Below are 143,749 nucleotides of genomic sequence, written 5' to 3'. Positions count from 1 at the left end.
CCTTATTGATCAGAATGTGGTAATTGCAGGGGACTTTAACACCCCACTTACAGAAATGGATAGATCATCTAGACACACGGCCAATAAAGAAACAAGGGCCCTGAATGAGACATTGGATCAGATGGACTTGACAGATATATTTAGAACTCTACATCCCAAAGCAACAGAATATACTTTCTTCTCGAGTGCACATGGAACATTCTCCAAGATAGATCATATACTGGGTCACAAAACAGCCCTTCATAAGTTTACAAGAATTGAAATTACACCATGCATACTTTCAGACCACAATGCTATGAAGCTTGAAATCAACCACAGAAAAAAAGTCTGGAAAACCTCCAAAAGCATGGAGGTTAAAGAACACCCTACTAACGAATGAGTGGGTCAACCAGACAATTAGAGAAGAAATTAAAAAATATATGGAAACAAACGAAAATGAAAATACAACAATCCAAACACTTTGGGACGCAGCGAAGGCAGTCCTGAGAGGAAAATACATTGCAATCCAGGCCTATCTCAAGAAACAAGAAAAATCCCAAATACAAAACCTAACAGCACACCTAAAGGAACTAGAAGCAGAACAGCAAAGGCAGCCTAAACCCAGCAGAAGAAGAGAAATAATAAAGATCAGAGCAGAAATAAACAATATAGAATCTAAAAAAACTGTAGAGCAGATCAACGAAACCAAGAGTTGGTTTTTTGAAAAAATAAACAAAATTGACAAACCTCTAGCCAGGCTTCTCAAAAAGAAAAGGGAGATGACCCAAATAGATAAAATCATGAATTAAAATGGAATTATTACAACCAATCCCTCAGAGACACAAACAATTATCAGGGAATACTATGAAAAATTATATGCCAACAAATTGGACAACCTGGAAGAAATGGACAAATTCCTGAACACCCACACTCTTCCAAAACTCAATCAGGAAGAAATAGAAAGCTTGAACAGACCCATAACCAGCGAAGAAATTGAATCAGTTATCAAAAATCTCCCAACAAATAAGAGTCCAGGACCAGATGGCTTCCCAGGGGAGTTCTACCAGACGTTTAAAGCAGAGATAATACCTATCCTTCTCAAGCTATTCCAAGAAATAGAAAGGGAAGGAAAACTTCCAGACTCATTCTATGAAGCCAGTATTACTTTGATTCCTAAACCAGACAGAGACCCAGTAAAAAAAGAGAACTACAGGCCAATATCCCTGATGAATATGGACGCAAAAATTCTCAATAAGATACTAGCAAATCGAATTCAACGGCATATAAAAAGAATTATTCACCATGATCAAGTGGGATTCATTCCTGGGATGCAGGGCTGGTTCAACATTCGCAAATCAATCAACGTGATACATCACATTAACAAAAAAAAAGAGAAGAACCATATGATCCTGTCAATCGATGCAGAAAAGGCCTTTGACAAAATCCAGCACCCTTTCTTAATAAAAACCCTTGAGAAAGTTGGGATAGAAGGAACATACTTACACATCATAAAAGCCATTTATGAAAAGCCCACAGCTAACATCATCCTCAACAGGGAAAAACTGAGAGCTTTTTCCCTGAGATCAGGAACACGACAAGGATGCCCACTCTCACCGGTGCTGTTTAACATAGTGCTGGAAGTTCTAGCATCAGCAATCAGACAACCAAAGGAAATCAAAGCATCAAAATTGGCAAAGATGAAGTCAAGCTTTCGCTTTTTGCAGATGACATGATATTATACATGGAAAATCCGATAGACTCCACCAAAAGTCTGCTAGAACTGATACAGGAATTCAGCAAAGTTGCAGGATACAAAATCAATGTACAGAAATCAGTTGCATTCTTATACACTAACAATGAAGCAACAGAAAGACAAATAAAGAAACTGATCCCATTCACAATTGCACCAAGAAGCATAAAATACCTAGGAATAAATCTAACCAAAGATGTAAAGGATCTGTATGCTGAAAACTGTAGAAAGCTTATGACGGTAATTGAAGAAGATTTAAAGAAATGGAAAGACATTCCCTGCTCATGGATTGGAAAAATAAATATTGTCAAAATGTCAATACTACCCAAAGCTATCTACACATTCAATGCAATCCCAATCAAAATTGCACCAGCATTCTTCTCGAAACTAGAACAAGCAATCCTAAAATTCATATGGAACCACAAAAGGCCCCGAAGAGCCAAAGTAATTTTGAAGAAGAAGACCAAAGCAGGAGGCATCACAATCCCAGACTTTAGCCTCTACTACAAAGCTGTCATCATCAAGACAGCATGGTATTGGCACAAAAACAGACACATAGACCAATGGAATAGAATAGAAACCCCAGAACTAGACCCACAAACGTATGGCCAACTCATCTTTGACAAAGCAGGAAAGAACATCCAATGGAAAAAAGACAGCCTCTTTAACAAATGGTGCTGGGAGAACTGGACAGCAACATGCAGAAGGTTGAAACTAGACCACTTTCTCACACCATTCACAAAAATAAACTCAAAATGGATAAAGGACCTAAATGTGAGACAGGAAACCATCAAAACCTTAGAGGAGAAAGCAGGAAAAGACCTCTCTGACCTCAGCCGTAGCAATCTCTTACTCGACACATCCCCAAAGGCAAGGGAATTAAAAGCAAAAGTGAATTACTGGGACCTTATGAAGATAAAAAGCTTCTGCACAGCAAAGGAAACAACCAACAAAACTAAAAGGCAACCAACGGAATGGGAAAAGATATTCGCAAATGACATATCGGACAAAGGGCTAGTATCCAAAATCTATAAAGAGCTCACCAAACTCCACACCCGAAAAACAAATAACCCAGTGAAGAAACGGGCAGAAAACATGAATAGACACTTCTCTAAAGAAGACATCCGGATGGCCAACAGGCACATGAAAAGATGTTCAGCGTCGCTCCTTATCAGGGAAATACAAATCAAAACCACACTCAGGTATCACCTCACGCCAGTCAGAGTGGCCAAAATGAACAAATCAGGAGACTCTAGATGCTGGAGAGGATGTGGAGAAACGGGAACCCTCTTGCACTGTTGGTGCGAATGCAAATTGGTGCAGCCGCTCTGGAAAGCAGTGTGGAGGTTCCTCAGAAAATTAAAAATAGACCTACCCTACGACCCAGCAATAGCACTGCTAGGAATTTATCCAAGGGATACAGGAATACTGATGCATAGGGCCACTTGTACCCCAATGTTCATAGCAGCACTCTCAACAATAGCCAAATTATGGGAAGAGCCTAAATGTCCATCAACTGATGAATGGATAAAGAAATTGTGGTTTATATACACAATGGAATATTACGTGGCAATGAGAAAAAATGAAATATGGCCTTTTGTAGCAACGTGGATGGAACTGGAGAGTGTGATGCTAAGTGAAATAAGCCATACAGAGAAAGACAGATACCATATGGTTTCACTCTTATGTGGATCCTGAGAAACTTAACAGAAACCCATGGGGGAGGGGAAGGAGGAAAAAAAAAAAAACAGGTTAGAGTGGGAGAGAGCCAAAGCATAAGAGACTGTTAAAAACTGAGAACAAACTGAGGGTTGATGGGGGGTGGGAGGGAGGTGAGGGTGGGTGATGGGTATTGAGGAGGGCACCTTTTGGGATGAGCACTGGGTGTTGTATGGAAACCAATTTGTCAATAAATTTCATATAAAAAAAAATAAATGCTCCAATCAAAAGACATAGGATATCAGAATGGATAAGAAAACAGTCTCCATCTATATGTTGCTTACAAGAGACCCATTTTAGACCTACAGACACCTTCAGAGTGAAAGTAAGGGGATAGAGAACCATCTATCATGCTAATGGTCACCAAAAGAAAGCTGGAGTAGCCAGACTTAGACAAACTAGATTTTAAAATACTGTAACAAAAGATGAAGAAGGGCATTATATCATAATTAAGGGGTGTATCCACCAAGATCTAACAATTGTTAACATTTATGCCCCCAACGTGTAGCACCCAAATATATAAATCAATTAATCACTAACATAAAGAAACTCATTGATAATAGTACCATAATAGTAGGGGACTTCAACACCCCACTTACAGTAATAGACAGATCATCTAAGCAGAAAATCAACAAGGAAATAATGGCTTTGAATGACACACTGGACTGGACAGACTTAATATATATTCAGAACATTTCATCCTAAAGCAGCAGAAATACACATTCTTCTCAAGTGCACTCAGAACATTCTCCAGAATAGATCACATACTAAGACACAATCAGCCCTCAACAAGTACAAAAAGATCAAGATCATACCATACATATTTTCATACCACAATGCTATGAAACTTAAAATCAACCACAAGAAAAAATTTGGAAAGACCAAATACTTGGAGATTACAGAATACTTGGAGATTACAGAACATCCTACTAGGGGAGCCTGCATGGCTCAATTGGTTGAGCGTCTAACTTCAGCTCAGGTCGTGATATCATGATTCATGAATTCGATCCCTGCATCGGGCTCTGTGCTGACAGCTTAGAGCCTGGAGTCTGCTTCAGATTCTGTGTCTCCCTCTCTCTCTGCCCCTCCCATGCTCATACTCTCTCTCTCAAAAATGAATAAACATTAAAAACAATTTTTTAAAAAGAACATCCTACTAAAGAATGAATGGGTTAACCAGGAAATTAAAGAAGAAATTTAAAAATATATGGAAGCCAGTGAAAGTGATAACACGACAGCCCAAAACCTCTGGGATGCAGCAAAGGCAGTCCTAAGAGGTAAGTATATAGTAATCCAGGCCTTCCTAAAGAACGAAAAAAGGTATCAGATACACAACTGAACCTTACACCTTAAAGAGCTGGAAAAAAAAACAGCAAAGCCCAAAACCAGCAGAAGACAGGAAAAAATAAGGTTAGAGCAGAAATCAATGATATTGAAATAAAAAAAACAATAGAACACATCAACCAGGATCTGGTTATTTGAAAGAATCAACAAAATTGATAAACCCCTAGGCAAATTTATCAAAAAGAAGAAGGAAAGGACCCAAATAAAATCAACAAGGAAAGAGGAGGGATCACAAACAACACTGCAGAAATACAAACCATAATAAAAGAATATTACAAACAATTATATGCCAACAAATTGGGAGATCTGGAAGAAATGGACAAATTCTTAGAAACATATAAACTACCAAAAACTAAAACATAAATAAATAGGAAATGTGAAGAGACATATAACCAGTAAAGAAGTGGAATCAGTAATCAAAAATCTCCCAACAAACAAGAGTCTAGGACTGGCTGGCTCTCCAGGGGAATTCTACCAAACATTTAAAGAAGAGTTACACTTATTCTTTTGAAGCTGTTTCAAAAAATAGAAATGGAAAGAAAACTTCCAAACTCATTCTACAAGGCCAGTATTACCTTGATTCCAAAACCAGACAAAACCCCACTAAAGAGGATAACTATAGACCAATTTCCCCAATGAACATGGATGCAAAAATTCTCAAGATACTAGCCAACTGGATCCAACAATACATTAAAAGAATTATACACCACAGTCAAGCGGGATTTATACCTAGGATGCAGAGCTGGTTCAATATCTGCAAATCAATCAATGTGATAAATCACTTAATAAAAGAAAGGATAAGAGCCACACGAGCCTCTCAATAGATGCTGAAAAAGCATTTGACAAAATCATCCTTTCTTGATAAAAAGCCTCAAGAAAAGTAGGGATAGGAGGATCATACATCAAGATCATAAAAGCCATATACAAAAGAGCCACCACTAATATCATCCTCAATGGGGAAAAACGGAGAGCTTTCCCCCTAAGGTCAGGAACACAACAAGGATGTCCACTCTCACCACTTCTATTCAACACAGTATTGGAAGTCTTAGCCTCAGCAATCAGACAACACAAAGAAATAAAAGGTATCCAAATCAGCAAGGAAGAAGTCAAACTTTCACTCTTCGCAGACGACATGATATCCTATATGGAAAACCCAAAAGATTCCACCAAAACACTGCCATAACTGATCAATGAATTTAGCAAAGTCGCAGGATATAAAATCAATGCACAGAAATCAGTTGCATTCCTATACACCAATAATGAAACAGCAGAAAGAGAAATCAAGGCATCGATCCCATTTACAACTGCACCAAAAAACATAAAATACTTTGGAATAAACCTAACCAAAGAGGTGAAAATCTATACACTGAAAACTATGGAAAACTTATGAAATAAATTGAAGATGACACAAAAAATGGAAAAACATTCCATGCTCATGGATTGGAAGAATATTGTCAAAATGTCGACACTACTCAAAGCAATCTACATATTTAATGCAATCCCTATAAAAATAACACCAGCATTCTTCACAGAGCTAGAACAATCCTAAAATTTGTATGGAACCAGTAAAGATTCCAAATAGCCAAAGCAATCCTGAAAAAGAAAACCAAAGCTGGAAGCATCACAATCTGGGACTTCAAGATGTATTACAAAGCTATAATCATCTTAGGGGTGCCTTGGTGGCTCAGTTGGTTGAGCATCCAATTTTGGCTCAGGTCATCTCACAATTTGTGAGTTTGAGCCCCATGTCGGACTCTGTGTTGACAGCTTGGTGCCTGGAGTCTGCTTCAGATTCTGTGTGTGTGTGTGTGTGTGTGTGTGTGTTTGTCTTTGCCCACATCCCTCACTAGTACTCTGTCTCTCTCTCAAAAATAAATAAAAACATTACAAAAAAATTTTAAGCTGTAATCATCAAGACAGTATGGTACTGGCACAAAAACAGACAGATCAATAGAACAGAACAGAGAACCCAGAAATGGACCCACAGACATATGGCGAACTAATCTTTGACAAAGCAGCAAAGAATATCCAATGGAATAAAGACAATCTCTTCAGCAAATGGTGCTGGGAAAACTCGACAGCGACATGCAGGAAAATGAACCTGGACCACTTTCTTACACCATACACAAATATAAACTCAAAATGGATGAAAGACATAAACATAAGACAGGAAGCCATCACAATCCTAGAGAGAAAGCAGGCAAAAACCTCTTTAATCTCGGCTGCAGCATCTTCTTACTCAACACGTCTCTGGAGGCAAGAGAAACAGAGGTAAAAATGAACTATTAGGACCTCATCAAAATAAAAAGTTTCTGCACAGCAAAGGAATCATCAAAACTAAGGGGCAACTGGTGAAATGGGAGAAGATATTTGCAAATGACATTTCAGACAAAGGTTTAGTATCCAAAATCTATAGAGAACTTATCAAACTCAACACCCAATAAAACAAATAGTCCAGTGAAGAAATGGGCAAAAGACATGAATAGACACTTTTCCAAAGAAGACATCCAGATGGCTAACAGACACATGAAAAAATGCGCAACATCACTCATCATCAGGGAAATGAAAATCAAAACCACAATGAGATACCACCTCACATCTGTCAGAATGGCTAACCTTAACAACTCAGGCAACAACAGATGTTGGTAAGGATGTGGAGAAAGAGGATCTCTTTTGCACTGCTGGTGGGAATGCAAACTGGTGCAGCCACTCTGGAAAACAGTATGGAGGTTCCTCAAAAAACTAAAAATAGAACTACCCTACGACCCAGCAATTGCACTACTAGATATTTATCCAAAGATATAGGAGTGCTGTTTCAAAGGAGCACATGTACCCCAATGTTTATACCAGTGCTATCGACAATAGCCAAAGTATGGACAGAGCCCAAATGTCCATCAACAGATGAATGGATAAAGAAGACGTGGCATATATATACAATGGAGTATTACTCACCAATCACAAAGAAGGAAATCTTGCCATTTGCAACAACATGGATGGAACTAGAAGATATTATGGTAAGCAAAATTAGCCAGTCAGAGAAAGACAAATATCATAGGACTTCATTCATATGTAGAATTTAAGATACAAAACAGATGAACATAAGAGAAGGGAAGCAAAAATAATATAAAAACAGGGAGGGGGACAAAACATAAGAAACTCTTAAACAGAGAACAGTGTTGCTCAAGGGGGTTTGAGTGGGAAGATAAGCTAAATGGGCAAGGAGCACTGAGGAAGGTACTTGTTGGGATGAGCACTGGGTGTTATATGTAGGTGATGTATCATGGGATTCTACTCTTGAAATCATTATTGCACTATATGCTAACTAACTTGGATGTAAATTTAAAAAATAAATTAATTAAAAATTGAAAAAAGAAAATATAGGAGGGGCACCTGGGTGGCTCAGTTGGTTAAGCATCCAACTTCTGTCCAAGTCATGATCTCATGGTTCTTGAGTTTGAGCCCCACATTGGGCTCTGCATTGACAGTGTGGAACCTGGAGCCTGCTTTGGATTTTGTGTCTCCCTCTCTCTCTGCCCCTCCCCCACTTGAACACACTCTCACACTCTCTCAAAAATAATAAATGAACATTAAAAAAGAAAAGAAAACATAGGAAAATGGGGCACCTGGGTGGCTCAGTCAGTTAAGCACCTGACTCTTGTGAGATCAGGTCATGATCTCACAGTTCATGAGACTGAGCTCCAGGTCAGGCTCTGTGCTGACAGCATGGAGCCTGCTTGGGGTTCTCTCTCTCCCTCTCTCTAAATAAACAAACAAACATTAAATGAAAACAAGAAAATATAGGAAGAATCTTCTTGACATTAGCCTTCACACTGATTTCTTGGATATGACACCTACTACAAGCAAGTAAGAAAGCTTTTGCATAGCAAAAGAACAATCAACAAAATGAAAACGCAACCTATGGACCGGGAGAAAATATTTACAAGCCACATATCTGATATAGGGCTAATATGCAAAATATATAAAGAACTCCTACAACTCAATAGCAAGAAAACAAGCTGATTTTAAAAATAGACAAAGAAATTAAATATACATTTCTCCAAAGAAGAATAACCATCAAGTACACAAAAACATCACTGATCAGGGATATGATATGCAAATCAAAAGCACAGAAAGGTATCCCCTCATACTTCTTAGGATAGCTATCATCAAAGAAAAAAGATAAATATTGGTGAGGATATGGAGAAAAGAGAACCCTTGTACACTCTTGGTGGCAATGTAAATGGGTGAGACTGCTGCCAAAAACCATATAGGAACTACTGTTCCTATGTGATGCAGTGATCCCATTTCTAAGTATATATCCAAAGATAGTAGATTCAGGATCTTGAAGAGGTACTACACTCCCATGTTCCTTGCAGCATTACTCACAATAGCCAAGACATATGGACAACAAAAATGTCCATCAACAGATAAATGGGTAAATCCAAAGTAGTGTCATTCAGCCATAAAAAAAAAAAGAGGAAAATCCTACAATTTATGACAACATTGATGAAACAGGAGGACTTTATGCTCACTGAAGTAAGCCAGACACTGAAGACAAATACTACATGATGACAAAATACCACTTACAGGATGAATCTAAAATAGTCAAACCCATAGAAACAAGAAGGTGGTAGAATGGTGGTTCCCAGGGGCTTGAGTGAGAGACAAAAGGAAGATATTAAAGAGTAATGGTTTAGTTATATAAGATGAATAAGTCCTAGAAATTGACTTTATAGCACAGAACGAATACTTAACAATACTATATAATTAAAATTTTACAAAGGAAGATATTATGTTTTTTTTAATGTTTATTTTTGAGACAGCATAAGCAGGGAAGGGGCAGAGAGAGAGGGAGGCACAGAATCCAAAGCAAGCCCCAGGCTCTGAGCTGTCAACACAGAGCCCAACGTGGGGCTCAAACTCACAGACCACGAGATCATGACCTGAGCTGAATTCAGATGCTTAACCAAGCCAGCCAGGTGCCCCTAGATCTTACGTTTTTAACATACTGTGTATGTATATGTATATTTAAAGAAAATAGGAAACTTTTGAAGATTTATGGCATAGATTGTGGGGAGTATTTTATATTTTCATAGGTGTACACCTATCTCCAAACTCATCAAATTATATACCAATGTAGAGCTTTTTGTATACCAATCATACCTCAATAAAATGGCTTAATAATAAAATCTATGGAAACAGCCTGAGTTGGTAGTCACTGCTTGAGCAGTATCTTGAAAGAATTGCCTATACAGTTGACTCTTGAACAGCATGGGTTTGAATTTTTTGGGTCCACTTATACAGATTTTTTTTCAATAAATACAATACTGAAAATGTGTTTTCTCTTCCCTGATTTTCTTAACACTTAAGCTTTTCTTACTGTAATAAAGTATATAATACATACAACATAAAATATGTTAATTATGTTATCTGTTAAGGCTTCCAATCAACAGTAGGCTATTAGTAGTTAAGTTTTGGGGAAGTTAAATTATACTCAGATTTTCAACTGCAAAGAGGGTGGGCACCCCAACCTCTGTGTTGTTCAAAGGTCAATGGTATTTGCTGTTTTTACGTACTTTTCTTTTTTCCTTACCCATTGTGGTCTTGGATGTACCTCTTAGATTATTCCACTTGGACTTCCATAACAAAATACCAAGGAATGGGTGGCCTAAACAACAGAGATTTATCTTCTCACAGTTCTGGAAGCTATAAGTTCCACATAAAGTGCCAGCAGATTGATTTCTGGTAAGAGGACTCTTTCTGGCTTGTAAACAGCCACCTTCTGAGCCTTCACTTGGCCTTTCCTCTATGCCCTCATGGGGAGAGCACTCTGTTATGTCTTGCTCTTTTATAAGAACAGTTCTACTAGATCAGGTACCCAGTCTTATGGTCTCGTTTAACTTTAATCTCTCCCTTAAAGACCCTATTCTCCAAATGTAGTCACACTGGGTGTTAGGACTCAACATATGAAGCTTGGTATACAATTCAGTACAAAATATCCCTAGCAGTGCTCTTGCTAGGACCATCAGTGTTGCCATGGTTATCAAATCTAACAAGTCCTTTCTCTTTTTTTTGCTTTTTAGCATTTGACACTGTTGACCACTTTTTCATGAAAGATCCTTAGCAACAGATTTCATGACATTTTCCAGATGCTCTACCTCATTGGCTGCTCCTGCTTCCTCTCCCATGTAACTCTTGGCCTCAGTCCTTTAAATATCACTATTTCTCATAGTTGTGACTTAGACCTTCTCTTCACTCTTCTGTGTTCTTATTGACTTTTATGACCTTAAAGTATCAATACTCTGATGATGACAGCCCTGAACACTCTCCTGAGCCCTAGACTTTTTCACTTAGAATCCTGTGGGCATTCCACCATTCTATCCTGTTCTCAAGCAGGATACCCATCAGCATTTTTTTCATTCTAAAAATGGTGCCACCAACCACCTCAGTTCTGAGTCAGAAGCCTAGTCTGATCCCTCTCAGAAGCCCTCAGCTGATCCTCCTGCGTGCTTCTCAATACCCAAAGCACGTATCACACTCTAAGGTGACTATTTCCTTGCCTGACTGCCCACTATCTGGAAGCTTCCTGATGGCACAGACCATGTTCCCTGTTGTATCCTCAGCCTCCAACACTGAACGACAAATTGGTGTTCAATTTTATTGAATTGGTAGATTCTCCAGCTGGAACATGATTTGGAAGTACCAGTTGTGCCACTTGTATCCATCCACTCAACCACCCCAGTACCAACCCCACCCATGGTGTTAGAAGGTGGAGGAGGGACAGTAAATTAGCCCCCAAAACTGAGAAAGTACTTTGAAACCAAAAAACAAAGCAAGCAACACCATACCATTTACAGAGTTTTACTTAGGGTGACTGACTGACAGGGGATCAAGTAAGGAATGATCCAGGGAGCTACACAACTACTCTCCACAAAGTCCAGACCTCAGTCCACAGATTTTATAGTGTGAGGGGATGTACAGAGGGCACTGTAGTGAGGTCAAAGGCTCTAACATGTAGCAGACCTCATGACACAATCTGTGTGCTGGGGGGAGGGGTATAGAAAACTGTTATCTGTACTAGTTACCTAAAAAAATTAACTTCTTAATGGGGATATGCCCCAGAGGATATAGCAATTATCAGTGGCACAAAACATGTATGCCATGGTTCTAAGGTGCAACAAGTACACCTGTTATTATACTTCATGTATAATACCATGAAATAACAGCACGTTGGGTATACAAGCAGATAACCTTATCCAGCCATGAGTGGGTACACAGGCCAGAGCTGGAGTTAAAGCAGTCCTGAGCTGGAAAGTATGCAAACACATATCTTTACATAAAACTGCCCTTGGAAAACTACCTTTTGCTTGCCTCCACTATGATATCTACAGAAGTATTAGGTTAGTATAAGGAATTACAAATACAGGAAGTACATGTTCATAGAGCTTACCTTAGAGACAACACTGGATGGTACCATCCATGTATCCTCATATATGCCTATCTGGAGGCATTCTTGGTCACACATCAGTAAAATCCCACATCTGCAACACCATAAATGCTACCATGCCTTATTCTTTCAAAAGTTGGGAATATTCAGCCACATATATATTTTTTTGATACCTACTCATATTTAACTTGCACCATTTATTGACAGAATATTGATTATAAGTTGACCAGATAGATCCTATATTTTAAAAGCATTAAAAAAAATCATTTCCCTAAAGTGTCCTTTGTTTCAAGGAATACACTGGACATAACTACAGAACACACTACTCAAACCACACCTGGATATACACATCAGTGGACCTACTATATGCCCATTCTCCATTTATACAAAATGAATAAGGTATGGTCTCTATCCTCAGGTAGTTCCTATTTATGGGGAATCTTTTATCTATTTATTCTGTCCTCAGCTCTACCATACTTTTCCCCATATTTAAAAGTCCCTAGAGATTATAAGACAGTAATATACATGGCAGGAATATTCATGAATAACTCAACTCTATTGTTGGTGTTACTGATAATATGGCCATTTTTGGAGGAGAAGAAAATGTTGAGAATCACACACATAAGCAATTCAATTTATTTGCTATTTTATACCTTTTAATTCTAAAGACTTTACAATATCACATTTTCTTGCTTCTAGTTATAATAGCTTTATTAGTTCAAATCAATGGATAATCAGGTTCTAAACTGTCGTGGTGATGTAATATTTAGCTCTTCTATGTAGCTGGAACTCAGAAATTTCTTTCCTATGAAATAAAAATGACATAATACATTTTCTTAAATTGGTTGTATAACAGACTCAAGATATAGTGAGAGTCATTGCTAAGGTCTTAACACTCCATTTTAAGGATAAAGTCATGACATTTTTGCTTTTATCAGTCTTTACTTGATGACCACTGCAAGGCAGGAACAGCCCAGTAGAAGGGCCAATAACCTCTTGCTCCCCGACACCCCAGGAGTCGGGGGTTGAAGGTGTGGCAGGGATACTCAATGCAAGACTCAGTGTAAAGAGAAGCCTGTCATGCTCCTAGCCCCTTAAGGGAGAACCTGAACTTCCAGTACCTGACTCTACCAGCTCTAAACTGGGACACTTTGAGTGAAACTACCAAGATAACTTACAAAATCCCATATAATCCAAATAGATACCATTAACAGTACTGGGAATTAAATGTGGAAAACTGACATAATAATGACATTCCACAGGGGCACCTGGGTCAGTTAAGTGTCTGGCTCTTGATTTCGGCTCAGATCATGATCAATTGTTCCTGAGATCAAGCCCCACATCGGGCTCTGTGATGATGGTGCAAAGCCTATGTAGGATTCTCTCTGTCCCTCTCTCTCTGCCCCTCCTCTGCTCATGCTTTCTCTCAAATAAAAATTAATCATTCAAAAAAAAAAAAAAAAGACATTCCACAGATTTGAAAGGTTTGGCTCCAAACTACGTGTAAGTAAGGATCTATAGATACAGGTCTATTACCCAGTTAGAATGCTGCCATTTTTCACTGCCCACAAGCTGTGTTATTTTTAGAGGTTAGAATACACACTGAGTATGACACCCCAAACAAAACCCTATCAATGAGACATGAAAACAGACACAATATAGGTACCAACCTCTGTGCCTGCTGGCTGTTTCCTCAACTTTACAGCATCTGCATCAAATCTGTTTGAAACTTTGTAAGGTACTTTGGTTTTCCTTCTCTCACAGTTACCTGAGGGAAAAAATGATTCATACCATAACCCAAATTGCTTAAAAGCCAATGGAAAAAACAAATCAAAAGCACATCTTTCAAGAAAAATCTATTGTTCAAGATACTATCCTAGATCATTCTACATCCTTTGCCAGAAAAAATAAATCATTTGGCAAAAACAATAGTAAACATAATTTAGAGAATTCAGTTTGAAAATTACCATCTTGAATGCATATCCAAAAGTAAATTAAAGCTTTCTTCTTCAGGGACACCTGGCTGGCTCAGTTGGTAAGCATTCGACTTCAGCTCAGGTTACATCTTGCAGTTCATGATTTTGAGCGCCATGTTGGGCTGTGTGCTGACAGCTCAGAGCCTGGAGCCTGCTTCAGATTCTGTGTCTCCCTCTCTCTCTGCCTCTCCCCTACTCATATTCTCTCTCTTTCTCTCTCAAAAATAAACATTTAAAAAAAAGTTGTCTTCTTAACAGGGCTGTGATAGGATGGAAAAATTGAATTCCTACACACTGAGGAGAGGCAAATGAGACCTTAAGAAGACTAAGGGTAAGATGGCCAGTGTTCTGGTTTAGGAGCTAAGACTGGAACTTAATTAAATTTTCTGGGGGCCCTTATGCATCCCATTCTCCCTTACCTGCTTCATTTCATTTTTGCACCCCACATATAATCATCCCCCAGGCTCTACTTTGGTCCTCGCACTCATATGAGCCCCCTCCCTAAACATACGGTGGACCAAATCCCACCTTCAACCAGGTGTGCATGACCTGCTGGTCCAGTCCTCCCACCAACAACCACACAGGAAAGCAAAATAACTTCCCTTCCCAAGTTTACTTTTCCACAGATGTTACCACTTTCACTAGTACTCAAGTTGGAACCCCAGATCTTAGATATAAATCTTTTACTACCATGGGTGTTAAGACCCTCCTCACTTTATATCCAATGTTCACTTAAACTGACTTTATACAGGGGTTTCAGCCATATAGGCAGAGTTCAAATTCCTCCTACACTGTACTGCCAGCTGACGATTCCTAGAGCATACTTCTTCCTGTCCTTTATTCAGTTTGCTTTGGCACCTCCTTATTGCCTAGAGGAAAAACATCTAGAAAGGAAAATATCTACTACTTTAGCCCATTCTGTTTAGACCTACCTTCTAAACTCATCACAGGTCTCCCCTCTGGCTGGCTGGTCTCAAGCTCAATCCCTGGAACACACTTGACCTGCCCTGGCTGCCCTTTTGATAAACTCATGCTGCTGTCTCCATTCCCACTTCAAACCACAGTCCCCAAATTTGTATCACAATTCACTGTCTCCACATGGCCTGCCCATTCTCAGCAACCACCTACCTCAATGTCCATCTCTCCTTTGCTCTCTCAACCCCACTGTCCTTTAAGACCAACCAGCTCTCCATCATCTGCTACAGCTCTTTATTTCAAATTACATTACAATTTCCTGGAATGCAGGACCTCAGACTTGGGATCTCTGCCAATCCTGCACACATGGGCATCTATAATTGTTTAAGAACATACTTTCAAAATGGAGAAATACTATTGATGTACGGCTGCCTTTGCCTCCAGGATGCAGTATGGAACCACCACAGACAACCAAATAGGATCAGCCCATTAGTCACTTACATTCCCATGACTTGTGAGAGGCTGTCTTAGACTCCAGTCCCTTCTGCATGGCCATCATACGTTCCCTTTGGATCCTGCCATCCTGTCCTGTCACTTCATACACCATAGGGATGCTCTCATATTCAACATGCTTTAACCTGTCCTTATTTCTGGTGGGCCAGACGATAAGTTGAGGAGAGAGAGACCACTCAGGTGGCATCCTGATTATCCTGCTGGCCTTGCAAAAAATCCTTCCTTTCAAGGAATTCACAGGGTCTGGTGGACTAACCTCTTCAAAGAGGCATTCCACCACATACATTTCATCTTCAACTTCCTCTTCCAATTCACAGTCTTCTAAATCCTCGGGAAGTACAGTGTTCAAGGTAGCATTTTTCTTCAATAAATACACTCTGTTACCACTCAAGGAGTTGTTCAGGGTTTTCTGCTTCCTGTCTTTCACAGTCTTTTTAATCTTGGCACACTTTTTGAAGTTCTCATGATACTCTTCCTCAATCTCATCATTCATGGTTACTTCTTCTTCATCTGTGTTCAATTTCCTATCCCTGATTGACTTTCTCTGTGATCCTTTAGTTCTGCAGTCTGGTGATGACTCTTCATCTTTGTAAGGCATTTGCTCAGGGGATTTCTCCAACTCTGCATCCTGCAACCAGATCATATCACACTGAATCCCTTCATCCATCCCTTTGCTGTACATCTGGGCCAACCTAGCAGGGCTAGGGACATACTTTGGGTAGCTGTCCCTCTCCACCACTTCATCCGATTTCCCACACCTGACTGACTTTTCTTGTGTTGCCTTTCTGCTTTCTGGTGAAGACTCGGGAGATTTATTGTGCTCTTCATCTTGCCACTGGCTCGTATCACACTGAATGCCTCCATCAGCCTGGTTGAACTGGGCCAGCAAGATAGGGGGAGGAACATAATTCTCAGCGGAGCTGTTGCTCTGTATCATGTGAACTTCATCCACATTCACGGGGAAGCCATGGCCCCCACTACCATTGCCGGGCATGCTTTCCCCAATGCTAAGGGGACTCTGGGATTTGGACTGTAGGCTCAGGTCCTCAATGGCTTTATTGCTGGAACAGAGTGACCTTTCCTGCTGGAGCTTGTAGCCATCTCCAGAAGATGGGCACAGATTTGAGTTCAGGGTATTCTGGATTCTATCTCTGTCTTTTGCTTCATCTGGAGATTGGGGAGCAGTTGCATAGTTTTTTTCTTTACCCAAGTTCATATTCATGGTGGAGCCCAACTTTACCACATCATCATGTCTTACATCATGACACTGCTCCAACCAGACAGTGCTTTCTTCATCTTTACATGTAATGCCCTCTGTACCCTCATGAGGGAAAGTTCTGCTTTCCCAAGAACTCTGTGAAATCCTATTGTGCTGCACCATCTTCTCTGGCATGGCTTTACCAAAAGCTAGGTCATACAAACGCATAGTTTCCTTCAAAGTCTTCCAGAACTGTGTTACAGGGGATCCTTTGCTCTGTTCTAGCCTCATTTTCTCTTTCTCACATGCATAGCTTCCATGAGGTGATGTCCTATGCAGGCGGTTATTAGAAGGGCTCTTACCATGTAGCTCCCTCTTCTGGGCAACAGAAGACAAAACACCATCTGTTTCTTCAGGAAAGTCATCCATTTCTATGTCAATATTAGAAGTAGGGATACTGGTCACCATATCACCTTCTGAGTGGGTGCCTTGTTTCTGAGTCATGTTCTCAGCCTGCTGAGGTTCAGTCTGAGTCTCTCTCGTTTTCATTTTCTTTCCATAGCCACTAGAGTGCTGGAACTGTGCTGTGTTATAAAACATAGGTCGTCGGTTAAGTGTAATGGGCAATGGTGACTGAGGAACAAGGAAGCCAGGATACTCACTGAGTACCACTGAATATGGAAAATACAGACTTCCATTTCTGAAACCTGGAAAAAGAATACAGTAGTCAGTGACTCTGTCTCCTGCAGCCGGTCCCAACATTCAGCCAGTACGTAGCCATGTGGCCACACCAGTGATTAAAATATGGCTTCTTCCATGTCAGCTAATGGCCCCACTTTCTCCCTGGATATCCTCAGGATTTTACAAGTGAAAGGGCAATGACCCGAACAGTGAGGCCTCCAGCACCCTCCTTCGCTACAATGGCGAGCATCTGATCTGACTGGTTGGTTGCCAGGCCATCAGATAGTGTATCATAAATCACCCCTACTTAGAGCAGCTCTTCTTCAAAGAGACCAAGCACCCAGTAAGCATAATTCAGCATAGTCACTGCTGAAGAAAGAATAATTCACTTCAGGTCTTACAGGGTAAAGAACAAAAGTCCTTTGTATGTATGCGCATTTCTAAACCTATTTATTCAGCACTATTCCCTCACAGACACATCTTTCCCCATTTTCCATTCTACAGAAGTAAGCAGTGCAATGGTGCCAATAATGCCAGACACATTTCTCTTGTATAAATTCATTTTGGGAAAGGTATATACAATTGACAAATGAAGTTAAGATATAACCTCTAAAAAAAACACTTCTAAATATATAAAAGCAATAGTTCTATTCAGATCAGCATTCACAAGGCAATTTATTCAATATGGTGAGATTGATCTTATGAACTCAATTTCACTGTTGTACTGCATCAAAATGCCTCTTGGACCTGGCCTAATGTATTTATACATTTTTATAATGTATGTTTATACATACAACCTTCATATAAGGGTTCTTCTCTTATTGAAAAAAAGCAGACAAGTCTCAGCTTGGAGTTCAAGATTGTCTACAGAGGTTTGAAGTCAACAGGATGAAGTTCATATACCTAAAGAGACAGATAACTTGCCACCATACATATTGTACTATAGCATATGGTGGAACAAAATACCTTAATAGGACGTCCTTGCCACCAGAATCCACCACAGGAGTCACCCTTTGCAAAAACATAGATGTTAGAATTGGGTTTTTGTCTCCCAGTAACCAGTAAAATCTAAGTGATCTCCCAAATTTTTACCTCGGTAACTACTAGTAACTTCCTTGACCCATCTCTTTGATAAATCATCATAGATTTGTGATCCACACTACTACCAGAATTATTTTTTTATAATTAAGTTTGTTTATTTATTGAGAAAGAAAGAGAACAGAGAGAGGGGCAGAGAGAGAGGAGAGAGAGAGAATCCCAAGCAGGCTCTGCACTGTCAGCATGAGCCCAATGTGGGGCTCAATCTCACGATCATGACCTGAGCTGAAATCAAGAGTCAGATGCTTAACCAACTGAGCCACCCAGGCGCCCATACCAGAATTATTTTCATGAGTCAACTGTGATCCCTCCTCATTCCAGAGACAGTATTTGAAGGGCTTATCACTGCCAGTCAGGAGATGAGGAAAAATGACCCCATCCCTTAGGATGCCATAAAGGCCCTCATTATCTGGTTTGTCACTGTATCATCTCAGTCTCCCACTAAGTCTATAGGCTCTAGCCATATGTGGGTTCCCTTTTCTGGGACATTCTCCTTCCACGTGCCTTTCCAACTGCCACCAAAATCTTGGAAGGAAGGAAAGAAAGATAGCGAGGAAAAGGAGGGGAGGGGAAGGGAAGGAAGGGAAAGAAGAAAAAGAAAGCCCACCATTCTGTAATAGACGGACCTTGAGGGCATTTTCTAAGAGAAATTAGTCGGACAGAGAAAAACAAATGCTGTATATCTCACTTAATATGTCAATTTAGCCCTCTATTTCAATTGTACAGCACTGTGTACTGCATATGTAATTAACATTAAAAGGTGGTAGACACCACAACTTATATGGTTAACTAGTCTTCAAAAAAGCAGGAAAGAATATCCAATGGAAAAAAGATAGTCTCTTCAACAAATGGTGTTGGGAAAACTGGACAGCAACATCCAGAACAGTGAAACTGTACTACTTTCTTACACTATACACAAAAATAGATTCAAAATGGATGGAAGACCTAAATGTGAGACAAGAAACCATTAAAATCCTAGAGGAGAAGAAAGGCAGCAAAATCTTTGACCTCAGCCATAACTACTTCTTACTAGACACATCACCAGAGGCAAAGGAAACTAAAAACGAACTACTGGGATTTCATCAAGATAAAAAGCTTCTGCACAGTGAAGGAAATAATCAACAAAACTAAAAGCCAACCTATGAAATGGGAGAAGATATTTGCAAATGACATATCTGACAAAGGTTATTAGTATCCCAAATCTATGAAGAACTTATCAAACCCAAAACCCAAAATACAATCCAGTGAAGAAACAGGCAGAACACATGAACAGACACTTTTCCAAAGAAGACATCCAGGTAGTGAACAGACACATGAAAAGATGCTCAACATCACTCATCATCAGGGAAATACAAATCAAAACCACAATGAGATACCACCTCACACCTGTCAGGGTGGCTAAAATTTACAACACATGAAAAACAGGCGCTGGTGAGGATGTGGAGAAATGGAAACCCTCTTGCACTGTTGGTGGGAATGCAAACTGGTGCAGCTGCTCTGTAGAACAGTACGGAGGTTCCTCAAGAAACTAAAAATAGACCTACCCTACGATATAGCAATTGCACTACTAGGTATTTACCCAAAGGATACAAAAATACAGATTCAAAGGGGTACATGTACCCCAATGTTTACAGCAGCATTATCAACAATAGCCAAACTATGCATCGAGCCCAAATGTTCATCGACTGATGAATGGATAAAGAAGATGTGGTATATACATACAATGAAATAGTACTGAGCCATCAAAAAGAATGAAAGGTTGCCATTTGCAACAACATAAATGGAGCTAGAACGTATTATACTAAGCAAAATAAGTCAATCAGAAAGAGACAGATACCATATGATTTCACTCATATGTGGAATTTAAGAAACAAAACAGATGAACATATGGGAAGGGATGAAAAAAAGAGGAGAGAGGGAAAAAAACACAAAAGACTCTTAATGGTAGAACACACACTGAGGTTTGATGGAGGGAGGTGGGTTGGGGATGGGCTAGATGAGTGATGGGTATTAATGAGCACCTGTTAGGGGCGCCTGGGTGGCTCAGTCGGTTGTGCGTCTGACTTTGGCTCAGGTCATGATCTCACAGTTCATGGGTTCAAGCCCTGCATCAGGCTCTGTGCTGACCGCTTGCTCAGAGCCTGGAGCCTGCTTCAGATTCTGTGTCTCCTTCTCTCTCTGCCCCTCCCCCACTCACACTTTGTCTCACTGTTTCTCAAAAATAAATAAAAGTAAAAAAAAAAATTTTTTAATGAGCACTTGTTGGGATAAGCAGTGGATAAGCACTTACATAAGCATCATGTAAGTGATGAAATCACTTGGTTCTACTCCTGAAACCAATACTGCACTGTATCTTAATTAAAATTTAAATTAAAAAAAGGTGGAAGACACCTGATTCTGGATGTGTAAGAAGGTTGGAAATCACTTACTCTGAACAAAATAAAAAGCTGAACTGAAAAACCAAGAACTCTTCTCAGATCCTTCACAGCAGTAGGTTATAGGACAAAGTACTGTCCCCAGTGCTGGAGAGAGATGTGAATGGAGATAACCACAATTTACAGGAACACAAATCCAATAGCTAAAAACTCTACAGAAACTAGTGATAGGGTAGGGAAACCTGAACTGTTATTGTCAATTTCAGGCTCAGTGTCAATACGTCTGAGAGTTAAAAACTTCAAGGGGACCCTTTGCTTTTTTGAGTTTTATCTACAGTAGCTCAACCAGTTTCTCATGGTAAATCTAGGAGAAAAATTCTCTGTGCTTCCCCCAGGGAGAGTGGGAAAGAAGAGGCATTGTGACATATGCCAGGAAAACTCTACTCTTAGCAAGCCAGATCTCAGAACAAGCTAGTTAACCAGGGCCTAAATGACCAGGGGGTTAGGCAAATACTTATCTCAAACCCACCCTAGCCACCCTTCCTTACCCAATGGGAGGAGGAAGGTGAAGTATATGTGTAATTCATTGTCCAAAGGCACAAACCTAAAATCACAGTCCTTCTATAACTGTAAAACTATGATCTCTGTCCCATCTCCACAACTTAACACATCACTAAAGGCCTAAATTATTTAAGAGCACTACAACAGAATACCTACCAATCAAGAAAAGATTACAAGACATACTCAAAGGCATAAACTGTGGTCTACAAAAAAATTCACATTAAATAAGAAGACAGGGATGAAAAGTAAACGCATGGAGAAAGATGTACTATGCTAATACTAATTGAAAGAAATGGACAAGCTTTATTTCTTTCAGACAGAGCAAACTTCAGAACAAGGAAAGTGATCAGGAATAAAGAGTGGCATTATATGAAAGATCAATTCTTCACTGAAATTACTTCAGAACTAAGCAGAGTTATGGAGACAGTAAAATGACTAGTGGTTGCCAAGGGTTAGGGAGGATGGAGTCATTAACAGGCAGAACAAAAAAGATTCTATTACCAGCTGGAAGCAATGACAAACTCAAAAGCACTCCTTGTCACACCAAATTTTCTACCTGGAAAACAAGTTGCATAAAGTACAGAACATGTTTTATGTATAGTATAGCATACAGAAGAGTAGATTCAACATTCTCTGCTACTGGAGGTGAGAAGGAAGAATCACCCCATGGATCCTCTTGTGCTGCCTAAAGATCCCTCCCACCCTATAATGCATGAAATCCCAGATGTCTACCTTCCAAACTGCTAAGCCTCCTCATTCTTCTCCCAGAGTACTTTTTTGACCTCACATAAAAGCTTTTAGAATTTTTAGGCCTTGTTGAAAAAATTATAGGGACTAAGAGCTCTAAGGTACTTCTTCTACCAGACTCGTCTCATAAAATTTTGGTTTGACTCCTGTGTAACTCTGGGCAAGTCCCAGACTCCGAGCCTCAGTTCCCCCATTTGTGAAACAAAGACAGCAATAATACCTAGTCCATCAGGTTGTTGAGGTCAAATGAGAGAACCTACGTCCAGTATTTAGCAGAATAACCGGCATATAGCTAGAAGTCAAATGTTACCTATGAAAATGGTGAACTTCAAACACTGCCCCTATGTGCTGCCATAATCTCTTCTGTGTCAGGACAGAGTGAGGAAAGGGAGACCATGGATTCAAGTATTAGAAAACCTCAGGCGTTGCTTTAGGGGGTAGGGTCTCTAACCGCACTGAACTTCTTGGACTTCTTACCTGCCCCAGGAACAGAGAATGGATTATAGGTGGGACTCTGGCACCACGGACTCAGGTAAGGCTGCTGGCCCATGGCGTGCACATAAAAAAAGGGTCTGGCGTTACTGCCCTCGAAATGTGCGTTTTCTGAAGAGGCGTTCATGTCCTAGGCTGAAAGACAGGTGTTCATATTTAGGAAAGGGCAGTCGCACTCAAGTGCCATACACTACAGTTAACGGAGAAGTTCTCCTGTTTCCCTTTCAGAATTCCAAGTCTGGGTGGAAGGGTCCTCACCTCTTCTGGCTGGCCTGGGATCGCGGACACAGGGCTGCGCGGCGTTGGGGACCCGGGCAGTGTTGCCCACAAGCCCGGGCCGCATCTCGCACAAACAAGTCTCGGCTCCCCCACGCAGCAGCAGCAGCACGGAGTGAAGACTGAGGCCAGGAGAGAACTTGCCGCAGCGCCTCAAACGTGACGGGCTGTGCCCAGGAGCTCCACTCCAGGGCCATCACTTAGGCCTGGCCTGCAGCGCCCTCGTCCTCAGCCTCTCGGGCGTGCCCACCGCGCCCCTTCCCCGGTCCAGAGGGGCCCATCCCGGGGGAGCCAGCCTCTCTTTACCCACGACTCACACCCCACTCCCTGTCCTGCAAGTCAGTCGCCTCCACTCCCTCGGCACCCAACCCCACCACTCACCGTGTTCGGTACGCCCACCTGCTCTAAGCCAACCTCCACAACCCGGAACGTCCCTGACACCCGGGCCTTGGCTCCCACTTTTATAGGCTCCGCGCACTGCGCGGGCCTCCCAGAGACGGCTCACGCATGCGCCCTGGGCGAGGATCGGAGCCTGACTGCTCCTCCCAAGGGACACCTGGAGAAGCCTTGGAGCAGTTTTCGGCACCATGCTCGCTCCGGCGCCTGGACGCCCTGGTGTTGGCGCTTCCAGAGGACGGGTCGGTTCCCTGTCCCACTCGCTCTCCCGGACTGTCCCTTCCATTTGAATGTGTTCGGTGAAGACAGCTTGTCTCCCCTGCTCTGAGCCCCTGGTCTCCTTCCTTTTTGGGCCTAACACCGCTGACACGAAGGAAGAGGAGCTGACGGAGAAGGAGAGAGGAAGGAGGAGGCTAGCCTGGACCGTGTGGACCTGAAAGTAGGCGATTCATAAGGGAGGGGCGCTCCAGCCCCTACCGCTGCGGAGAGTAAAAGCAGGGGTGCAGAGGCTCTGGGATTTAGGGCGCCCTGGGTTGGGAGAGTGAGGAACAGAGGGCCTGGGGAAGTCGTCTGTGGGCTGGTACATGGGCAGTTGGAGAGAGAAGCTGGCACACACGGACTCCGCTTTTTTTGCATGGGAAAGAAAGGAAAGGCCTAGGATCGTAGTTAATGGGAGTCGTGGGGTTGCAAGGATTATTGTGAGTTTTTTGTTTTGTTTTTAAAGCGAGAGATTTAGGTATCTGTAAGGCCAGAATGGAGAGACAGGGAGATGTTACCTATAGTGGAGAGAGAAGGGATGTTAGGAGGATGTTCTGAGGAAGCACAAGGTGAGGTTAGCTAAGCCTGGTTACAATGCTTTGCCTCGGACAGAAGAAAGTTACTGAGATAGGTGGGAAATGAAGTCCTGAAGGCAGGAATTTTGGTGCTTTAGCATCTGACGACCGTGATTTTTTTCAAAAGAGGGCAGGAATAAGACTTGCTGGGAGCATTGAAAATTTGGGATGACTGCATTACTTGGTAGAAATTGTGTTTCACAGAATTTGCCGTGGGTGAAACAGAAGAAAGATTTTCTCTCACATGAAGAACTCTGGAGGTAGACTGCCTGAGTGCTGGTTTGGTGGTGTCTTGGCATCACAAAGTACCCAATGTCTTCTCTTTCTACTCCAACTAAGTGCTAGGAATTTAGCACTGGTTTCCTTCTTCAACCTGCATCATGATCCAAGATTCCTGCTCCAAGTACAAAGGTAGGGAAAGTAACGGGAGAGGATAAAGAGCAGAGCAGATGGTGCACACAGCAACTTCTGCTCTGTCATTGATCTTTTTCTGAAGGAGTAGTAGAAAACTCCTACAGTTCCAGATCATTATCTAGCTCACTAGTTACCCACAGCTGAAAGGATTTTGAGGCGCTCTTATCTTTTAGCAGGGCATGTTGTCAGTTATAATAAGGTGGGATGCTGTCACCAAGAACGAGGGGAGAATAGGTACTAATTAGGTAAATAACTGCTATATATTGCTTTAGTTAATGGAAGAATAAGTAATTTCCCACTTCCCTTCACTTATATGAAGTCCAATCATCATCATCCCTTCTTCCCTTCACAGCTAAATTTCTTTATAAAAGGTCATAAACACTCAGGCTTCTCCACCTCCTGCTCCTTCACTCACTGCAAATCTTGATTTTGTTACCACCGTGTTCACTCATCCACCCTCACCAAGAACACTAATGAACCCCTTGCTGCTAATGGCATGGAAACTTCAGTCCTCATGTCACTAAACCTTGCCTCTCAGGTGCCAGCCCACCTCATTCTCCTTCCTCTCTGCTTGCCCGTCCTTTTTTTTTTTTTTTTCTTTTTTCCTGCTTGCCCTTCTTAAAGTGTTTTACTGACTTCTCTTCTAAAATTTCTGTCTTCAGTGTTCACATTCTCTATGTTACGGTCCTTATGTTTCCTCTCTCTTATTCCACCTTCTCTCTGCATTTTCACACATCCTCAGGGCATCAAATACAACTAGCAGACTGCTCAATCCTAAATCTCAATCTCCACTGTATCTACCAGACCTTTACATCTCAGTAGAAGATTTTGTTATTGTTAGGACATGTGCTAATGATGATTCTTGTTTACATCCTTGGGAGAAAGCAACATCCTAGCATACCGTTAACCTCCACACGTGGCATAGCAGTTGAGAAGCTTTTTTAGGTGTGTATGCATAGGCAATATGTTATCTAACATATTAGGTGGAGTTGTTGTAGGTTTGAAATTGTTTTCCAGCAGTATATCTGAGGTATAACTACTTTATGTTGCCAAATAGTTGGGGAACCATAATGTTTAACAATCATTAGGTATGGGGACAGGGTACCCAGTCCTTGAGAAACCGTATACTGTCTGAATAGGAGGCCTTTCCACCTTCTCTCAGTAGGAACTCAAAGTCCAGATCATACTTTGAAATAATGTATTAGGTGTTCAGTGCAGTTTAATCTCTCTTACACTTCTTCTTTCCCTATTTAATTTTATTTTTTCAGTTTTCCCCCTAGATTCTGCTGTTTTCATTATAAACAAAAGAAATGGATGAGGAAAAACGGACTATTTGTATATACATTGAACAACAGAGTTATCAGTTTGCTTTCTTAGTAGCCAGAGAGCTGTCTGGATTCAATCTAACTACTTTGAGCATTTTGAAAAAAAACAAAAAACAAAAAACAAAACTTATGCCTGTAAATTTTAATAAAAAGCAAATACAAATTCTAAATAACAAGGATATAGAACTAAAATATTTGTATTATTTCTGGGGTGCTAGGTGGCTCAGTCAGTTAAGTGTCCACCTTTGGCTGAGCTTATGATCTTGCAGTTTGTGAGTTTGAGCTCCATGTTGGGCTCTGTGCTGACAGCTCAGAGCCTGGAGCCTGCTTGGGATTTTGTGTCTCCCTCTATCTCTGCCCCTCCCCTGCTCCCTCTCCTTCTCTCTCTCTCAAAAATGAATAAACATTAAAAAATTTTTAATAAAATATTTTGGTTGTTTTTAATTTATTTATTTCAAAGTTTGTTTATTTTGAGAGAGAGAAAGAGAGCAAGCAGGGAAGGAGCAGAGAGAGAGTGAGAGAGAGAATCCCAAGTAGACCCCATGCTGTCAATGCAGAGTTCAATCTCACGAACTGTGAGATCATCACCTGAGCTGAAATGAAGAGTCAGATGCTTAACCAACTGAGCCACCCAGGTGCCCCTATTTATTTATTTATTTATTTACTTATTTATTTATTTATTTTTTTGTTTGTTTAAATTTTTTTTTTCAACATTTATTTATTTTTGGGACAGAGAGAGACAGAGCATGAACGGGGGAGGGGCAGAGAGAGAGGGAGACACAGAATCGGAAACAGGCTCCAAGCTCTGAGCCATCAGCCCAGAGCCCGACGCGGGGCTCGAACTCCCGGACCGCGAGATCGTGACCTGGCTGAAGTCGGACGCTTAACCGACTGCGCCACCCAGGCGCCCCCATTTATTTTTTTAAAGTAATCCTTACATCCAACATTGGACTCAAACTTACGACACCAAGATCCAGAGTCACATACTCTTCCAACTGAGCCAGCCAGGTGCCCTAAGAACTAAAATATGTTAAAGATCAATTTTAAAACATAAAAAAATGCAAAAAAGATATTAAGTTGACTCATGTCCTCTTAAAATTCATGTTTTTTTTTTTTTAAGTTTATTTATTTTGAGACAGTGAGAAATAGAGGCCAGCAGGGAAGGGGCAGAGAGAGAGGGAGGGGGAGAATCCCAAGAAGGCTCTGCTGTCAGGGCAGAGCCCGAGGCAGGGTGCAGTCTCACGAACTGTAGATCTTAACCTGAGCTGAGATCAAGAGTCAGATGCTTAATCAACTGAGACATCCAAGCACCCCTTAAAATTCATATGTTGAAGTCAAACCCCCAGGAGATCAGAATTTAACAATAGAGATAGGACGTTTAATGAGGTAATTAAGGTAAAATGAGATCATTTGGGTGGGCCTTAATTCAGTATAGCTGGTGATCTAGTAAAGACCCAGAGATGTGAGGCAGAAAGAAAGTGTGAGGACATGGTGAGAAGGCAGCCATCTGCAGGTCATGGAGAGGCCACAAAAGAAACCAAACCTACCAAAACTTTGATCTTGGACATGTAGACACCAGAACTATGAGAAAATAAATTACTGTTATTTAAACTGCTCAATCTGTAGTATTCATTATGGCAGCCCTAGCAAACTAATGCAGAAGCAATTAATATAAAAATAGGATAGTGTGTTGTATGTTGTTTTCAGTACAGTAATATGAAAAAGAAACAACTTTTATAGCCATCCAATAAGTCAGCATAATTCATGCTTTCTGGTATGATTGGTCCAACAAAAGGGAATATGATTATTCTTGTACAGTATTATGAAACATAAAATTTCTTAATTCAAAATGTTTTTACTAGCTCTACCCTCACCAGATGTAGGTTTTTAACAAATTAAGCCAAACCTCCTATTTTTCTTTGAATTCCAGCAAACTAATGTGTAAGAAGCAACACAAACCTATACCTCTCTCTAGAGAAGAGTAAGGTCCCTACATAACTATAGGGTGAAAGCTGGTCACCAAAAAGACCAAACAAGATTAGAGCTTTAAGTTTCCCTTTCCACCTCCTGGGAGGGGGAGGGGGAAGGTTGCTGAAGATTGAGTGGGAAAACAAAAACAAAAAACAAACTTGAACCAGGAGATTGAGAGAGCTTTGGGATTGGTGTATCCTTTTTCCATTAAATTCGACTCTGTTCATAGTAGGCAAGAGAAATGATATGAAGAAAAATTGACTATTTGTATATATACTGATATGGCAGGAAGGTGATGCATCAAGAGAGGGCATGGACACTCTGTGCCATCCCCAAACCCCATACCTTTTCTTAGCTCTGTCTTCCATTTGGCTGTGTCCTTTATAATAAACTGGTAAATATGAGTAAAGTGCTTTACTGAGATCTGTGAGTTCTAGTGAATTTGCAAACCTGAGGAGGTGGTGGTAGGAACTACCAAATTGGTAGCTGGGTGGGCAGAAGTTTTGTGGCCTGGCCACCCCATTCAAAACTGGCATCTGAGTCAGGGCAGTCTTATGGGCAGTCTTACGGGTACTGCACTAACTCTGGGTGTTGTCAGAATTGAATTGTCCAATTCAATTGAAACTAGTTGGTGTAGAGAATTGGTTGTTGTTTCAAATATATATATTTGGGGGGCGTGTCTGGGTGGCTCAGGTCATGATCTCACAGTTTGTGGGTTTGAGCCCCGCATCAGGCTCCACACTGGCAGCACGGGGTCTGCTTGGGATTCACTTTCTCTCCTTTTCTCTCCACCCTCCTCCACTCACGCTCTCTCTTTCTCAAAATAAATAAATGAACTTAAAAAAAATAAAAATATACGTTTGGTGTTAAAAAAAGGTGAGATTCACTAGAACTTCCTTCACTTAGATAAACCTACAGTTTGGGAAGAGAATGCACAAAATGCCAGTGATGAGCTATCTTTGATTCCTGACTGACCATATGGTCACCTGTGGTACAGAACAGAGCTGTCCTGCTAAACTGAAAGGTACCAGTGGGATTTAGGGATGGACTCAATTTCCAGGGAGTTGGCTCACTTGATGCATAAGGAAATGAAGACTAATAAGAAAAATGCGAAATATACAATATCTTGGTTGTTGTCAGCTGTAATAGCTAAAATGAAAATAAAAGAGAATACTGGATTGGACCTTGATGCTGGACCAAGCTCAAATATTAGTTGGTCTCAGCTTAGTCCATAGGCTCAAAGCCATCCCCAAATAGAATAATTATTCTGGAACAACATAAAGTACTTCTTTTTTTTTTTTTTAATGTTTATTTTTGAGAGCAAGAAAGAGTGCAAGCAGGGGAGAGGCAGAGAGAAAGGGAGACACAGAATATGAAGCAGGCTCCAGGCTCTGAGCTGTCAGCAAAGAGCCCAACGCAGGGCTCGAATTCACAGATCACGACCTGAGCCTAAGTAGGATGCCTAACCAACTGAGCCACCCACACGCCCCTAGAAAGTATTTCTAAAACCTCTGCTCACCAAGAAAGTAGTGCACACCGGAGGAGGGCAAAAAATGTAAATCATTGAAACCAGAGGGTTCCAAGTTCTGAAAGTAATTGAAATTGACAAGTGGATATCCTTGTGTGTTTGCTTGTGGTGGCCACCTGGGTCAATGAGTGGGTGTTGAGGGGACTGCAGCAATGCAGAGATGGGCTGAATGTAGACCTATTCCTTCATGCCCTCTGAGGTACAAAATGTCAATAAGGACTGTTCTGTTTGCCAATCAAGAGTCAGAGACTGCGGATAGCTATGTGGCAGATTCCCAATGGCAAGGCCTTGAGCATGGCTGACAAGTCAGACACGCCCAGCCCCCCTGGGGCTACCGATGGGTCTTGATAAGAATGGACACTGTTTTGGGGCTGGACTTTGCTTAACCAGTGTTCAAAGCAAATGTATCAGAGTACTTTAATAGAATCTTAACAGAGGATATTACACCAAATTTGGACCACTGAATCATATATTTTTTTTGAATCATATTTCTTCAGACCAAAGAAAATGCTTTACAGTCCATAATCTCTAAAATGGGCAAAGAGAGGGGCACCTACCTGGCTCAGTTGGTAGAGCATGCGACCCTTGATCTCGAGGTCATGAGTTCAAGCCCCACATTGGGTGTAGAGCTTACTTACTTACTAAACATACAAATAATGAATAGAGAATTGGAATTCACAATTGAAAATTGGTTGTTTAAATCAGGGGGTGTGAAGGAAGATAGGCATGAGTGTGTGCTTACATTCAAAATGAAGGGGAGTATCCCTCCTAGATAGATTCCTTTGTCTTTCTGGTAGATCTGGCTATGAGCATCTGAGGGAGGATGCTAGTAGGACTGTGCAATTCTTCCCAAGGCAAAAGACTAGAACTATATTTTTTTCATTATTGGGGTGCCTGGGTGGCTTAGTCGGTTAGGTGTCCAACTTTAGCTTAGGTCATGATATCACGGTTTACAAGTTTGAACCCCAAGTTGGACTCTGTGCTGACAGCTCAGAGCCTGGAGCCTGCTTCAGATTCTGTGTCTCCCTCTCTCTCTGCCCCTCCCCTGCTCACATTCTGTCTCTCAAAAATAAAACATTAAAAAAATTTTTTTTAAGTATTATGTTAGAATTCCTTAAGGGCCTGATAGGGGAGGATTGTGCTTTCATTCTGTCTGGCAAAATTAAGGTTAATAGTGAATGCAGCTATATTCCCTGGTGGTAAAAATAGTCTACCAGTTCTGTACCTATGTAACCCTACCTGTTACTGAAACCCAATTTCAACTGCCCTTCACTCAAAAGCCAATACACAAGAGACTAGTTTTGATTGGAAAGAAATATGAGCTTTATTCAGGAGAGAACGGCCACCTGGAGAGAAGGCAGACCTGTCCAAATGCCAACTCTGAGGTTTCTGCCCGGCCCAGAGATTTTTTAAAGCGGTTAATCAGTTAAGAGAGTGCAGTGGCCTGTAACAATTCTTGATTATGTGCAGACTCGTGGTACCAGCTACAGATGTTATTGTGGTGCTCAGAGGTTGTGCAAGGGAGTCTGGTTCCTTGTTGCCCAGGAGTGGTACAACAGGGTCTGGTGATGTGTACAAGGTCTCTGTTCTTTTTTTTAGGAAAGAATGCATGATCTATAGATATAGAAAGAAAGGTTTAATTAGTTAATCATACAGGCTAAGGATGCTTACAAAAGCTAGTAAACTACTAGGTTGGCTGGAGGGCTCCAAGTGGCTTCATACCCTATGGTATGAATGGGGATGGACTGATGGGGAGGTGCCTACCAAACTAGAACTGCTGCCTGCAGTACAGACTGGCACAGTGACCCAATCTAACTTTCAGAAGGTGGAAAAGTTTGGGTATAAATGGAGAGAAGGAGGAACAGTAGCTGAGGATAAATGAGTAAATGAGTTGTATAAGTGAGGGAAATCCAATATTACATTAATACCTGGAAAGTAGATCAGAATAAAAGATAACCTTGTCTCTTAGCTCCATTACACGTACTAGTTGCCTGAAAGGATGAAGCCATTTCTGGTTTTACAACAGTTAAGATCTAGAATGTGTGCCTATAAACCTGAGAAGCCTCGCCCTGGGAGACATTTTCATATGAAAGGATAATGGACTGGACTAATTATTAAGTATTGAATGGACTCTAGTAATATGTTAGTATCTTTTAATTCTTATAATCTTTTTTGTTACAGATCCATGGCCTGTGGTATAAGAAAAACATACAGGGGCGCCTGGGTGGCTCAGTCGGTTGAGCGTCCGACTTTGGCTCAGGTCATGATCTCACAGTACGTGGGTTTGAGCCCCGCGTCAGGCTCTGTGCTGACAGCTCAGAGCCTGGAGCCTGTTTCGGATTCTGTGTCTCCCTCTCTCTCTGACCCTCCCCTGTTCATGCTCTGTCTCTCTCTGTCTCAAAAATAAATAAAACATTAAAAAAAAAAGTACTTAAAGAAAAACATACATGTTGTCTTTGTCTCTGGTTTCTGGCACAGAGCTCCTAAACACTCTAGTTATTTCCTTAGCGAAGAGTGTTTTTGTTATTCATAACAAGCCCCTTTGAACCACACAAAAAGTGTATGCTAATGAAGTGGCTCAGGATAGAGCCTCTAGATAGTACAGATAAAGGCTAGTCACTAGAAGACCAAATTGGTATTTAGAAAGTTGGAACTTTCAGTCCTACCACACAGCCTCCAGGGAGGGGAGAAAAAGTAAGGCTGCAGATTGAGTTCAATAAAACTATTCAACCTGGCACTATTACGTACCCAATGAATGTTAATTCTTGATGCTATGTCCTTTTCATGGTTTTTCGAAAGCAACATTCAAGAAAAAAAAAACAAAAACAAAACCCAAATGCCCTTCAGTGTGTAACGGGTATACGGTGAAACTGGTATATCTATATCATGGAATACAAATCAGAAAAAAAAAAAAAAAAAAAAAAAAAAAATGAAGCACTGATACACAGAAATTAGATGAAGCCTAAATAAGGACATTACACGGAATATATCAGTGGTTTCCAGGGGTTGGTTTTGGGTGAGAATGTGACTATAAAGTAGTCATATAAGGGAACTTCTTTGGGATGATGATGGATCCTGGTTCTGGATCCTATCACCTGACAAAATTTCTTAGAACTGTATAACAACAACAAAAGAAAGTGCACGTGAAAACTGATGAGATCCAAGTAAGATGTGTAGAGTTTCTGCGTTATATCAATGTCAACTTACTTTAATTGGGCTATAAGATATAGTTGTAAGATGGTATCACTGGGGAAAGCCTGTGTGAAAGGCACAAGGGAATTCTATGTACTATGTCTGCAACTTCTATGGGAGTCTAAAATTATTTCAAAATGAAAATTAAAAGAAAAAAACTGTAAAAAATGAAAGAAAAAAGGAAGGAAGGAAGTTTTTACTTCCAAGATACTTCCAACCAATGTCTTCTCTTTATGCTAAGAAGTAGAACTGAAGAAAAAATACATAGCAGATAAATAAATGTGAAATGAATATGAACATATATGGAAGAGTTTCTGAAAAACATTTGCATTGTTTATTATTGCTAATTGTGTTATATAACCATGCAGATCAGCAGATGATTAAACTTTCAGATCTGGCAGTGAGTCTTAAACAAATGCAATAAACCCTTAAAATACACCTTTATTGGGGCACCTGGGTGGCTCAGTCGGTCAAGTGTCCCACTTTTGATTTTGGCTGAGGTCATGATCTCACAGTTTGTGGGATCGAGCCCTGCATAGGGCTCTGAGCTGACAGTGGATGAGCCTGCTTGGGATTCTCTCTCTCCCTCTCTCTCTCTCAAAACAAATAAGCTTAAAAAAAAAAAAACTTAAAAAATACACCTTTACTGATCTTTTTAAGATCAACTACTTGAAAGAGAAGTACCAGTATTTAATGTCCCCATATTCTCATTTGTGTACTCCAGATGCATAGGAACATTGTAATATGTGCTATTATTGGACCACCAAATATACATCATTCCCTTGCCACCCAGACCAGAATGTTCGCCAACTTTCCAGCCTGAAATATCTCCTAGCTCACTCTGAATCCTCTGATAACCCAGAATCAATGTTGATATTCTCATATTTTCCCTGGACCCACTTCAAATCACTTGGGCTCTTTTAGTGTAATTTAAAACTGAGATAGAATTACCAAACCCATTCCAACCAATGTTCAAGAATCTTGCAGCAACCAAACTTCCAGTTCAAATGTATTCCATGACATTAGCCAGGGTACATATAAAGAGTCATAAATAATGAAGCCATTAGAAAAAAGTAAGACAAGGCAGAAATTAGTGGAACTTAAAGTTGGCAAGGGAGATGAAATTTTAAGTCAACCTTCCTATTTACCCTATTTATATAATTATCTATGTTCCATCAGGCTACCAAATTACTTTTTTGTTGTACAGTTAAGTTACTTTTGGTTTCACTCAGAAGCTAATTAACCCAATCAAAGACTACAATGGTAATTGTAGAAATAACAAAATCTCATTTGTTAAAAGATTTCATACCATTAATTTCCTTTTTAAAGAAATTGGTAGATTTAGGGGCACCTGCATGGCTCAGTCAGTTGGGCATCCAACTTCAGCTCAGGTCATGATCTCATGGCTCATGGGTTTGAGCCCGAATCAGGCTCTGGGCTGACAGCTCAGAGCCTGGAACCTGCTTGGAGCCTGGAACCTGCTTCGGATTCTCCGTCTCCCTCTCTCTCTCTGCCCCTACCCAGCTCACTCAATCTCTGTTTCTCAAAAATAAATAAACGTTATAAATCAATCAATCAGTCAATCAATCTACACTTAAAAGAAATTGGTAGATTTAAAAATCACAACATAGGGTGTCTGGCTGGCTCAGTCAGAGGAGCATGTGACTCTTGATCTTGGGGGAGTGAGTTCAAGCCCCATGTTGGTTGTAGAGCTTACCTAATTAAAAATAATAACAATTTAAAAATTAAAAATCACAACATAGATTTCCCTTTTGGCTTCAAGATGGAACTGATAGTATACCTGAAAGACCTTACTGAAGGTTTCTGAATATCCTTGTCTTTAACAGGATGAATAAAGATCATTTGGTTCAAACAAAGCAAACACAAAACATTTTCCCTTTGTACACAAAAGGAAATTTTGTGTACAAATTTTGTGTGATTAAGAAATTAGTAATTCATTTCCTGAATCTTGGTCTTAAAATCAGCTAAATCAATCTAAACTGCAGTGACCCACAAAGTAGAGGGAAGTAGAAGCAATAATCCTATTGCAAGAAGGAATCATGAGGTATTAGTGTATGAGTCCAACTTCATAGGCTGAAATTTGCTTTACCATTTGCTGGGGACTTGTTGAGTGTAGGTCACAGGGAAGGATGCTCAAGCAGCACATACACTCCTCAATGGAATACTTTAAAATTTGTGTCATCTTCTTCTCAGATATAGTTACAGGGTCTCACATATATTGTGCTTATATTAAAATGAACAAAAAGGCTAACATCCTTCCTAAGAAACTGATCACTCTATATCCCTCAAATCATTTTATGGCATCAGGAAATTCATCTTTCCCACAAAACAAGACACAGAAAGCACACTCATGTACCTGATATTTAATTCCAGACTTGCTTCCTTACCAGATGCCTGATCAGGTAGGCCCTCCTTTACATTTCTAGGAATGCTCTTCCCACAAATTGACCTTTAAGAACTCCTGCCAGGGTCCCAGATCAGGAATGGAGGGCACAGAGAAAAGCAACCTGTACCTTCACTGCTCCCTCTTGTTTATTCCCCTGCTCCAATTTGTTCCACGTCCCAGGCAAAAAAAAAAGAGCTTCACCAGGCAGCACCACCAGCTCCAAAGAACCTCTCTGGATCCCTTCTGTGTCACCCATAGAGATCAGTAGAGGAAACTGCATCAGTCCCTTGCAAGAGACCAGGCAGGTGAGAATAAGTCCTGATGCTTACAAAAAAGAGGAAATGACTGAAGAGGCAGTGAGTGGAATGTAGCAGAAAAGGGCAGCAGAGGCGGACACTGCCTAACTTCAAACCATCTTTACCCTGTTGTCATTGCACATTTTTAAAAATTGTGCTATGAAACACATAAAATTTACCGATTTATCCATATTAGAATATACAGTAGTGTTAACTATTTTTGTTTGTCTAAGGTCTCTAGAACCTTTTTCACCTTGCAAAACTGAAACTCAGTACTCAGTTGAACAACTACCTATCTTCTGCTTTCCCCAACCCCAGAACCACCATTCTACTTTCTAACCGTTTGACTATCTCATATAAGTAGAACAATGAAGTATTTGTCTTTTTGTGACTGGTTTATTTCACTTCGCATATGTGCCCAAGGTTCATCAGTATTGTTGAATACTGCAGAATGTCCTCCTTTTTAAAGGCTGAATAGCAAAGCATTCAATATATATGCCACATTTTCTTTATTCATTCATCTGTTGATGGACATTTCAGTTGTTTCCACATTTTGGCTATTCTGAACAGTGCTGCAATGAACATGGGAGTGCTGATATTTGAGTACCTGCTTTCAATTCTTTTGGAGATATATCCGCATTGCTGGATCATATGGTAATTCTATTCTTTTTTCCTAGTTTAAAATTTTGAGGAATGTCTATGGTTTTCCATAGTAGCTGCACCAATTTACATTTCCAACAACGGTGTACAACAGTTCCTATTCCTTCACATCCTCACCAACACTTGTCTTTTGAAAAAAATAATGGTTACCCTAATGTGTGTGAAGTGGTATCTAATTGTAGTTTTGATTTGCATTTGCCTGGTGGTTAGTGATGTTGAGCATCTTTTCAGTCTTTTGTCCCATTTTTAAAATTGAGTTTGTTGTTGAGAGAGAGAGTGCAGGGAGGGGAGGAAGGGCAGAGGGAGAGAGAGAATCTTAAGCAGGCTCCAGGCTCAGCTCTGAGCCTGAAGCAGGACTCCATCCCACAACCCTGGGATTATAATTTGGGCCAAAATCAAGAGTCGGATGCTCAAATGACTGAGCCACCCAGGCGCCCCTATAGGTGGCCTTTTTACTGTTTCTTTTGCTGTTCAGCAGTTTGTCATAGCACATACCACTGCTGAGGCCTTCTGGGGGCTGTAGTCCTAAGCAGCTGAGGAGGGCGGAAGGCAGAAGACTTTTTCTGCGTGGGTAGTGGTTAGAATCAGATTTCTACCGGACGGGCCTGGAGTGAACCAAGACTTGCTGGTCCTCGTTAGCAGAGATATAATTAATACCATTCCTTTTTCTCAAGGATACTTCCTCAAACGGAGGCTCTGAGGAAAACCGACCCGGCGCCTCGGCTGGGGAAGCAGGCCACGCCCCTCCCAGCCTACCCTTCCCTGTGTCCGCTCACAGGGGCGGGGCTTTCCGCGGGGCGGAGCTCAGGCAGGAGGGGGCGGGGGCGGGGCTCCTGCAGAGAGGCGGGGCGGAGCGTCCGGGCTTCTCTGCGGACCGCAGCCGCTCAGCGACCTCTTCTTTTCCGGCCCGGATAAGCAGGACACCCCCATTCATGGACCGGGCGGCCGTGGCGAGGATGGGCGCGGTGGCGAGCGCCAGTGTGTGCGCCCTGGTGGCGGGGGTGGTACTGGCCCAGTACATATTCACCTTGAAGAGGAAGACAGGGCGGAAGACCAAGATCATCGAGATGGTGAGTACCGGGCTCGGTGCGCCCAAGCGCTTGATGGGCCGCAGGGTGTTCCGTCCGGCCTTACCTTCCCGCGCGGGCGCTTCTGGAATGCACAGGGCACGCTGGGGACCCCTTCACCCCACGAGCGGCCACCCGGGGGCCAGTGACCCGGTCTGGACCCTCCGTGCTGTCACTCCTCTGGCCTTGGCTATGTCTCCATTTGAAACAGAAAGGCAGCAAATAGGTGATTCGGAAATAAACCACCTCCTGCAGCCAAACCCGTTTCTCAAGAAATAAACTGAACGTTCTAGACTGGTTGTTCCCTAATTCCTGCAGCCAAACCGTTGTGACTGATCCAATTCGGACAGAGTTGTTTCTGCACCCTGGCTAGAATGACTTAGATTATGAAAAGGTGTAACTTCTCAGTGGTTGGAACAATGCCAGTTAACCCAGTTGGAATTCAGAATAGTTTATTTTGTATTTGAGTGTTATTTCTTCTTGTCTCAAACTGCCAGGAAGTATCTTTGTGTTCGTTTTTTTACCCCAAACCTCTTGCATAACATTTTTTTTAGAAATTTATTTCCAATTTTATTGTAAGAGTGTTTCAAGAATGTACCTATTTAAGGTACATTATAAACAATATTTGCTTCAAAATTGGGGATGTTTTTAGTTGTTTTTATTTGAAACCCATTCGCCAAGACAAGTTACTCACCGAGTTGCGTTTTAACGTGCTTACTGGAGTGCATAATCCCATGTTTACTCACAATAATGTGCTATGCACATGAACATCTGGGGCCAAATATTCATGAAAAGTTAAGTTGACAGTCTACCACCATATTAAGTAAGATCATTTTAGGTTCATATACTTGGAATACTTCAGCCTCAGTTACATGTTCTAATTGATTAAAGAAATTGTCCTGCTGGTCCCAGATTGAATTCAGAAATATTTTTCCATAACTAACATTATAAGATATGTCAATTCCCATGTCTCATATGCCACTAATATTGATAAGTTTTGTTTATTGCTACAATTAAATTATTTTTAGTGTTTATTTATTTTTGAGAGAGAGAGACACACACATAGAATGTGAGCTGGAGAGGAGCAGAGAGAGGTAGACACAGAATCTAAAGCGGGCTCCAGGCTCTGAGCTGTCAGCACAGAGCCCAATGCAGGGCTCGAACTCACCAACCATAAGATCATGACCTGAGCTGAAATCGGATGCTTAACTGACTGAGCCACCCAGGAACCCCTATTTTTTTCTTCACCTCTATACCCAGCAAATATTTTTATTTCAGAAATTTCATTTTCTTGTTGCTGCCCTGCTTATAGAACTGTGGGAGTTTCCTTTTGTTCCAAACCAAAAATTTATAACCCATGTGGTAGGGGAGGGGAACTAACTGCCATACCTTACTGTGTGTACTTAAACTATGGATTGGTCTGTTATATCACTTCTCTAAACCAAGTAGAGTTAAAAATCAATGCTTTCTTAAAATCCCACAGTGATACCATCCTAAGAACAGTTTGCTGTCTTTGTGAAAAATAATAAAAGCCCATCAGGCAGACCAACTTTACTTATGATTTGTAGTATAGAAATTAGTCTTTACATATACGTATGTATACATAATATGTTATATCAATTCAGAGTGTGATATATGTGCAGCCTGCTAGTAGCTTTTAAAAGGAAAACGTTGAAAGAGCTCTTTTTTTAATTTGTAATTTTAATAGGTTACTTTTTCAAAGGGAATAAACATTTGATTGGGATTCTGAAAATTTGGGTTCAAATCTTGGTTTTATCTCTTTGTAACAGCTGTGTTTTAGGGGTCATGTTCTGCCTATCCCCTACCCCATCTTTCAAACCCCCACCCTAGAGAATCTGTACAAACCTGTGAATGTCTAGTGGACATAGCTTAAACTGGTCACAAATAATGGAACTAGCAGGAACTACCTAAGCAGGGTGGGCCTGTTAGCTGGTAGGTAAGCAAATGACTTCTGGCACTGGGCTTAGATTATGCATTGCCTTAAGAATTTTTAACTAAAAGACACAAAGGTGTGGCTAGTGGGCTGAAACTGCTACAGCTGAAAGGTTCTTTAGGGCAGCGAGATAAATATACAGAGGAAGCCTGTCAGAAGACATGCTCAGGGTGTTCACAGTTCAGAGAGAAGAGAAACCATGTCTCATAGTCAATATACTTCATTATTAAATACTTATTTTAGAACAATTTTACATTAACAAAATAATTGAGCAAATAAGTAGAGTCCCAACCAGTTTCCCCTATTACTAACATTTTACATTAGTATGGTATATTTGTTGAAATTGATGAACAAATATTCATACATCTTTAAATATCCATACTTTGTTCAGATTTCCTGTGTTTTTACCTAATGTCCTTCTCTGGCCTAGAATTCCATCCATGGCACCACATACATTTTGTCATCATGTGTCTTTATCTCATCTTGACTGTAACAGTTTCTCGGATTTTTCTTGTTTTATCTGTGATACAATAAGAAATATATATTTGGTGTTTGTCCCAGGTTCCTGCCACACAGCTCCTAAAACACTTGGACTCTGGGAAGCTTTAACAGTGTCTTTTCTATGCTAATGAGGTGGACTGGTAGCTGGGGGTCCCCAAGATGGCTTCAAGATGTGGGCTGGTTGATTGAAAGATCAAGACATGATTAGAGCAGTAGAACTTTTAACCCCCTCTCCCTTCTGTGAGGAGAAGGGGTTGGAGTTCCTGGCCAATAATTTATTTAATCAAACCTACCTACATACCAGATGTCTATAAAGACCTCTAACTTTAAGTGTTTTGTATTTTGCCCTATGCTTCTCTTTCATTTGGCTGTTCTGAGTTATATTCTTTATATTAAACCTGTAATAGTAATTAAGCACTCTCCTGAGTTCTGTGAATTATTCTTGCAAATTATGGAACCGGAGGAGGTGGTCTTAAAAATCCTCAAATTTAGGGTGGGAGGGAGGGGAGAGTGGGTGATGGGTATTGAGGAGGGCACCTTTTGGGATGAGCACTGAGTGTTATATGGAAACCAATTTGACAATATATTTCATATATTGAAAAAAAATAAAAAATAAGTAAAAAAAATAAAAATCCTCAAATTTACACCCAGTCCATTGGAAGTCTGTTTGGCAACCTGGGACTCGTGACTGGCATCTGAAGTGGGGACAGACTTGTGGACTAAGTCCTTATCTCGTGGGATCAGACCCTAACTCTAGATAGTGTCAGAATTGTATTGAATTGTTGGAAGAGTTGGAAGATTGTTGGTGTGAGGAAGAAAACCCACACATTTGGGGTCAGAAGTGTTTATAAAAACAGATAAATGTAATTTAATAATATCCAACTCATGGTAACTGCTTAATAAGTAGTAGATGTAATTATTATACCAAAACACAGACTATCAGTCACTCTCATAGCCTACATTTTTTCCTTATGAACTCAGGGCATAATTTCTAACCACTGGTATTATTTTCTATCTTTATCTCTCCTAAGCCTTCATTGTAAAAACTACTCTAATTATCCTCAGTAAGGATGGCTTGCAATTTTTATAAACTGGACTGAAAAGATTAAAGTTGCCAAGCATGTGTATAGAAGTTGATACATATGCAGTAGAATTTTGCACAAATGAAACTACTATTGGTGATGAATTGTCTTAAGGAATGAATTCCCCCACCTCTCTTAAATTCTTGCAGGTTTCAAGTCCTTCCTCATTGCTATTGACCATCACTTACCACTTGCTACTGAGTTTTAACTCACTATTCTAATCAAACATGTCTGCTCAGATAGGACCTGTTCTTTTTGCGGCCCTTTTGGTTACTCCTAATAAAAAAAAGATTCTGGAATAAAGCTTAAGTATTTATTGCTAGTTTCCTACCAAGCAGAGAAACCCATTCCAACGCAATGTTTAGGCTTTGATAGATATACTCTGAAGGAGGGAAATGTAAACATATATATCTTTCATACAGGTTTTTTTTATATGCAACTTAAAAAAAATTTTTTTTTGAATGTTTATTTTTTTTGAGAGAGAGACACATACAGAGCATGAGTGGGTGAGGGGTAGAGAGAGGGAGACACAGAATCCACAGCAGGCTCCAGGCACCGAGCTGTCAACACAGAGCCTAATGTGGGGCTCAAACACACTAATCATGAGATCATGACCTGAGCAGAAGTTAGGTGCTTAACTTGACTGAGCCACCCAGGTGCCCCACAACTTTTTTTTTTTTTTAATATTTATTCTTGAGAGAGAGAGAGAGAGAGAGAGAGAGAAAGAGAGCTCGAGCGGGGGAGGGGAAGAAAGAGGGAGACCCAGATCCGAAGCAGTCTCCATGCCTTGAGCTGTCAGCACAGAGCCTGACGCAGGGCTCGAACTCACAAACCATGAGATCATGACCTGAGCTTAAGTCAGTGAAGTGGGATGCTTACCGACTGAGCCACCCAGGCACCCCCATACAACTTTTTTAAATTGAATGATACATGATGGCTTTATTGTTTTTTACTTGGTTGATTTTTATTCATGGTCATTGCTTCCATATTTTATTCTTTTCAGACAGCACTTACCTACTTTCATATTAATTTAGCGTAAATATAAAAGTATTAACAATACACATCTTCTGTGATTTACAATGGAGTTATGTTCCTATAAACCCATTGTTAAGTTGAAACTACAATAAGTCTGTAATGCATTTAATATAGCTACCAAACGTCATAGCTTAGCCTAACTTACCTTAAACGTGCTCAGAACACTTACATCGGCTTACAGCTGGGCAAAATCATCTAACACAAAGCCTTTTTTATAATGAAGTGTTGAATATCTAATATAATTTACTGAAAGTGAAAAACAAAATACTTGTATGAAACAGAATGGTTGTCCGTGTAACAGTTGTTTATCCTAGTGACTACATGGCTGACGGAGCTGTGGCCACCGCCATTGCCCAACATCAGGAGAGAATATTGTACCACACATTAGTAGCCCAGGAAAAGATGAAAATTCAAGGTATAGTTTCTACTAAATGCATATCACTCTCTCACCATAGTAAAGTCAGAGAATTACAAGTCAAAGCATTATAAGTTAAGGAATCTAATCAAATTTTAGGGAAATAGTAGGAACTGTAATTTTTGCTTTATAAAAGTAAAACCCATGGGGTGCCTGGGTGGCTCAGTTGGTTAAGCATCCAACTTTGGCTCAGGTCATGATTTGCAGTTAATTAGTTCAAGCCCCACATCAGGCTCTGTGCTGGCAGCTCAGAGACTGGGCCTGCTTCAGATTCTGTGTCTGCCCCTCCCCCACTCACCATCTCTCTCCCTCTCTCTCTCTCTCTCTCTCTCTCTGTCTCTCTCTGTCTCTCTCTCTCTGTCTCTCTCTCTCTGTCTCTCAAAAATAAGTAAACATTTAAAAATAAATAAAAGTAAAACTCAGTGCTTGAAACTAAATAAAGCTAAGTGTTAGTGATTAAAAAAACAGCAGTGTACAAATTTAAGTGCTAAATGTGGCTTTTGAAAAAAGAGAATTTAAAAATGTATGTGGTTAGCCATCAGGGCATTAGGACAGCACCGATGAAACTCCTTACAAGATGCAGCCACTTTCAAATGACAATTATTTTAAGGTAAAAACATTTTAATCAGATGTATATATGTTTATATACACATATGCTGTTTTATAAGAATTTGTCTTCTTCTTTCTAGATTATATTAGGAGAAATCTTGCAAGTGTTTTTACTAGTTATTTCTGAATGAATGCTAGCTTTCCTGTCCTACAGTGATCCACCACAGAACTTCCCTACAGTTTTAAGAATCTCAGAATCTGTTTTCCCCACTGTTCTCTTTAGTCATCGTTCTTGTTAGATAGGTTAGCCAACAGTGTGGGTTTTATTTGCTTTTATGAAATTTTGCATTTAGCTGTCCAATACATTGATCTCTCAGTACAATAACTTAGGATTTGGTGTTCTGTTGTATTAATTGCAGAAACTGGTCCAGAAAATTTATTTAGTGTCATTGAGGACAGAAAATGTAATGCCCTTAATATATTGATAACAAATCGACCAACTTTTCAAATTATCAAAATCCCATATGTGTAATTTGTGGCTTTAAAGTTGTTTTAGAAAGCTGACTATATATCTATCTATCTATCTATCTAGATAGATAGATAGATAGATATTATTTTTCAGAAATAGGATTTAGTGATTCATCACTTACATATAACACCCAGTGCTCCTCCCAGCAAGTGTCCTTCTTAATGCCCCTCCACCCATTTAGCCCATCCCCCCACCCAACATCCCTCCAGCAACCCTCAGTATGTTCTGTGTATTTAATAGTCTCTCTAGGGGTGCCTGGGTGGCTCAGTTGGTTAAGCATCGGACTTCAGCTCAGATCATGATCTCACAGCTCTTGAGTTTGAGCCCCACATCGGGCTCTGTGCTGACAGCTCAGAGCCTGGAGCCTACTTCAGATTCTGTGTGTCCCTCTCTCTCTACCCCTCCCCCGCTCACTCTCTGTCTGTCTCTCTGTGTCTCTCAAAAATAAACATTAAAAAAGGAAAAAAAGACTCTTATGGTTCGTCTCCCTCTCTCTTTCTATATTATTTTTTGCTTCCCTTCCCATATGTTCATCTGTTTTGTTTCTTAAATTCCACATGAGTGAGATCATATGATATTTGTCTTCCTCTGACTGACTTATTTTGCTTAGCATAATACACTCTAGTTCCATCCACCTTATTGCAAATGGCAAGATTTCATTCTTTTTCATAGCCGAGTAGTATTCCATTGTATATATATCTACCACATCTGTTTTATCCATTCATCATTCAGTGGATGTTTGGGCTCTTTCCATACTTTGGCTATTGTCAGTAGTGTTGCTATAAACGTTGGGGTACATGTGCCCCTTCGAATCACCACTCCTATATCCTTTGGATAAATACCTAGTAGTGCAATTGCTGGTTTGTAGGGTAGTTCTATTTTTAATTTTTTGAGGAACCTCCTTACTGTTTTCCAGAGTGGCTGCAGCAGTTTGCATTCCCAACAGTGCAGAAGGGTTCCTCTTTTTCTGTGTCCTCGCCAACATCTGTTGTTGCCTGAGTTGTTAATTTTAGCCATTCTGACAGGTGTGAGGTGGTATCTCATTATGGTTTGGATTTGTATTTCCCTGATGATGAGTGATGTTGAGTATTTTTTCATGTGTTACATATATTTTTTTTTTTAATTTTTTTTTCAACGTTTATTTATTTTTGGGACAGAGAGAGACAGAGCATGAACGGGGGAGGGGCAGAGAGAGAGGGAGACACAGAATCGGAAACAGGCTCCAGGCTCTGAGCCGTCAGCCCAGAGCCCGATGCGGGGCTCGAACTCACGGACCGCGAGATCGTGACCTGGCTGAAGTCGGACGCTTAACCGACTGCGCCACCCAGGCGCCCCACATATATTTTTTTTTAATGTTTTTTATTTTAAGAGAGAGAGAGAGACAGAGGTGAGCGGGGGAGGAGCAGAGAGAGAGGGAGATGCAGAATCTGAAGCAGGCTCCAGGCTCTGAGCTGTCAACACAGAGTCTGATGCAGGGCTTGAACTCATGGATCATGAGATCATGACTGAACTGATGTCAGATGCCTAACCAACTGAGCCACCCAGGTGCCCCTGTGTATCTTTTAATCCAAAGTATTGAAAGACTGAAAACTGACTTTTTAATGATTATTATTCTCAAGTTAGCTACATGCTGTATGTTCTTGGCTTCAGGAGTAGATTCCCGTGATTCATCACTAACATATAACACCCAGTGCCCATCCCAACAAGTGTTCTCCTCAGTGCCCATCATCCATATTCCCCAGCCCCCCAAACCCCCACCCCTAACAACCCTCAGTTTTTTCTCATATTGGAAAGTCTCTTATGGTTTGCTTCCCTCTCTGTTTTTATCTTATTTTTCCTTCCCTTCCCCTATGGTCTTCTGTTAAGTTTCTCAAATTCCACATATGAGTGGAATCATATGATATCTGTCTTTCTCTGACTAACATATTTCACTTAGCATAGTACCCTCCAGTTCCATCCAAACAGCAAGATTTCATTCTTTTTCATAGCCGAGTAATATTCCATTGTATATATCTACCACATCTTCTTTATCCATTCATCAGTTGATGGACATTTGGTCTCTTTCCATAATTTGGCTATTGTTGAAAGCACTGCTATAAACATTGTGGTACATGTGCCCCTATGCATCAGCACTCCTGTATCCCTTGGATAAATTCCTAGTAGTGCTGTTGCTGGGTTGTAGGGTAATTCTATCATTAGTTTTTTGAGGAACCTCCACACTGTTGAAAACTGACTTTAAAATTTAAGGCCTATCTTTTTGTGTTATTCTTCTATTTGCTATTAAAGTAAGTTGAAAACAGACCTTTCCTTGTAGAGTTTAAAAACTAAAATAAATTATGTTCTTGGAAGAGAACAGCTTCATTTGATTAGACTATTTAGTAAACAGAAAGAGCTGGCTAAGGAGACCAAACATTTCTAGCCTCACATATTTACTGAGGGAAATAGAATTATAATCTTTAAATTAGACAAAGATTAAAGGTTTTATTATGAAAAATGGAGTTAAATTTGATTTCTGTGATCTCTTCTAAAGATGTGATTGGCATGTGGACTATACATGATGCAAGGGATGTAAATGGAACATGCCTTTATTTTTCTTTCTTGTGGCTTCTTTCAATAGTAATCTTTCTTGCCAGTGGTGAAAATGCTGATGAACCTATGATTTTTTGCTTACTCTCAGGTAAAAGACAGTCTTTTATTTAAAAAAAAAATCTTTTTTTTAATGGTTATTTTTGAGAGAAAGAGAGGCAGAGAAAGACAGAGACACAGAATCCAAAGCAGGCTCCAGGCTCTGAGCTGTCAGCACAGAGCCCGATGCGGGGCTCGAACTGGTGAACTGTGAGATGATGACCTGAACCGAAGTCAGAGTCAGTTCCATTTCTGTAAATACAAGTGTCTAGTCATATAGTCGTCATGAGTTCAATATTAATTCTGTGGTGAGACTTCTAAATGGACATTACTAGTATCACCAGTATTTTTAGTCTTCTCCCCTTTTTGCCTTTGGGCAAGCTTTGCTATTCTGGCCAATAGACTGTGTCTGGAGATGATATGGCTACTTCCAGGCCAGTATAGTTATGAACAGTTACACAGTTGTCCCTAGTCTTTCCTACTACTAGAGTAAACCCTGAAGCATCATGTTGACGTGGATACAACACAATATCAAAGCAGCCTGGAATACTGAGCCAATATGTGGAGGACAGCTGCCCTGGAGAGCCCTCTGAACCCACATTGGACTTTGTGTGAATGAAAAAATCAACTTTTTTGTGTGGTAAGGAACTGAGATTTTTGTGTTGTTATAGCCCCATAACCTATCCTGACTAACACAGACTTCTTCACTACCCCAAAGCGATGGCTCACTGCAGGTGGCTCCTCCCCTCCCTAGTTAATGGTGGCAAGTGATCTGAGATTGGATGGGAGGATGAAGTCACCCTCTCTGTTTCCCTGATGCTCTTCCTTCCCCCGCTAGCCATTGCTTCAGACTTTTGGGTTAATAGGGTAGGAGGAAGGCTGTCTTTTACTAGAAAGTAAAGAAATATGAGTTCTTATTTGACTCGATAGGTTTGTGCTTTCTGGGCCTGCAAGATATTTAAAGTTGACTTTCTCGGGGCACCCAGCTGTCTCAGTTGGAAGAGTGTGTGACTCTTGATCTTGGGGGTCATGTTCCAGCCCCACATTAGGTGTAGAGATTACATAAATAAACTTTAAATAAACTTTAAATAACTTTTTCTTCTTCCACTGTAGCCCCATAATATGGGCAATTAATTTTTTTGGTACCCCACTCTACCTCAACCTGATTTTTTTTTAAGTGATCCATTCCATACAGTCTCATGCCTTTGAAGTCTGTCCCTCTCAGGTGGCTCTTGTGGGCTGGCCATAAATAGGTTTCTGGCTGGTTCCCTCCTGCATGGTCTCTCTTCTAGTCTGTGGGAAACATTCACTTATCCCTGGCTCTGACAAACTCTAGGAGTACAGGCTATTACAACAAAGCCACTTTTTAACAATGTCAGCTTTACGGAGTTATGACTGACAAAATTATGAAATATTTGAAGTGTGTGTTGTGATTGGATATAATATACACTGTGGAAAGGATTCCCCCATCTGGTTAATTAATACACCCATCACCTTACCTATTTATCTGTGTGTGTGTGTGTGTGTGTGTGTGTGTGTGTGTGTGTGTGTGTTTGTGTGTGAGAACATCTAAGAACATTTGAGTTCTACTCTCAGCAAACTTCAATTATATAGTACAGTGTTATCAACTATAAAGAAGATAGAATACTTGATGAATTTGCCATCATCCTTGTAACGGGCCATGCTAATTTCCTTAGTTTTCCAAGTTTAGTATATGTGCTGCCAGTGGAACATACATAGCAGAGCCGCTTCTGTCCCACTGAGTATCTTTTGTAGCTTGGGTCAGGTGGAAAACACATTTCAGGTTCTCCCAGAGACCCCATGAGAGTCCCCTATTGCTTGGTGAGAAGGTAGCACTCCACCATCCCCATTCCCTTAGAAGCAGAGGGCATAGCAACAACTCTTCACTCTTTTCACTCTTTTGTATTCCTTAAGTGGGTGAGGGCCCAAGAGTCATCAAGCCAATTCTCCCCATTTTCCTCCCCTCACCTTGGTATGATACCTGTCCCTGAATTGAACCGAAACAGGAAGATTCCTAAGTTAATATCCTATTACATAAGTTTAACATTCTGTGAATTTTTTTAGATGTTACTCATTGTTATGGGCAGAATTGTGACCCCTCAAAGGTTCTAACTGGACTAAGAATCAACAAGAAATCAATTGACAGATTAACAAGAGAAAATCAAATTTAATAGCGTACGTATGGGGAATCCACCCAGACATGAAAATTCCAAAGACAGGCAAAATGAAGTGTACGTGTCATTCTGAACTCAGGAGAAGGGAATAGGGGTCTGAGACTTGAGAGGAATGCACTTCACAGGACAGAAGGAAGAGCAGCTGTATGGTAATTAGACGTTTGCCTTGCCACGTAGATGAGTCACTCACGTAAAATTTGTCTCCTTATTCTGGGAAAGATCCCCCAATTTAGAGTTCTTCTATGTAGTTAAAGGATGGACAAAAGTTTCTCTTGAGCCCACAGGGTCTCGCTTGCCTTCAGCTCAAAATAATCTTCTTGCCAGAGTGGCCCATCTCGGGGCGGCCTGCCCTGGACTCCTACATGCTTTTGAATGATAAGCAAGCATTCCCATTTCTTGAGTCTAGGCCTATGTGTTCTGTGTCCTCCTTGGCTTGTTCAGCCTCCTTGGGTGATACAACCTCTCTCTAGTGTTCATTCTTTCATCTGGACTGACAAGATGGACACTGGCTTCCCCCTCACTAGAAGCTCCACAGCCAGTTAAAACTGTGATTTCTAATTTAAACACATCTCAACTATTTATGGCTTCCTTCTTGAAGTTTGTTTGTTGGTTGAGAGAGAGAGCATGCGAGAAAGGAGCAGAGAGAGAGAGAGTCTCTAGAGGTCTCCACACTATCAGCTCAGATCCTAACTTGGGGCTCGAGTCCACCAAACACGAGATCATGACTTGAGCTGAAATCAAGAATCCGATGCTTAACCGACTGAGCCACCCAGGCACCCCATTTATTCACGGCTTCCTTCTACACACCAGCAATTACTCCTTAAATAGCTGGTGGTGTTTTTGAAACTTGAGTGAGTTTCCTTCCTGGAGATAAACTTCTAACAAAAACTTCTTCCTTTCTTCTATTTTAAGGTAACATCAGATGTTCTCTGGGTACTATACTGAGTAAGTGTAAAGCCCACTATTGAATGTATATTTAGAAAAGGGAGAGGGCGGGGAATGAAGATTTAAACACAACTGCTTTAGTGGCTCAGCTGTTGCATAGGCTTTTGAAAATATCTTTATATCTCAACTTTTGTCTAATTTACATCAGTACACAGATTTATGACCTTTTAGGACCTGTTTTGAATTAATGACTTGTTTTGTAAAGCATATTCCCTGAACTCCTGTGGCATTTCCTGGTGATTTCTCATAAAGGAGCAATTTATACACTGTCTTGTATTGTTTACTGTTATGTGTGGTTTTTAAGGGTCTAGATTGGTCCATATTTGCCTTTTTTATTTGTTGCACCCAACTAAGAGAAACAGAGACCCCAAATCAGTGGCTTTAATAAACAATAAACATTTTATTTTTCTAATGTAAGAAGTCCAAAAAATAGGCAGTTGCTGGTGTTAATTAGGGGGCACATGGGTATCAAGACAGAGGTCCTTGAAATTCTCTTGGCTCTTCTCATGGTGACAAAATGGCTTCTGTAGTCCTGCCCAACATGTCCATCTTCCAGGGAGGAGAAAGCTCATTTCAGTAAAGCAGAGCTTTCTCCTCACTTGTCATTAGAGAGGACAGTGTCATATAGCCACCCTAATTGTGAAGCTGAGGAATTTTTTTGACTGAGAAATCACCCCCCGCAATAAAATTAAGATTCTATTAGTAAGAAAGAAAGGGAGGAATTAGGTAATAAGCAGTCTACTGTACTATACCATAGTCCCTATTCTTTTTCTGTATTACTTGCCATTCAGTAAATTGATTTAAAATTTGATCAAATATAAATGCATGTATATAATTTAGGATTACTGGTAGTCAGTTGGCTGGTGGAAAAACAGAGCATTCCAACTGCTACAAGTCCTTGGCCATTCTGGACGGCAGTCCAGAATACAGACTCAGAATAGCTTTGCTCTTCTGTCCACCACAAGCATAAAGATTTATTCATTCATACCTGAAATACCTAGGTCTTCAGTAGTTCTGGAGACATCACACTGGGTTTATGCATGCTAAGGTTTAGAAGCTAGTCTCCCAATTATGTGCCACAACTAGCTTAAAAGCTAGAGTCCTAACAGTACTTCTAGAATGAATAAATATAAATTTGTGAAAGAGATAGCAAGGAAAGGCTGTGTGGAATTCAAAGGAATAGATTACATTGGGTAATGTTTGATGGATGTGGTGTTATTTGAAGAGTGACAATCATGATTGATCCAGTCTGAATAAAATATATATTGTAAAATAAGGGGAATATATTAAACTCTTGACATTGGCAAAGAATATGTCCAAGATCATTTTGAATCCCAAATTTGCAAGTGTGGAGATATTTGTACCAGGCAGATGACTTTGTCTTTTCAAATCACATTTGCCATGTTACCTATGTGTTATCCTCATGTAGCAAGTTTCACTACATCAGCTTCAGCAAGTGTGAGCTCTAATCTAGTGAGCTGTTTTTATGTTAGCCAGAATACTTCCTGATACCATTGGAGTTTTTAATTCTTTTTGTTGTGAATTCATTTACACAACAGATGGAGCCACCCTTGAACCAGATACTATAATACCTTTCGGGTGTTTTTTTGTCTTTATATTTAAGTAAGGGCTAGGCCCATTGTGGGGCTTGAACTCACGACCCTGAGATCGAGAGTTACATGTTCTACCAATTGAGGCAGGCAGGAGCCCTGATACTTTAATATCCAAGAACTTTAATTATCCAAGAACCAATGATCTTTTCTAGCTAAAAACCATCATATCCATAGATCTTTTTACTTTCTTTCTTTTTTTAAAAAAATTTTTTTAACGTTTATTTATTTTTGAGACAGAGACAGAGCATGAATGGGGGGGGGGGGGCGGTCAGAGAGAGGGAGACACAGAATCTGAAACAGGCTCCAGGCTCTGAGCTGTCAGCACAGAGCCCGACACGGGGCTCGAACTCACGGACCGCGAGATCATGACCTGAGCCGAAGTCGGCTGCTTAACCGACTGAGCCACCCAGGTGCCCCTTACTTTCTTTAATAAACCCTCCAGGTGATTCCAATGTGAGCTAAAGTTTGAGAATCATAGAAGTTAAAGAATTCAAATTTTTGTCCCCAGCAAAATTTCAAAGTTTACAAAATTTGTTAAAAAAAAAAAAAAAAATCCATTCGGGGCGCCTGGGTGCCGCAGTCAGTTAAGCGTCCGACTTCAGCCAGGTCAAGATCTCGCAGTCCGTGAGTTCGAGCCCCGCGTCGGGCTCTGGGCTGATGGCTCAGAGCCTGGAGCCTGTTTCCGGTTCTGTGTCTCTCTCTCTACCCCTCCCCCGTTCATGCTCTGTCTCTCTCTGTCCCAAAAATAAATAAAACGTTGGGAAAAAAAAAAATCCAGTTTAATTGTTCACAAATAGTCACAATTAAGGGCTACCAAACAATTACCGTGTGGAAAGAGAAAACAGTGAGGAGCATTTAGAAAAATGGGCACTTTCATTTACTCTGTTGGAAATGATATATACACTGGTTAAATAAATTATAGTGCATTGGTTACTTGTGGGAAAGAAAGGCAAATGAAAAATTAAGTTTCCTTACTGCCTACAATGCATTGACAAGTCTTGAAACAGGCAGTGACATTCCTTTAAGAATTCAGCTGCCTCAATGATGACACTTTGCTCAGGGCAAAAGGCAATCTTAGCTTAACATTATCCCAACTGCAGCTCCCCCACCCCCCACCCCAGGATCCTATAAGTCTACTTTACATATAAAAATTCCTTTGGAACCCTCCTTTATAACCCATCCCCCCAAGATATATGATAGCAATCATGTGGCCCGCTGATAATAAACATCTAAAGGGTCTCAAGACTGAATTTTTACTAAACAGTAATAAATGACCTTTTCCTAATAGCAGCTAGCCCCTTGAAGTCCTGGAAACCTTGTTTCCAAAATACCTTAGAGATTTATGCTATGCCTAACACTCTCCCAACCTGAAGGTGTATAATCAGTCACTCTTCACAACCCCAGTGCAGCTCTTTCTGCCCACGGGTCCTGTCCCTGTACTCTAGTAAAATCACCTTTTTTTGGGGCGCCTGGGTGGCTCAGTCAGTTAAGCGTCTGACTTCAGCTCATGTTATGATCTCACAGCTTGTGGGTTCGAGCCCTGCATCAAGCTCTTTGCTGACAGCTTAGAGTCTGGAGCCTGCTTCAGATTCTGTGTCTCCCTTTCTCTCTGCCCCTCCCCTGCTTGCACTCTGTCTCTCTCAAAGATAAATAAGCATTAAAAAAAATTTTTTTTTTAATAAAGAAAATCACCTTTTTGCACCAAAGACGTCACAAGAATTCTTTCTTGGCCATCAGCTCTGGACTCCCACCACTCCAAAATCAGTTACATTATGGTGCATTTGTATAATAAAATATTATTGCAGCTTAAAAAATAAGAAAGTAAATCTGTATGAGTTAACATTTAAAAAAACTTAAAAGATAGTAACTAGGGAGAAAAGCATGTTCTAGAACAGTTGTGGTTCTGACAGAGATACACATGTATATGCTTGTATGTCACTTGAAATTCTTGAAAAACTGTACTAGAAGCTGTTTGTAGTTGTTACTAGTTATGGTGGAACTTGGGAGGATGAGACTGGGGAAGGAGATTTCTACTTTTTCATCCTTTAATGTTCTGTAGTGTTTGAAGTAACATGACCATGTTTATTTTTTTAAAAACTGGTTAATTGAAAGAAACCTTTTAAAACCTGTGTTGGGACCACAGTGTAGAAGCATCTTCATTATCAGTAGTAAGGTATTTGTAATTAATTTGCTGAAGAGCCTTTGAGTGTGTTATATTCATTTTAAATAATCAGTGGTAAGATCTGGAATGCATTTTAGTGTGCTTAATCTGGTAACTAAAGTATATGAAATTAGCATAACTAGAATCAAGAGATGAGCAGTGTGAGGAAAAGATAATTTTCCCTCTGCCTTTCTAAGTTCTGTGCTGGGACCCTATATCAAAAGTTAGAATTAACAAGAGAAAAACAAACAAGTTTTATTAGCACATGTACATGAGAGATACCTTGGGAAAAATGAGTAACTCTCCTGGGTGCTTTAAAATTATACCATCTACAGCTAAAGACAAAAAGAGAAAAGGTCATGAAAGAGGCCTGTTGTGGGATGGGTGGAAGAAAAGTATGGTAAACTTGAGTAAGGGTTGATGTGCAGATTTAAATGCATTCTCTCCATTGATTTGCGTTTGAGGTGCTTTCATCATCTTTCTCTTCCTTCTCTTTTGGTACCGAGATGGAGACACACACAGAAATGGAGATTTCCTTTATAAATGTACATTTCCCTTGCAAAACAGAACTTCTGCTCTTTTCAGAGCTTCTCCGGTGTCTACAGTGTCTCTGAAATTATCAGCTCAAAACAATCCTTGTGCCAAAGAGGCATATGTTGGGGCAATATTCTGTCACACTCAAGGAGCAGGAATTAAAATAAGCCTGGATTAAAGAGAATGAAGCCCTAGACTGCTATGGGCGTAGTAGTAAAAAGGGGACAGAAAATTGGTGGATTGCAGAGGTGAAATCTGTAGGATTTAAAAGGCAACAGGATTGGTAACCTCAAAATCTGCCATCTTCTTTTTGCTTTAACTCGAGATGGTATTGAAGATGGTGGTTTGGGCCATTTCAGGGAGTTACTTAGTTTTCCTGGGTATCTCCCATGTATACAGGAAGTATGCATGTTATTAAACTTGTGTTTGTTTTTCTCCTATTAATCTGTCTCTTATTATAGGAGAGTTTTGGCCAAGAACCTAGAAGGGTATAGGCAAAATTATTTTTCCTCCCCCACAGATTTTATCGTAGCAGTTTGAATGTTTCCTACAATTTGTTAAATCATTTCCATATATTTCTTTTTTGTTTGCATTTAAAATAATTCAGACATCACCTTATTTAGAGGTACTGAATTAAGCCTATAAAGAACCTGAAATCCAATTTTAATCCTTATTCTCTTTTAAATTAGGGATTGTAATTTGTCTCCTCAGTACAGTAAGTTATTTGAAATCCAGTGCCATGAACCTTATCTGAGGTTCCCCCCACCTTTAAAAATGTCAATCAAGGAAATCTACACAATTCCATTTTTGTGTCAGCAGGTGGCAGACTTCTCTCCGCTATGGCTTAGTGCTGGCTCTCTAAATTACCTTTCTTGTTTATACATTTTTATGTTTACTCTCTCATTGCTGCTTAAACCTAAAGGTTTGCCACCCCAAAATGTGCCACTTTGCCGTGTGAATTATTGTGAACTGAAGCCAGTCAAGACCCAGAGGGGTCAGGAAAAGCTTTTTACTGCCCTTCTACCTGCCTAAAAGAATTTAGAAAGGGGCGTGTACCAGGAAGAGAGCTATTACCAGAGATTGCTCTTTTATCTGAGAGATTTACCTGCATGGAGGCAATGTTGCTCTTCTCATTTTCCTGGAATTGCCTTCCTCGCCTTTGAAGCCCCAGACCTCTACCCCTTTCTCCTTAGCTCAGGATGGTTTATAAGCCTCAATTGCCTGACTGCTTTTAGGTCTCTTATCTTTGTGGGTTCCCGTAGGTGTGAAATTAAGGATTTCTTTTCTGTTAATCTTTTTAGTGTGGGTGGTCTCAGCAAAGAACATAAAAGGGTAGAGGGAAAGTTATTGTTCTGCCCTTACAAACCATTAATCTATAAAATTTAAACCAACTGACACTCTTCTGCCATTATAGATGTAAATTCCATTGTCTATTTTTTTTCCATATATGTTGTTTATTTTCCTCATTTGCAAGGTGCTAGTAGATTACAGCATTTTATTTAGTGGTTAATTGGAAGGTTGCTTAATTAGTTTGGCAAGTTCCTGCTTGTAAGTGGGTGGAAATAGTCACATGTTTAACATGATGTGGGTTCCCGCAAGATCCTTCCTGTCCCCATTTTATCTCTGAAGCCTTGTCATGGCACAGCCCTCTCGTTTATTTTACATCAAATGCCCCACTCAGAGCCTGGGTTCAAAACACCATCATCAAAAAAACCCAAAATTTATCTAGATTTCGCTGTCACACCATTAGTGTTCTAAGGTAATGAGACCCTCAGTCGATTTTGATGGAGGGAGATAGGAAAAGCGTGAGAACCTAAGGATAACAGCATAGTGAAAAGTGACAAAATAGAAACCCACTGAAGTTACTTCAAGAAAACAGGGGGCTACCCTGGGGCTAGCACTAGAAAACAGTTAGAAACTGATTCCCATTTGGGTTAGCTGGGCACCGCCCTATCATCCTGTGACCAGGAGAAAGGAACTAAAATTTGGGGGTGTCTGCTTATGGCTAAATTCACTGTGCATGTTTACTTTATTTAATCCTTAAAAACACAGTCCAGGTAGTAATATTGTCATAATATGTATTAATTTGCTTAGGAGCTAGCTTAGTAAGTAGCAGACCAGCCCTCAGTATGCTTTTAAAGAAAGCCTGCTTCCCACTTGGGAATAAGAATTGCTTTAATGAAGTGTTATTGTGTTGCTGATCTTTAAAAATTTTATCTCGGGGTGCCTGGGTGGCTCAGTCGGTTAAGTGTCCGACTTCGGCTCAGGTCATGATCTCGCGGTCCGTGAGTTCAGAGCCTGGAGCCTGCTTCGGATTCTGTGTCTCCCTCTCTCTCTGCCCCTCCCCTGTTCATGCTCTGTCTCTCTCTGTCTCAAAAATAAATAAACGTTAAAAAAAAATTTTTTTTTTTTAATTTTATCTCTTTCCGGACACCTAGGTGGCCCAGTTGGTTAAGCATCTCACTTCTGCTCAGGTCATGATCTTGCGCTGGGATCTGTGCTAACAACTCAGAGCCTGGAGCCTGCTTCAAAGATTCTGTGTCTCCCTCTCTTCTCTGCCCCTTCCCTGCTCATGCTGTCTCTCTCTCTGTCTCTCACAAATAAATGTTTAAAATTTTTTTTTTAATTTTTTCTCTTTCCAAGTTAAATACTTCATTCTATTTCATCTTTTTGATGGTTTTGTCACATGGCTTAGTTTTGGTAGGATGGGGAAATCTAGTGTTCCATAATTAATTCAGTTATTCTGTAATTTATAAGTATTGTATCTTATATAGTAAAGATAAAATTATTTAACAAGTTTCATAATTGCTGACTTGAACTCTAGAGTATCTGGTAAGGGAATGAAGTCATAACATATAATGTTTGCGAGTTTAGTAGTTGGTGAATCCTTGGTTCAGACTCAGCACTGCCACATTCTGATGGTTTAGCCTTGGAAAATTTTGTGGTTTTAAAAAAATGTTTATGTACTTTGAGAGAGACAGAAAGAGCATGAGCAGGGGAGGGGCAGAGAGAAGAAGAGAGAATCCCCAGCACACTCCACATTCAGCTCAGAGCCTAATGTGGGGCTCAGTCTCACAACTGTGAGATCATGACCTGAGCCAAGACCAAGAGTCGGCTGCTTAATCGACTGAGCCACCCAGGCACCCCTAGCCTTGGACAATTTCTAAGTCTCCAGTTCTCCAGAATGGAGAAGATTCACCTAAAAACTCTTCTGCCCCCTTGTTTCTTTCAGGGTATTATATTAATAATATGTTCTGTCTTTGTGTTTGTATTGTTTATTTTACTTGGTATTTTAAATAATGCCTTTAGGAGAATTCCAACAGTGCATTCTAAATATCTACCCTGGGTTGTTAAGATTAAAAAAGAGATGATATGCATATAGTGCCAAACTGTGTTTACCACATAGTAGTTATTCAATAAATGCTGATCCTCTTTTCTTCCTTCTTGAAGTAAAGCAATTCTTTTCACAGCTGTCTTGTAGACATGATGTTCTCTTATAGGAGGTTCATATTAAGTAATGATTTAACAATTGTCTCTAAACAGTATTTTGTTTGAGCTCTCAGGCCTGGAGATAAAAGCAGAATGTTTAATTATATCATCATACATCTTTCTTAAAGTTAAAAAGATTGGGAATGGAGGGACGCCTGAGTGGCTCAGTTGGTTAAGATCATGGCTCAGGTCATGATCTCATGGTTAGTGAGTTCGAGCCCCTTATCGGGCTCTGCACTGACAGTGCCACTGCAGAGCCTGCTTGGGATTCTCTCTCTCTCCTTCTCTCTCTGCCCCTCCCCATCTCTCAAAATAAATAAATAAAACTCAAAAGAAGAAAAAGAAAAAGATTCGGAATGGAGAGAGAATGTTGAGCAACAGTTTTTCACCTGAGTACCTAGCCCTCTAGGGCCTAATCCTTGCTGGCCTGCAATCATAATTTGTACATGGTTAAATTGACCTGAGTAGCATACTTACAGGCTTGGCATATATAATTATAATATCATTTTCAGTTACTGAAATTTAATTTCACTAAAGTTGTATGAGAAACATGGGTTTTTATAAAGAATAAAGCTTCTACATGCATTTCACTAATTTTGAATCCCCTCTAATACACTAAAAACAAGCATGTCATATGATAGAGTATAGATGTTTAAAAATTTATTCATGAAGTTCACATGTGTGGATTTCCAGTCATGGTTCTGTTTTAGGGAAGTTTTAATAGTTAAGGACTCATGAGTACCTGAATTAGATCCAGTTTTTTATAAAGAATTTCTCCCTTTTAATTTACCTGTTTTAAGCTTAATTTTACCCTGATTATGTTTTTATTTTATATGATATAATGCATGCTGATATAAAAAAATTACTACATCTAGATAAACAGAAAGAAATAATCAGCAATTTTCACCAGCTTAAAAAAAAACAACAGATTTTAGTGTACTCCTTTGTTTCTCTATGCATGTAACTATTGTCCTTTGTCCCAGCATGAGATTATATTGTAGCATTGTTTTTATTTTTATATTTTTAAGTTTACTTATTTATTTTGAGAGAGCTATAGCACTAGCAGGGAAGGGACAGAGAGAGAGGGAGAGAGAGAATCCCAAGCAGGCTCAGCACTATCAGTGCAGAGCCCAATGTAGCACTTGAATTCACCAACTATGACATCATGACCTGAGCTAAAATCAAGAGCCAGGCACTTAATGGACTGAGCCACCCAGGTGCCCCTGTAACATTGTTTTTAATAAGATTATTCATTTATTAATTTATTCCTTACCAGTTCTATACTTATTTTAGATTATTATATTCCTTTATGTTATTATATCATAATTTATTTTAGCAAGTTCTTCATTGTTGAGCATTTAGATTGTTTTCCATTTTTCATTATGGTAAATAATGGATCAGTAAATATTCATGTAGCATCTTTGCAAATCAGTGACTGTTTAAGTAGAATGCTAGGTCAAAAGGCATGCACAAATCTAAGGCTTTTGAATGTACTCTCGGGTTACCCCCTGAAAAGTTTGTACCAATTTACATTTCCACCAGCAGTATATACAAGTACCTAGCTCCCTGTTTTCCTGGGAAGAGGTGTCATTTTTTTTTTCTCATTTTTACCAAATAATATGTTTTTAAATATTCAGCTGAACCTTTAAAAATAATAGTGGCCATTTATTTTCTTCTTTTCTGAATTGTCTAAGTTATTTTTCTTGATTTGCAAGGGGTTTTATAATGATTTTAACCAAGAGAGTATGTTAGGAATGTATTTTTCCAAGTCTTTTTGTTTCACTTCCATTTTTGAGTAGTCTAAGAGTGACCCTCCTTTCAAATCTTTAAATGTGTGCTATTGACTGCTGCTGCTTCTTTTTATTGAAGTGTAGGTGACATACAGTATCCTGTTAGTTTCAGGTGTATAACATAGTGATTCAACAGTTCATGCTCACCATGATAAGTGTAGTCATCATCTTCACCATACAAGATTATACAGTGTTATTGACTATATTTCCTATGCCCTACTTTTCATCTCCGTGACTTTATTTCATAACTTCCAGTTGGTGTTTCTTTTTTTTTTTTAATGTTTATTTATTTTTGAGAGAGAGAAACCGAGCCTGAATGGGGAGGGGCAGAGATAGAGGGAGACACAGAATCCAATGCAGGCTTCAGGCTCCGAGCTGTCAGCACAGAGCCCCGACATGGGCTTGAACCCACAAACCGTGAGATCTTGACCTGAGCTGAAGTTGGACGCTTAACTGACTGAGCCACCCAGGCACTTTGTACTTCTTAATCCCCTTTATCTTTTTATCCCAATTCCCCACCCACCTAAATGCCTTCTTTAAACCAATGTACTAATTCTTTATAATGCTTTACGGAGCTTAATTTGTATATGACTCCTCATTTAGACATTATGACTTCATTCGATATACAGAGTGGGAGGAGAATCTAACATATTGTTTAAATAGTTTGTGTAGCTTACTCATTAGTTTATCCTCCCAGCCAAGGAATGAGGAAGGCTACTCCAGAAAAAGTAGTAAGGTAGGATTTTACCTCAATAGATAATTTTCATTTTACCTTCATAAATATGGCTTAACATATGGCAGGCCCATTTTGTCCAAAGATGTAGTAGCATTATATGTATTTCTTCATTCTTATGTTTTGGGTCATGTAACTTTTTTTTTTATTAAAAAAAAAAGTTTTTTAGTGTTTATTCTTGAGAGAGAGAGAGAGAATGAGTTGGGGAGGGGCAGAGAGAGAGGGAGACACAGAATCCGAAGCAGGCTCCAGGCTCTGAGCTATCAGCACAGAGCCTAACGTGGGGCTCAAACTCACGAGTTGCGAGATCATGACCTGAGCTAAAGTCAGACACTTAACCAACTGAGCCACCCAGGCACCCCTAAAAAATTTTTTTTAATGTTTAATTTTATTTTTGGGACAGAGAGAGAGACAGTGTAGGTGAGGAGTGGCAGAGGAAGAGGGAGACACAGAATCCAAAGCAGGCTTCAGGCTCTGAGCCTCAGCACAAAGCCCAACTTGGGGCTTGAACTCATGAACCATGAGATCATGATCTGAGCTGAAGTCAGATGCTTAACCAACTGAGCCACCCAGGCGCCCCAGGCCATGTAACTTTTTAAAAAATAATATTTGTTTTCTTCTGGGCATAAGATAGGTTCATTACAGAAAATTTAGAAAATACCAAAGAATATGAAAAAGAAAATACAGTCAGCTGTGATCCTTTATTCCTCTGTAATGACTGTTGATTGAGTTTTATGATATATTTGATTCAGCCCTGTTGAGTGATTATCTATACTATTGAATTTAGCTTGTTACTACATTATTATTTAGGACTGTTTTTTACTTTTTTTTTTTTTTTTTTTTTTTGAGAAAGAGAGATAGTGTACAAGTAGGGGAGGAATAGAAAGAGAGGGAGACACAGAGTCTGAAGCAGGTTCCAGGCTCTGAGCTGTCAGCACAGAGCCAGCCCTATGCGGGGCTCAAACCCACGAACTGCAAGTTCATGACCTGAGCTGAAGTCCAACGTTCAACGGACTGAGCCACCCAGGCACCCCTAGGACTTTTGTATCTATATTCATACGTGAACTTAGGTTATGTATCCCCTTTTTGTACTACTTAAAAACAATTTTTTTAACGTTTTTTTATTTTTGAGACAGAGAGAAACAGAGCATGAACGGGGGAGGGTCAGAGAGAGAGGGAGACACAGAATCTGAAACAGGCTCCAGGCTCTGAGCTGTCAGTACAGAGCCCGACGCGGGGCTCGAACTCACGGACCGCGAGATCATGACCTGAGCTGAAGTGGAACGCTTAACCGACTGAACCACCCAGGCGCCCCCGCCTCAAAAATTTTTTTAATGTTTATTTATTTTTGAGGGAGAGAGAGACAGAGCATGAGCGGGGGAGGGACAGAGAGAGAGACAGACAGACATGGAATCCGAAGCAGGCTCCAGGCTCTGAGCTGTCAGCACAGAGCCTGACACAGGGCTTGAACCCACAGAGGTAAGATCATGACCTGAGCCGAAGTTGCAAGTTTAACTGACTGAGCCACCCAGGTACCCCCTTTTTGTACTATTTTTGATAGGCTTTTGTTTCAGGGTTTTATACTAGTTTCATAAATGGAATTGGATAGCTTAACCTCTTTTTTATGTGGTGTTAAGCAGTTTATATCTAGCATGGAGGCTTTTAAAAGTTTGAAAGAACCAGGTCACGATCTCGCGGTCTGTGAGTTCGAGCCCCGCGTCAGGCTCTGGGCTGATGGCTCGGAGCCTGGAGCCTGTTTCCGATTCTGTGTCTCCCTCTCTCTCTGCCCCTCCCCCGTTCATGCTCTGTCTCTCTCTGTCCCAAAAATAAATAAACGTTGAAAAAAAAAATAAAAAAATAAAAAAAATAAAAAAAAAAATAAAAGTTTGAAAGAGATCACCAGTATGACGCCTGACTATAAAGTATAAAGCACTTTGAAGGCCATTCTCTGATAAACCTACTTTTATAAGTTCCATTCTGATGAACACACGTTCCATTGTTGAACATATGTTACCAAAACTTTTCATAGGTTAAATTAAGTACTTTGGTCTAACATACTGAGTTTATTAATATTTAAGGAAGTTTTTTTAGTCCTTTTAGGACTATATTTTGTAGTTTTTTTCTATTTACATACTTTTAAAACTCAAGTTCTCACTCATCCTCTGTATAATTTCAAGTAATCCTTTGCTATAAGTTATTTATAAACTTGAATCTATTTCAAAATAAATTTCTTCATCATTTTCTTACCTTTCTATTTTTTTTTAATTTTTTTTTCAATGTTTATTTATTTTTGGGACAGAGAGAGACAGAGCATGAACGGGGGAGGGGTAGAGAGAGAGGGAGACACAAATTCGGAAACAGGATCCAGGCTCCGAGCCATCAGACCAGAGCCCGACGCGGGGCTCGAACTCACGGACCGCGAGATCGTGACCTGGCTGAAGTCGGACGCTTAACCGACTGCGCCACCCAGGCGCCCCTTTACCTTTCTATTTTTTAAATGAGTTTATCCTGCAGAGCAAAAAGGAGATAGTAAGTTAAGTCTTTGTACTCTCCATTTAGAGGTATTGGATATAATAACATGAACTATAAAAGCATAAATAACATAACCATTTTTGCTATTTTTTTAGTATAACCCATACCAAAAGAACAATCTTAAACAATACTGTTTCTTTTCAACAGACAGAATACCAACTGTGTGATTGTGGAAGGAGTCCAAAATTAAAACAAAGTTTTTCTTCTTGTTCCATTTCAGGTACAGAGATCAGATATAATAAAATGGAAACAACAATTTCAGTGCTAAGCATCTTGGAATATTAGAACATAGTGCCTTTCAGAGGAGAGCCAGTGAAGACTCCCTTCATTAATGATACAGTATTACATCCAGTTTTCTTGAACTTTTTTTTTTAATGTTTTTATTTATTTTTGAGAGAGAGAGATAGCAGGAACTGGGGAGAGGCAGAGAGGGAGACTCAGAATCCGAAACAGGCTCCAGTCTCGGAGGTGTCAGCACAGAGCCCAACAGGGGACCAAAGTCGGGTGCTCAACCAACTGAGCCACCCAGGTACCCCCAATTTTCTTGAACTTGACCTACCTGTTGCAACATACATGTCATTTCCTCTAAAGGAGTTTAAACTACAGAATTTATTACTTTTTAAGTTTAAAAAGTTATAAACCATGTTCGAGAACTGGATTTGAGTTTCTGAAAATTAAGTTACTCAATCCTAGATTTTTGCAGAGTTTTTAAGAAATGCATTGAGATTAGAACCATAGGTTTTCCTCAGTTTGCATATATGCCTGTAAATTCATAAATGCAGCAGTCAACTTCACTAACAGTCACCTAATAGGTTAAGTTTTTGGAATGATTTTAAATGAGAAGAAACTTACAGAAGATCTTTACTTCCTGTTCATCCCAAAATGGAAGCATTCATTGTTCCATCTCTGATTTGGCTCCTTAAACATTTAAAATCGTATTCATATAAACATTAACAACATCTGTTTCAATTCTGTGTTGATCAGTCACAGTGTTGAAGTTAGTTGACTCTTGCCTTTTTTTTTTTTTCAACGTTTTTATTTTTTTGGGGGGGGACAGAGAGAGACAGAGCATGAACGGGGGAGGGGCAGAGAGAGAGGGAGACACAGAATCGGAAACAGGCTCCAGGCTCTGAGCCATCAGCCCAGAGCCTGACGCGGGGCTCGAACTCCCGGACCGCGAGATCGTGACCCGGCTGAAGTCGGACGCTCAACCGACTGCGCCACCCAGGCGCCCCGACTCTTGCCTTCTTTAGAGGAGTTATAAGAGAAGTCAAATGCTTAGATGGATGTTTTACATGTTTAAAAAATCATCTTTCTATATATATCATACAGCAATTACAGGAATTAGCAGGAACAAGTTTTGCAAGAATCCTTACAGAGAGTATTGCATCTCACCTCCTACTGAATGGTCTTTCTTATATGATTTTATTGTTTTGTTTGGAATACTTTCCTAGGGTGTCAGTCACATTCAGATTGGAGTTTAAAAATACATTCCATAGCCAAATTATAGGATTATGGTAAACTGAGTTGGTAGTTATGTCTTAGATTAAATAGTTGAGAAATAAAGTATACTTACTACAGGTTTTATGTAGAAGTGTGAAGGGATTTCTTTCACATACAACTATGAAGTAATGAAGTACTTTTATTCCCTTTACTTCTCAGCCCCAAGATTAAAGGGAAAATGAATCAATCAATCAATAAGTTATTAAGGTTTAAACAGATAGATTTGATTTTCTGTGGACTTTTTGTTTTTCATTATTTCAAAATCTTGAGAAACTTTTTGATGGCAAATATGAAGTGATCATTTTTAGCTTTTCAAGTTGATTGAATAATTGACAGTATCTGAAAAGTTGTAACTAGTTACTCAGAAGTACAAATGGGTATCTTTTTCTCTCATTGATAAAGACAGCCAGTTTCAGTGTTATAAGGGGAGACAATCTTCCACAGATTTGAGTCCTGTACGAGAAGTTCTGTGCTCTTTGGCATATCAATTACAAGTGTAGAGTTTCCTTTAGGAGCTTCATGAGTGATTTCTGTTTCTATGACCAGGAGTAAAGAAACTCCCAAGGCAACAGGGACCAGTCATCGAGTCCACTACTGAATGGTCTTCATTGTGCTGCTAAAAAGCCTCCAACTTCTTACTTCTAAAACCTTTATATTCCCTCTCAAAAACAAAACATCGTATCTGAGAGCGATTTCAAACAAAATTCATTTTCTTTTTCTCTGTACTTTGATTGTGTTTGTGTTCTTGTTCTTTTTTTTTTTTTTTTTTTTTTTGTGGCACAGTTTCAAAACATTATTCTTATTCACAGGCATCTTTAGCCCTCTCGTGTGTTATGTGTATATTATTGCCTAGAAACAGCATGATGTAATAAGAGAAAAGTCATATAAGTAGTAAGTAACCCCTTCAGACCTTAGATTTCTTATCAACAATATAGAGGGAATATTATCTTTTTTGTAAGGCTTTACTGAATAAATTAAAATGGAACATGTTACCAGGGAGCAAGAATATCCTGTCCCCTCAAGGTCCTTTTTGCTAGGCTAAGAATCAAATTGACATGAGACAGATTAACAGGAGGAAAAATCAAACTTAATAGCATACATCTGGAGAACCCACAAAGACATGGAAATTCCAAAGACAGGCAGAATGAAGTATGTATGTCATTGTGAACAAGGAGAAGGGGTCTGGGTCTTCAAAGAGAAGGAATGCAAGCCTGAGGAAGAATAAACAAATATTTGCTGGGCCACTTAGAAATGGTGGGACAAAGAGAGAACTTGGATCAAAGAAGCCTTGCTAGGTTCCTCTCTGTCCACTCTACCTAATTTATAGTAGTGTAGTTATCTATGATGATAGCTGTCTTTCTGGAGAAGGTCTTTTATCTGAATTATTATAGGCAGTTGTAAGGGGTAGGAGGGTGGAGGTAAAGAGCTTTTCCTAAATCTGCTGGGTCTTGATTATTTTTAACTCAAAACAATCTTTATTCTAAAGTGGGCCATCTTAGGATAGCCCCTGCCCTTGGTCCCACAAGATATAAAAGGCCATTGCATGCTTCTGGGACTCTGACACACAAGGTAAGAAAGTGCTTGAAAAATGTTAGTCCCATTTGGAGGGATAGCCCACCAGACATCCCATCCAACCCCCAGTTCATATACCCACTGGGTGGAATTAAACTGTGGGAAAAGTTCCCTGTAGTCAGGAAGCCATACTCCTATTTCCTCTCTTCTCTCCTTTCCTTAGACTAGCAGGACAGAACACCAGGGCACCAAAGCTATCTTCTACCTCTTTGATAATATACTAGTCATCTTTCTTTTCATACTGTATTTTGTTTTATTTTTGTTTTATTTTTTTTTAATGTTTATTTATTTTTGACAGAGACAGAGTCACAGTGCGAGTGGGTTAGGGGCAGAGAGAGAGGGAGACACAGAAGCAGAAGCAGACTCCAGGCTCTGAGCTGTCAGCACAGAGCCCGACACGGGGCTCGAACTCACGAGCTGTGAGATCATGACATGAGCCGAAGTCAGATGCTCAACCGACTGAGCCACCCAGGCGCCCCTGTATTTTGTTTTATTTTAGAGCAAACTGGGTGAATTCCTTGCTTTTGTCTCCCCATTAGAAATACTGTTTCACTAACTGACTTGTTTCGTTTAGCATAACACATTCTAGTTCCTCTACATTGCAAATGTCAAGATTTCATTCTTTTTTTAACTTTATTTATTTATTTTGAGAGAGAAAGAGGAAGCATGCATGGGGGAGGGGCAGAGAGAGAGAGAGAGAGAGAGAGAGAGAGAGAGAATCCTAAGCAGGCTTTGGTCTATGAGCGCAGAGCCCGACTCAGGGCTCAAACTCAACAAACCCTGAGATCATGACCTGAGCTGCAATTAAGAGTCGGACACTCAACCAACTAAGCCACCCAAGCACCCCATGATTTCATTATTTCTGATCACTGAGTAATATTCCATTGCATATATATACCACATCTTCTTTATCCATTCATTATTTTATGGATATTTGGGCTCTTTCCATAATTCAACTATTGTTGATAGTGCTGCTATAAACATTGGGGTGCATGTGTCCTTTCGAATCAGCATTTTTGTATCCTTTGGATAAATACCTAGTAGCGCAATTGCTAGGTCATAGGGTAGCTGAATTTTTAATTTTTTGAGGAACTTCCATACTGTTCTCCAGAGTGGCTGCACCAGTTTGCATTCCCACCAACAGCAGAAATGTTCCCCTTTCTCCACATCCTCGCCAACATCTGTTTTTTCCCGAGTTGTTAATTTTAGCCATTCTGACAGGTGTGAAGTGGTATCTCACTGTGGTTTTGATTTGCATTTCCCTGATGATGAGTAATATTGGACATCTTTTCATGTGTCTGTTAGCCATCTGGATGTCTTCTTTGGAAAAGTGTCTATTCATGTCTTTTGCCCATTTCTTCACTGGATTATTTGTTTTTTGGGTGTTGAGTTTGATAAGTTCTTTGTAGATTCTGGATACTAACCCTTTGTCTGAAATGTCATTTGCAAATATCTTCTCCCATTCCGTCAGGTACCTTTTAGTTTTGCTGATCGTTTCCTTTGTTGTGCAGAAGCTGTTTATCTTGATGAGGTCCCAATAGTTCATTTTTGCTTTTGTTTCCCTTGCCCCCAGAGACATGTCAAGTCTGAACTTGTTGTGGCCGAGATCCAAAGAGGTTGTTGACTGTTTTCTTCTCTAAGATTTTGATGGTTTCCTGTCTTATATTTAGGTCTTTCATCCATTTTGAATTTATTTTTATGTATGGTGTAAGAAAATGGTCTAGTTTCATTTATCTGCTTGGCTGTCCAGTTTTCCCAATACTATTTACTGAAGAGACTGTCTTTTTTCCATTGGATATTCTTTCCTGGTTTGTTGAAGATTAGTTGATTGTGATTTCACTCATATGTGGAATTTAAGAAACAAAACAGATGAATATAGGGGAAGGGAAAGAAAAATAAGATAAAAATAGGGAGGCAAACCATAAGAGACTCTTAAGTACAAAGAACAAATTGAGGATTGCTGGAGAGGTGTTGCATGGGGGGAATGGGCTAAATGGGTGATGGGCATTAAGGAAGGCACTTGTTAGGGCACTGGGTTATGTAAGTGATGGATCACTAAATTCAATTCCTGAAACCCTTATTACACTATATGTTAGCTAACTTGGATTTAAGTTAAAAAAAAGAAAGAAAGAAAATACTGTTTCAAATCATCTGTCCATGATATTGACTAGCTCCAGGTGTTTTTTTAATTTATTTTTTAACGTTCTTTTCTGATTATACACATTTGTGCTACTACTGTAACATTTTAAATCATTTTTTGTTCCCCATGAAAGTCATTGTATAAAGCTCAGAAAAAAAAAATGGTCCCATAATCCCATCACAGATACTGTCTTATGTGTTCTTTTTTAGACTTTACCATGCTTGTGTAAAGAATTCCCCCCAAATTGGACTCTTGCTGTAGATATTCTCATAACTTTTTTCACTCAATAGTAGACCATGTACATCTCCAGTACATGAGTAAATATTGATCTCATAGAGCAGTACTGTCCAGTGATTTACAGGCATGAATTCTGAAGTCAGAGACCTGAGTTTGAATCCATTTCTGTCACTTGCCAGCTATAGCCTTAATTAATTCACCTATCAAATGAAGATAATGATAACACATACATTATAGGGTTATGAGTATTATATGAGATGAATTATGTCAAGGACTTAGAAGTATCTGACACATGGTAAACGTACAATAAATTTTAACAATTAATAATAATGTTGGGAACTATAATCTTGTATTTTATGTGTATACCACAGTGTATTCACCTCTTTTATATTAATGATAATTTAGATATTGGGCATTTAGGTTGTTTACAATTTCTCAGTATTATAAAACAAGTCTGTAGTATGTATCTTTGTGTACTAGATGGCAGCTGTATATCTTTGGCGACTAGATCTTTGCGTACTGCCTTATTTCCTTAGGATAAAATCCTTAGGGCATAAAATTGTTGTGTCAAAAGGAATGTATATTTCTAAAGTTTTTAATAGTATTTCTAAATAGCCCTCCAAAAAAGAACTCTGACTCCAGCATCCTGTATTGTTGTTGAGAATGACTTATCTTGAGTCATCTTTCTAAGTGTTATCTTTAAAATTCTTATTATGGCTACCTATATTGATATATTACAGGACAATTAAGTCATAATATTCATATATAATACAGAGTATTTTTAAAAAGGATCACCTGGTTGCCCTTGAGCCTCCATTAGTAGAGTATAAAAGATTTTCCTTGTAGAAGAATGTTTTGTTGTAAGTCTTCTCATCTTATTAAAATAAGATAGCTGTGCCAAATTTTTAACCTTTGGTAGATACCAAGTTTGGATAATTTGTTAGTGGCCTTTTTAAAATTCGTTAACAAAAATTGGGAGTTTGTTTTTAATAGAGCATGCTACTTCACAAAATTTGATTACTGAAATGTTATGTGAGTTCTATTTCTCTTGAACATAGAAAAGAGAGGGCAGATATAAAAATTTATTTACGAAAGTGTAGCTTCCTCATGTTCCTAATGATAAAGCTTCCCCGGGGGTAAGCATAACTTATCTATGAGGCCCTGACATATGGCATTAGCATATTGCAGTCCCGCTAGTCAAGTTAAAAACAAGACTTGTTCTCTTTAAAAGTTAAAAATATTTTTCTTCACAAAAGATTGACCACTTATTTCCAACAGGAAAGGCATGTTTTTCCATTTTTTAACAAAATTTTCAATGAAACTTAGTTTTCATTGTGTTCAAATATTTTTTTTAGCAAATCCATGCATGGTCTTGATAAAATTTGCAGTGTAGGCAATATGAAGAAAAACATAAAAATAAAAATCACTTAAATCCCAGTGCCCTGTAGTAAAGGCTCATAACATTCTGGTGACCACTTAGCATGCATCATGTATTTTTTCATGTGTCTTAAATGAGGTAACCTTTTAAAAATTGTGATAAAATACAACATCAAATTTACTATTTTAACTATTTTAAATATTTTTAACGTTTACTTATTTTTGAGAGAGAGAGAGAGACAAAGACTGAGCAGGAGAGGGGCAGAGTGGGAGACAGAACCTTTGAAGCAGGCTCCAGGCTCTGAGCTGTCAGCACAGAGAGCCCGGACACAGGGCTCGAACTCACAGACCACGAGATCACGACCTGCGCCGAAGTTGGATGCTTAAGTGACTGAGCCACCGAGGCGCCCCTGTCTGTTTTAACAATTTTTAAGTGTACAGTTCAGTGGCATTAAATACACTGAGGTTGTGCAACCATCACCACCATCCATCTCCAGAACTCTTCATTTTCCAAAATGAAACTTTGTACTCATTGAGCCATGGCTACCCATTCTCCTCTCCCCCAGTCCTTGGCAACCACCACCTATTTTGTTTTACCTTCTGTTGCACTATAATTTCATACATAAAAATGCATACACCACAAGTACACTGGCAACCAAAAAACAGGATGAGGAAGGGAGTATTTGTAAGTGTTAACATGGAGGCTCTGTTTTTCTTTGCAGAGCAAGTTGCCAGCTCTAATAGTACAGATTTACCTTCTCTTAACTGTCACATTATTTCAGTTGATAATTTTCTGTTGACTGGCTGGGGACTAGCTCAGAGCTAGCAAGTGTCACCCAGAGCATAATAAAGCACTGTAGTAATGCGTCACAAGACTGTTTTTGCATAGAGCTTAGCCAAGGCTTTTGGAACCGCCCTCAGTTGCACCTTGTGCTATATTAGTACTTCTCAGACAGGAAGAATTTTCTTTCGCTGGTGTAGCTGGTCCGGTTACTTTCAGGGTAAGTGTGTACAGTTCATGGAAACAAATGAGTTTCTTTTGCTTAACTTTATCTTTTATTTGGTTCAGTATCTTGATGAAATTTTAGGCATTTAAAAATACAAATTAAGGAAATAAAAATAGAATAAAGCAGTATAATGCAAAACTTTAACATTTGCAAAGATATGAATATGTATAACCTTGCAGTGCTTTGGGTCTCAGAAATTACAATTTATAGGATCTAATTTTGAGAGCTTCTTGTTTCACATATAAATGTTAACTAAAAGCAAAGTACCCTCAGAAATCTCTTCTCAAAGGGGAAAAAAAAACATTGTAAGATCCAATTTTGTTGTTCATTTAGTTGCTCTGTGACTTAATTTTGCTGATTGCTATGCCTTGTGTCCCTAGGATTAGGAAGCATTTATTATGGCTAGTAATAAAGATAATTTTTATTACATGCCTGTGAGTTTTAGCCAAGATATCATGGAGTGTAATTATATTGGTGTGTTTTAGGAATTGATAAAAGCTGGATCACAATCTCTAAGGTTTATAACAAATTGTATATTGAAAATTAAGATTCAAACATATATTACTGTAAAAGCCTAGAATGTTATGGTTAACTTAGATTTAAATAATTGAATTTACCTTATTTTTTATAGTTTTTTTTCTTTTTTTAATCAGGAAAATTAGGTAATACAGCACACCATTTCTTAAAGCAATTTACTTGGTTTTTATTGGCAGTGTATATCCAAGCCCTGCATCCCTGGATATTGCTTACCACCTATGCTGTTGTTCTAGGACAAATTCAAGGACAGAAGAACTCAGAGTACCCTTAGGGTAATCAGTATAAATTACTTAATTTCCATGTGCCTTGGTTTATTCCTCTTGAAAAATGCTATTAGATATTAAGGCAGTGGGGGTGGGAGGATATATGAATAAATTCTAAGCTCTGAAATTGTGTATTTTCTTAAGTGTCCATAAAAGTCTGACCGAGAAGCCAAGTTTTACTATTTAAGGAAATTGGTATAAATTCTCAATTTTTAAATAACTAGCCTTTGAAATCTATTTTTTCTTCTATCTCCTTCTCTTCCTTTCCCACCTTTTCCTATTCCGTTTCTTTTTTCTTTCTCCCAACAGGCTTAGGAAAGACCTGAGAATGTTCAGTTTCATTTTTGGTTTATGTCTGTATCGAGAAAGTTTCACTTTCTAGTTTGTATATATTTTTTTCACTGTTCCTTGAAAATCTAATTAGGGAGAATTATTTAAATGCTTCATGAAACTGATTTACAATGCTACTGAAATAATAAGCTTACAGTTTTACTCCGTGTCCTAAGAAAGTGTCATTATTAAAAACGTAAGCTATATCATAAGTAATACAGGTTGCTGGAAAAGTGTAGCAAAAATGGATTCATTTGGAAATTTAGTACTGTTGCTGATTGATACCCTGTCCATATTATAGTCATACGCATCTTATGTAAGTAGTGTGCAGTTTACCATTCAAACTTTCTTTACCTTATTCTTGTATAGTGTAAATGTTTCTGCAAGTATCACAATTAAAGCAGCCTCACAACTTTTTAAACCAATGTTAATGAATTTAATCTTGTTCACTTTTCCCGTAAGACAGAGTCAAGTAGGCCTTTAAAAAGTATTCAGTTTGCCTTCAGATACTTTAAAACTTGTATAAAGGCAAGTAAATTTTTTCATATAGATGTAGAAATTTTCAGTCATTGATTTGTAAATATCTTTTCAAGGTAAAGTTGATTTCAGAAGGAAATAACCATGATAGCTAACTCAGTTACCCAGTTTGTGCTATTCAAACGAAGTTCTTACCTCTTGCTTCAGATTCTTTGTAATAAACACTGTTAGCGCAGAGACCTTAACCTCATAGTGAAGGCACACAAAGTAATTATTCCAATTTCCACATTTTCCAGTCCACATTTAAAATTCCAAAGACTTTGAAACTTCAAAACTTCCCGTGAAGAGAGTTCATAGTTGCAGGGTAGTATTTTCTATTTTTGAACATGTCTTCTACACTTGATGTGTTTTTTCCAACAGCTCTTCTCTTGAAGCATCTGCAACAGATGACTGTTGGCAAAGTAAGCCAGAACATTATATACCAAGTATAGGCTTACAAGCCTATTGGTTTAAAAATACCCTGCCCTAATTTTCAATGTCTTCCTTAGAATAGTGCCAGAATGCTGGCATTTATGCCTTAGTCTTTACACTTTTGTAATGAGAGAAACAATGGGGTGATTTTTGTATTAGGACAACAGTATCACTTTATGTGATATTATCTCTCAACAAGGATACATTCTGGTCAGATTGCCAGTGAGAATTGGGGAGAGCAAGGATGTTCAGTTGAAATTTACATGGTATCCATAAACTATTAGGTTTACTTATCAAAAATATGTCCTAAAATTGGCCATTGTCAAATTTCTGTTTGTGTTTTTTTAAATAAAATACGAAGAGACCATGAGAAAGACATGGTCTTACTTTTTCAAATAACACTGGCTTTTTTTCCTTTTCTTTTATTACTAAACATAAATGCTCCAAAAAGAGCAAAATTGGGGGGTGGGGTGGTGAAGAGGAATGGGCTGCCTGGCTCTGTGTAACAAAAACATCTGAGATTCCCAGATATTAAAATGTATTCTGCACTGCTTGAATTCTCTTTTCCTTTGGGTTTTTCAGATGTTTCAGGGTACATGGTGTTTTTGTAAACTCTACGGTACTTTATTTTTTTTTTAATGTTTGTTTATTTTGAGAGAGAGAGCATGTGTGCAAGCAGGGGAGGGGCAGAGAGAGAGAGGATCTCAAGCAGGCTCCACACTGTTAGTGTGGAGCCCGATGTGGCGCTTGAACTCATGAACCGTGAGATCATGACCTGAGCTGAAATCAAGAGTTGGATGCTTAACTGACTGAGCCACCCAGGCACCCCAACTCTACTGTACTTTAAATAGTGCTTTCAGGGGCGCCTGGGTGGCGCAGTCGGTTAAGCGTCCGACTTCAGCCAGGTCACGATCTCGCGGTCCGGGAGTTCAAGCCCTGCGTCAGGCTCTGGGCTGATGGCTCGGAGCCTGGAGCCTGTTTCCAATTCTGTGTCTCCCTCTGTCTCTGCCCCTCCCCTGTTCATGCTCTATCTCTCTCTGTCCCAAAAATAAATAAACGTTGAAAAAAAAATATTTAAATAGTGCTTTCAGACAAATGTAGACTCCTTTTCAATATTAAACATCAAAGGAAAACCATAAGCATATTGTATGCTTTAGTTTCTATAAATGAAGAAACAGATTTGCAGGCAACTTCCATGACATCTTCTTTGTTTATGAGGATTGACAGAAAGGAAGGGTTACTTCAGTTTGACTATGATCATCTAAAGACTACTAACCCCCAAACTACCATTACAATTACATTTTCAGGGTAGTGATCAAAGCTTTTATGAGTTATAGATACTTCTGCAGATAGTACATTATTTTTCAGATGTGAAAAATTGGAAGTATCTTACTATTTGGAAATACTGTTTACTTAGCTCTAAGATGCCACCAATCATAAAACCATTAGCTGGGGCGCCTGGGTGGCGCAGTCGGTTAAGCGTCCGACTTCAGCCAGATCACGATCTCGTGGTCCGGGAGTTCGAGCCCCGCATCAGGCTCTGGGCTTATGGCTCAGAGCCTGGAGTCTGTTTCCGATTCTGTGTCTCCCTCTCTCTGTGCCCCTCCCCCGTTCATGCTCTGTCTCTCTCTGTCCCAAAAATAAATAAACGTTGAAAAAAAAATAAAAAAAAAAAAAAAACCATTAGCTTACAAACAGCCTTTGGGGGGGGGGCAGGAAATACCTTTTTATAAGACATTTCCTAATTTAATGCATTTAAAATGAAAGGGGGAGGAATGAATTTTAGAATTTGAGAAAATGCTACAATAAATTTTAATTATAAAGAACACATATATAATGTCCAACTTTTAAGAAAAAAGTTTTTTCCCCTTTTGATAAAGTTGCCCTTTTTATTTACTTTTTAATTTTTTTTAAGTTTTATTCATTTTGAGAGAGCGTGAGTGGGGGAGGGGCAAAGAGAGAGAATCCCAAGCAGGCTCTGCACAGTCAGAGCACAGAGCTGAACATGGGGCTCAAACTCATGAACCATGAGATCATGACCTACGCCAAAACCAAGAGCCGGACACTCAACTGACTGAGCCACCCAGGCGCCCTTAACATTGGCCTTTTTAAGTACTGCTTTTGTTAAAAATTTTTACTTACCTAAAGTAAAAGTAAAGTCATTGAGGAACAAAAGTATGTAAATTTCCCTAAGAGTGATACTGCAAAAATGAAAAAAAAAAAAAAAAAAGAATAATGATAAGTATTTTATTTTATTAAGAGATATTTTAAAAACTACTTTTTTTGGTTTAACAAACTGATATGTATAAATTCCACCGAAACCTGTAAAATGATCATTCAGTTAACAAACACTATCACATACTTATTCTGGGCCAGACACTGTGCTAGATTCAGACACATCTCAGATATTAGTCACATCATTTCACAAAATTAAAGAGTTTAATATGGGACAATTAAAAAATAAACTTGACTTTTGTGTATTATGTTTCTCCTTAAGTTCTATTCATATATTCCTTCATTGATTCAGTAATAGTAATGCATAATTTTCCCACAAACTTCATCTTTCTATGTAGAGACAATGTTCGTAAAATATTCTTGTAATAAAGCATTTTCTTGCAAATGTAGACTTTCACTTGAACTCTTTATTCAAATCTCGTTAACACTATATAAGTCCTTATGGGAGTGCTACAAATTTTTCATACAGATTTTTAACTCCAGCCTTTGTGAGATAGAGAAAATCTTTGCTGAGCTTCTTAGGAAAGGAAAAAAGTTGCCTTCAGTAACTTGGTATTTAAATCAAACCAAAAGTACCACCTTACTATGTCATTAACATGCAGGAACAGCCTGAAATATATGTATGTCACGTGTACTTTTTTTCTCTCTCCTTTACTGTGACATCACCTGGGGAAATCCAGAAGATTGGATAACCAAGAAATGCCTAATCAAGACTCTGCTGTGCATGTGAAAATGGTGGGTATTTGAGTATTCCCAGTTCCATTTATTAATGGTGAATCTTCACCACTTTTACCTCTGTCTCTAACCAGATCATTAATTATGGGACTGTAACTTTATCCAGATCTCCCTTCACAATGTTTCACACACAATAGAACCTCAAGTATTTGTTGAATTGAATTTCACCTTACCTTTGAAAAAATTTTTGCTTGAAATATAATGTGTATTGTAGTGTTTCTCAGCACATGAAATGGTTACCCCATTCCTTTTTGTGCTAAATTTTCCTTGCTCAGCAAAAACACACTTAAATCACACAGCATGAGTTGTTTTATATTCAGCATCTGAATTAAAACAACAAATGTTTAAATTAAAAAAAAAAAAAAAACTTCTTGTGTCACAGTAGAGTTCATTGCATTGTAGACATTAGGAAAAGGAAGGAAAAATAAAGGTTTTGGAGTCAGAGCTGGCTTCAGATCTTAATGTAGTCCATAAGAGCTGTGATACCCTTGAATGAGGGCAACAGTCTCACCTTTAAGAAATGGTATGAAACCACCAAACTCTTGTTGTTTTATTCATATTCTTTCCCAGCTTTATTGAGATACAATAGACATTATATATAATTGTGAGATATTTAAAGTATACAATGTGATGATTTGAGATTTGATATACATTGTGAACCCATCTCGTTAATACATCTATCACCTCACATATTTACCTTTTTGGGGGGTGGGGAGGAGAACATTGAAGTTCTACTCTCAGCAAATTTTAGTTATACAATAGAGTGTTATAAACTATAGTCACTGTAGCATACATTGGATTTTTAGACCTTATTCATCTTATAAATGAAATGTTCTTATTTATATTTAATGGAAAAGTATGTAAAGTGCCTAATAGCACAAAGTAAGCACTCAGTAAATGTTAATTAACTATGTAAGTAGCATTTATTTGCATGTGTGGAAAAAATTATATCTTTTGCATATTCACCATGGTAAAATCCTAAAAATAAAAATTTCCTCCTCTCTTTTAAAGAGGACAACTGTCCCACGATCACGTTCTATTTTCTTTTCTGTTTTGTTGTCCTTCTTCCTCTTCTCTATTTTTTTCTTCCTCTTTTTTTTTTTTCATTTGAGTCTGTAAACCAGAACATGACTTAGCATGCAAACAGCTTTGTGTCACAATTAATAAATCTCTATGTTCAGCTTAGCTGTCCTCATCCAGTGTGCAACACGAAGGGAAGGCTGCCTCAAAGTACTGATTAAGCTGCCATCGGTGTAGTTATTGCTATGAGGATAGAACATATGAAATTGCTGTGCTTTTGTATGTTGAATAGTCCAACATGGGCAGTTTTGATTGGTTCAGCCAGATACATCATTCAGCATGGTCTTTGCTTCCATTGCCTGGTTAGCATTTGATTCTTTGCTATTGAATGTTTATGATATGTAGAATTAAGTCAGTCCAAACTTTTTTTTTTTTGCTTGAGTTGATGTTTTTTAACCAAAATGAATACTAGTGATGTAGGAATGTCCTACCGTATAATGTGTTGTTACCTGGGCCCAAAACCCTCTAGCGTGTCTTCTTTGGAAGTAGCATTGTAGTCAACCCACAAAGAGACTGTTGAAGGAAAACAAGCCCCCAAAACAGGTACATATTTATTTACTTTTTACTTTTCATTGCACTAATTTGCACAGTTTTTACCTTTGGTTTTGCTTTTCTAAAAATGTTGGTAACATCTTTTAGGTTGACAGCTCCTTTGGATGTTATTCTTAACTTCTTATGATCTGGCTCCAAATCTCTTTCCATACTTCACACACACACACACACACACACACACACACACCCCTCCATGTACACTAAACTTCTAAACAAAGAGAGCTATTTATCTTTTTCCCACATTAGACCCTCCACTTTGACTCTTGATCTCAGCATATACAAGTCCTGCTTCTGTTTGAAAGCCTAGCTCAGTTGGTTCTTCTTTTGGCCCCAGCGGAAATAATCTCAGTGACTTCTGTTCCTCTTGCATTTTATCTGGACATCTGGGCAGTGGATTTCTTATTTGGGCTCCTGTATTACAGACCATGTTAGAGAACATGCACTTGGAGCATAAAATGTTTATCTTACTAAAATTTTTGTATTTCTTACAGAGCTGCCTTGTACTTAATGATTAAATGGTGAATGAATCAAAGAATTTGGCCTACCCTCCCTTAATATAGAGACAGGCCAAATATATGGTAGGCAGGGGGAGATGGCTATCACTGTAATTTAGTAATGCATAATCTTCCAAATAAATCATAGAGTCATCTATGTATGAGGGTGAATGTACCAGTCTGAATAGGTGACTTTGGATCTAACTTTCTATGTAGCTACATGAAAATTGTAGTGCCCCCTCCTTTGTATCAATGTAGTAATGAAATCTTTTGCTTGTACCCAATATGAACACTGGAAAACAAAAAATATTTCCCCTGAGAACTTTGGACAGAGATCTTTAAGTCATTTAAACTAATTTTTATTGGGCCATTTTCAGAAAATACAGGTAAAATTAGGACACTTTTGTAACTATACCATGTAGATCTCTGTTATATCTTGTCTCAGTGTATCTGCAAGATAAAGATAATATCAAATAATCAAATATTTCTGTAGAGTTGTGAATAAAACTGTATAGCTTTGAAATCAACTTCTTTAGAAATCACTGCTTTTTTGAGTAAGGAAGTAGACTAATGATTAGGAGATCATTTCATCTGTACAAATACATTTTATTAAAGATCAGCCAGAATACATGTATTTTAGGTTTTTGTGAGGTCATCTTTAGCATTGATTCAGATTTGGCTCCAGTCAACCAAAATGCCCTGATTCTTGTCAGGAAAACTTTACTCTTTCAGCATTTTACATTATGGCCTTATGAAATGAATTTATTTTCTTTTGTTTGTAAGTAATGGACATTTTTAGCCACTTATTTATTTTCCATAAAATTAAGTTGAAAAGTTTTCAGACAATTCAAAATAACTCGCCTTTCAAATTTGAAGTATCATTATTTTAAGTGCTACCAAATAGGTGTGTTTTTGTCCAAGAGGAATATGGAAGAAGGGATTTGAGGAGGTATCAAAAGTGTGTGATGTATGATGAATGTATATTCCTGCAGTATACTTCTTAATGTTCTGGTATTCTGATATTCTTTGACACATTTCATATAGTATTTTAAAATTATATTTCTTAGGTTGAATTCTAAAATATTTGAGTAAAATGCCCAGTATCTCAAGTTCCTGAGAGATATTTATGATATACTTTGGTGACATTATATGTGTATCGTGGAAGTGGGAGGGAGGGATGTAGGTATTATTGCCATATAACCCAAAGCAGAGATGTAATTATCATTTTAAAATTTCTTACACTTATACCCTCTTTCCTATTGTGTTCTTTGGAGAAAGTTGCTGCTCTTTCGTCTGTTTTCATCACTGTGATTTCACCTTGGTGCTATTTGGGTATTTCCTACTTATTTATCTGAAAATGAATGGCTTTGTGTTGCACAGAAGCAGGGATATCAATGCCTCCATCCTCCGGTTGTCTTTCTAATAGTTTTTAACCTGGCAGAAACGGGCTTACTTTGAAGTAGCCTTGGTACTTTTTTCCTATCCGTTATCTGAAACAGGTTATATTATCCTATTGGAAAAAAATGTGTTTTTTTTAATTAATGTATTGTAGAATGTGATTTGCATGAGACAGGACATCTTTGTCAGTATGGACACACCGAAATGTTTAATTCTCTTGGTGAAAATATAGTTACTGGCATATATCTGCTGTTGCTTTCATATCTTCTGTTGTTTTCAGTAATAGGTTCGTTACTAAGTCAAACATGGGTTGACTACTACACATCTGCCAGTTAAGGCAGATGTAAGAGCAGAATTTAGTTGTTAGGAAATGAACATACTAGTTGAGGTATTTGTAAGGGAGCTACAGAAGTGATGTTCCAAAACAGCAACAGTTTCTAAAACTCAGTGGGAAAGCAATAGCGTTGTAAGTACTGTTGATCATCATATCTCTGACATCTAGTGTCTGACACAAAGTAGATACAGGTAAATATTTGTTAAGCAAATTGAATGATTAACAAATGAAGAAAAGGAATGTAGAAATAAATGCCTATTTGCTTTTCTCATCTATTGAAAAATCACTATAAAATGAATATTTAGGTAACCTTTATTCTGTTGACACCTTTAACGTCCAACTAAGTTGAAGAATCTCAGTATGTAGGTTAGTTGCATTGCAGGTTATCCTATTCTATTTAAATATGGCTTAAAAATTTTTTTTAACATTTATTTATTATTGAAAGACACAGAGAGACATAGCATGTGCATGGGAGGGGCAGAGGGAGCGGGGAGACACAGAATCTGAAGCAGGCTCCAGGCTCTGAGCTGTCAGCACAGAGCCTGACGCGGGGCTCAAACTCACAAACCACAAGATCATGACCTAAGCGGAAGTCGGACGCCTTACCGACTGAGCCACCCAGGCGCCCCTAAATATGGATTTTTAAAATTAAGCATATTGTAGGATCTTTCATTAGTGGAAAAAAGTGTTAATGTTAGCATTTCTCTTTCCTGTGCACTTCTGCATTTATCTTTCAGTCTTAGGAAAACATTTTAGCCTTTTCTGATTTTCTAATTTTGGTCATTATGTAGAGAGAGCAGAGGACCTGAGAAACTTAACTGGTCACATGCTCTTGGAGCAGAGATGTAAGGTCTAGGGAATTTTTTATGACCATATCTGTGATACACATGAAATATGCTACTATTGATGGTAACATACCCAGAATAATAGCATATGAAGTAAATAAAGGTTACTGGATACAACCCAGTATGGAACCTTGATTTGAGGTTCTCTTACTATCTTTTCATACTGTGGAGCTATTAACTGCCCCATAACCACAACCCCCCCCCCCCCATACACACACACACACACACACACCCTGCATCTTCTTATACATGTGCTGTAAGAGCACTGTGCTTGTGCATTTTACTCTGGTCAGTTTCATTCTCCCTGTGATAGGGTAGAAAAAAGAAATAATAATTAATGTTACATTGTTTAGCAACACTAAATCCTTAATAAACCACTTAGTAGCAACCTAAGCCCAGGTGGTCTAATATATATATATTTTTTTAAGTAAGCTGCACACCCAACATAGGTCTTGAACTCTCGACACCAAGATCAAGAGTCTCCTGCTGGTGGTCTCATACCTTTTAGTAGTTGTCTTAACTTGAAATAAATACTTTGTAAAATTTAGGCCAAGAACAATGAAATTATTTAGGATTTAGCACAATAAAGGCACAAAGATATTGAAGCACCTTTTCAAGTTAAATATATTTTAATAATATTTTAGTTACCTATACAAAGGTACACTTGAGGACAATAATACTTTAACATTTGTTACCTTTCTGCTAAGATTTTTTTAATGTAAATATAAATAGAAGCTGAATCTTAAGCAGAAATATCTTATAAGAAAACTATCACAAAGTTCAGATAGTCTCCATTCCATTCTGGAATTTTAGTTTGATTAATGAACTCTGTGAAAAACATTTTTATAGCTGTTTATGAAATAATATTAATTTTAAGAAGCCGGATGCAAAAGTATATGAGAATGACATAAACTGTGCATATACACGCATGTTTGTAATCAAAGAAAATAATGAAAAATATATTTAAATGTTTACTAGCTTATCTTCAGGTCGTAGAATTCCAATGTTTATTTTCTTTTTTATATTTTTCTGTTATTTCTGTGGTAACCATGCACAACTTTTATAATTAGAAGGATTACACTTTCTGACAAACATAATTTTGTTTTAATCTTCCAGATGGAAACTGCTGATGTGCTTCAAAAAATTTTGTGTGTATAAATGGTAATTTGATATGATGGTTTGCTTTTTTTTTTTTAATAGTGCCTCACCGTTTTTATATCTTAATATAAGCTTCTGCTTGGTATCAAAAGAACCTGGGAAAAGGGGAATTAAAAGTAGTTAATTAACTTCTTTTAATTTTTTAGATGCCAGAATTCCAGAGAAGTTCCGTTCGAATCAAGAACCCGGCAAGAGTAGAAGAAATTATCTGCGGTCTTATTAAGGGAGGAGCTGCCAAACTTCAGGTGAATAATTATCAAGAAGTCTTTACTATTAAACCTTTATTTTTAATGTTCAGGCACACGCGTTCATCTCGTTTTGCTAAAATCTGGGTAATACTAAGTACTAAGCTAATTAGTGCTGTGCAAAAGTATTAAGCCATTTTTTTTTTAATTTTTTTTTTCAACATTTATTTATTTTTGGGACAGAGAGAGACAGAGCGTGAACAGGGGAGGGGCAGAGAGAGAGGGAGACACAGAATCGGAAACAGGCTCCAGGCTCTGAGCCATCAGCCCAGAGCCCGACGCGGGGCTCGAACTCACGGACCGCGAGATCGTGACCTGGCTGAAGTCGGACGCTTAACCGACTGCGCCACCCAGGCGCCCCAGTATTAAGCCATTTTTAAAAAATATTTATTTATTTTGGGGGAGAGCCCAAGCAGGAGGGGGGCAGAGAGACGGAGACAGAGGATCTGAAGCAGGCTCTGTGCTGACAGCTCAGAGCCTGGAGCCCCCTTTGGATTCTGTGTCCCCCTCTCTCTCTGCCCCTTCCCTTCTCACACTCCATCTCACTCTCCCTCTCTCTCAAAACTAAATAAATATTAAAAAACATTTTTTTTTAAATAATGTGTATTTATTTTGAGAAGAGGGAGAGAGAGAGTGTCAAGCAGGCTCATCGCTGTTAGTGCAGAGCCCCATGCACGGCTCTGTCTCACGAACTGTGAGATCATGACCTGAGCCGGTATCAAAAGTCAGATGTTTAACCGACTGAGCCACCCAGGCACTTCAGTTTCAAACCATTGTAAGAATAATACTCAAGGAGCGCCTGAGTGGCTCAAGTCGGTAAGCGTCTGACTTCGGCTCAGGTCATGATCTCGTGGTCTGTGAGTTCGAGCCCCGTGTCGGGCTCTGTGCTGACAGCTCAGAGCCTGGAGTCTGTTTCAGATTCTGTGTCTCCCTCTCTCTCTGACCCTCCCCCGTTCATGCTCTGTCTCTCCCTGTCTCAAAAATAAATAAACATTAAAAAATTAAAAAAAAAAAAAAAAGAATAATACTCAAATTTCAAATCAAGTTCAAATTAAGATGTAACTTTATTAGTGAATAACTGATTTTTTTAATTCTTTGAAAAAACTTATTAATGCTTATTTTTGAGAGAGAGAGAGAGAGAGAGAGAGAGAGAGAGAGAGAATGTGAGTGGGGAAGGGGCAGAGAAAGAGGGAGACACAGAATCAGAAGCAGGCTCCAGGCTCTGAGCTGTCAGCACAGAGCCCGACACAGGACTCGAACCCACGAACCGTGAGATCATGACCTGAGCCAAAATCGGATGCTCCACTGACTGAGACACCCAGGGGCCCCTCATTCTCTCTCTCTTTTTTTGATTTGTTTGTTTGTTTGTTTATTTATTTATTTATTTATTTATTTTGAGATGGAGGCAGAGAAGGGGTGTGCAGAGAAGGGGCAGAGAGGGAGGGAGAGAGAGAATCCCAAGCAGTCTCCATGCTGTCAGCACAGAGCCGGGGCTTGATCTCACAAACTGTGATATCATGACCTAAGCCAAAATCAAGAGTTGGATGCTCAGCCAACAGCCACCCAGGTGCTCCCCCCAAAATTTTTCCCTTTTTAAAACACTTCTGGAAAAGTATTTAACCCAGTCACCTACGTTTCAAGAGCTGGTAAACTATCTCCATGTATCAGTATCATTCATTCATTGGTATGCTTTAACTACATAGCAAGTTAAATAAAAAATGTGATAGTATCAATAACTAAGAACTTCATATCATTTATTTATTTATTTACTTATTTTGCACAAATAGTATATGCTTTTTATTATGGTAGAACACATTATATGAAATCTGTTCTCTCAATAAATGTTTAAGTGTTCAGTACAGTATTGTTAACTCTATGTATATTGTTGTACAGCAGATCTCTCCAATCTCCTCATCCTGCATGACTAAAACTCAATCCCCATAGGACAACGATTCCTCATTTCTTTCCCTTCCCACACCCCTCCCCCGCCAGCCATTGACAGCCACCATTCTATTTTCCACTTCTATGAGTTTTACTAATTTAAATACCTCACATAAGTGGAATCATGCAGTATTTGTCCTTCTGTAAGTGGCTTATTTCACTTAGCATAATGTCCCCTCAAGGTTCATCCATGTTGTATAGTATGACAGGATGTCCTTCTTTTTAGTTGAGAGCCTCATATAATTTAATTGCTTCCACTGCATTTTTGTACATTGACTAAGTAGTTTGAAATTTTGCAACATTTTATCTCTATCAAGAACAGTAGCCCAATCACCTGTAACTGAAGATTTCCCTACCAATTAATCAGATTTTATTTGGTGACAATGCTAGAGCACTGAAGGTATCACTCTGTGGTTAAGATAGCTCCCAGGACTTAACTGCATGGCGATACCTTCAGTGCCCTGGCATTGCCACCAAATAAAACCTGATTAATCAGTACAGGGATCTGAGTTTGCAGGTGATGGGGCTGCTATTCTTGATCAAGAGCTGCAGTAGAAAGCAGAATGCAGCGAATAACCAATAGTGGATGTTAGGGACTGAGCACAGTCCCATGCCTCTAAGTGCAGTACATGTCTAGCCTTGGTGGCTGTATTTTCCATAATGCCTTTCCCCCCTTTTTTTTACAGATAATAACAGACTTTGATATGACACTGAGTAGATTTTCCTACGAAGGCAAAAGATGCCCAACATGTCATTGTAAGTGTGGCGTTCATAAACAAATTTCATGAAAGTGATTCCGTTTTCAGATCCACTCTTATCTGTGTTATCTATGAGATTGACTGCGGTTTGCTCTTCTTTTTGGACATTGAAAATAAGAGGACCTGCCTTTTTCTTCTTATATTTCGAGGGTTTGTTTTCCCCCATGTTATACAAATGGGTATTATCAGGTATGGTTTTGGTTACAAAAGGAATGAAGACTTCTGAATTGTTTCTCCAAATGTGGTCTGTTCATTATTTAATCAAGAAATATTTAAATGGACTTTAAACTTTGGATTAACCTAATATTTCTTAGAAATAGCATTTTTATCAACTACTGTTTTCTAAGAATGTCACTGAATTTTTGCAGTGTTGATTTATAAATTAAGTAAAAGAGTGACTAAATAAATATCAAGTTATGTGTTTTCCACACTTGGCAGTCAGTGTTAAAAATAATCCTCTTCAACCTGACAAGCAGTGATACAAGTCCTCTCATTTACTGGCGCTGCATGTGTAGTTTGAGAAATTGTTTTGATAATTTATATTAAAACCACTAGAAATCATACCCTTTGGCCCACCGATTCTTGGGAAATTTTTAATGAAGTCCTTCTAAATGTAGGAAAAAAGCTTTAGATCCAAGGTTTGGATTTTAAAGCCATTGGATCCTCTAGCAGTGTCACTTGTACCATAGCACTAAGACCAGAAGTTGTAATGACCATGCTAGTGGACTTGGCATTTAAACTTAAAAGTAGTGAGTTATTTAAAGTAGTGGTAGCATCAATCAGAATATTTCTTTTAATGCTAGTTTGCTTTCACTCTTCAGATGTCATTGACAACAGTAAGCTGGTTACAGATGAATGTCGGAAAAAGGTAAACACTAACAGTAATCCAGAGTTACTCAAAGACTTCATTAGCCTTTTTGCCTGAGAAGTTCTTCAGGTTCATTCACACAAACAATGGATATAAAGTGCTTATCACTGTACCTGGCACATAGTAAACACTGAATGAATATTAGTTTTATTGTGTGGATTATACATACTCAACATTATTTTAAAGAAAAAATTAACTTTTTAACAAAGACAATAAAATTAACATGAGAAACTTTTAGTTGATTATCAAAATATTCTGATGTCCTTACATTAAGTGTACATTAAAACAAAAGTACTTTGATTTTGTGTAGATATTGCTCCTTTATTTATTTTTTTAAGTTTATTTATTTATTTTGAGAGAGAGAAAGAGAGAAGGGGAAAGACAGAGAGAGAGAGAGAGAGAGAATCCCAAGCAGACTTCTCACTGTTAGCACAGAGCCCGATGTGGGGCTTGATCCCACAAAATGTGAAATCATGTCCTGAGCCAAAATAAAGAGTCAGATGCTTAACCAACTGAGCCACCCAGGCACCCCAGTTTTGCTCCTTTAAATTAATCAGGAAATTGCCTCAGTCCTCTGCTTTCCTTGAGTATGTGTCTATCTGTGTCTGTGTTAACAAAATAGGACTGCAGGTGTGAATCAAATTTAATACTTTGATATGAGAACAGAAGCTTTTTTGTAGTAATAATTTGATTATTAGTCGATTTCACTGAATTGCTGACCTGAAAGTACTTAAAAAAAGAAAGGTAGTTTTTTGCAGGTACATTTTGTTACATGTATACCAAGGTCAACAAAGATCTCCTCAGTTGATATATATATTAGCTAAGTACTCGTGATCTAATCTTTAACAGCCATTTATGGCAAACATTTGTTGACATTGTTTTGCTTTCTATAAAACTATGCAATTTAATGACAACTCTGTCATCTTCATTATTAAGTTATTCATTTATTTCTAGTTAATGCAACTAAAGGAAAAATATTATGCTATTGAAATTGATCCTGTTCTTACCATGGAAGAGAAGTACCCCTATATGGTAGAATGGTAAGTATGTATCGGGTAAGGGGAGGGCTAAAAATATAATAACATAACACTGCAGTTACAACTAATGGCTTATTTTTTTCCCTATGCTGTATATAAATAGATTCATAAATTATCTAAGGAGTTATAGCAGTGAATAAATACAACAAAATGAACCTAATTTTCTAATCACTCAGTGTAGAATTTGCTTTGTTCTGCTTGTTTGTTTGTTTGTTTGTTTTTTAATGGACAAAATGTGGGCTGCATGTGTAAAGAAAAAGAATTGGGATTTAAATTGACTGTGAACTCATTTGGAGCCAGCAGGTGACATAGTTGGTAAGAAATGGGCCTCTTGATGTTGGCTGTGTTCATGGAAATGGAGCCTTCCAAGCTGACCACACAGAAAGCATTGTGTTGAGTCCTGAGAGAATGCTGTTAAGAGAAATGTTGACAAACTTCGAGTGTGTCAGATGGGTCCACTAAGAAAATCACAGGAACTGGAGCCATCCTATTTGGGAAAGATTTCACTGAAGAGCGAAAGCTGTGATTTGAGAAGCAACAACTGTGGTTTTTGAATCTTAAGAGGACAGGAGTGATGTTCTTTATCTTCATTATCCTATGACCTAAACTGAATGCCTTGTACACTTAATCAATGTTTATGGTACAAAATGTTGAAAAGTTGGACCTCTGTGGAAGCAGAACTGGAAGCAGACTTAGAAGGTTTAAGAAGACCAATTTCAGCCTGATGAAAGAAAGGACTACCTAGTAATTAGAATTTTCTAGCAATGATATAAGCTTCCCTGGAAGAATGAGCTCACCAACGTGATGGGAGCTGATCCAGAGTGTGGGGTCCCTTAGGAATATTGCACAATGATACTGGGTATCAGGTGGAGAGGTTCTAAAGGCCTGTTATGGAGATGCTCTGATTATAGGTACTTTGATATAATTTTAAATCATGTGTTTATCAAACTTGTCAAAACAAGGGTTTTCTCTCTTGTGTGCTAGAGAGCATCTTTAGTACTGAGGCATTTCACAACAATTTAGACTACAAACAGGTGAAACAAATGGCTTTGCACTAATTCTCATATTTGGAGAATGCCTCTCTCAGTTGGATTTAGTTCTTTGAAGACTAAGGAAAGGTGTACACGTAGTAGCCTTTCATTGTCTCATTAACACATTTAAACTAAAACTTTGGGGTGAACTGGGAAATACAATAAGAAGATGGTATATTGATTTGAGAACCATAGGGTATATGCTTATTAGTGATGAATTTAAATTTCTAAAATTTAAGTCCAAAATATGATGAATGAAATACTGCATTATCTGTCACTGAAAAATGCCTTTTAATAAAGATGATGGTTTTGATTTGCTTTAATCAATATTCTTTTTCTTTGGTCATGAACTCCAGGTATACTAAAGCACATGGCTTGCTTATTGAACAGGCTTTACCAAAAGCTAAACTTAAAGAAATCGTGGCAGAATCTGATGTTATGCTCAAGTAAGTTTCTAGAGTGTTTTTTGCTGTTAACTGTCCACAGACTTACATATGTACTCAAGTGTATATTTATATTAAATATAACTATATTACTTATAAAAATGTAGCCAAAGTATGCCACCTATCACAAAATAATGATAAGATGGGGAATTTAGAATGATATATTAGATCTTGGTGTAGGAAGTAAGAGCCTTAGGAGATTTAAGTTCTAATCTACATTTCCTTTCTCTACATTAAAAATTTCAAGACTTGGGGTGCCTGGCTGGCTCAGTGGGAAGAATGTGCGACTCCTGATCTTGGGGTTGTGAGTTCAAGCCCCCTGTTGGGTGTAGAGATTACTTAAATAAAAAATACTTCAAAAATATTTTTTTAAGACTAACTTAGAAATTTATGAAACCAGGACCATTGTAGAGTTTTTTAGCAAAATTCTTTTGAAAGACATAAAATATAAAAGGAACATTTATAACTCAAGTTGAAAAGAAGTTTTTTGCTCATACCCTGTTTATAAAGTTACATGAATCTACTTTCTGAATTCTCAAATTTCCTTGAAAACTATCTCTAGGAAAGGTGAATATGATTTAGCAAATGATAAAAATATTTGTATTACATGAATGATAAGATAGAAACATTTTTAAGCTTCTTTTCAACACTGTTTACCACCTCTAAAAATTTTCAACTTATTAGGTAAATATGATGATGTCGTGGGGTTTTTTTGTTTCGTTTTTTAATGACCTACATTTTAAGGTGACCTACTTTTTTTTGTCAGTTATTTATTTTGAGAGAGAGGGTGTGCACACAGTCAAGTGGGGAGGGGGCACAGAGAGACAGACAGACAGACAGACAGAATCCCAAGCAGGCTCTGCGCTGTCAGCATGGAGCCCTTGCAAAGCTCCATCCCTTAAACTGTGAGATGATGACCTGAGCTGAAAATAAGAGTCAGGTGCTCAGGATGTTCAACCGACTAACTGAGCCACCCAGGCATGCCTCTAAGGTGATCTACCTCTAAGGAGGAAGGTATTAAATGTCGGAAAGAGTGTGAAGACAGCTAGTAAGCATTTCATTCCTTTGTAGGCAGCTTAACATATAGCCCAGGAAGAGTAAGGGAAGAAACTTAGATTAATAAGTTAAAAACATTACCTACAGCCACGCCTTAAGCAGGAGAGATGCCAGTTGTAAAGAGAATACATTCAGTTCCTGCCCCTCCGCTTTCCTGAGAGGAAATAGTTGAGCAGGATGGCAAGCAGGAAGTGTTTCAGCCCATTTCTCAATGGGTTTTCCAGGGTGTGCTTTTTTCCAGTTGTGGTTAATTATTTGCTGTTAAATGGTATACATTGTGAACTGTAGGCTTATGTCCATATTTAATGAGAGTCTAAAATCATCTGATTTGTATCATTAGAATTTATTAAAAGCAAGGCAAAGAGTGAACTATTTGGAAAAACTTGTACTAAAATTGTCATATACATCAGTAACCCTGCTCTGAGGCAGGATTCTGGAAAGGGAATATAAATGGGCCATGGAATTAGGTAGAAATGTCTTGCTTTTTTCATTTCTAGGTGAAAGGATATATATCTATGTCTTGCTTTTTAACAATCAATTCCTACCTCCATCTTGCAGGGAAGGGTATGAGAATTTCTTTGATAAGCTCCAACAATACGGTATCCCTGTGTTCATATTTTCGGCTGGTATCGGTGATATACTAGAGGAGGTGATCCAGCAAGCTGGCGTTTATCACCCAAACATCACAGTAGTGTCCAACTTCATGGATTTTGATGACAATGTAAGAACATTTTTCATAATTACTTTTTAAATATGAATATATGATTCTAAATAATTCTTCATAATTATTTTCTTCATAAGTAATATTTCTTCATGATTACTTTTAAAATCTGAATATATTTTAATCATGTAAATGCAGTTGGTTTTTATTATTTAAGGTATATTACTTTATATATATATATAAAACATATATATAATATATATTAAATTAGGTCAGGTCAGTAGGCCTACTCTGGGGCTCATCTCCCAGTGTTCTATCTGTATCCATGTTTTAAAAATAATATGCCTTTCTTAAACTTTTGTTTCCCAACCTATAGACTAATATTAAAATTAGGAAAAGTTATTTTAATGTAACTCAGTGCAGCAACTCTGAAGACTTAATACCCATAGGTGGAAAAAAAGAAGTAAATTAGAACTGACTTTATTTGAATAAATTTTTCAATTCAAGACAATATATTGTGAAGTACATAAAATGGGACCTCTGGGGCGCCTGGGTGGCGCAGTTGGTTAAGCGTCCGACTTCAGCCAGGTCACGATCTCGCGGTCCGGGAGTTCGAGCCCCGCGTCAGGCTCTGGGCTGATGGCTCGGAGCCTGGAGCTTGTTTCCGATTCTGTGTCTCCCTCTTTCTCTGCCCCTCCCCCGTTCATGCTCTGTCTCTCTCTGTCCCAAAAATAAATAAACGTTGAAAAAAAAAAAAATTTAAAATGGGACCTCTGGTTAGGAATCAAATGAAGAGTTAGAATTGGATGTTCAGCTTACTGTGTTTAACATTTAAAGTACTCTCTAGAAAGTCATTAACTTCTCAGAGCCCTTCTTACCTATCATGAATGTGAAAATAGAACAAACAGAATTTGCAGTTTGGAACCTACTGTTTCAAAGGATTTATGTTTTTATAGGGGGTGCTCAAAGGATTTAAAGGCGAACTAATTCATGTATTTAACAAACATGATGGTGCCTTGAAGAACACAGAATATTTCAATCGGCTAAAAGATAATAGCAATATAATTCTGCTGGGAGATTCCCAAGGAGATATAAGAATGGCAGATGGAGTAGCCAATGTTGAACACATCCTGAAAATTGGATATCTAAATGATAGAGTAAGTATACAGGTCTGTCATTTAATTTTCTTATAAGAAAAAATAAGGATGGAACTTAATAGGCAGTTGTTACTAAAGGTACATGCAAAAGGAGTTAGACACAATTTGATTGCTCTTTATCCTTTTACTTTGGTGTGATTAAGGGAATTGGGATGTACATCTGTATGCCATCGGTATTAGGGTGGCTTCTCTGGCCTCTCCCTACCGGAAACCTTAGCACCCCCAAGTCATGAAAGTCAAAAATGTCCCCAGCATTGCCAGAGAGTTGCTTGGGCAGTCTCCCCAGTTGAGAGCCACTGGACTAGAGAGAAGTGACTTTGGGAATAAAGCCACCCTGTGGCTATGTTCATAAGTCTTCATTTCAAAAGTCTTATGAAAGTAAATTTGATTTACTTCATTTTAGCCCAAAAGATCGAATGTAATAATGAGATCCACACTGAAACAATTTACTTCTCCTCCCTGTATATCCTTTTAATTTTTCTGTTGTTGTTGATTAGGTGGATGAGCTTTTAGAAAAGTACATGGACTCTTACGATATTGTTCTAGTAAAAGACGAATCACTGGACGTAGCCAACTCTATCTTACAGAAGATTCTATAAACAAGCATTCTTCAAGAAGACCTCTGTGCTGTGGGTGCAATTGATGCAGGAACTGCTCACCTGTTCATCTTGCTGAAAGACTTCTATTTATAATACATTCTTGCTCTTGAAGTTTTTTCTCTACGTTACTGAGGTATTTTCAGACATACTGAATCCATCAACTGGAAACTCCTTTTTTCCTCACCTCTCTCAACACACTCCTCAACTATGTTTTTTAACAGTTAAAAAAAAAAAAAAAACCTTAAAGGTAAAATTTGAAAAATAACTCCATGAATTAATTTCCAGAGTGAATTTTGTAGTTTAATGTTATCATGAGGTTTTTGAGGAAACTTTTTACTCTGGGGAAAAAGTCTGTATAAGTTTAAAAAGAAGTTTTATGAAATGATGAAATAATGTGCATGATTTTAAGTGTTGCTGTTTTTGTCATGTGGGTGAATTATGCTGATGATATCACCATCTCCTGAAATTGTATTATGTTTGGTTATTTTGTTCTTGAAAGTCAGTATTTATCAGAAAATAATGGCACTTGGTGTTTGAAAAACCATTGGTATCCACATATCACTAATCATTACAAAATGTTCTATATTGATGCACTGATAATACACATGAAGTGAAAAGCCTTTTAAATTGTACTGTCAAGACCATTGTTGTTCATTTATTCAACGAATATTTATTAAGCTCTTGCAGTGTTTTTCTTGTGTGTGTGTGTGTGTGTGTGTGTGTGAGAGAGAGAGAGAGAGAGAGAGAGAGAGAGAGAGAGATGAATCCTATGTCATTGTTATAGTGGCTATTTACATTGAATATTTTTAAATTTACGTATTATAAGTTTAAGGATGAACAGATAGTTGCAGAGAAAATTTAATCAGCCCTTCAGAAAATACCGGGGACTGGGAAAATTGTTTTCCCTCATTGAAAATACCAGGAAAAGAGGGTACTTTGTTGGAGGTCTAATAGTTTCAGAAATAGCCACAGGCAGGGAACAAAGTAGAGCTGGGTCTCATGGTAACTGAAACCGAGTACTACTGAGTTAAACCGACATTTGTCTTTGCACTCTGACTTCCTGTTCCAAATTTCTGCTGCCCAAATTTCTGGTTCATACAAAGTTTAGATTTGCCATTGTGATAAATCTGACCCTGGCTCTAACCATTTCACTCCAGAGTCTCCGAGCCACTAATTCCATAAAGCATCTGAGCTCTGATACACACAGAGCGTGTTCCAGCTGGTTCCGGACACTCAGTGTGGTCGGCAATCTCTAGTCCCATTTGATGTGGCAGGTAGGTGAGGTCTTACAATGAAAACCTTTTCCCTGGGGCTGCCCATCCTTACCCTCCACCACTACTCCTTTTTTTAATAAACAATGAAACAAAGTTTATAATGGCCAGAAGTAGACTATTCTCTGTTGAAGTATTTTCAAAATCAAACTCGAAACCAAGCTTCCTTTTTTTTTTTTTTTAATGTTCATTTATTTTTGAGAGAGAGGGAGGGAGAGTGCAAGTGGGGGAGGGGCAGAGAGCAAGGAAGACAGAGGATCCGAAGTGGGTTCCGCACTGACGGCAGTGAGCCTGATGCAGGGCTCAAACTCATGAACCATAAGATCATGACCTGAGCGGAAACCAAGAGTCGGACACTTAACTGACTGAGCCACCCAGGTGCCCCTCAAAACCAAGATTCTAAAAGAGAGAGAAAGAAAGAGAGGGAGGGAGGGAGGCACCCCTTGAAACCAAGATTCAGAAAGAGAAAGGAAGGAAGGAAGAAGAGAGGGAGAGAGGAAGAAGAAACCAAGCTTCTTGCTTTAAAGCAGATTAGCGTCACATGAGAGTATCAGAATTACCTGGAGGAGTTTTTCACACAGAAAAAAAGTTGGGCATTTCTGATCTAATGAGAACTTTTTATCCCATATTGCAGTTAGAGCTTGCCATATAGACTGTTTTCCAAGGAGTTTATAATATGCTTCTACAAATAAGCATAGTTCATGGTATAAATGTAAAGAATACTGAAGGTATGACCTCCATTCTAGTCTTGGCTCAGCCCTTTACTAAGACTGTAGAAGTCAGGCACCTCCCCATCTAACAAAGGCCTTGAGGGCATGTAGTCTTTGTAGCCCCTTATAGCCACTATCAGGATAACTTGAATATCAAGCCAAGGCCCCTGCCTTTTCCACTGCATCCCTGGGACCCTATCACCTCTCACTGCCCCCTGTTCTACTGGTATTTGAAATAATTTGTTTTCAAGTTCCGTTTTCAGAGCAGTTTAATGTAGCCAGTATAGAGTCAGACTGTTGTGATTTGGATCTTCCTTCTACCACTTAGTAGCTGTGTGACCAGAACAGATTATTTAACCTGTGCCCCAGTTTGCTCATCTGTAAAGTGAAGGTAATGATACGTCCTCCAGATACATCCCTGTGAGAATGAGATGTACTCATCTACATCTATGTATGCATTTAAATTTTGTATTTCCATTTAGAATGGCTTAGCGCAAGTATTCAGTATTGTTGGCTATTTGTCCGCAAAAGTGTGAGCACAGTCTGGGTGAACTGAAGAAACAAAGTTATTTTGTAGCCCTAGTGAACACCGGCAGTGTGGTAACTACCACATTTTCTTAAGAGTCTAGCATTAGCTGTTAAGAGTTTTGTTTTTTGTTTTTTATTTTGAATTTTACTTTAGGAGGTAAAGCAGTTTTGAGTGCCGAGATGAACAATTTTGATGAAACCGAAAAACAAAAACTGTCAGAGATACTACTTTGTTCCAGAGTGATTTCACAGGAACTCTGCTTTCCATGATATGTTTGATAAGACCAGAGTTAATTAGGTAGATTATTGAACATTTTTTTTTTAACCAGACTTCAGGTTCAAGGCATACACCATGGAGAATCAGGAAATAAAAGAGGGGTGCCTGGGTGGCTCAGTCAGTTGGTTAAGCATCTGACTTTGGCTCAGGTTATGATCTCATGGTTCATGAGTTCAAGCCCCATGTCGGGCTCTGTACTAACAGCTCACAGCCTAAAGCCTGCTTTGATTCTCTGTCTCCCTCTCTCTCTGCCCCTGCCCCACTTGCACTCTCTCGCGTTCTCTCAAAAATAAATAAATATTTTTTAAAAAGGAAGAAAAAATTTCATGGGATCTTGAATAATTTGGAGACTTATCCAAGGTTACCTCAAGATTCACCAGTCCTGCTGTGTTTTATACTTATTCTTGTATTTCAGTACAAGTTTAATAGGTAAGATAAAGTGTGGCTGAGGTGTAAAGGGTACAGGCCTTCAAATCAGTCAAACCTGGATCTGAGTCTTAGATTCTAACTACAACATTTGGTAAGTTTCTAACGTTTCAAGGCTTTGGTTTCCTCATCTCTAAAGTGGGGTATTAATTTGAGGTGAAGATTGATTCAATGAAGAGTCACTCATCCCACCAAAGATTGAAGTCCTTACTGTGGGCTAGGTTCTAGAGAAACAGTTAACACACCAGACATGCTTCCTGCCCTCGTGTAGCCGAAGTCAGACGCTTAACCGACTGAGACACCCAGGTGCCCCTCAAACACTATTTTAATAAGCATGAAAGTGTGATATCTGCAACTAGCAATAAGTAACTGGGAGCAGTATTCTTAGTTTATAAACAGACACCAGATCCCCAAGAAAGCCAAGGGAAAAAGACTTCAAAGAAAGCAACCTTGGGGCGCCTGGGTGGCGCAGTCGGTTAAGCGTCCGACTTCAGCCAGGTCACGATCTCGCGGTCCGTGAGTTCGAGCCCCGCGTCGGGCTCTGGGCTGATGGCTTGGAGCCTGGAGCCTGTTTCTGATTCTGTGTCTCCCTCTCTCTCTGCCCCTCCCCCGTTCATGCTCTGTCTCTCTCTGTCCCAAAAATAAATAAACATTGAAAAAAAAAATTAAAAAAAAAAAAAAAAAAGAAAGCAACCTTGTTCCTAGAAACCTAAGACATTGAAGTGCTATATATAAGCACTTATATATTGCACTCAGGCCCACTCTGTTGCCAAAATGAAATGTTTTTTTCTGTCTTTTAAGTAATAATTTTGAAAGGTATTATAAATTCCTAAGTAATGAGAGATCAAAACTCACCAGGTTTCAACAAAATAATGCAGATTGCTTACGCTCGCAAGATAGCTTAAGTGGTGTTTCAAGCACACAGGTCACATGCATACTCAGATGTCATGTTCTCTGAGATACTCTAATCTCCCACTGGGCATCAATGAATGACCTACTTCATCTTTAGGGCCCAAAGTCCAAAATCTGCATGAGTCATAAGTTAGGTGATCCCAATCTACAGCCGATCCAAACTGCCTCAAGCAGCAACACAGAAAATGAGTATAAGATGTGATTGAGAAAAATGCTTTGTGGCATCCCTACCCTGTATTTGGCTCCCTAATGAGTACTCACAGTCTTGCCAACAGTGCTATAACCCTTAATCATAACGCAGATAGAAACAGGGTTGCAGCAACATCATGAGGTGAGGCCATCTGAGCAGATGGTTGAGCCAGAGATTAAAGCCTCTGTCATGGTCACAGATAATTGAATGCCTTCCTTAGCAGCAGGAAGAATCAAAGTGCCCCAGTAGCACTCAACAACAAGCCAAAGGTTTAGAAAGATAAGTACTACACAGTATCATTTATATGTGGTATTAAAAAAAATAAGTTGAAGTTATAGAAATAGAGTAAAAAAAAATGGTTACCAGGGGCAGGGAGATGGGAGAAACAGAGTTTGGTTAAACAGTACAAACTTCCAGCTATAAGATAAATAAGGTCTAAGGATTTAATGGATAACATGGCAACCATAGTTGGTAACCCTGTATTGTATAGTTTTAAAATGCTAAGAGTAGAACTTAAATGTTCTCTCTCTCTCTCTCTCTCTCTCTCTCTCTCTCTCTCACACACACACACACGTGAAGTGATGGAGAAATCCTTTCACAATGTAAACATGTACATATATCAAATCATCACATATGCATTAAGTATCTTAAAATTTTATTTGTTCATTACACCTCAGGAAAGAAAAAAAACACAACAGGTGGCAGGCTGGAGAACCAAGAAGAGCCAATATTTCCATCTGAGTCTGAAGGCCAAAAAAGACCAAGGTTCTAGTTCAGCAGTCAGGCAGGCAGTTTAAAAACAAAAACAAGCTACCCGGCTCCCGGGCGGCTCAGTCAGTGGAGCACAAGACTCTTGATCTCGAGGTCGTGAGTTCAAGCTACATGTTGGGTGTAGAGATTACTTTTAAAAAAATTGGTTGAGGGGTGTCTGGGTGGCTCAGTTGATTAAGGGTCTTGATTTGGGCTCTGGTCATGATCTTTCAGTTCATGAGATCAAGCCCCAACTCGGGCTCTGTGCTGACAGCATAGAGCCTGGTTGGGATTCTCTCCCTCTCTCTCTGCCCTCCCACACTAGTGCTATCTCTCTCTTCTCTCTCTCTCTCTCTCTCTCTCTCAAAATAAATTTTAAAAAGTTAAAAAAAAAAATTAAATGTTCCCTCTATTCTTGAAGCTCTAAGGCCCACAGTGCTTAATTTCCCCAGAGAAACGTATCTTTTATTCAGCAAACCTGTCCACCACCAAAGAAAACAACCAGTGAAGAAATTCAGACAGGACCAACTAAAAACCTGGGACAGAATAAGCACAAGGTTTTTATCTTCATGAAGATGTGTAAGGATAATGAGGTGTTACAGATCAAGTGCATTCCAAAGGGCAATTCCATTTAGCAAAATTATTAACCTATCTCGTGCACTTAAGGAATTCTGTTAAACAAAAAATCTTGAGTGACTATGTGCCAGGTAGGAGACGGTTAAGGAATGTCAGTTACCACGACAGCAACAGCCAGGAAGGCCATGGGCAGGCATCTCCTTTGCCTTCCAAAAGCATACAGAGTCCCTGAAATTGCTTCTGCAAAGAGTAAACTGTAACATTTGCTTTTTTAAAAAAACGTATTTTTCTCTATACATGTGCCAGTTATCCTCTATTGGCTCCCACTCCAATGCCTACAGTCCTTCACCTTACTCTGCACCCCAGAAAGCTGACTCTGAGAATACCAGCCACTAAGCTCCTCTTCCTTTAGCTTCAGATTGGGTTCAGCGAATGGGAACGAGTTACAGGACAGAGAATGGGGTGTCTCTGCCCTCCTCTGCTGCAGCGCCAGCCACCCTTCTGGGCGTGGCTGTGTCTCCCCTTTAACCTTTCAGCCCCAGGGGGGTAGAAGAGCCCCCTACTGCTGCTGGCCAACATCTATCATGGTACCTTGATATCCTAACTAGGTCTCTAGGCCCCGTCCACACATCTGTAAAGTCCTTTACATAGCTTCTCTTTGGAAGGCCCGTATGTGGGTGTGTTTCCTGCCAGGACCTGACTGACACACCCCCATACACTATCCGTCACACTCCTCCACCTTCAATGAGATGCAGCCCTCGTTGAGGCGATTCTCAATGGATAATCAAGACGTATTCTCATGGGATCCTCTCAGCCTTCAAATAAAACTCCACAACACTTGATATTATCATTCAATTTTTTTTATATATGAAAAGTTCAGTTTTCCAACATTTATTCCATTGAAGGAGTGCACAGCATTTTCATGAACTATCTCAGGGCTACATCAGTACAAAACAGTTTAAATTAGTAAAAATAAAGCAGTTTCAAAAGGCAAATTACTGATTACTTCAGGGTGGACGCCACCACCACTTGGGAACAGAGGACATAAGGCAGCAAGGTTGTTGGTTACTGCATAACACGGGGGCAGGTAACAGTGTCCTTGTTTTTCTACACAGAGAGAGGCCCATGGGCTTTAGGGCACCTCCCTCTCCAGGACACAAATGAGCAGAAATATGTCACCTTGTGTATGCTCATCTGTTGAGATGATACTTCCTATCTTGGTCACATACTCTGGAGCATGGATTAGCCACAAGCCCTATACAAATCTATCTGATCAAAAGATTCAGGGAGGATAGAGCAATGGGAATAAGAAAGGGTGAAGCAGATAATCTTATGTGGCAAACATAGAATCAAATTCTCTACTCATAGTCCAAGATGCCTCTTGTTTGGTCCACTGATTTTCTTCTTAACTTCCAAGTCACCCAGCCAATTGGAAGACCACAACAGGTAGAGCATGATTAACTATCAAAGCACACATGTGCAAGTAGGTGTGTGTGCATGTGCATGCGTGTGTGTGTGTGTGTGTGTGTGTGTAGCAGGAAAGTGGAAGCTGGGCATTACCAGAGCCTGTACGGGCCACTGACAAAAGGGCCCCATCCTGGGGCTTTTGGGGAAATACTGCTGGGGCAGGCCGTTTGTCTTTTCTGCTCATCTGGAGAACACTTTTAAAACACCAGCAAGTTAAAAAAAAATTTTTTAATGCTCTTTATGTAGACCTCCTGGACGCTTTTTCTTCTGTTCCCTCCAAAATGGTTATGACTTCTGTATGACACCATTTTCCTTTAATAACAAAACTACACAGAAGGCTCACAAAACAATGGTTGACAGTGTAGCCTCTTCAATATTCTACACAGCCCCTGCTAAGGCACCTGACACTGATTTTCATATCACTGGCATTTGGCCTAAAATTCTCACCATGTGTATCGACCCATCCCTGACATATGCCCCACATACTATGTGACCATCTACTACTTGTGGACGATTCACCTTCTGAGAGACCCGCGGGCCTTCGCTTCACTTTCAGCCATGACCGGGGGCTTGGTATCACGCAGGTGGCCCAAGGCAGGTTTAGAGTTCATCATGTTTAGCCTCCTGGTCTTTGAGTTTGAATTCCTCTGCCGTGACCTTCCCATCTCCATTCCGGTCCTGGTTGGTGAACATATTCTTCACAATCATCTCAGCATCAAAACCAGGAGCGAGTTTCCCTTTGCCAGATGCCACCTGGGCATGAATGTATTCTGAGAACTGGAAAGAGAGGGGACAGGACAGACCATGAGATACAGCAGCCGAGCCAGGGTCTGAACAGAGCGTCCCGAGGGCAATGGGGCTGGAATTTGAGTCTAAGCTTGCAAAACAGACACAATTTTGTGAGCTACGCAACCTGCCTGGTGTTTCTCCCTCCAGATGCAGGTGTATAACCGTAATGACTAATGACTCCAGAAGTTCCTAGGCTCCACGCAGCAGTGACTGGAGCTATCCCTTCTCCCTAAATCAACACTTAGCTCTCCACCACAGGCTGATGCCCTAACCATCTTTGCCTCTGAGAACACTGCTGCCTCCCTCCCTCCCCCCCTTCTTTCCTTCATACAATGAAAACATAACCTTGCCCTTGTAATTCTAGCATATATCCTAGTGGGAAAGACACACAATTAGAAAAGAACATAAAAAATTAAGTAAGTCACATATTAAGTTCAAAAGTGCAATGCTCCAGAAAACAAAGGAGTAGAGTCAAGTAAGGAGGATCAAGAGTACAGGTCGGGGAGTGGGTTGAGGTCTCAATCCAGTGGTCAGAGTAAAACCCTAATGAAAAAGGGAGACCTGTGCAAAGGCTTGAAGGAAGGGAGGGAATGAGCCAAACAGTTATCCAGGGAAGTGTCTTCTGGGTGGAGGGACAGCTGGTGCAAAGGCCCAGCGTGTGCAATGCCTGGTAGAGAGGAGCAGCTGACGAGGAAGTTACAGCGAGCAGGTCGTGGAGAACCTTCTTGGGGTCTTTGCAGGCCACTGTAAGGACTCTGGAAACAGAGGGGCTTCTGCAGGGTTCTGAGACAAAGCAAGCCATAATCCAATTGAAGTTTCAGAAGAATCACTCCGGCTGCCGTGAGGGGCAAGGCTGAAAAGCACAAAGACCTTCGTAGAGGTCCAAGCAAGACCAAGCAGACAGTGGCCCAAGATGCTACCAACTGGAGGTGGTGAGACGTAGATAAATTTTCAGGATAGAGCTAGGATGATTTCCTGGTGGGTTTACTATAGCCTATGTGAGAAAGAGAGGAGTCAAAGATTACTGAGTGCTCTCACCTGGCAACTGGAAGGACGGAGTTGCCATCAGAGGAGATGAGGAAGGCTTTGGGTGAGGCAAGTTCAGGAGAGGGAGGTAGCAACAGCATTCAAAAAATGAAGATGTCAGGTGGGCAATTAGATGTCTGAGTAGGAGGTAGAGAGAGAAGACCAGACCAGAGCTACAAGTTTGGAAGTCATGGCATGCAGATGACAAAGCCACTGACTGGTTGAGATCACCAAGGGAGTGACATGAGATGGAGGAGAGAACAAGCTCAGAACTCAGGCTGGGGACACTCCAACATGAAGAGAGGGAGAAGATTCCTGAGAAGGAGCCACTAGTGAGGTAGAAGGAACACCAAGAAAGTGTGGTCTGGAAGCGAGGGAAAGAAGGTGTCCTGCAAAGCAGTCAGCTGTGTCCAAGAGTGAGGACAGTGAGCAGTGACCACTGGCGGCAGCCACATAAAAGGCACTGGTCACCTTAGCAAGACCAGGCTCAGTGACACAGAAGGACAAATGTCTGACAGGAGTGGATTTAAAAGTTTTGACATTTTTGCTGTAAAGGGAGCAAAGAAACAAAATAAATGAGAAGATGCACCAAGAAAAGGGAAAATAATAGCATGTTTTTATGCTAATGTGAGCAATCCAGTAGCCAGGGAAATGTGGCTGATGTAAGACAGAAAGGGGAGAAGGCTGGAGCCGTGTCCTTGAATCAGCAGATGTGGAACAGGCAGATACTGGAACTGAGGAGGGTGTGACAGGACAGCCGACTCTATTCTCCAGCTCCATGAAGGGGTGTCTGCTACAGAAGAATCCACCCAGGACCTAGATGATCAAGATGGAGATATGTACCATGGCTCAAACCACTAGGTAGCTCTGTGACCTCGGGCAAATCATTTATCTCGTCTGCGTACAGCTGCTGCTTCTGAAAAACCGGGATGATGATTACATGGCTGCCACAAGGGCCAAGCAAGAGAATGTATATGAAAAACATTCAACATAATGCAGGCATACAGTGAGCACCCAGGAACTGAGAACCAAATCTAGATCTGTCAGCCCTGGGATCAAGCCCTGTACCTCTCAGGGCCTCAATTTCTCCAGAGAGGAACTGTGAACTTCAATTTAGAGAGTGTGTACAAAAGTGCGTCCTCCTCACTCTGAGAAGGCTTCACATCTGGAATGGATCCCCTGCCCCAATAAGGCTCCCCCCAGCTCATTTAGTCCCACTCTCTTTTGAAGGTCGGTTACCTCTTCGAGGAGGACTTCTCCATCACCATCCTTGTCGATTTCTTCGAACAGGTTGGGTGACACCTCGCCATTCCATATGAACATGTACCCCTCAGGCAGACCCGCCACGAGCTCCAGCAGCTCAATGTCAAACACCAAGACGGCACTGCCGGGCACTTCTCCATCTGCCTCACCAATAAGGGAGGAAACAGGGTTAGCACCACCAGGCAGCAGGCATGCCCATCTCAACCTCCCTCCCCCACCCAAGGTTCCAGCTGCCTCACAGATGGCAAGCATTTCCTGCTCAACACCAGGGGCACCTGAGTGGCTCAGTCAGTTAAGCATCCAACTCTTGATTTCAGCTCAGGTCATGATTTCAGAGTAGTAGGATCGAGCTGCTTGGGATTCTCTGTCTCCTTCTCTCTCTGCCCCTCCCCTGCTCGTGCTCTAAATAAATAAATTAACAAACAAACAAACTAAAAACAAAAACAAAAAATTCAAATAAACCAGTGAAGAAATGGGCAAAAGACATGAATAGACACTCTCCAAAGAAGACATCCTGATGGCTAACAGACTATAATATAAACAAATGTTCAACATCATTTATCATCAGGGAAATACAAATTAAATCACAATGAGATACCACCTTACACCTGTCGGAATGGCTAACATGAACAACTCAGGCAACAACTCAGGTGTTGGCAAGGATGCAGAGAAAGAGGATCTCTTTTGCATTGTTAGTGGGAATGCAAGCTGGTGCGGCCACTCTGGAAAACAGCATGGATGTTCCTCAAAAAACTAAAAATAGAACTACCCCACGACCCAGCAATTGCACTACTAGGTATTTATCCAAGGGATACAGGTGTGCTGTTTCGAAGGGGCACATGCAACCCCATGTTTATAGCAGCGCTGTTGACAATGGCCAAAGTATGGAAAGAGCCCAAGTGTCCATCGATGGATGAATGGATAAAGAAGATGTGGTATATATATGCAATGGAGTATTACTCGACAATCAAAAAGAATGAAATCTTGCCATTTGCAACTACGTTGATGGAACTAGAGGGTATTCTGGTAAGCGAAATTAGTTAGAGAAAGACGAGTATCGTATGACTTCACTCATATGAGGAACTTAAGATACAAAACAAATGAACATAAGGGAAGGGAAGCAAAAATAATATAAGAACAGGGCGAGGGACAAAACATAAGAAACTCTTAAATATAGAGAACAGGGGCGCCTGGGTGGCTCAGTCGGTTAAGCGGCCGACTTCGGCCCAGGTCATGATCTCGCGGTCCGTGAGTTCAAGCCCCCGCGTCGGGCTCTGTGCTGACAGCTCAAAACCTGGAGCCTGTTTCGGATTCTGTGTCTCCCTCTCTCTGACCCTCCCCCGTTCATGCTCTGTCTCTCTCTGTCTCAAAAATAAATAAACGCTAAAAAAAAAACAAAACCAAAAACAAAAAAAAAAAACAAAAAACAAAAAAAAACACAAAAAAAATAAATATAGAGAACAAACAGAGGGTTGCTGGAGGGTTTGTGGGGGGGGGGGATGGGCTAAATGGGTAAGTGGCATTAAAGAAGACACTTGTTGAGATGAGCACTGGGTGTTATACATAGAGGACGAATCACTGGAATCTACTCCTGAAATCATTACTGCACTACGTGCTAACTAACTTAGATGTAAATTAAAAAATAAAAACAAAAAAGTTCAAAACCAGCAAGTGGTTTTTTCCAAACTGTAGGTACTTACCATTAGTAAGTCATGAAATCTATTTACAGCATGGTGACCACCAATTTTTTAAATTAAGGAATAAAATAGATCAGGGTACACTGTCCATAGAAAGGATAGGTATGGTTTCATAAAACTTGAGTTTAAATTTTATATATAGAACTAATTGTGTATGAGTATATGTATAAATTGCATGTTTATGTGTAACACAGATGGGGAGATAAAAAGTATTTCTTAACTGTATGTCTCAGTGAAAAAAGTTTGCAAAGCACTACAAGAGACCACAATGGTAGAATTTTTGAATAAATCCTACAGCAGAACCTTAAGAATAAAACAGTATGCCTTAAAATCCTGACCTAAGATATGACTGTAAACACAAATTTGAGAACAGTATATATAGTATGGGCTCAAATGTAAGTATACGAATATATACATGCATGTATATATAATATCTTTTTTAAAATTATTATGTTATAATTATTTATAATATATATCACAAGGTCTTCTAGGGTACCCATTTTTTGAAGTGCTTCTTCTTGGACTGGAGGAAGTAGCAGGCACTTTATTGTTTTTTTGTTTCTTTTTTAGTAAGTTCTACACCCAACATGGGGCCTGAACTCATGACCCCAAGATCTAGAGTTGCATGCTCCACCAACTGAGCCAGCCAGGTGCCAGATTTTTTTTTTTAATGTTTATTTACTTTTGAGACAGAGAGAGAGCCTGCACAACCAGAGGAGGGGCAGAAAGAGGGGACAGAGGATCTGAAGTGGGTTCTGCTGATAGCAGTGAGCCCAATCCAGGGTTTGAACTGACAAACCGTGAGGTCACAACCTGAGCCAAAGTCGGACACTCAACCAACTAAGCCACCCAGGCGCCCCTGATTCTTTGGGTTTTAAATGGAAGAAGCATATTGGGGCTCTAAATATGGTACCCCAAAAGCACAACACTCAGATTGTGAATGTGCCCCCAAACGCTTTAATGCTGGTGCTTACTCACCCACACCAGCCTCCCCATAGCCCAGGTGGGGTGGGATGATCACTGTCCGTTTCTCTCCAACACACATCTCTCGGAGACCCATATCCATTCCCAACACAACTTGTCCAGATCCCAAAACAATATTATACGTTTTGCCTAAATTCCACCTGAAAATGAAACAGAAGAGTCCCTCGTTAGGTCATCAACCCATTGATATTTGAAATCGTTTCCATGAAAAGGGCCATTTCTTCTGCCACAGACACAGAACCCCTATCTAATCAGGAAGAAACATCAGACAAGAGCAAACTGAGAACGATTCTGCAAAAAACGAACCTGTAATCTTCAAAAGTGTCAAGGTGAAAATCAAGGAAAGGCTGAGGAACCAGTCCAGAGTACTGGAGAATATGGAGTGGGATCATTTTGCTATAAAAGACCTTCTGGGAACAAGTGGCAAAACTTAGGTGGGGTCTGGGGATTAAAACATGATAATGTATCAGTGTTAACTTTCTGGTTATAAAGTATGCGTTGAATTATGTAGGAGAATGTCGACGTTTGTAGGAAATGGGTGATGGGACATCATGGTGGCAACCTATCCCCAGTGATTTGGGGGAAAAAGAAGTCCTTCCTTCGCACTGCTCTTACAACTTTTCTCTATATTTTAATAAATACCCTAGTAAGGAGTTTTCATGAGAATTTGAAAAATACATAACCCTGTGTTTTGGATTTATGTGTTTTGGATTTATCAAGACCTGACTCTGAATCTTGCTTCTGCCACTTGATTGGATGCTGAAAAATAAAACCTCTCAATTTCCTCATCTATAAACTGGTGATAATAATAGCTATCTCACAGGGATATTCTCAACAGTAGATAACTCATGATGCTGGCACGGACGAGAACAAGTATAAAGAGCTCAAAAAATGGATGGCCTTGAGTATGCAAAGTGCTTGTGTCTGCAATAGTTTTTGACTCTAAAAAAATGACCGAAAGTTTAACTTGAGCCACAGTTAAAGCATCCTTGATGTCCACGGTCCCTGAGACATCCACGTACAAGAGAGTTGCCTCTATCACCTCACTCACTACCGAAAATAAATCTAGTTCCAGAAAGTATGGCACTACCGCTTTCTTCTTCAATGTCAAGGAAGAAAAACCTCCCCAGTATCTTAGGGCTCCCTTGATGCCCATTTCCGGATGGTGACAACATGGAGGGGACAGCCCCCTCGGGTCACATCCCCTTCTCAGGCTTCCCAGCTTCCCCTGGGTGCAGGGCTACTTTCTCTTGTCAAGCTGGTTCCCAGGGCCAGGCCGGCTCTCTGGCACTGACAAACCAAAACAGGGTTTGCCTTTGTCCTACCTGGGACGAAACCAAAACAAAGCCAGCTCTGGCACCAGATGCCTTGGCCCAAGGCCTGTGGGAGGGAGCAGGACATCCTCTGTCCTGCCCCACACACAAATCCTCCTTTGTCAGCAGCACAGAGGCACCTTCACCCTGCCTTTCTCCGGGGACCACTGGGACCTCCCATGGGAATACTCTGTTTCAAAGTCTTCCCGAATATTCAAAAACCTCATTTAGCTATCAAGTAACAAATGTTTATTCTTCCTCTCTGAGGCCAGTTTAACCACACATGAAGAAAATCCTCCAAGCAAACATTTTGCTTTCACGTGTCATCTCTGAAAGCCCCACTAATTGTTTTTCCTCAGATCAACCGCTTGTGTAGTTATTTGTTTGTTTCCTGCCAGTTTTCCTCTGACATTCTTCTCATTCTTTCTGTGCATTCCTGGCTTCCCATCCACTGCAAGCTTCCTGCTTCCCACTTGTAGGCTGCCCTCTCTGGCTCTCCGCCCACGTTTCCGTCCATCCTCTCCACAGCCAGTTTCTCTCCGTGCTGATGAAAAAGCGCCCGCAGCAGCACCTGCCTCCTTGTTTACAACGCCCGTGGAAGGCTTGGGGTGGGACCAGGTCTTCCCTTCCTCTCCCACACACATCCCAACCTACATCCCATTTTCCCATTACTCTGAAGCTTATGCCCAGAACAGACCATTGGGGATGCCGGATGTTGCTCTTCATTGTAGATTTACACGTACCACAAACGACTCTCATGGTATAGAATGGAGTCTGATAAAAGGAAGGAGCCTCACATGGCTACCGGATGCTCTGTAGGAATGTTGTGAATCCACCAAACACATTAGAAGGCAGGAAGGCTGATTCTCCCCACCCTACATGAGAAGCATATCCTGAACCCACTGAGAAGGAATTCCTTTGTTCGTTTTCCACCCCCACTTCCCCTTCCCACCTACCCCCACCCAGCAGTCAGAGCACCAGACAAGAATATGAACATTAGCAAGACAATAACAGCAAGCCATTGACCTTCTAGACTACTCTAACCTTGTGGGCCATTTTCACGTGCATAAGCGTGCATAAACGTGCATAAGCGCGGGCTTAATCCCCCCAAACAACAAGGCATGCTTCTTTCCCACTGCCCTCCAAAGTCTTTTCATATTAATGTAATGAGGTTTGTTGTAAAGCAGGTCCACGTAAATCTGCTCTCTGGAAGCTAGTATACACTTCACTGATTCTGTAATGCACACATTTTCACATTTTAACATCTCTGTAATTGGGATACACTTCATAATTAACAGCATGTTAGTTTGGGGGCATTTTTACTTTCTTAGAGATACATAACATGATGCTTCTAATAACCAATACGTTTTAGATTGCATGAGATACACGAAGTGCATTAGTATACGGGATCTCATAGCACCCAGAGAGAATGCTCTGAAGAGCACATGTCCCTAGGGCTCTGTCTCCATGCCTGGCTCGCTCTCTCCAGCCACACACAATGTTGCCTGAAGCTAGAAGGCAGAGGGGCAGGTGCGAGGCAGAGAAGGCCTTCCTCATGCAGCATAAATGCAGCAACCCATACTTATTTATGAAGCCCTTCTTTCTCCCCAAGCCCCAACTCAGGAGTCTAAGTCAGACTCGGTACAAAAATGGATAGATTTCTATGGAGCTATAAAGAAAGGCTGAAAATGTTTCTTTCCCAGAGAATATTTTATTAACTTACAGCTATACCTAAAGATTCAGAAACATAAGAAGCAAAACTCCTTTTACCAAAATTGGCAATGATATTAGATTATACTGTTGATTCCTATTAATAAAATTTCAGATTCATCTCAATCAGTTAACATTTATAAAATGCTCCCTTCGTGTTAAGACTCTGGGCTAGGTGTAAAGAATAAAAATGTGAATAAACATGCTGGGCGTCTCTAAGGTATTCAGACCAGCAGCAGAGACAGAAACTAAAATAAATAATGAAAAATAAATAATTTTTGCTGATAAAAATAGTATCTTAAAACATTATGAGACACAGAAGTGCGAGCAGTTGATTCTTCCTAGGAATTAAGGAAAGATTTTGTGAAAAGGGAGGACATTTTTGCCAGGGCAGAAGTTGGTCAGAAGGAAGGGTTTAGGCAGTACACATCTTGCACCACTGCACATGGCAGCCCTAGAGGCAAAAGATGGGCCCGAACACAAGATAAGACCATTTAAGCAGAACAGAGCTGACAAATAGAGGCTGATGTGCCAGACCGAGGAGTTTGTAATGTAGCTGCGGGTTAATTTTTAAAGAAAGCAGTTATAAGATGATACCCGTTTTTCAGAAAGACAATTTCACAGGAGCAAGGTGAGACCATTCATAGGGAACTTTTAGAATAATGCACCTGAGCAGTGATGTAGGCTAGCTCTCTGCAGTGGGGAAGCATGGAGAGAAAATCTCTCAACCAGTATCTGATGAAAGAAAAGGAGAATCATGGGGACCTATGGCTGTTATCCTCCAAGCTCCCTCCTCTACTGTCCCCAGTGGTCCTTACGTGGAATCCAGCAGAGTCCCATCCAGAAGGGAGGCATTGTAGTGATACTTGAGGTAATCCCCCTTCTTACTCAGCACTGAGCAGTCGGGGGGCTTGTAGTGGGAGGTGATGCTGATGGAGTCTGAAGGGTTGTGGAAGTCAATCACATGGATGTCAAACACCAGCACAGCCGAGCCAGGGATATTCCCTAAAGGACAGACAGAGGAAATTAACGAGCAAGTCCTCCAAGTGGCAGCACATGTGCCTCCCCAGTGTCACCAGGCACGTCCTCACAGACCCCCAGTGAGAAACACAGGGACCTAAATATGAAAATCTAGGGAATACTGGGAGAATGAATTGGAAGGGCGGTCAGAAGTAACCTAACCCTCATTCTATACATGGGGAAACTGAGGCAAAGATTTGCCCAGGGTCATGCAACCAGTTAAGAACACAGTTTAGAGGGGTGCCTGGGTGGCTCAGTCGGTTAAGCGTCCAACTCTTGATTTCGGCTCAGGACATGATCTCACGGTTCCTGGGATGGAGCCCTGTGTCAGGCTCTGTGCTGACAGCTTGGAGCCTGCTTGGGATTTCTCTCTAAATACATACATACATACATACATACATACATACATACATAAACTTTAAGAACACAGTTTGGACTATAATTCAAGATGATGAGCTACTGCCCCATGGAATCACTAAGCCTGAAAGATGCATGACTAAGTTCATCACAAATGAGGAAACTAAGGCTTGCCTGGCTCCTACCAGAAGTAAGAGGTGAAGTGAGAACACCAGCTATAGAGTGAAAAATCACTCCAGTCCTCTATCACTGTGCAGGAGGAACTAAACTAACAGAAACTTCAGAGGGAAAAAAACACCCAGCCAAATTTGGCCCATACACACCCCTTGTGATAGGGCCTAACGGTTCACAAAGTACTTTTACAACACATCCTATCTGTTCTACACAAAATTATTAGTAAACTTTTCTTTTCCATGATCTCCACTTTTGAAAACATTACCTCACATCTGAATAATGTTTTACAGTCTACAATGTATTCTTCACATACACTATCTCATTAAATCCCTGCAACCACTTTGTGGGGTATTACTATAAACCCAGCATTAGCAGATGCTCCATGAATTTAACGGCAGCTTCTCAGGAGGCTCGAGGGGGCCAGAGGGACACCTTAAACATATGCATTGTGGTTAAACACACCCCCAGATCATTTCAGAGAAGTTTATTTATTTATTTGTTTATTTATATTTTTTAGAGACAGAGAGAGAAAGAAAGGAGGGGGAGATGGAGGGAAGAGAGAGAATTTTAAGCTCAGCTCGGAGCCTGAAGCAGGGCTTGATCCCATGACACTGGGATGGGATCGTGACCTGAGCCAAAATCAAGAGTCCACTGCTCAACCAACTGAGCCACCCAGGCACCCCTCATTTCAAAGAAGATTAAATGTAAAACTTTTGTAAATAGTATTACTTAGAATCAAGGATGTATAATGCTTTCATTAGCGTTTTACAGATAAGAAAACCAACTCACATAGAACTTGTTGAAGAAAATAACACAGCTATAGAAAGAATTCAAACAGAGATATGTGAACACCAATAGCCCCTCCCCCCATCCCTGCAATGGACTTTTCTGTGTCCATTTCTGGTTGCTCTCTGTAACACACACACAGACACACGCACACACACAGACACACATGATGCTTATTAAGTACCAAGCACTCTTCTAAGTGCTTTATATGTAATTATTTAATTCTCATTATAATCCTATATTCCCAATCTAAGAGTACTTGGAAAGTAACTTGAAAGTTGGGGAACAGAAAATGAGGAAGTGATGGGGTGCCTGGGTGGCTCAGTCGGTTGAGAGTCCGACATCCACTCAGGCCATGATCTCGCAGTTTGTGAGTTTGAGCCCTGCGTCGGGCTCTGTGCTGACAGCTCAGAGCCTGGAGCCTGCTTTGGATTCTGTGTCTCCCTCTTTCTCTGCTCCTCCCCTGCTTGTGTTCTGTGTCTCTCAAAAATAGACATGAGAGAGAGAGAGAGAGAGAGAGAGAGAGAGAGAGAAAGAAAGAAAGAAAGAAAGAAAGAAAGAAAGAAAGAAAGAAAATCAGGAAGTGATGCTTCCACAAGCCCTCAGGCAGAATCCATTCTCCCCTCCAGGGCTGCAAACATAGTCAAGCATCAAAAGTTCAGGGCTGACCCTGTGGAACAGAGCAGATAAGCAGAGAGGACCAGAGCCTTTCCAGAAGGCCTACTCCCTCCCCTCCACCAATCCTGCAGGGCAAAATGGCCTCCACAAAATGAAATGCCAAGAATGGAGCTGGAGAACCCCACAGAGGGCCCAGTATTTCATTCCTTCCACAAATATTTATTGAATGTTTACTATGTGCTTGGCCCCGTGGTATGTGATGAGGAAACCCCAAATTTCCTCTATGTCCTGACATCTTTCTTGGGTCAGTCCCTGAGGAATTAGCATTAGGCCCTATGCAAACATGACCAAGAGGCCAGGGAGATACTATTCAAAAGAAGACAGAGGTGCTGCCCCCCTACCCCCTGCCCTTCTCCCCTGCCCCCATGCAAGAGCATCTAGACAGTACATATCTGAGTGCCCCTGCCCCACAGCAACATAGGATTTGGAATGAAGCAGCCTCATAACCACAGAATTTATGAGCCTTCCGATGATTCCCAGAGCCTTATATAATTCTTTGCAGAGCTGTCTCATACTTGATAGAAAGCCAAAAGGAAAAAAATAATTTAAGCAAATGTTTTCCATCAATATATCAATATAGTATTTTTAGAGAAACGAAGGATTAATCCTGAGGGCATAACAAAACATGAATACTCAGAAAGTATTTGTCTATTTCTGTATGTATCTGAACAGAATTTTACATGATACAAAACAACAGAGCATCAAGACACTTGACAAACAGGACATGAAGCAAGATCTGTTGAACGTGTCTTAAGCTGTGACCTGGTATGACTTTATAAATCAGAAATTTAGGGGCACCTGGATGGCCCAGTCAGTTAAGTGTCCGACTCTTGATTTTGGTTCAGGTCATGATCTCATGGTTGGTGGGATCGAGTCCTACACTGGCCTCCATGCTGACACCCCGGAGCCCAGAGCCTGGTTTGGTCCTGGGTCTCTTTTTCTCTCTGCTCCTCCTCCACTCATGCTCTCTCGCTCTCTCTCCAAAATAAATAAACGTTAAAAAAAAATAAAAAATAAAATAAACTTAAAAAAAGAAGAAAAGAAATTTAATGGGTGCCTGGATGGCTCAGTCGGTAGAGCATGTGACTTTTGATCTTGGAGTGGTGAGTCTGAGCCCCACATTGGGGGTAGAGTTTACTTTGAAAACAGGAACTTAAGTCCGGGAGAAAAAAAAAGAAAGTTTCTCCATGGTACACTCTAGCTTCCAGCCAACCTGATACTTCATAGATCCTCTGAATAAACCCTACTAAGAAAACTCTGAAGATACATATTATCAGTAGTGGTTGGAAGAACAAAATTAATGTATACAGCCAGCCAAACCAGGCAGAATCCCACCAGCAAAAATAATCCAAAAGCAAAATTAATACTGCATCCACTAGTCCTAAGCAGGTTAGCAAACAATGGTACAGGCATACCTCTAAGATGCTGTGGGTCTGGTTCCAGACCACAGCAATAAAGCAAATACCGCAATAACACGAGTCAAATGAATGTTTTCGTTTCCCAGTGTGTATAAAAGCTTTGTCTGCACTATACTGCAGCCTATCAAGTGTGCAATTGCATTATGTCTATAAAAAACAATGTGCATGGGGCGCCTGGGTGGCACAGTCGGTTAAGCGTCCGACTTCAGCCAGGTCACGATCTCACGGTCCGTGAGTTCGAGCCCCGCGTCAGGCTCTGGGCTGATGGCTCAGAGCCTGGAGCCTGTTTCCGATTCTGTGTCTCCCTCTCTCTCTGTCCCTCCCCCGTTCATGCTCTGTCTGTCTCTGTCCCAGAAATAAATAAAAAACGTTGAAGAAAAAAAAAATTAAAAAAAAAAACACTGTGCATATCTTAATTAAAAGTATTTTATTGCTAAAAAACGTAAGCCATCATCTGAGCTTTCAGAGTCATAATCACCGATCACAGATCACCATGACAAATATAGTAACAATTAAAAAGTTTGAAATATTGCCAGGAATTACCAAAATGCAACACAGAGACGTGAAGTGAACAAATGGTGCTGGGAATATGGTACTGATAGACTTGTTGATGCAGGGTCGCCACAAACTTCAATTTGTTTAAAAAAAAAAACATAATACTATCTGTGGAATTCTATAAAGCAAAGAGAAATAAAATGAAGTATGCCTATATATATATATGAGAAAAAACTTAAGAAGGAGAATACGGCTTGAAATACTATGCAATCATAAAAAATACCTGTTGGCATAGATAGTTGTTTACAACAAATTAGGTGAAGAAGAGAAATTACAAATATGTATAGATAATCCCATTAAAAAAAATTTTTTTAATGTTTATTTTTGAGACAGAGCATGAGTGGGGGAGGGGCAAAGAGAGAGGGAGACAGAATCTGAAGCAGGCTCCAGGCTCCGACTTGTCAGCACAGAGCCAGAGGCAGGGCTTGAACTCTCAAACCATGAGATCATGAACTGAGTCGAAGTTAGACGCTTAACTGACTGAGAAAGCCACCCTAAGCCACCCAGGTGCTCTGATAATCCCATTTTTTAAGTTAATTTATTTTTTTTATTAATCTCTACACCCAACGTGGGGCTTGAACTCATAACATGGAGATTAAGAGTTGCACACCCCTCCGACAGAGCCAGCCAGGTGCCCCTAGGTAATCCCATTTTTGTTAGTATTTATTAGGTGGATATATGTTTTCACTTCATGGTTGTTTCCTATTAGTTTCATTTGTTTCCTATTGTTACTATAACAAATTTCCACAAATTTGGTGGCTTAAAGCAATGCAGGTTTATTCTTATAACTCTGGAGGGTCAAAGGTCTAAATTCGAGGTATTGGCAGGGACTCATTCCTTTTGGAGGCTTTGGGGAAGAATCTGTTTCCTCGCCTTTTCCAGCTTTCTGTGGCTGCCCTTATTCCTTGACCTGTGACCCCTTCATCCAACTTCTAAGTCTGCAGCTGAGCATTTTCCCCTCTCTCTGACCTCCTGCTTCCCTCTTACAAAGGCTCTTTTAAGTACATCAAGGCCACCTGTATGATCCAGGATAACCTCCCCATCTCAAGATCTTAATCACATCCCCATCTTAATCACATCCACAAAATCCCTTTTATCATGAAAGGTAACATATTCACAGGTTCTGGGGATAGCACAGGGACATCTTTGGGGCTGCTGTTCTGCCTACCACATTACAGTGTTTATTCCTGCATGGTGAGATTGTGGGAGATTTTTGTTTTCTTTCTTTATCTGTATTTTCTTTTTTCTAAACTCAACATGTATCATTTGTATAATGTTCGAAAGGGGGTTTGCTATTAGAGTGACAAAAATGTTCTAAGATTAGATTAGATGGATGATGGTTACACAACTCACTACATTTACTAAAAGTCACTGAACTGTACACTTAAAATGGGTAAATTTTCGGGGCACCTGGGTGGCTCAGTTGGTTAAGGGTCCAACTTCGGCTCAGGTCATGATCTTGCGGTCTGTGGGTTCCAGCCCTCCATCAGGCTCTTTGCTGACAGCTCAGAGCCTGGAGCATGCTTTGGTTTCTGTGTCTCCCTCTCTCTCTAACCTTCCCCTGCTCATGCTCTCTCTCTCAAAAATAAATAAACATTAAAAAAATTTTTTTTAATTAAAAAATGGGTAAATTTTAAGGCATATAAATTATACATCAATAAAATCGTTAAAAACCAAAAATCGATAAGGGGAGGTTTGCAATATATTTTCAAATGGCTCAACAACAACAACAACAAACAAACAAATGTAAGGAGAGAGAGAACATAAACATAGCACTATGTTGGGGTACCTGGTGTTTCAATCAGTTAAGTGCCCAACTCTTGATTTCGGCTTAGGTCAGGATCTCAGGATTATGAGATCAAGCCCCAAGTTGTGCTCCATGCAGAGCACGGAGCCTGCTTGGAATTCTCCTTCCTTTCTCTCTCTCTCTGTCCCTCCCCCCATCATGCACACTCTCACCCTCTCTCTCTCTCTCTCTCTCTCTCTCAAAATAAATAAATACACTTAAAAAAAAACATAGCAAGATGTTAACAATTGATGAATCTAAGAGTTCATCGCAAAGTTCTTCCAACTTTGGCATAACTAAGAATTTTCAGAGGGAAACTGATAGTGGGGACAAGAAGAAAGAATAGAGCATGTCTAGAAACCAAAGCTATTTGGACATTTAAGTCTTTTTTTTTTTAAGTTTATTTATTTGGTGTGAGAGAGAGAGAGAGAATGCAAGTGGGGTAGAGGCAGAGAGAGAAACGGAGAGAGAGGGAATCCAAAGCAGGCTCTGCACTAACACTGCGGAGCCTAATGCAAGGCTCGAACTCATGAACTGTGAGATCGTGACCTGAGCCAGAGTCGGAGGCTTAATTGACTGAGCCACCCAGGCGTCCCAACATTTAAGTCTTAAATGGGACTTCAGCTTCCATATTCTGGCTCTCAAGAAGCTCTGATTACTTGAAACCAGCCTAGAAGCAGCCAGCACTCACCTCTTCCTTCCTCTCCATAGCCGAGGTGAGGGGGAACCACAATCCTCCGCTTCTCTCCGATGCAAACACCAAGTAAACCTTCATCCATGCCAGCAATCACGTAGCCCTGCCCAATGTATGTGTCAAAAGTGCGGTTCCGCGAGTAGCTGGAAAAGATGGAAGGGAAGAAAGAGGTTCCTCACGAGCGATACCACAGCAGCTGTGTGCATCAGTCAGTACCATGAGGCATCAGGAACGCAGAGGCCTCCAGACCCCGGAAAAGACCACACCTTAGAATGTAAGGACACGGCCTGGAAACATGCTCCCCCGAGAACCCACACACAGCGTGGGAGCAGCCACGTACAGACACACTCCCAGAAACAAGCCCTCCAGCCCTCTGGGTTGGCCAGATTATGGATGAGATGCAGTGACAAGAAGCAAACACACAGCAATGCAGCTAACATAAGTTGGACTGTGCTTGGTAACCATGTGAAGTTAATGAAGAAAGCATCTTATTAGAAGCTAAGAATGTGTCACAAGGGCAATGTCTCCAGTTTCTAAAGGAGAGAATATCTGTATATGTCAGACATGAACACTTGGATTGCCTGAAAAGTAACATACAGACAGTAATTTAACTCTGCAGTGTCTACCAGAGCCTGGATGAACCCTTCCTCCTGTAATTTCTGCACACCAAGCTATCTTCTGATGAGTGCTTGGGTTTCCCAAGTGTCACTGGCAGGAGGCCCAAGCATTCTGCTCAGTGGAGAGATCCAGCCTTTGTATAAACTGCCAATTGAAGCCGATTACTGTGAGTTTGGTGAGGATGGGAATCAAGTCCTCACAGCCAGATGTTTCTAGGATAAAATAATAAAACTTCATCTGCCACGTCTACTACCAAAGTCTGAACCACGGTAATCTGCACTCATTACTCACCCCCACCCAGTGCAGATGTGGCAAAAAGTCTGTCCTGAAAGAGCCAGTCAGTTCCACCATTACCTCAAACATGATGACTACCTCAGAATAGATGGCCAGCCGAATGGTGCCAGGGGGATGAAAAGACCCTCTGTCAGGGGCTCTCCCTTCTCAATACCCCCAGAGACCAACCACAAAGTCAAGGGACATGAAAAAGGATAACAGACGATTCTCCTCACTCAGGAAGCAGATTATCTACATAACCCCTCAGAAGAGGCTATGGAGAAATACCCTTTTCCCCCCACACTGAGGAACTCCAGACTGCAGCCACTCACATGAGCCAGGAGGGCCAGGATGGGAACACAGCCATCAAGGAAGCCAGGCTTGGCTCCCTAGCATCCTCTAGCCATGAGCCAACCTCTCACCTTCCCCAGGTTACTACTCCCTGGCCAGTACTTGAGAGATCATCAGCAGAGAACAGCCACCACCAGGGATTCAGGGAAGAGGAGGACAACTGCCAGACAGGGTCCCTTATAAAGGGACACTAAGCAGTGGGAGAGATGGCAGGTGCTTCAGAGCAGGAAGAGCCACTGGGTGGGACAGTCAGCAAAGGTTCCATGGGGCAGGGGAGACAGTGGACACTGAGGAGGCGGGATCTGCACAGGGGAAAGGACTGGGGAAACAAAGAGGCCAAGGATGAGAGGCAGAAAAGGGCCTCAGAAGAAGAGAATGGATGAGCAGGGTGGCCATGACATGTAGAGAAATTCGAATCTCTTTAAAAGAAGACTTAAATAAAAGCAGGGGGCGGGGGAGGGGCGCCTGGGTGGCTCAGTCAGGTAAGCATCCGACTTTGGCTCAGGTCATGATCTGACTCAGGTCATGGTCTTGCAGTGCGTGAGTTCGAGCCCTCGTTGGGTTCTGTGCTGACAGCTCAGAGCCTGAAGCCTGCTTCGGATTCTGTGTCTTCCTTTCTCTCTGCCCTTCCCCTGCTCACACTCTGTCTGTCTGTCTGTCTGTCTGCCTGTCTGTCTGTCTGTCTCTCTCTCTCAAGAATAAATAAACATTTAAAAACATTTTGTTTTAAAAAAGGGAAAGTACCATGTTTCCCCAATGGGAAAGTTGAGGACTAGAAAGTTGTCAATGCTCCCCCAAACTAATTTATGAATTTTGAAATGATTTCAACCAAAATCTGAGTGGTGTGGGGGGAGGGGAAGAGAGACTCCAAAATTCATTTGTAAAAAGAAACTATTTAAAATGTTCTCAAGGTACAGGACATAGCAAGTTCTCATTCCTGTAAAAAAATAAAATGGGAGAATGTGTATAAGTATTTCACTGTGTACATGTGGAGACCTATGAAGCTAAAAACACGGGCTCCCTGTGGAGAGGGGACCTGGGTGATTGAGGGACAGGATAGGAGGGAAATTTTTCATTGTACACCCTTTTGTACTTTTAGGATTTCGACCCACGTCAATGTATCACTTAATTTTAAAAACCTGATATTTAAAAAGGAAAGAAGAGGGGCACTTAGGTGGCTCATTCGGTGGAGCGTCTGACTCTTGATATCAGCTCAGGTCATGATCCCAGGGCTGTGGGATTGATTCCCCACATCAGGCTCAGCACTGAGTGTGGAGCCCGCTTAAGATTCTCTCTCTCCCTCTGCCCCTCTCCCCTGCCTGTGCTCTCTCTCTCTCTCAAATAAAATAATAAAAATAAAAATAAAAAGGAAAAAAGAATACTCTCTACCATACAAACTAACAAACAACAATAGTTAAAAGTGTGGTATTGGCCTACACATAGCTAGGTCAATAAAAAAGGGTAAAAATTTTAGACAAAGACCCAAAAGTATGTGTAAGAATTTAGTACATAATCAGGGTGCCTGGGTGGCTCAGTCGGTTGAGCATCTAACTCTTGATTTTGACTCAGGTCGTGATCCCAGGGTTGTGGGATTGAGCCCCACATTGGGCTCTGGGTGGAGCCTACTTAGGATTCTCTCTCCCCTCCCTCAGTCCCTCTCCTCTGCTTGTCCTCTCTCTCTCTCTCTCTCTCTCAAAACAAAAAGAAAGAAAAAAAAGAAAAGGAAAATAATTTAGTACACAAAAAAGTCACATTTTAGATGAGTGAGGGAAAGATAGCGTTTCTGGAGGAAATAAAGTTAGATTCTGACTGTCACACTGAATACCACAAAAAATTCTGGATGGATTTAAGATTTAAACATGAAAGCATTTATGAGCATGGAGAGACACTGTGGAAGGCTATTAATATTTACCTCAGGGTGGTAAAGGGGTTAATGGGAAATTACTACATTTTATTACACATCATTGTATTGTTTCACTTATACAATAAGAACATAATACTTTTTTTTAAGTAAGCTCTACATCCAACATGGGGCTTGAACTCATGACCCCAAGATCAAGAGTCGCATACTCTACCAACTGAGCCAGCCAGATGCCCCAATAAGGAATACTTTAAAGGGTAAAACCTTAAAACCATTAAAAAGGCTTAAGGAAAATATAGACAAATGTTTATGTACTCCAGGGGAGGGGACAGATTTTTTATTTTTACCAAGCCCCCAAAGACAGAATATATAAGAATTTATGTAAGAGTAAAGGAAACCATAAAGAAGTTAAATGTATTTAACAACATAAAAAGTTTACATTTAAATAGGTCCAAAATCACAATAACAAAAATTAAAATGCAAAAAAATAAGGAATATTCCTTCAACAATATACAACCATAAAAGGGTTACTATCTTTAATGTATAGAGGTCTTCATATATTCAAACCGGTAAGAAAAAGACAAATACCAGTACCTTTAACATAAAAACAGACAAAAGACACAAACAGGTAAATCATAAAAGAAGGTATCCAAATGGTCTAGTAATAAACATTTAAAACAATTTCAACCTCAGTAGCAATGAAGAAATACAGATGAAAACTATAAGGTTCCATTTTTTTCCTATAAATTGGCAAAGATTATTTAAAAATGATTCTCAGTGTCACTGAGTTTGAGGGAATGGGGCATTTTTAGATAGTGATGGTGAGTAAAGGCTTGGTGAGGAAAACTTGGTTGTGTATACAAAAAACTATAAAAATACCTTTGACCCAGGGGTGCCTGGGTGGCTCAGTCGGTTAAGGGTCCAACTTCAGCTTAGGTCATGATCTCACCGTTCATGAGATCAAGCCCCACACTGGGCTCTGCCCTAACAGCAGGAAGCCTGCTTCAGATCCTCTCTCTGCCCCTTCCCACATCTCTCTCTCAAAATAAGTAAACTTAAAAAAATTCTTGAAAAAAAACCCCAAATACCTTTGTTCCAGAGATTCTTCTAGAAATGTATCCCAAGGAAACAATCTTACACGTTAAGATTTAGCTGCAAAAATAATTACTGCAGCCCTGCATAGAATGTCAAAAGGTGGGCACCTGGGTGGCTCAATCTGTTAAGCATCCAACCTGATTTTGGCTCAGGTCATGATCTCATGGTTCATGAGTTCGAGCCCCATGGCTCTGGGCTGACAGTGTGGAGCTTGCTTGGGATTCTCTCTCTCACTCTCTCTCTCAAAATAAATAAACCTTAAATTTAAAAAGAATATCAAAAGGTAGAAAGCAACAGATGGGACTATGATTATCGTGATGAGCACTGAGTAATATATAGAATTGTTGAATCATTATGTTGCACACCTGAAACTACACTGTACATTAATTATACTTCAGTAAAAGGTAGAAAACAATTGGGATTGATTACCTAAATTAAGGCAAATCCATATAAAGAATATTATGTAGCTATTAGGACAGACTAGATCCCAATGCACTGAAATGGAAAGATTTTTTTTTTTTATGTTTCTTTATCTATTTTGAGAGAGAAAGAGATAAAGCATGAGCAGGGGAGGGGCAGAGAGAGAGGGAGACAGAAAATGCCAAGCAGATTCCTTATTCACAAAACACGAGATCATGACCTGAGCCAAAATCAAGAGCGAGATGCTTAAGTAATTGAGCCACCCAGTCACTCCAATGGAAAGCTTTTTTTAGATCTAATAAAATTATAGTTCTAATATGGAAAGAAATATGGTGTACAATAGAAAAAACGGTCTTAATTAGAAATATAATTCCAGAGGGGCGCCTGGGTGGCTCAGTCGGTTAAGTGTCTGACTCTTGATGTCAGCTCAGGTCTTGAGCCCCAGGGTTATGAATCCAAGCCCCATGTTGGGCTCCACACTGGGTGTGAAGCCTACTTAGAAAAAAATGTGTGTGTGTGTGTGTGTGTGTGTGTGTGTGTGTGTGTGTGTGTGTAGGACAGAACCAAGCTCATATAACAATAATACATACACACTGAATGTTTTCTGTCACAGAAAAAGACTGAAGACAACTCAAATGTTCATCAATAGGGGAATGTAACGTTAAGTAAGTTTGGAATATTCACTCAATGAAACCTAGGCAGACATAAAAAATAAATAATTTCTCTCTATGTATTAAATATGGAAAAAAACCAAGGTGAAAAAAAAAACAAGAGGCAGAGTAGTTGTATTTCTTTATATTTGCATTAGGAAAAAATCCACACACTGGAAGAATCAAATAGAAACTCATTAATAAAAGTGGGTGTCTTAGCCAGTTGAGCCTCCAACTCTTGATTTCAGCTCAGGTTGTGATCTCACAGTTTGTGGGATCAAACCCCATGTTGGGCTCCACCCTGTCAGCAAAGAGCCTCCTTGGGATTCTCCCTCTCTCTCTCTCTTTCTCTCTCTCTCACTCTGAAAGTAAATAAATAAACTTAAAAAAAAAAGTGGTTAATTCTAGGGGTGGCTGGCTGGCTCAGTCAGTAGAGTGGTAGAGTGTGCAACTCTTGATCTCAGGGTCATGAGTTCAAGCCCCACATAGGGCATAGAGCTTCCTTTAAAAAAAATCAATAAGTAAAAGTAGTTAATTCTAAGTGGCTGGAGGGGGGAGGGATATGTGAGGTAGGCAGGAGTAGGTAACAGGATATACCTTTTTTTTTTTTTTTTCCAACGTTTATTTATTTTTGGGACAGAGAGAGACAGAGCCTGAACGGGGGAGGGGCAGAGAGAGAGGGAGACACAGAATCGGAAACAGGCTCCAGGCTCCGAGCCATCAGCCCAGAGCCTGACTTGGGGCTCGAACTCCCGGACCGCGAGATCGTGACCTGGCTGAAGTCAGACGCTTAACCGACTGCGCCACCCAGGCGCCCCTAGGATATACCTTAATACATACTTTGTTTTAATTTTGAACCATGTGGCTATTACTTCTTCCAAAGAAATCAAATGAAAATTGTAAAAGAGACCCTAAGAATAGGAAAGATAAATTATTCAAACAAAATAATACCATATAAGGAATACCATATAAAAATTCTTCTGTACTGTTTTTGGATGACTCAAGAAATTAGAAGCTTATTACCTCAGAGAGACAGGTAGATTGCTGTCACTACCTGTTTGCTCTACTGGAAGCTAGAGAGGTGGTTTCCAAAGAGCACATACCTACCACTTGAAAGAGCAAGACACAGCAACTACCTGCTCCAGCCACTGGCACAACCGCAAGCTAAGCCCAATAAACAAAACAGGACTCTGAATAACAACAGAGGCATGGTAATTAGCCTCTGAAGCAACCAGAAGGAAGCTGAATGCACCCAACTGGCCTCCTGCAGTAGCCTTTGAAGTCCACAGAGCACTCTCACATCCCTTATCTCTTTAACCATCTCTGAGAAAGGTGCTAATAACAGGGAAAAAAACTGAAGTTCAGGGAAGCCAGACCATACACTGGGGCTAGAACCCAGATCTCCTGGCACCAAGTCTGTTCTCTCCTCCTTCTACCACCCAGACCTCAGTTCTGGCCACTTCCCATCCTGGATCCCATAGTTGGGTACATACTGGATAGTCAAGAACACTATAGGGGGATGGTGGACTGTAGAAGTCCTGTAGACTTCTATGCCCCAGGCCCCAAGAAGGAGACTGTTCCAACAGCCTCTGAAGGAATTCAGTGTCAGAAAACAGAAGTCTATACTGGAGATGAAAATACTAACTACAAATCAACACTGACAGAGTATTCAGATCATGGTCCAGCCAGAGGTAGACTGTATTTAATAAGTCATTCTGATGAGTAAAGGCTCCAGTTATTTCCTTACCTGGAATCAAAGAAGGTGCCATCCAGAAGCGTGCCATTGTAATGATACCTGAGAAAGTCCCCACTTTGACTTCGCCGCTCACAGTTTTCAGGCACTACCTTGTTTTCAATGGAAATGCCATCCTTGGGGTTATGGAGGTCCAACAACGCAACGTCAAACACCAGAGATGCCTGTCCAGGAATGTCTTTCCCTAGAGGGGAATGGAGGAAGCTGATGAAATCAGGACACAAGATTTAGAAAGTATTTTTTTTTTATTTTATTAAAAAACATTTTTTTAATGTTTATTTATTCTTGAGAGAGAGACAGACAGAGACAGAGTGTGAGTGGGGAAGGGTCAGAGAAAGAGGGAGAAATAGAATCTGAAGCAGGCTCCAGGCTCTGAGCTGTCAGCACAGAGCCTGACACAGGGCTCGAACTCACAAACTGTGAGATCATAACCTGAGCCGAAGTCGGACGCCTAACCGACTGAGCCACCCAGGCGCCCCTAGAAAGTACTTTTAACTACAACTCAATTCCCACTGTGTTGGTGTTACTCATTCCTTAAAGTTTTCAAGCCAAAGGAATAAATGTTCTTCTGCATGTTGGGTGGTCCTCTTGGTGTCCAACTATGTTCTGTCACCATTGTGTTCATGGTGCCCAACCATGGGCTGGCGGGTATATTTGAAGCCTGACTTCTTCAGGAAAAGGAGCAAACCAATATTAATGACATGCGAGACTACTACAACCATATTTTCTATGCTTGTGCTGACAAATCAAGGTGCTATGTGGGTGGTTATGCACCCACATGCAAGCCCAAATGCTTCTGTGGGTCTCTGTTTGCATACAAATGCAAATCACAGACATTTAAAGGTATAAATTCCAAACCCTGGTTCTGCAGAATATGACACAGACTTGTTCTTTGGAACCAACAGCCAATTTTTTGAAGAGGCAACATGCACAATTCAATGTATTAACTACATCTAAAACAAGATATAAATAAAACTAAAGCTAGCTAAGAGGGAAAAAAATGGCACCCACATTGCAAAATACAAATCCTCAAATCGCTTCCACCTCACTTCTGGATCATACTGCTTCTTTTGGATGTTCCCAGCAGTGGGGACTTACTGAGTATCTGCAAAACGATAATCTACACGAAGAGATTATTGGGCACTAACTCTTCCTGCAAAGATCATCAAGCAATAAATAACTCAATCCTGTACTTTGAGATAAAGGAAGTTAACTGACAAAAACCACCTACCTCCATACTCTTACTTGCCATTTGTTATACCTTGCAAAGGTGTAGGCCTGGGCAAGTGAGTAAGACAGTACACTAAGCCTGAGCTCCTTCAGTGGCTCTGGTAGAGCCCACCCCTATTCCTTCCCCTCAGGGAAATCATGAAATCTTCTGAAAGCAGCTGCTGAGTCAGACTCTGGAATGCAAGGTGTGGTCAATCCCTGAAGTGTGTGTATGGGTGTGACAGAATATTAATCTTTTGTACTTTCCTGTATTTTTTAATTTAGTAGAAAAAAGAAAGCTTTAAATGTAACTCCAGAGTTTAAATTTTTCTAGCATTATCATGTACTAATTGCATCTATGTTTTTTTTTTAACAATAACTTTATCAAGATCTAATTTCCATACCATAGAATTCACCTATTTAAAGTCATACCCAGGTAGTTGAGCACAGTATTAAAATACCAAATAATAACTATTTCAATTTTTTTAAATGTTTTCTTTATTTTTGAGAGAGAGAGAGAGAGAGAGAGAGAGAGAGAGAGTGAGTAGAGGGGGGCAGAGAGAGGGGGAGACACAGAATCCAAAGCAGGCTCCAGGCTCCAAGCTGTCAGCACAGAGCCCAATGCGGGACTCGAACTCATGAACTGTGAGATCATTCATGACCAGAGGTGAAGTCAGACGCTTAACTGACTGAACCACACAGGTACCCCTTCGGTATTTATTTAAAATAAATAAATAATACTCCTCAAATTAGGCCAGGCATCTAGTTTTACTATGTATGACATATGCACCTGGATGACGTCAAAAGGATTTGAGAGCACTGGGAAATAAACTCCCCCTGGCTAAGGATGAGACCATTTGAGTAATAAGAATAACAACATGTCTTGGAGACTGGAGAATTTGTATTTACAGATTACAGATGTACAGATGTACAGATTACAATTATAGTTGTTTTCAAATTTTATTTTTCTTTTAGCATGGAATCCCTACCCCTGCTTTTTGAAGAGACTGTCTGCAGATCCCCAGCAATAAAAGTAGAAGTGGACAGGAGAGAAGGCTGAGCCCCATTTCCTTCTCTCTCCTCCTGCTCTGTAGATATACAGAGCCAGGAAACATAGCTTAGAAAACATTATTTTAGGGTTATTATAAGTCAGGTACCACAGTCAGTAAACTCTTAGATGTATCATTTTATCATTTCAATTCTTCGCTACGTATATCTACTTGATTAAAGAGAAGTTTTAATGTTCATTATTTTTTTGAGAGAGAGAGAGAGAGAGAGTACACAAGTAGAAGAATAGGCAGAGAGAGAGGGAAACAGAGAAGTAGGCTCCATGCTGTCAGCACAGAGCCTGATGCAGGGCCCAATCTCACAAACTGTGAGATCATGACCTGAGCCAATATCAGGAGTTGGACACTTAATGGACTGAGCCACCCAGGTGCCCCTATATCTATTTGTTTAAATGCCGGGAGGTTGTCTTTGTTATGTTAGCCTGCCAGGGTGATTAAATATGCCTGAAATTAAAATATGAGTCACTGTGAAATTCCATTTGCCAAACAATAGTCTGTTTTCTCTCTACAAAAAGGACACTAATTCAAATTAATGTTTTTTTTCTAACATGCTTTGCATCTGTCCACCTGGAACTAATGTCACAGGTAAAGCCCACCATGAAAGAACAAATCAGGGGGAAAAATGGCAATTCTGGCATCATATACTAAATTTATACCTTGATATCTACAGTCTTTAGACTTTCTAGTTCATTTGTCATTTCACAGATGGGAAAATGTAGGCTGGAGAGGCTGGTGCCCAAGGTTACAGTTTATGGGGCAGTGGCAGATGCTTAGTTATGAAAAGCCAATGACCATGAATAAGTGGAAGATGCTACAATTCAGTGATGAGACACTAGATGATTTAGACTAGCACTGCCCAACGGAACATTCCACAGTGATGGAAATGCTCTGTACCTGCACTGTCTAGGATAGTAGCCCTCAGCAACATGCAGCTCTTAAGTACATGAAATGTGGCAGTGTAGCTAAAGAGCAGAATCTTAGATTTTATTTAGTTTTAATTTATTTAAAAAAATTTTTTCAACGTTTTTATTTATTTTTGGGACAGAGAGAGACAGAGCCTGAACGGGGGAGGGGCAGAGAGAGAGGGAGACACAGAATCGGAAACAGGCTCCAGGCTCCGAGCCATCAGCCCAGAGCCTGACGCGGGGCTCGAACTCCCGGACTGCGAGATCGTGACCTGGCTGAAGTCGGACGCTTAACCGACTGCGCCACCCAGGCGCCCCAAATTTATTTTAAATGTAAATATAAATAGCCATATGGAGCTAGTGGCTACTATATTGGGCAGTGCAAGTCTAGACCAAAAGGTCTGGCGGGTTTCATGTGGTAAATTGAATTAATCACGGCAATAAAAATAAGGAGAGATGAGAGTAGCTTGAAGAATGAGAAAGACTTACCATCTCCATCTTCTCCATAGGCCAGGAAAGGAGGTATGGTGATGATGCGCTTTTCCCCCACACACATCCCCAACAGCCCTTTATCCATTCCAGGAATCAACCAGCCAATGCCCACATATGTGTCATATGTTTTCATGCGATTATGACTGAAAACCAATGAGAAAGGGGAAAAGTTCCATGCTATGAGGGTGTTTCCAACTCATCCCTCGATAATGTTTTAGATACCCAATTATCAGCTAAATAGTGAACCTATACCCATCTCTGAAGACAGGCATTTTTGGATCTTCACTCCCAAAGACAGCAGCAGTCTTCAAATTGAGAAATCATGTAATTAAACCACAGTGGTCTAATTGGCCTGCTATTCTATCTAACCAAATACACTATAATGACAGGAAAGCCCAAAAGGTTCACTGTTTCTGGCTTAGCACCCTACTCTTGGCAGTTCTCCATAGCTTCACATACATTCAGCCTTCCCCTCTTCCTTCCATGGGAAAACTATAAAAATGGACCAAAAAATGCATCAACCTATTTGGAAATAGGGCTCTTCACTTATTGATGAGCTCTCAAGATACTGTTAATTTAGAGAAACATTGTTCTTACATTTCTGTAAAATATATTAAAGTTTTGATCTGGCTTTATGGAGCATGAAACATTTACCAAAAGCATTAAGGAAAGGGGTTGGTGCTGATGGAAGTTGGGAAGAGTCTGTCTTCTGGTTTCTTGATGGGCATAAAAAACAGGTGAGACAGAAGGAAGTAAGGGGCATTTCACTAATGTTACCTTGAATGGCAGGACTTACCTTGAATCAAACAGTGTCCCATCCAAGAACGTTCCATTGTAGTGGTACCTTACAAAATCAGACACCTGGATGGTCCGAGGGCAACTGGGGGGTGTGAAGTAAGTGTGAATCTGAACTTGATCTTCAGAATTCCAAATATCCATTAGAAGTACATCAAAATGAAGAACTGAATCTGGGGGGATCACACCAGCTAAAAATTAAAGAGAATTCACACTGAGAAGTTGCTGCCTTTCGGGCCAGATGAATAAACACCTAGGATTCAAGGGGGTCGCTGAACAATTCTAAAATGGGCCATGCTCCCTCCCTCTTTCCTCCAAATGAAATAGAAAAGAGAAAAAAATGTTTTCCTCTCAACAAGGGTGACATTCAATATACCAGTGTTAATAACAACTTCTTTTATATTTAGAAGAAATTAACTGAAGATGAAATTTTAGTGCTGTGTGTGTATGTGTTCATTGCTTCTCATTTCCCCCCAATTTAAAGCCTCTGCAGATCCTCTGGTCTGCTTGACTGAACGCCCTTCAAATGTTCTGGTTGTATCTGCAGATACGTTTACAAATATGGAACAAAACTTACAAACTCCTTCACTTCCATAGGCAAGCTTTGGGGGGATCTTCACAAAGCGCCTCTCATTTACACACATCCCAATCAGAGCTTGGTCCATCCCTGCAATCAGTTGTCCTTTTCCCACAAACACGTTGAAAGTAGAGTCTCTGTCATAGCTGAAGACCCAAGAGGTAGAACAAGAAAAAGAAAAGTACAAATTAATCCTTCCCTTAGTGAAGTCATCCAGTGAAAATGTACCCCTGGATAGAGTGAGGTCAATGCAACCCAAAATCAGCCTGTAGAGGAGTTACTGATACAGGAAATGTCTTCACCAATAGTACTTTCAGGGTTGGAGTTTTTTTTATTATTGTGAATACTGCCAGTAAATCCAGTTAGATAAGCAGTGACGTAACTTTCCCTAGAAAAAAAATATATTATTTTTAATATACTATATTATTAAGTCTATTTTGCAAAAGAGCTATCAAGTCTTCCACTAAAAATAGTTTATTCAATTTCTATGTGATTGTTTAAATCTTTTTTTAATGTTTATTTATTTTGAGAGAGACAGAGTCAGAGAGAGAGAGCATAAGTGGAGGAGGGACAGAGAGAGAGAGATACAGAATCCGAAGCAGGTTCCAGGCTCTGAGCTGTCAACACAGAGTCCGATGAGGGGCTCAAACCCACAAACCATGAGATCATGACCTGACCCGAAGTCAGACGCTTAACCGACTGAGCCACCCACTCGCCCCTATGTGATTGTTTAAAAGCAACAACGTAAGATACTAATGCTCCATTACCATATTTATCTGATTTTTCTTTTTTTTTTTTAATGTTTATTTATTTTTGAGACAGAGAGACAGAGCATGAACGGGGGAGGGGAAGAGAGAGAGGCAGACACAGAATCAGAAGCAGGCTCCAGGCTCTGAGCCATCAGCCCAGAGCCCGACTCGGGGCTTGAACTCACAGACCGTGAGATCGTGACCTGAGCTGAAGTCGGACGCTTAACCGACTGAGCCACCCAGGTGCCCCTGATTTTTCTTTTTATCTTTAGGTCTGTAAGTTGGAGAAGTAGCATGATAGCATAAAGGATACTTAAACTCTCTTAACCTATTTCCTCCACCACAAAAATGGGAGTAACAATAATAGTCATCCCAAGATATATATGATATTACAATCGGTAACATGCTCTGAAAACCTAAGAGTTATGCCAATATTACTATAATTGTTACAGGTCATAGAAAGTCTGATACAGTCTTAGAATCACTAATACACGTGTTTTAGAGGCTGATTGGTGATGGCCTTAGGTTGGAAGATAAATAATGGAACCGTGACCAACATCTATGATCTCATCCTCTTTATGTCAAATTCTACAACCATCAAGGGTTTGCCTATTAGGAGACTGTGCTAGGTGCTTTGGGAGATATAAAAAACGTCCAAGGCATGGATTTTGCCTATTACAAAAAAACCAGCAGAGATACCCAGAGAGTTTCAAATACTATGTTGAAGAAAACAACTACAGGGCTTGGTTTATAACAATGAAACACTGGAAATAAGAAGTTTCAAGGGTATGGCACTGATTGCATTTAAGGCAAGGTCGTGCAATAAAACGCTCTGTAGTCATTTAAAAAGATCAGATTTATGTCCATTGGCACAGGAGGACATATACAGTAACAGAAAAGTACAGGCTATAGAGCCACAGCGTAAAAGGATTCCATTTTGAATTGACATACATAGATGTATACGAAATCCACAGGGTGACACATAAAAACATTACCAATGGTACTCTATGAGTAGGCGATTTCAGGTGGCTTAACTTGTTTTCTCTTTAATTCTCTCTTAATTTTCAAAATGATGATGAAAGACACATGTAATAAAATATTAAGAGCTATTAGAATTTACCTCATTGGGATGTGCGCTCTTCATTTGGTAAATTACTGCCACCTTTTCCTCATTTTCCTTAATGAACAACCTGGAGGAGCAGCACAGTCCACTTCCCCACCCATCAGGGCAACTTCCTCAGACCCGCCCTTCTTATGCTTCCTCCTCCTAGTTTTACAACCCATTTTAATAACTTTCCTTTTGCAAGGTCGGTGAACAGAAAGCAAAATTCCAAGTTCAGGTCAGCAAGCCAAAGGACAAAAACACATGGTCAACTGTGTGCCCAAGACAGCTTTACACCTCCACCCTCTACCTCCAGGGACCAACACCCGCCCCCTGGAATGCCAGCTCTTTAATTTCACTTGGCTGGGGCCTTGCCATGCCCTGAACCATCATCCAACTGGTGGGTTTATATTAATAATGGACCAAAACTCGAAGCTTCAAAGACATCCCAGGTACAGAACATGTGCAAACAGCTACAATGCACAGGCTGGAAACTACCTTAGAAATAAGTTTTTCATCCATAGAACCTGAATATGGTTCCCAAATTTAATAAGAGTTTTTAATAAGAATTACTATTTAGAGTGTTTATTATGTGTCAGGTACAGTGGCAAACTAAGCTTTTCCACATACTACCCCATTTAATCATCAGACAACACTTCAAGGTGGGTGCTGATACTCTGGCTCTCTGGAGGGGAAAGAATCTTCCAAGCTCACAAAGTTAGCCAACTGGGGAAAAAAAGCGAGAACACAGGTCTATCCGACCCTTAACCTCCTAGCATGGGGCCAGGCCCTAGATGGTATATAAAAACAGTTGTTTCGGTGCCTGGGTGGCTCAGTCGGTTGAGCATCTGACTTTTGGCTTCAGCTCAGGTCATGATCCCAGGGTCATGAGATTGAGCCCCATGTCGGACTCCACACTGAGCATGGAGTCTGCTTAAGATTCCCTCTCTCTGTCTCTGTCTCTCTCTCCCTCTGCCTCTCTTCTTCACTTGTGCTCTCTCTCTCTCTCTCTCAAATTAAAAAAAATTTTGTTAACTGTTGTTGCCTTGCAGTATTAATTTCTTCATTTGATGACTACCTAAGCAAAGTGCTAAAAACAAAAAAAAAAAATTTACATATGTGAGAAATTAACAATGCAAGACTAGTCTTATCTCCTGCTTAAAACTCTGACCATCTGGAAAAATAAAATCGTTCTGAGTAAATCTGTGCTGATCAGCACAACTGGCACAAATTCACTTGCAGAGTCAAGCCCAGAAGTGGTTATGAAAATTACTTCTGCAAGCTCTGGAATAAGCACTTATATGGCCTGTCCCAGTATCTGACTGATTTACACCTTTTGCAGAAGTCCCAGTTGAGGTCCTGCGGGAAACAAATGATACATCCAAACTAGGCAGTTCCAGGAAAGTTTAATAAAGGGGCTGTGTGCAAAGGAGTGTGCAGAGTGCAGACAACACAAGGGACAATGTAGTACCTTGGGGACAAGTATGGGGGTGCTGTTGTCAGACCTGGGCTTGAAGGATCCAGGTACAGAGAAGGTGATGGTTCAGGGCCACATGACAAGCTTAGCTAGGACCTGTGGTCCAGGGACACAAATGGTGGAGACCTACAGGCAGGGAGCCCAGGGAATAAATATCTCCACCTCACTCTCCTCCCTCTGATCTCCTGCTGATGCTCCACCGACTGAACCCAACCAGAAGCCAGGTGACGAGGGAGTCATTTATATAACCCATAGTATGCACACAGCAAAAAGCCAAGTGGAACAGAAGGACCTAGAAAGGCAAATGGAAATCATCTAGCACGTCCAAAATCCCCCTTTCCTCTCCATCAGCTTATTTTTCTCCTCTGCTCATTCACTGCTATAGACCCTTTGATTGCTATCCCTGACACTTCTTTCTACTTTCCCCGCCCTGAAGGGGGGTGGGGGGCTACAGCATCCTCCAGTGATGGTCTTCAAGTTTACCAGCCCAAGGATCACTAAAACAGGAGACATCACATAAAGCCCATCATAACCAATTCATGAAACTGTCTACACATGCACACACATGACTTGCAGGATATTCCTCAGGATAAGTAACTAACTCTGTGGCTGCATTCCTAAAGCATAAATACTGTGACTCTATTTCTTTTTTTTTTTTTTTGATGTTTATTTATTTTTGAGAGATAGAGCATGAGCAGGGAAGGGGCAGAGAGGGAGACACAGAATCCGAAGCAGGCTCCAGGCTTTGAGCTGTCAGCACAGAGCCCGACATGGGGCTCGAACCCACAAACTGCAAGATCATGACCTGAGCCGAAGTTACCAACTCAGTAACCAACTGAGCCATCCAGGCGCCCCACTGTGGTTCTATTTCTAAATGTAGGTTTCAATCTTCAATGAGGATGGACTTTCTTTTTAATGTTTATTTATTTATTTTGAGAGAAAGAGAAAGTGCAAACAAGGCAGGGGCAGAAAGAGAGGGAGAGAGAATCCCAAGCAAGCCATGCTGTCAGCACAGAGCCCGAGTTGGGGCTTGATCTCATGAACCGTGAGATCATGACCTGAGCCGAAATCAAGACTTGGATGCTTAATCAACTGAGCCACCCATGTGCCCCGAGGATAAACTGTTAAAAGAATATATGTTATGGAATGCCTGGCTGGTTCAGTCAGAAGAGCAGTTGACTCTTGATCTTGTGGTTGTGAGTTTGAGCCCTATGTTGGGTGTAGAAATTACTTAAATAAATATTTTTTTAAATAAATAAGTATTAAAAATAAATAAATAAAAGAACATATATCAAACTGAATGCACTCTCTTCCTAGAGTCCCCAAAGCCTATTCCCTCCCCAAGTTCCTACATTCTTCTTTGTGAAAAAACAAACAAACAAACAAACAAACAAAAACAACTTAGGAAAAGGAGAGGAGACCATTGCTGTCAAGAGCTGGCAACAAAATTTTGGAAGACAGAAAGGGAACAGGTGTAGGATCTGACCTAGTAGGGAAGAAACAGAATCTAGGTGAAACAAAGGGGGATCTGGCCAAGCCTTGTGCATCCCAGAGGAAGCCTAGAGCTAAGTCTGCATCCAAAACTGCTACACCCCACCCTGAGCCCCTTCCCCACTCCTAGCAGCTTTGCAACTACAATTTTAAGCTTTATGGAATTATTTAACTGGTTTTAAAGACTCTGTGCATATGCAAAAGTAATATATGATACTACTTTTTTTTAAGTTTAATTATTTATTTTGAGAGAGACCGAGACAGCATGAGTTGGGGAGGGGCAGAGAGACAGGGAGACAGAGAATCCCAAACAGGCTCTACACTGTCAGCTTGGAGCCTGATGTGGGGCTCGAACTCACGAAACCATGAGATCACGACCTGAGCCGAAACCAAGAGTCAGATGCTTAACCAACTGAGCCACCCAGGCACCCCTATATGATACTACTTTTAAAAATCTGGGGAGCCTGGGGGTGTCTGGGTGCCTCAGTTGGTTAAGCATCCACTTCGGCTCAGCTCATGATGTCACAGTTCGTGGTTCGAGCCCCATATGGGGCTCTACACTGACAGTATTGAGCCTGCTTGGGATTCTCTCCCTCTCTCTCTGCCCCTCCCCCCACCCCACCCTCACCCACTGGCACGCTGTCTCTTTCAAAATAAACTTTTAAATAAATAAATACAAATTAGGGGCACCTGGGTGGCTCGGTCGGTTGAATGTCCGACTTCGGCTCAGGTGATGATCTCATGGTTTGTGGGTTCGAGCCCCACATCAGGCTCTGTGTTGACAGCTCGGGGCCTGGAGCCTGCTTCAGATTCTGTGTCTTCCTCTCTCTCTCTGCCCCTCCCCTGCTTACACGCTGTCTCTCTCTCAAAAATAAACAATAAAAAAATTTTTTTACTAAATAAAAAAAATACAAATTAAATTAATTTTAAAACTATTGACAAAAATTTATATACACTTACACTACTTGTTGCTGAGATTATTTTTATCTCAGATGCAGAAAAAAAGGAAAAATGGCCATTACAAAAGGGAGAGAAAACCGCCCTCAGGTTAGAACTGAGGTCCTGATCAGCTATGACAGGACCAGTCAGCTGGCTCTGTATGCCAATTTTAGATTCAGCGTAGACAAATAAAAGCTGAATACGTTACTTTCCCTCCCATCTTTACTGATGTACAGTTGCCAAATAAAAATTGCATACATTTAAAATGTATGATCGGATGTTTTGATGTATGTATACAATGTGAAATAATCGCCACAATCAAGCTAATTGATATATCCATCACCTCACACAGTTAACATTTTCTTTCTTTCTTTTTTGTGGTGAGAACACTTAAGGTTTACCCTGTAGGTAAATTTCAAGTGTAAATAAAGTATACTTTTAAATTTTAGTATACAATACGGTATTCTTAACTATATTCACAATACTATATATTAGACTGAATTCATTTCTTTGAACATTAAAGACACTACCATATTTTAAGAACTTGTAACTGGAGGGAAGCAAGATAATAAAGAGCCAGCCCACGGGGCATGGGAACCATGTTCTGGGTGCCTCAAAGTTGGTCCAGTCTCAGGCCAACTCAAGACGACTGGCTCATACAGGACCTGTCTGAAGAAGGGCTGTGGTCCTGCCAGAGCCATATGTGAATCGGATTGAAAAATGCATGAAATGCACAAAAGCAGACACCTCCCAGCTGTTAGCCTAGCTCTGGGATGAGCCAGGTAAGACCTTTCCCTGGCTGAGTTCCACCAAGGAGCCTGGGCCCCAGTGTAGACTTGAAAATGCAGGAAGCCACGGGGCACCTCGGTGGCTCAGTCAGTTAAGCGTTCGACTTCAGCTCAGGTCATGATCTTGCAGTTTGTGAGTCTGAGCCCCACATAGGGCTCGGTGCTGACAGCTCAGAGCCTAGAGCCTGATTCAGATTCTGTGTCTCCCCCTCTCTCTGTCCCTCCCATGCTCATGCTCTGTCTCTCTCTGAATCTCAATAATAAACATTAAAAAAAAATTTTTTTTTAAAAAGTGGAGGAAGCCAAGTCTGACTTTTCTGTCTCCCGTCTCTCTCCACACACCATGTGCTTCCCAGACTCTTTGTCCAAGATTATTTCCCCCAAACAACTACCTCTACCAGCTGCTAATGAGCTGTGGCAGTGGGAAAAGGCAAGCCCTTAATGACCTGGCAAACCAGTTCCACTACCAGATGGAAAAATGAAGAACACTGCAATGGAGGAAGAGAGAGATGGTGAGGGACAAGAGAGGAGGGAGTAAGAGTGGAGAAGAGGGAAATGAGAAAGAACACATTCATTCTTACCTTCACAGAGGATCAGACCCTGAAATGTGAGCCGTTGGCCTGGATGATTTTTGGCACGTTAAAATATGATTGAGAAAACCTCTGCAAAGTGAAATCACTGCACTGCTCTTGTGGAGTTTTGTCTTTCAGCAACTGCTGAAGTTAAAATATTAGATCTCTATAAATCTTCTTCTACACAAGTTCTTAGTGAGTAAAATATAGCCAAATTAAATGATCAATATGCATGCACAGTCGCTCACAATGACTCACAAGTGAAAGTTAAAAGCAATGTATCAAATCTTTGCAGCTAAGTAAGCCTGCCAATGACCTCAGGAGATCCTAAGAAGAATTGCCTGGAGGGTAGGCTCTTTTCCTAAAGTCAGGAGAGCCACACTGGGCTAAGACTCCAGCAGCAGCTTCCCTTTCATCACATGGCTTTTCCAGAGGAAGAGCTGCCATACAAATTCACACTTTAGGGGCACCTGGATGGCTCTCTATCTGTTAAGCTTCCCACTCTTGGTTTTGGCTCAGGTCATGATCTCACGCCGACAGCAGGGAGTCTTCTTAGGATTCTCTCTCCTTCTCTCTCTCTCTCTCTCAAAATAAATAAATAAACTTTTTTTTTTTTAATTCAAACTTTTAAAATTTCCCTGCTTGGGGCGCCTGGGTGACTCAGTCAGTTAAGCACATGGCTCTTTTTTAAAATTTGTTTATTTATTTATTTTAGAGAGAGAGAAAGTGCCTGGAGTGGAGTGGGGGCAAGGGGCAGAGGGAAAGAGAGAATTGCAAGCAGGATCCACGCTCAGTGGATGTAGGGTTCGATCCCACGACCCTGGGATCACAACCTGAGCCTAAATCAAGAGTTGGATGCTCAGCTGACTGAGCCACCTAGGTCCCCTGAGCGACCGACTCTTGATTTCGGCTCAGATCACCACCCAGGGTCATGGGATCCAGCCCCATATTGGGCTCCACGCTGAGAGTGGAGCCTGCTTGGGATTCTCTCTCTCTCCCCTCCCCCCTCCCTCTACCCTTCTCCCCAACTCAGGCATGAGAGCGCAGTTCCTCTCTCTCTCTCTGTCTCTCTCTCTCTGGGAAAATAAAAAGCTCCCTGCCTAAGTGAGCCTTGTCATGACCTGACTAGTCTCCCTGTCACTACTTAACTCCTCCAGTACACCTTGACACCATCTGGCATGCTGCCCAGCTCCCTGGCTCTTCTCAGAACCAATCCTGCAGAGAAGGTGAGCCTTAACATCCCTTCACTCAATACCCACCAGCTGTTAACAGCAGGTACTCAATAAATATTTGTTGAGTGAATGGAATGAATAAATGAATGAATGAATATATAAAATTAACCTGATGTCTGTTAATAAGTCTTTGATTTTTTTAGAGCAATAGTTCTCTTTTATTTTTTTTTAATGTTTATTTATTTTTGAGAGACAGAGCATGAGTGGGGGAGGGGCAGAGAGAGAGAGAGAGAGAGAGACAGACAGAATCTGAAGCAGGCTCCAGACTCCTAGCTGTCAGCACAGAGCCCAATGCGGGGCTTGAACTCACGAACCATGAGATCATGACCTGAGCCGAAGTCAGCACTTAACCAACTCAGCCACCCAGGCACCCCTAGAGCAATAGTTCTCAAAGTGTGGTCCTCAGACCAGCAGCAAAAGCATCACCTGTGCACTTAGAAAGGCAAATACATTCTCAGGCCCCACCCAGACCTAGTGATTCAGGAACTGTGTACAATAATCTCTTCAGATGATTGCGATGCATGTACAGTTTGAACACCACTGCGTTAAAGCAGCCCACCCGACAGGACATGTGGTAGACACACGATAATATTTACTGAATATCGGGACCTTGAGTGTCTGCAGACAAGTCTGGAGGCTGTGAGTGAACTGACGAGAGGCTAGCTTTGCCTGCTAACGATAACAGCAACATGGTAAATTTCAGTCTCCAGAAGGAAATCAGAGCAAAGAGACCACCCCCCTCACCTTTATTGCTAGGAATGCTATAGAACTTCTAAAAATGCTGAATCAGGAGTGGCTAACAAGGAGCTCCCAAGAGCTGGAAAGTGAGAGCAGGAGCCCCCTAAAAAGTGTAGCTGGGAAGCCGCTGTCGACTTCGATGTGGAGCTGCAGCCACAGGAACATATTAACAGGCCCACGGAGGCTCCAAAATAAAATGAAACCATGCCCGAGCCAGTGGCCCAGAGGAAGAAAGCTCTGTGGAAACAGAGGCCCTTTGTGACTTACGACTCTGGTCAGGGTGACAGCCATTTTCTTCTGAGCAAAACCTCCAAATCAGTAGCCAGAACCCAAAACACCTTAGATTTCTCCTTCCCTAAGCTCGTTGGGCAGGAATAGCAAAGTTGTGCCTTAATACTTCATAAATTCCCAAAGGAATGGACTCCCTGGAGAAAAACTCACACTAATGAAACACCTACTATGCATCCTGCCCTTTCCACTCCACTGTCCACACAGCAGCCACAGAAAAGTCTGACCCCTCACCCCCATGACTAAAACTCTTAAGTGGCTTTCCATTGTCCTAGACAAAGTCCAAATTCAATAGCCAAGCAAAAAAGATCTCTCAAAGCTGGGCCCAGCCTTCCTCCCCAGACTCCTCTGGCCTTTTCTTTTCCCTCTCGGTCATTCCCCCACTGCCACTCCAAGCTGAGGCCACTGTGAACAGCTTTCACGTCCCCCTACACAACACTCCCACCGCCAGACCTCCGCATAGGCTCTTCCCTCCATCAGCCACACCCTCTCTTTCCACAGCCCTCACCCCTCAGCTCAGCCCCGGTCAATTTTAATCATCCTCAGGTCTTATCTTTGCAATCCTGGAACTCCATCCCAACCACTCTCTCTCTCTCCATCCCCACACAACATACAGTTAAGCTTTCTGTGTGTTTTTCACAGCTCCTTGCCTTTTTTTCATTATATATATGCATAGACTACGGGCCATAGACTATATATACTGCCATAGACATTACACTGCCTAGGTTCAAAACCTCACTCTACCACTTACTAGCCAGATCCCTTGAGCAAATTACTTGAACTTTCTGAGCCTCAGTTTCTTCGTTTGTTGTTGAATTACCTACTTCACTGTTTGTGAGGTTAAATGAATTCATTTGACATTAAATGAATTCATATATCAAAAGGTATGTGGTAAGAACTGTGTGAACTCTACACGAGAAACAAAAGCGTATGCTATTATCCCTTCTGTACATATCACACTGTGTAATGGCCTGGACCATAAGCTGTAGGGACAGGGAAGGACACCTTCTTCAGGGGCAGACACTGCATATTGGTTGAAGGGATGGTAGTGCCTCTTTCCAATGTCTTCCATTGTCCCACACTGCCTCACAGTGGCTGCCAAGCTAGAGGGTAGAAAGTATCAGCTTGTTCTAGTAGGAATTATTAATTATCATCAGCACAAGCAGGAAATTCTTCCTCCATTTCTTTTTTTAAGTTTTATTTATTTATTTTGAGAGAGAGCGAGAGAGAGCAGAGGAGGAGCAGAGAGAAGGAGAGAGAGAGAATCCCAAGCAGGCTCTGCACTGTCAGCGCAGAGCCCAATGCAGGGCTCAATCTCAGGAACCATGAGCTCATGACCTGAGCTGAAATCAAGAGTCGGACGCTTAACTGACTAAGCCACCCAGGTGCCCCTTCTTCATTTTCTAAATAAAAACGCAAATGAAAGAAGACATACAAAGGACCAATAAACACATGAAAAGATGCTCAGCATCATTAGCCACTAGGGAAATGTGAACCAAAACCACGATGAGATACCACTTCACACCCCCTAGGAGAGCTAGAATAAAAAAGATAGACAATTACAGTTGTTGAGGAGAATGTGGACAACTAGGACCACTCATCCATTGCCAGGAGTGTAAAATAGTGAAACCACATTGGAAAACAGTATGGCAGTTCATCAAAAAGTTAAACACAGTTACTACAGTACCCAGCAATTCCAGTCCTAGGTATATATCCAAAAGAAAGAAAACCATATAGGCACACCAAACCCTGTTCACAAATGTTCATTAGCCAAAAAGTGTAAGCAATACAAATTACCCTTAACTAATGAATGGATAGGGGTGCCTAGATGGCTCAGTCCGTTAACTGTCCGACTTCAGCTCAGGTCATGATCTCGTGGTTGGTGAGTTTGAGCCCTGCATCGGGCTGTCTGCTATCAGCACAGAGCCTGCTTTGGATCCTCTGTCTCCCTCTGTCTCTACACTTCCCCTGCTAATTCTACCTCTCCCACTCTCTCTCGAAATAAATAAATAAACTTAAAAAAAAACCCTAATGGATGGATAAACAAAACGTGGAACCTCCGTAGAGTGGAATATTATACAACCATAAAAAAGAAATGGAGTACTGGTACATGCCACAACATGGATGAACCCTGAAGATATTACACTAAGTGAAAAAGCCAGATATAAATCACCACAAATTATATGATTCCACGTAGATACAGAAAGTACATTAGTGGTTACCTAGGGCTGGAGGGGAGGGGAGTGACTGCTAATGAGTCCAGTATTTCTTTTCTAGAGTGATGAAAACGTTCTAGCTATCTAATGATAGCTGTGATGGTTGCACAACCCTGTGAATACACTAAAAACCACCAAATTGTATGCTTTAAATGGGTGGATTGTATGGTATGTGAATTATAGCTCAGTAAAGCTGTTAAAAATAAAAAGAAGCAACTGAAACAATAGTAAACATGACTATTTCTAAGCATTTGCTATGTGCCATTTGCATACTAAACACCTTTTGTAAATGCACTCATTGTCTGGACTCATTGTCTTGACTCAAAGTCAAGAAAGGTAAGAGTATTTTTTTAAGATAACTTCTGGAATGAGCCTAGCACAGCCAAGGGCACACAGCAAATGCTCAACGAACAGTTCTCTTTGTCTCCTCTGGTGATTCACTGAGAGAAGTGCAGGCACAGACCTGGGTTTGGAACAATGTCTTGGGGAGGAGAGCTGACTGTAGCTGGAGGAAGAGACCTCTTAACCCTAAAGCTCAACTGGAGAGAAGCTGGGGGCAGGTATTGTGATCCCGGGGCAGAGTTTGAGGGAAGGAATCGTGGGCATGGTCCAGGGCCCCAGAGCAAAGCTGAGCGACCTGCTCCGGACTACCCCACACTCAGTGGCGGAGAAGGAAGGACAGTGGTAGCTTTATGCACAGACCCTGGCCTTGGACTGTCACTTGGTTTTCAGTTGGACTCCACTTAAGTTTCTTAGCCTCAGTGGCCTCAAGTAACCTCACTGGCAAAATAGTGGTAGCTACCTAAGAGAACTGTTGTTAAGAATTAAATGGGTTCATGATACGCAAAGCACTTAGGATTACCCTGGCACACAGTGTAATATAATAGCTCCATATATGTAACGACTGCTATCGTCAGCTCATCATCATCATCATCAACTGCGAGAGACGTCGTCTGACTCAAGGGGCCTGCGGAAAGGCCAGTAAAGGGAGGTGGCAAGCAGACATCAACATTTACTCCTGGGGGGAGGGGGGTCTACTTGCAGGGTGGCCATTTTACATAGATTTCGCGTTGTGTGAATGCGCTGGGAGGACGGGAACTGTTCCAACCCCTCTGTGCCAGGACCTATCCAAGGCTCCGGTCCCGGACGGGCGGGCGGGCGAGGCGAGCTTTAAGGCGGGTAGACTTACCCCGCGGTGGACAGATTTAGGGTCGCGGGGCATTTGGGTAGGAGGAGGGAGAGGGAGGAGCGCGGGGCTCGCTGGGCGGAGCTGGGGGAGGTCCGTCGGGAGGGAAAGGCCTGTCCGGAGAGAAGGAAACGGGAGAGTGGGCGCTGCAGCCTCGGAGGCCCGGCCGGGCGTCCAGGGCGCGGTACCTGGAGTCGAACTTCTGGCCGTCGGGGAATGTCCCCACGTAGTGGTAGCGCACGAAGTCGCCACTGCGCACGGTGCGCGGGCACTCGTCCGGCACAAAGCGCCGCTCGATCTGCAGCTCCGTGTCGAGGCCCAGGCCCGCCACGGGCGCCGCCTGCCCGGTCACCCAGAGCAGGAGCAGCAGGAGCGGCGGCGGCGGAGGCCTCCAGCCCCGGGCTCTGAATGCCATCAGGGGTGGCGAGGGGCGGGCGCGGGGCGCAGCGTGGAGCCGGCGAGGGAGTGCGGAGCTCCGGCAGCGCGGGTCCGGGCTGGGCGCGCCGCGGCGTTTGCAAACGTGGAAAAGACTCCCGGCCCTCCCCGGGCGGCAGCCGCCACCCCCCTCTCCCACCCCCCGCCCCCCGGCCACATCCGAGCGAGGGGAGGAGCCGCAGCCGCGCGCCTTAGCTGGTGTGCTGCGCCCCGCGCTGCCCGGGTCTGGTCTGGCCCTGCCTTGCCCTGCCCCGCCCCACCTTGCCCTGCCCTGCGAACTGGCCCGCCCTGGGAAGAGCCTGGCAACTTCAGAGGGAACCTGTCCCCGAGGGAGAAACCGTGAACTTCTCGGGACGGGGCTCTGGCCCAAAGTTGGAAGAGAAAAGCGTTTACTGCCCCGGCAGACTGGCCCGTCTCCGCCTGTCCCTGGAGACTCCCCAGATTTAGCGCCACCAGAGGCTCCTACGTGGCCGCGGATCCAATTACTTCTGGCTGCTTTGAGAAGGGAGGGAATCTTAGATGATTATGTTTTGTTTTTTACTTAGTTAAAAGAATGGATTCTACATGAAAAAGACTGAAACCATTCTTCAGGATTTTTTTTTTTCAGGATTGTCTTTTATACTTAAAGAGAAAGGGAGAGGCATGTATTGTGATACTCCCCTGACAGCTGTCACGAGAAAGTTTCAAGTTACTGTGAGTGTTCCCGCAAGCCATTAGTGGATGCACTGTGAGCTGGTACTCAGTAGCAAACATCTCACGTGGCCCCCCACACGTGACTAAGTTAGATTGGCCTTCACAATAGAAACAGAGAAGCCCCAAGAAATTCATTAGAGTACTTAAATGAATTGTTAGGATCGGTTGTTCTTATTTATTAAAATTTTGGACTAATGAGAGCAAATCACCAAAGGGTTCTCAGCTTCTTTTCAAAGTAAACAATCTTGATACCAAGATCTGGCCAACACAGGGGGAGACAGAGAGAGAAACTGGGCACCAATCTAATTTATAAATACAAGTACAAAATAATAAAATGTGAGCAAATTGAATTCATCAGTTTATTAAGGGAATAAAACACCGTTATATGCACTACCTAGGTGACCTTCTGCAAATTAATAAACGGTCTCTGTGTGCTCTGTAAGATGAAGATAAAACATGGTAATTAGAAGATAATTATGGATTTCATTAGATCCCAGAATCTAATGAGAAACTACATGTAGCGCTGAGGAAATGTTCATTGTTCCCAACAGAGCTAACGCTATGGAAATAGAAAACCTATGAATATAATTCATCCTATTAACACTGGTTATCTGTAAGTGGTTGAATTTGGGGTGATGATTTGCTTTCTTCTTTGTACTTTTCAGTGTTCCTTGTTGGTTTTTAATGACTGCATTACACGTTTATCAAAATAACCCAGTTTACACAGAAACAAACAGGAATCTTCCACCCCCTTCCTGTGACTGTGGGTGACACATGTCACCTGTCTGGGCCTCAGCTTCTTCTTCTGTAAAATGAAGTGGTTGATTTCTAAGACTTCCACCAATTCTAAAATCCTACGATAGTGTGAGAGAGCAAACACTCCAGGACAGAATAATAGACAGATGTAGGAAGAGGTAGGCTAAGTGGTGACTGCCCCTTCCATTATGCCTTTTAGGGCTTCCTGGCGGTTTGATTTCTTGTCATTCCTTTAAAATTGTTAATTATCTAGGGGTGCCTGGATGGCTTCGTTGGTTGAGCTTCCAACTCTCGGTTTCGGCTCAGGTCGTGATCTCACCAGTAGTGAGTTTGAGCCCCACATCGGGTTCTGTCTGCACTAACAGTGCCAGGCCTGCTTGGGATTCTCTGTCTCTCCTCTCTGTCCCTTACTTGCTCATGCTGTCTCTGACTCTCTCAAAATAAATAAAATTTAAGAAAAAAACTTTATAAAAAGTTAATTATCTAATCAAACAGTATGTGCGCTTTTTAACATTGCTAAATCCCAACATATTCTTTGCATTGGATTTCTATAGCAATCTACCAAAGAGAAAATTTACCTCTTGGCTTTAGTGATAGCATTATCCTAAGAACTAATTAAAATCAAGCCGAAACTTTGTTTTAAACTGTTTATTTAAGTAATCTCTACCACCAGCTTGGGGCTTGAAATCACAACCCCAAGATCAAGAGTTGCATGCTTACCTGACTGAGCCAGCCAGGTGCCCCCAAGCTGAAACTTAAAAAATATATATTTCCATTGAGTTTCTGAGGGTGACTTTGTGAGGACTTCCCATGTCTCAAAACTGAATATATACTCAAGAAGAGTCAAGAATGGGGTGCCTGTTGTGGCTTAGTTAAGCATCAGTCTCTTGGTTTCAGCTCAGGTCATGGTCTCACGGTGGGTGGGTTCGAGCCCTGTTCTGGGTTCCGTGCTGACAGTGTGGAGCCTATTTGGAATTCTCTCTCTCCTTCTCTCTCTGTCCCTCCCCTGCTCTCTAAATAAATAAATAAATAAGTAAGTAAATAAAAAAGTAAATAAATATTTAAATAAAGAAAAGGACAAAATAATAGAAACATCCAAAAGGTCTGAGGTCAATGGAGGCGTGGAACAGCAAAGAGAAGGAAGAAAAGGGACATCTGGCAAAGGGTTGGTCTGGATGAAAGTCAGAAAACTAGGTTCTGTTCTATCTCCTCTATACAGGAAGTTGATCGGGAAAATCAAACTAGGCAATAAAGAGAGAATTCCACTTTTCATTGAGCCTGAAATAAAGAAGTCTCATGAATCAGATCTTCCAAGAGTAGTAAACCCTGGAGACTAAGCTAAGTAAGCTGTTAACTTTAGCTTGGCACACACTAAGCAGGGATAAAGAAAAGGCCAGCATTAAGAAAAACATCACTGGAAAGTCCATCTGAGCTGGCCTGAGGCAAATGTGAAGCAGGAGAAACTCGCTTGCAGCAGCGCCCTCTCTCTTCCCTCCCCAAGAGCTTACAGCAAATTATCCCACCCGCTGTAATGACAACACTCCTGGAATTACCATATGCTCTGATGAAAAGCCCTAGACTAGAAATCAGATGCCCTTGGTTTAGGGCCACCCATTCCCCTACTCTCTGAGCAATCAATTTTCTTATCTGTAAAATGTCTTGCCTACTTCCACAGAGTTTCTGTAAAAATCAACTGAAGCAGTATATGAGGGGCAGAAGTCTGCAAAATACGATGTAAATGTGAGGAATCATATTTATCTGTGAGTAATAGAAGACCCAACACAAAATCACTTAACCCAAAAAGAAATATACTGTCTCTCAGAATAGGAAAGCAGCTCCAGGACTGGTTAATCAAATGTCTCTAAAACATCCTCAAGAGCTGAATGGTCTCCTCTCCTCAGGCAGCCTGGGGTTTCACTGCTGCGCCCTCATGGCTGCCCCAGATCCAGCCACCACATGCAGGGAGAACCATCCTGAGGGAGGAAGGATCATTTAGTATCATTCCAAGTATCATTTATTAAGATCAAGGAACTTTCTATAAAGCTTTCCTCGGACAAGACCGCCCCTCAAGTCTCATTGGCTAAAATTGAATCTTGTGTCCATTGCTAAACCAATCAATGGAAGAGGAATAGGGTTACTACGTTTGCTTTAAGACTAATCAAGATTCACCTCCAAAAAGGATGGAAGGGGTCTCTACTCTCTAACCAGCCTCCCCTGAAGTAGACAGCTACCTTAGACTCCTGAACAAAATCAGAGTGCTTCCAGCAAGGAAGAAAAGGGGAAATGACAATTGGGTTGGCAACGAACAAGGTTTGGCACAGATTAGCAATTACATTTGGTGTCTCCCCTTCTTCCCACAGTCTTCTCTACTTGCAAGCCTCAAATAAAGCATATTGTCTGACATTCTTCCTGCAATCCGACTAGTTACTAAACTGTTACTGGAATACCAGTTAAAATTGTTAGAAATAATGCAGGGTCTCTCACATGTTTCCACTGTGCTGCAGAGAACTGTGAACATGTATTCCTGGGAGCTTACTGCGTACTTCACCAAGAGAATTCTTTGAAATCTGGTGTTTTTAATTTTTAAAAAGACGGATTTGCATCCTACCCTCTAAGCTAGCAGTGTTTCTTTAATATATAACAGAATGTGGTCTTTCTCTTTTACTCACCTTTTACCTTCCTCCATCTTCCCAGTGGAGAAAGGTCACTAGTAAGATAAAAACTAGAGAAATACACCTTGTGGACCACCACACCTCCAGCCAGCCCAAGTGCCTCCCTTCACCACTTTGCATTGGACCCCAAAATAGACCCAAACTCCTCCTGCCCCACCGGGGGCTCACACACCTGCACCATCTCCTGCAAATGCACATCCTGTAGGAAGAGCTCCTGCTCCCGCTGCTCCACGGGCTGTGCCAAGTGTGCCCAGGGCTGCATCTGCAAAGGGGCATCCGACAAGGTAGCAGCTGTGCCTAATGTCAGGGAGACCCTCCTCTCTGATGTAAATAGAGCAACATCTCCAAACCTGCAGGTTCTTTTCATACTACCCTGAACCTATCGCTACATTCCTTTTTCTATGAATTATTTGAATGACAATACACTCATCTAGATTCTTCTGGCAAAAAATAGGTAGGTAAAATAATACACCTTGTGAGCAAAATAATGGCATCAAAGCTATGCTGCGAAAGGTGATCGATACAAGCAGGAGAAAGTCCAGTCTTTTTAACATCGTTCTAGTCTGGAAGGCTTAACACATAACCAGTAAAACAGAGTCAGCAGCCACC

General features: G+C 40.6%; 3 protein-coding genes and 1 long non-coding RNA gene across 13 annotated transcripts; 2 read left to right on the top strand and 2 right to left on the bottom strand.

Annotated features, from left to right (window-relative positions):
- Positions 1-12,870: 12,870 nt before the first annotated feature.
- Positions 12,871-23,675, bottom strand: LOC111557411. 6 transcript variants are annotated; one of them, XM_045052577.1, is made up of 6 exons: positions 23,054-23,525; positions 22,781-22,930; positions 17,504-17,548; positions 15,632-17,425; positions 13,910-14,007; positions 12,872-13,044 (listed from the first exon to the last, which is right to left on the bottom strand). In XM_045052577.1, the coding sequence occupies exons 2-6, from the start codon at positions 22,920-22,922 to the stop codon at positions 13,030-13,032; spliced, it is 2,094 nt and encodes a 697-aa protein (XP_044908512.1). In that variant the 5' UTR covers positions 22,923-22,930; positions 23,054-23,525; the 3' UTR covers positions 12,872-13,029. The 6 variants fall into 6 exon arrangements, with proteins under 6 accessions (XP_044908510.1, XP_044908508.1, XP_044908512.1 ...); XM_045052575.1 differs by lacking the exon at positions 22,781-22,930 and having other exon boundaries at positions 12,871-13,044; positions 23,453-23,675; XM_045052579.1 differs by lacking the exon at positions 22,781-22,930.
- On the top strand, positions 23,563-31,859 carry LOC123383937. The gene is made up of 3 exons (XR_006594374.1): positions 23,563-23,906; positions 24,505-24,711; positions 31,720-31,859. It is a non-coding gene; the product is annotated as an uncharacterized LOC123383937 (long non-coding RNA).
- A 5,084-nt stretch (positions 31,860-36,943) lies between these two features.
- NT5C3A (5'-nucleotidase, cytosolic IIIA) lies at positions 36,944-91,064 on the top strand. 5 transcript variants are annotated; one of them, XM_006929294.5, is made up of 11 exons: positions 37,031-37,163; positions 70,392-70,487; positions 74,672-74,726; positions 80,734-80,832; positions 83,460-83,529; positions 84,353-84,399; positions 85,354-85,439; positions 86,824-86,913; positions 88,525-88,687; positions 89,584-89,784; positions 90,282-91,064. In XM_006929294.5, exons 3-11 carry the CDS (start codon positions 74,691-74,693, stop codon positions 90,381-90,383), a joined length of 894 nt encoding a protein of 297 aa, XP_006929356.2. In that variant the 5' UTR covers positions 37,031-37,163; positions 70,392-70,487; positions 74,672-74,690; the 3' UTR covers positions 90,384-91,064. The 5 variants fall into 5 exon arrangements, with proteins under 5 accessions (XP_003982972.2, XP_006929356.2, XP_003982974.2 ...); XM_006929293.4 differs by lacking the exon at positions 37,031-37,163 and adding an exon at positions 69,526-69,672; XM_003982925.5 differs by lacking the exon at positions 70,392-70,487.
- Positions 91,065-96,867: 5,803 nt separating this feature from the next.
- On the bottom strand, positions 96,868-139,129 carry FKBP9 (FKBP prolyl isomerase 9). The gene is made up of 10 exons (XM_019825670.3): positions 138,773-139,129; positions 125,807-125,952; positions 125,231-125,420; positions 124,432-124,577; positions 120,756-120,945; positions 113,738-113,883; positions 107,091-107,277; positions 103,244-103,389; positions 100,545-100,708; positions 96,868-98,267 (listed from the first exon to the last, which is right to left on the bottom strand). Exons 1-10 carry the CDS (start codon positions 138,997-138,999, stop codon positions 98,091-98,093), a joined length of 1,719 nt encoding a protein of 572 aa, XP_019681229.2. The 5' UTR covers positions 139,000-139,129; the 3' UTR covers positions 96,868-98,090.
- Between the last annotated feature and the right edge of the window lie 4,620 nt (positions 139,130-143,749).

This window comes from Felis catus, chromosome A2 (assembly GCF_018350175.1).
Source record: "Felis catus isolate Fca126 chromosome A2, F.catus_Fca126_mat1.0, whole genome shotgun sequence".
In the NCBI taxonomy this organism is placed as follows: domain Eukaryota; kingdom Metazoa; phylum Chordata; class Mammalia; order Carnivora; family Felidae; genus Felis; species Felis catus.
This window is presented reverse-complemented; position numbering and strand designations above follow the sequence as displayed.

Excerpts from the sequence above, each read along its gene's own strand:
- LOC111557411 (XM_045052573.1), bottom strand. The coding sequence starts at position 23,660 with ATGGTGCCGAAAACTGCTCCAAGGCTTCTCCAGGTGTCCCTTGGGAGG. Across the intron at positions 17,549-23,452 it reads AGGTGGGCGTACCGAACACG|GTTTCAGAAATGGAAGTCTG; the intron begins GTGAGTGGTGGG and ends TTCTTTTTCCAG. Across the intron at positions 14,008-15,631 it reads CTCTCACAAGTCATGGGAAT|GTAACTGTGAGAGAAGGAAA; the intron begins GTAAGTGACTAA and ends TTTTTCCCTCAG.
- NT5C3A (XM_003982923.6), top strand. The coding sequence starts at position 37,026 with ATGGACCGGGCGGCCGTGGCGAGGATGGGCGCGGTGGCGAGCGCCAGT. Across the intron at positions 37,164-80,733 it reads AGACCAAGATCATCGAGATG|ATGCCAGAATTCCAGAGAAG; the intron begins GTGAGTACCGGG and ends TTAATTTTTTAG. Across the intron at positions 86,914-88,524 it reads GAATCTGATGTTATGCTCAA|GGAAGGGTATGAGAATTTCT; the intron begins GTAAGTTTCTAG and ends TCCATCTTGCAG.
- FKBP9 (XM_019825670.3), bottom strand. The coding sequence starts at position 138,999 with ATGGCATTCAGAGCCCGGGGCTGGAGGCCTCCGCCGCCGCCGCTCCTG. Across the intron at positions 124,578-125,230 it reads GGGACACTGTTTGATTCAAG|TCATAATCGCATGAAAACAT; the intron begins GTAAGTCCTGCC and ends ATTGGTTTTCAG. Across the intron at positions 120,946-124,431 it reads CTATGGAGAAGATGGAGATG|GGAAAGACATTCCTGGACAG; the intron begins GTAAGTCTTTCT and ends ATTCCCCTCTAG.